This window comes from Melitaea cinxia, chromosome 13, assembly GCF_905220565.1.
Source record: "Melitaea cinxia chromosome 13, ilMelCinx1.1, whole genome shotgun sequence".
NCBI lineage: Eukaryota > Metazoa > Arthropoda > Insecta > Lepidoptera > Nymphalidae > Melitaea > Melitaea cinxia.
Window position 1 is genome coordinate 4339462 of NC_059406.1, and position 130237 is coordinate 4469698.

Consider the following 130237-nt stretch of genomic DNA (forward strand, 5'->3'; position numbering starts at 1 on the left):
TTATCAGTTAAAAAGTGTAGTACACGACCACGCAATATAATTACGAGCAGGTGTCAAACGTGATCCGTCTCGCGTTGTCGTCGGTGGCGGCAGGGCGGGCGGAAGCTGCGTCGCATCCCGCCCGGTGCAGCGCCACCCGCGCCCCCGCCCGCCCGGCTACACTCCCTGCCCCCCGCGTCCCGCGCGCACCACCACCCGCCACCCCGCCGCGCCCCGCGCTAGCAAGGCGCGTGCGCCCGCCGGCCGGCGACTCAGTTCACCGCCGCGCCGCGACTTTGACACACGTGCGTTCCGTTACACGATCCGACGCGGCGCTCAAAACGATCGAACGCGCTACACCAATTTTTGACCAGTGACTCGAGAGGGAAACCTCTCTTAGACTGACAAGATTGCGTCCCAAGTGGAAATGCCGACGAGCCTATTCGGGGAGCTAAGCGGAGGAGGCCTGATGGAGGACCAGCGCGCCTTACAGCTCGCCTTCGAGCTGAGCATGTTAAACTTCGACAACAACCTCCCGACTACGAATCTGTCGAGTCCTCTCGGTTTCGCGCCACCACCCGACGACCGTGCGAAGAAATCTCAAAACATGACCGAGTGCGTACCCGTGCCGTCCTCGGAGCACGTCGCGGAGATCGTCGGAAGACAAGGTAGGAGTCTTCTCGTTGAGGTTAAGTCGTGCCGGATTTTTGCGACCTGCGCCACCCTTACATAAGGGCGCACGTGCCGCGCCGGTTCGCTTTTAGGTTATGTTCGATTACCGCAAGCGGCTGACGAGACTCCAGCGTCGCTTACACCTCCCCCGCCTGCTGTTTTTGTTTACCTGCAAAAGAACCGTAACAGCGTGTCGTTACCTCGCGCTGTGTATTTCGTAGCCGTTTCGACTTGATCGTAGATCGTAGCTTCGTCGACGTAGGCGAACGTAAACAGAAATCAAATGGACCGTGTATAATGTATAAATAATTGTTTGTGAAATTTCCCATGATGTAGTCGCTCGAAGTAATTTCTCGCCCGTAGTGTGGTTAATGCTTGCGCGGCCCGTTTAAAAACGATCTAATTAAAAGATGCGTCGAACAAAAAATGGTACCCTAAAGGTCGGTAGTAAGGTTTTTCTCGAGTGTAAAAAATTCCGACAAAGGTTCGACGCCGTCTTATCTGGGACTAATTTTTGAAATGTGCACCGGATTTGCGAAAAAAAACTAATTACCGTGCGGGGTCCTTTTGTGAGAGTTAGTTTAAGAAATTTTAATGGAATATTTTAAAGAGGTTTTCATTTATATCTACCCTCGAACAGAAAGAACCCATGTCAATTTTTTTCATCGAATGTTAGTCGTAATAATAGTTTAAGTACGCAGGTAGTTTAAGAAACCATTTTTTATCGTTAAAAGATAGATAATTGTGCATATAAAATATATTTTAATTTTTTTTGAATATATTTAACATTAATTCTCCCACGGTAAGGCACATTACATAACTTCTTAATACTCCCTGTTTTTTTAAATATTCAATATCGTATACGTATTCAACCGAAATTCTATGTTTATAATAATACCAAAAAACGCGATACATAGTCGTTTATGGGCAATTAACGAATTAAGCAAAACGTGATACATTTACATTAATTGATTCGGCATATCTAGTAGTACACTCCGCTCGGTCTTCCAGCTTGAAGCTATTTAACACGGATTACGACGCCTCCGGAACCGCGTGCTTTTGAAGGACAAAGTTAATAGACTAGCGAAATCTTAACTAAAGTTCGTTGTACCGATAAATACTCAACGGATTGTAATTATTGTTATACAAAATATAACTCGTGTCATTTTGTCACGCACGTGAATACAATTTATATAATTGTGTTTGCTCGTAAGCGATCAAAACCGACTTCAATTACATCGACAAGTAATAAAAAGTAGGTAGAAGAAAAAATAGTCAAATAAGTACGCGTTAACAAAGATACTCAAAACGTAGTTATCAAATCTCGATCAAATATGAATATGACCACAAGACACGCATGAGCTTCCAATTGAAATAAGAATCATCAAAATCGGTACTGCCAGTAAAAAGTTATGAAGTATAATACAACGCAGGTCAACGAAAAAATAGTCAAGAAAAATACGCATTAATAGATTAAGCTCGAAAAGTAATTGTCAGATCTCAATTAAATTAAATTAGGACCACGTGACAAGCACCAACTTTCGTTTAATAAATAAATCCTCGAAATCGGTCCACCCAATAAAAAGGTCTGATGTAACATACATAAAAATTACAGTCGAATTGAGAACATCATCCTTTTTTGGAAGTCTGCTAAAAATTATACACACATTGTTCCATCAAAATCGTCACAAGCTTTATAAAATATTTTTAATGAATCTTTATCTAAGAACATATTCTTAGTTGTTCCGATAAAACATTAGTATAATTACAACTTAATGCTATGATGTAAGTAACATATCGATATAAATAGTTTACGGTTATAAAGTATTTACGTTTATAAAAGTTTTATAAGAAAACTTTATTAGTTTTAGAGTAACGGGCTATTAAAATTTAATATATTTAAATATCATTAAGATAACGTTGCATTATTTTTTATTTACTTCATATTTTAACAACGTCCCGGTCTCGCCGTCCCGAGCGAGCGTCTAGTACGTAGGGATACGTCCCGCGCTTTTTAATGAGACGCTCGCGATATAGAAATTGCATTCCGGTGATTGCCCCGAGTCCCGAGTTCCCGTCTCGTGATGTATGCACGCCACCTAAACACAACACGCCTCAGTACTACTCTAGCGAATTAAGTAGACACTTTTTATTTAAAAACTTTCTTTTTTGTATGGCTACAATTTAAGATTGGATCCAGGTTTAGCGTCGGGGGGGGGGGGGGGGTAAAATAGTCGTGGTCAAGTCACAAAAAGGTATAATTTAATCGTGATAATAATAAATACACGTAAAAAGTGGGTATTTTATTAATGTATGTAAGTACTGTACATAAAATTATTTATGTTTGTCAATTTTAATTAGTTGACCACCTAGGTCTTGGACCCAGCCCAAGGGGAGGTTATAAACCCCCCCCCCCCCCGTGAGACCCCCCCTGGATCCGCCCTTGCTACAATTCGTTTTGCCGACTTCTTCTGTTTGAAGCGAAAGATGGATGACTTCGTTGAATGTAAATTTATTTGCTTAAAGTGGTTTGTTGTATTTTGACATTTTTTTTTTTACTTTTGATAATAATAATTTTGAATGACACACTAAATTGAAATTAACGGAATATTAATTAATTATTTTACTAACATTTTTGTATATTTTATAGAATTTTATTTAAATTAAAATAATGATTATTAATAAGTTTATGAGTAGGGGGTATGGGGTCATCCATTATTCGTGTGAGGCTCGACGGGTTGATCACGAAATATCACGAGAGGGATGAGGGGGGGGGGGGGGGGGAATATTGAAAAACGTAATTTTTCCTTGGACGCGTGATTCTTAAACCAAAAATCGACCAGCAAACACCCTGCAAGCTTGATGCCTGCCTAGAATTTTGTATCAGGATGCTTAATTTTTCAAAATTTAATTACATTATACCCACATTAAAAGTTATTATTTATTATTATTCTATATCGTATTTATCGTTATTTAAAGATAATATTATAAAAATTTCATTCTTTCATTTCAAAATTTCAGTTTTCAACACACCAAATTCACGTGATTTTTCGGTGTATATCAAATTTTAACAGGGGGTTAGAGGGGCTATTAAGTTTCTATAACATAATGTCGACTCTTAATAATGCTTGGGTAAACTCACAATAACCAACAAAACAATATAAAAACACTGAACATAAGAAATTGAATATTAAAACTTTTTACAAAAAATAACTAACGTTCAGACGGCGTAACAGAAAGCTGGAAACCTTTCCCAAGAACAATAATACAAAATTATAGTCAACGTATACGTATGTAGTATGTACGTTGCATTTCCAGCCGACTCGTAAAAGCAAAACAAAAAAACGGCCCGGCCGCGACACTTGCAACCTTGTCTAACTCGACTACCAACCGCTTCATTTCACTGTAGACCGTAACGCCAACGGCCCTTTATTGCGACAAGGTGCCATCTGCGATACATTTCGTATTGTAATGTAGGTTATATCGCTATATTTAGGTCGTTTCGTCCGAAGCGGTCTGTTTGTATGTTTTTGTACTGTGGTGCTTCGATAGCTCACTTTTTCTTTGTTCTTCTGTATTTCTATACAAAAAGTTTCTTGCTACGTATTTATCAGGCTGAAGGTATCGAGCGATGTGAAAAAATTAAAAATATCTTATTTCTTTACGGTGTACAATTTTAAAAGGTCGGAAGAGCGTCTTTAGAATTGATTCGTTTCTCCGTGGACCTTCCCCGGGCAAAAGCACAATGGCAGAATGGTAGAAATTCAATACGCACTTCGAAACACACAAGTGCTTTCGCGTTGAAGTTTTTATTTATCACAAAGGAGGTACGTTCCTTCGTACCTGAGATTTTTTGCAAACATTTTAATTTGTTTGCTTTGAAGCAAGCTTAAATAGTCATTGTTATTTAATAAAAAGTCACCCACACTGAATTTTATAGCTAATACTTCAGTTATAACTAACAAAATACCCATAAATATGTAAATTTTTCATATTGTTTGTTCTAAGGTAATCTGAGTATTATTAAGTAGATATTATAAGATCGGACAAAGTACTGATAACTATTACAGATAAATCACATACATTTGCAGATAATCTTCTTCGTCTTTTGTAGTTTAACAGAATTTAATACGTATTGTATTGAACCAATTTTAATATTCTTCTCAAAACCTAATTACGACCTTAAAACCGTCGCCAAAATATGACATGAATGTAAATGAAGTAATCATTGCAATCCCACTTTCGAATGAGCGCTGCCAATATGGACCTTATAGTGCTTAAAATAAAAAAGTCTAGTAACATAATATGTCTGTTTATATCAATGACATGTGTTTGAGACAACGCAATATACCAAAAGGAGGTTGTTTAAAATTCTCGCGTTTACGCTCGGACACGCCGTGACGTCACGTCCGGTCGCCGACTACCCGCAGCGGGTCTTGACTATCGATATTGTCGATTGTCGATGTACGATTATTTCGATGTCGATCGAACCTCCTGTCGGCGCGTTTGTTGTTTTGATTTGTAGTGGCGCGTCGTACAATGTTTGCATCTTGTGAATTCGGTGTTTCGCAAGGTAAACGATGCCGTTAAAGACATGTCATTTGAAGCTTTTTTTGTACATGATCATAGAGTACCCGTTTTGAATTAATTACTAGGACTCGTTCCGAATTCAAACGATGTTGTCGAGCATAGCACCGTTCCCAATCTGCGGCGTGTCGGTGTAATTCATCCCCGTCCGTCACGATCCGGTTTTAGTGACGAGTCGCTAGGACCGGTTCCACATCAATGACTGCCAACCCCTCTTTCGGCCTCTGTTTACTTCACGTCTTTATAGTCATGTTTTTAATGTAAAATAACTCTCGATTTTGACGTTACCCGTCCGTTTAGTAGTTGTTGATTGTTATATAGTACGAGTCAAATCGTGCCTGGGAAAAGGTACAATGTCAACGTGGGTTATTACTTTTTTATGTGATTATAAACCTTAAACGCAGCGTACTAAAACAACTATGCGTCTAGTTTTAATAGAAAATAATATGGATGAGACGCACATTCTTTTATCATAAAATAACAACGATAAGACAGAAACGAAAGAGAAAACCATCTAGTAAATCACACGTGTGAGTAGCTTATACTAAGATCGCAACAATGGCTAGGTGGTGAAAGGAAATCGACGAGATTCGCAATGTACTCGGCGTGCGTTCCGGTCGACGCCACCACAGTCAGGGTCAAGGCTTAGGCTCCTGCTCACTTCTGCACGCCTAGTACATGCGAGGAACGCCCGTCTCGTACTCTTCATAACAAAAGGAAATGGATCGATTAAAGCGAATTTTGACATCAATGATTCATTTTTGAACAGAACCTGTTCAAAAATTATGTTCTTTCTTTATATAACAGTCGTTGTTTTGTTGTTTACAATATTTATTCATTTTAGTTCATTTAAAACTCATAAACGTCTGATCAGGAGGGTCGTTATAATTATGACTTGTTAACTGACTTGCTGCTTTTACTTTAACAAGATTACACAAATCTCTATCCGTTGACAATTTTTGAATGAAACTTCTTCGACTTTAAAAAAATATAAGAGCATCTGTCGCGGCCGGATTCATCCCAAAATTCCACAACCCCGTTTTTTGTATAACTTGACAGATGCATTCTGGAACGCCACTAACCGCATCTTGCATCCTTATCACGCTTTCGAAAATTAGATCTACGGATGTGTATCAACGCTGATGATTTTAAGATACATTTTAAGGTACACCAATTTGACTGTCTCTTTCTCTCATGGGTTACCAGTGCGATGGCGCCAAGCCACCGCTTCGAGAACACAGTCGAACTAACTCGCTTCTGTTAGTTTAGTATGTCTACCTATGTATGAGAATTTTACCCTATTATTAATACAATTCGGTATTAGGTTAGTCTAACCTTTAGATGCATACTTAAAATTTACACATGATATACTTAATTGCTTCGCTATGGCCACTGTATAAACTAATATAACATATAATATACACCCCATAAAATAATATTTTTTAGGATTAATGGTTTCTGTATATTGTACGATACGACAATAACCATTTGCAAGCAAGTATGAGTCGGATTTTTTTTGTTTTGTTTTTTGTATCAAATTTTGAAATAAACAGTACAACTTAGCATTTTATGATAGTAGATAAATTATAACAGGTCATCACATCGTGATACAAAGGAACATTGTGACGTCACCGTGCGCCGGCACCCCCACGTCTGCGAAACTTAGGGACCCTAATGAATGACTTCCTAATTGCCGCGGCAGCACGAATAAACCCGTAATCCGGCGCGAAACCGCGCTCCTCCGTTTAATTGTGGACCTTGAGCCCTTTTGTCTCTGAGTTTGAAATTGAATGTCGGACGTCTCGCGACGTGTACTTGTGGACGCGAACGATTATTTATGGTACAGTTATTGAGTCTTAAAAGTCGATATGTGGCGATATGGAAAAGAGTCTTATGCGACTCAGAATTGGAACTAATGTTGAGCGTCAGGCGCTAAATCGAGTGACATTTTATGCGATAGCACGAGCCGTCGTGTTGTAGGGCGACAAGTCGATACGCTTCCCGCACTAATGTTGACAACAATCCATCTCGAAGTGTCAGGCGGCGCCGCGAATTAGACTCATTCCCATTTCGATTTACTCTTCATCCACGGATCGTAAGAAGCGTCCATCCCACAGGCTACTTCCATTATTGTACTTCTATATGATGCCATTTTCTGAGAGAACTATGCGAGAGCAATTTATGTTCGAGATTAATTTATTTGTCGCGGACTACATTATTGTATGAAAAAAATACTCGTTCATCTTTCTTGTAAAGGTTTAATGACAGGATACGATGTTAATGCCTTCTTGTCGTAGGCGCAGATGTGCGAAACGTAGTCGTAAGAATGCGACCGATCTAGCTGACGAATAGTAGAGGCAACATGTGTGAGTGATGGGAGTTCAGAACTCGAAACCCAAGACGTTAATTGACATTAAACAAAAGTATACGTGAAACCAGTTCAATACTACCCATATCTTTAGTTATCTGACTGCTTATTACGTAGGTATAAGAGATCTAAATAATATACGATCCTTGGACACTTAATCCACCACCATTATGAGCATTAGTCAGTAAATTTTATTTGTAAGTCAAAATGCTAGAGATAAGAACAAAAAAACGTATGCTAATAGTTTCAAGTTCTGAATATACACAAGCACGTGACTTTGTCAGTTGTAAAATATACGTTAAGATACAAGAACATGGGTGTAGATGTTTATGAGGTATGCTGATTCACGCTTATCACGAAGCTAAGGTTAACATCTGCCTATAACCGTCAAGTGCTTCGCGTTTCCACCGTTTCTTCGACCGTTTCTCACACCTGCCACCGTTCCGACCATATCTCCAGTTATCGGTTATACACGACTGTCGACTCGGTATATGGTACATTTTTCCAATATGTATAAATTGTGTGTAATCGGTAAACAAATTTTAAGTTGTAGTAGCTTTTAGTTACTTTCTTCAATTTTTATCTCTTTGAAGCCATTAAAACTGTAACCGTAGCTCATTTCTGAAATGAAATAAAATTTCTGAATAAAAGTCAAATGAATATAATTTATAAAAATTAGTACATGTGCGAAAGTATAATTATGCTATTTCTTTATACTCGTATAGGTCACCGACCTACCATTAACGTTATTGAATGATATTTGCTGTTTTACCTTTTATTGAATAGGTATCACATTCTTACGATGAACAAAAAACTCGTACAGCAAAGTTTCAGACAGCTAAATAAATGTCAACTATTTTGCAAAATACCGTTACTAAAGAACTGCAGGTAACGTGTTTTAAAATGTTAATTTTTAGATAAACAAAATTTAATTAACATAAAAAATATTTCAACAAGGCATTACACTCAAATACTTTACTATCAAATCAACTTCATTGTGCGGTTTGTGTTATCTTTGTTATTGTGGAACTCTAAATAAACTTTCATAATTATTAACAATTAACAATAAAAAAGTAAAGTAACGAAAGCAACCGACATAGCTCACAGAATTAGCACGTTGAAGTGGCAGTGGGTTGGTCATCTGTGTCGCAGGACCGATGACCGTTGGAGCAGACAGGTCTTAAGGTGGAGACCGCGTCTTGGCAAACGCAGTGTGGGATGTCCTCTAGCCCGTTGGACCGACGATCTACTTAAGATTGCCGGTGTAGGCTGGATTGCGGAAAACCGGGATGTCTAACGCGAACATGGCGAGGCCTATGTCCAGCAGTGGACTGCAATAGGCTGTACTAATTCTGAAAGAAATAAAACTAAGTTAAGGAAATTTAAGAATAATAAAACCACGCAACAGACATTTAATTAAACATTAAAACAAAAGGTACGGTAAAAAACTAAATTACAAAATATTACATTTCATATCATTGGGCTTTACAACTGCTTTATTGGTTTTAAGTTTATGAAGTTTTTTTTTATATATTTAAAGCATAATAATAAGTTGTCCACTTCCTCATACCTCATTTCGTTTACACCATGCCTCGTCGCAGACATACGGGTATGTACGAAAAAAAAATGAACACCTGGTAGCGAGCTATTATAAGTTTAATCCATTGTGAATTAAATTACTTCCTTTATTCGTATTAAATTATAGCTTGACTTTTTAATTTAACTCAACATACATTTTATAACTTTAATGAAAATAATCTATGTTTCTTAAAATAATTTTTTATATTTTTCTTTCAGACTTGTTCATTTATTTTTGCGATGCTACTAACGTTGTTTTTTCTTTTTTTTTTTTTTAATTAAACGATTCTATATTTGACCTATTTTTTCTCAAATATTCAGTTGAACAGTAATGATAGACATAGGAAATGTTGACGTTTTGTAAATTATTAACTTACCAGCTATATCGAAATTATATAAATAGAAAAATTAAGAACTAAATGGGAATTACATATATTAATATTTATTTTATCTTAATTTTATGATACTGGTTTAAATTTTATTTCTAGTTTTTATTCACCGGATTAACTTATTTAATCTCAATTAATACGAAAAGTGAATATTAAATGCTAATTATCGTAACAATTACTGACATTTAAACCTCATCTCTGTTAAAAATTAAAATTATAAAATGAACTACAAAACTTAAATAATTAATCAAGAACAGCTTAGGATGTAAATGTTAGGTCTTTATTAGAGCAAATAGAGTTCCGAGAGAGCAGTTACTATCTTTAAAAGTCTAGAAGTCGCACAGCTCGAAACTAATAAATGTAGGTCAACCAACCCGCCCTAATAGCGAGCTACCCGCAAGCACGCTAACCGCTACAGTCGGTAGCCGATCCGCTTAAAGGGCAAACTATATATACACGCGACAGATGTTTTGTCCGTTGGTAATAGGTGCGTAATAACGGAGCATGTGAGCGCAACGGTCGACAACTTTCTGTTTAACATTGTGTGACTTTTTAATAAGTGTGTATATTCATTACTACCTTAAATTGTCATCTATTTTTGTATATAATCGTACGATATCCTTCTAATTATCGTCTTTTTTTTTAATTTATTTCTATAAAATCTTCAATATATTATATATTGAGTCGAATATCGTCGAAGTCTATATTACTAGAATGAAATGTTATAATAATAAATGAGTATTCGTCGTCAGGTAATCCAGTTAGTCGACATCAACAGCTGCACTCGTGTGATAAGAGTATGCTAATATTACGTGTTCTACTTCAAAAGAATTAGAAAACTATCAAATAATTTAGCGATAAATTTACTTATCTAATATCTTAAATTACGTTATTTTTATTTTTAAAAGAATCTTAATTATTATCATACAAAATTAATTAAAACCTGGATGTCTGAGCTCCGTTTGGCCGTAATGAGCCTCATCAGTTATCTAGCGCCGTAATTTAAAGATTTCAAAATTAGACAACAATATATCTACAATCCTTATCTACTAGCTTTGGTTTCGTAGGGCGCGTCTATTGGATGACTGCACTTGCAGTTCTTTAGTTTGTATGCTACCACGAAGACGATTACTAGCAACACGTTATGAAACCACCAACTTTTTGGGCATAAAATCTATAGTATTCAACTACTTAGTATATGCATCTATAAATAATTGTGTTCGATCAGGTGGATAATCGACTATATTTGCCTCTTGCTATTGAACTTTACAATCGAAAATAAACAATTAAAAATACTTAACGAAACCGAATTACTCTCACTGACTCCGCGCCCAGCTTTCACGGACCACTTCGGTAGATTTCAGGGAGCACCAGTGGTCCTCGGAGCACCGGCTAAGAACCACTCGTATAGAATTATGTTGACGATGACTATTACACGCCATTTTATATTATTGGTGAATAAATGTCTCATTGTCTACTTTTCAGGACTTTCACTCCTGCCGTGTGTAAATTGCTCAAACACATACTTATTTTATTTAAATTTCAACTTGAGATTGGCGCATAAAAATATAATTATGTATGTAAATAACATTTAAATATGCCCATTAGAATTTAGTTTCGAAATTTTGATTTATTACTTGCTTTGTTATTAGTAATGGCGCTATTTAGTATTATTTAATTTTTTCCCCAATTAAGATTAAAATTACAAATCAGTAGGTTCTCTACACGTCCTTAGTTCTATTATTCGTGCTACATACGCACCGCGTCGCGGATGCGAGGTTATCGATTCCTTATCAAAATTAGCGGAAACTCCTACAAATTATTCCTGGTATTCTTGAGTAATATCAATTAAAAGAATTAGATGTCTTAATTTTTTTTAACGTCGATTAACTTATTGTTATAAAACTTAATTAACCTAATTCTAGTTGATTTCTTTTTATGAATTCGTCTATCACATTTCGAATAAAAGTGCAATATCAATGAAATTAAACCTTAACGAAACAGAACAAAGGAATATTACTGAAGTATGTTAAATTTTAACAACGTGTCATTTTAAACACATCGATATAATAAAGTTGCTATGTTGTTAAATTCCTCAGCGTGCACAAAAAGTTTCTTTGTCGAAAAACATAACTGTTGGTACACTAAAATGACCACTGAAAAAACGCCGGCCTTCCTCAAAAGCCCCGACTCCAAGCCGTTATTAAATCTTGGGTCCTTAAATTCCAGTGAAAGAGTCTACCTGCTCTCATCGATTTGTACCTGCTTTACGTCGTATACTATTGGCGATAAATTAAGTGAATATTACCAATGAAATACATCTTCTTTAAAACTTATTTTGACTTCATTATTTTGTCATCATCGCGCTTAGTGCGAGGCTAACGACCTCGCTTAATGCGAGAGGGTGCAGAAACTGAATCTTGTTTACTGTATCGCAAATAGTGCAAGCTCCGGTTACTTTAATCGATACTGACAGATTGTTTTTTGTGTGTGTTTTTGTATGAAGTGTGCTTTTGTACCAGAAGCACAGACGGCACGCAGAGCTAGTCGAAACTCGTAGAGCAAAGTGGGTGGCGACCTCTCGTCGTGTAAACCGATATTTCCCTCGTGAAAATGTTCAATGGCCGGTGTCGAGTTGCCACCGAGCGGTGCGTGTCTCCAGTCTTTAGATTTTCGTCTCGCATGCTGGTACATTATTTCGCCTCATTAATTATTTAATGCAATTTTTTGTACTGAAATCCTCCATACGCCGCGTGCCGATATCGGAGGTCGGAATAATTAGGTTAAGGCGCGTTTAGTAGTGACTTCTGAATAAAATGTACTAATCTCTTGTACTGCCACACTGATCATTACGCGATTCATATATCGTTAACAGAGAAATGAAAGCTTTTTCGAGTCTTGATATGTCAAACACATGCAGCTGGCGACAAAGTGCCATCTGTGTCACGGTGCCCCGAAACAGGCAATTTGTTTTTTTTTTCGGTTTTAGAAACGGTTCGATCCTGGCGTTTATCGTATGCAATTGCCTACTCAGATGTAACGTCATAATGGCGTTTATAGTGTGACACGTGTTTCCTGATCTAGGACAATACGTAAAGCATTATGTAATAAGTAATAAATCCATAATCACGAATAACTAATGGTTAACGTAAACTTTCTTTTATTTTTACTTTAAGATTATAAATGTATTTATATTAGATATTCTTAAGTTTGAAAACTTTAATATGCTTAAATATATCTAGTATAGCAACATAATTATGATAACTTATTATTGAGCTATAGAGTAGGCACTTTCAAAATATGTAAAGTTTACGAAATATTCTCTTAAGGCCATCGCTCGACGACATCTGCCGCTTGCACCTGCCGTGCCGATACTAACTCCAGTTTTTACAAGCACCACGACCGATCACACGGCCTGATAATTCATACTGCCCTGGTACCTTTAAATATTATGATCGAAATAACTCGTACATCAAGAACGAATTATGTATGTAGGTCTCGTTATTACAATAACGATTCACTACTCTTTCAATAACGCGAGTCCTCACAGCCGTTTACGTTGAAACTGACACCTGGGGCCTGCAGCACTTTTAAAATAAAACCACAATACACATTTGAAACACGCACTCCTCATGGCTATAATTTTAGATTTTTACAAATAATAAAAATATAAAAGAGAGCTTGGCTCTTTAACTTAGTGAAACATATCGATAACCTAGTCACGTAAGATATAATTGATTGTACGAAGACTATCAATCATTCATCAAAATTAGGGACGATTTGCTATGGAGTCTCGTACTTAGTAAACTATAAAATGAATATTAAACGTTGGTGAAGAGCCGTTCTGAAAGCGAGAGCGGTGGAGCGGCATTCCGCGTTAATAATCCTTAGAATCGGGTTCGAAGCGACGCATCGAGAACATCGATCCTTTTGCGACACACGATTTCGTTTCAGGCACCATCCTCGCCAGACCTATTAGCTTTCCGGAATGCAAAGGGACACGATAGCTGCCGGCCATTCAATAAGTGTGCATGTGACGTTTGCCTTTAAACGAAATTAACCATTCAAACAAAAATATGGACCTTTTACAGATAATTTCGAGAATCGCTGACGAGACGATTAAGCTTAGTCGTAAAATAATTCCTGAACTTAATTTTTGATATGTTTCGCGCGATATCAATGTAATCTCGATTAGTGGCTATTACTAAGTGTGTATTAAATTGCCAACCTCACCGTTGGCGGTATTGAATAACATTTTTATTATAATTGGCAGCGGTCAAAGCTACTCGAAATTTTGATTTTCTTTATTTTAAACATTGAGTCTTGTTTTTGCACCAGAATCGCTCAGACACACCTTTGTTCTCCGCCATACTGTTTAAAATGTTTAAAAAGAAACATGTAAAAAAATAAATACTTCAGTGAAAGTATATTTAAATGATAATAATTCCCCATAATTAGTATCGTAGCAAAATAAAACACGTGATATAAAGATACACGCATAGGGAGCTAAACATGTGTTTTATTTATCTGGGTTGACACAGAAACCCACTCCCCGTAATTAGGGGTAAAACGCAACGCGAGTGTGGCAATGTTGAGCCCGAGGGAAACACCAGCTGACGGCCGACTCGCCCACCCGTGAACGCTCTATTCACACAGAAAATTTATGCAGTCTCGACTATAATCGCCGCCCGCGACTTCAGTATTATTCAAATTCACTTATCTTTTTACATATTTCGTTAAAAAAAAAAATCGGTTAATTAAGGCGATCGCAAGCTAACCTTTCAATAAATCACGATTTTAATTTAGAACGCGCTTTGCGTGTAACAACAAAGGCAATAAATATGCGATATCGATTTTAGGTCTGTCCGACGGATATTTAAAATACCAACGACAATTCTTATGAAAATTATATAAATAATATTTAGCAGACATACATATATTTTGACCCCTTTACACGTATTGCGGTGCCTTGTCTATTATAACACGGTATAACGTAAATCAAAAATTTTAATTCTGTGGTAAGCTTTTGATGTGACCGCCTTATTTTAAAACCGTTTATTTCACATAAACATCGATCTCAAACAAAACGATTCATTTAGATGTTTATCGCTTTAAGACGAAAAACTAATAGCGTCATGTTTCTCCAAACACGGACGGCAGGCTTTAAAATTGTTACAGATTTTGTAACCATGAAATTGTTTAAAGGGTCATTGTTCGAATTTCGCTTAATAGGAATGACCTTAAAAACTTCATCCAGTATTAATTGAACGTTTAAATTTATTTCATAATAGTAAAGAGAGTAAAGATGGGGTTATAAAACCATATAATCAAGTGTGAGCCAAATATATAGACCTAGCCCGCGATCTACGTAAGGTTGTCGGTGTAGGCTGGATGAGGATTGCGGAAAACCGGGATGTCTGGCGCGAACTTGGGGAGGTCTATGTCCAGCAGTGAATTGCAATATCTCGTTTTAGGGGATGAGAACATCCTCAAGAAATGTACATTTTAGAAATGTTAAATTTTACAATTATTTAACCCTTATCATTCACAGAAGAAAATACTTGAATGTTAAATCGTTTTGTTTTGATAATTTTATGGAAAGTTAAAAACCAAATCCTCAGACTGGTTTCGTATAATTTATTGTTGAGAAAATAAACAATAAAATTACACCCAATATAAACAAATCATTTGATATTCAATTTAATTACCAAATTATCTAGTTCATTAACCGTCTGAAGGTTTCCGCGGCGCAGCACAGGCACGTCGTCATCGACTGCAATAGATCAAAGCTCGCCCGCCGGTTGACATATATTTTGATACCTCACGCAGATTATTTTAATGTATGCACATGGATGACTTACTGTTCGCCGGTGGCCTGTTTTTTTTTTTAACAATGTTACTTGTAAGTCACTTTGCTCCGGTCGTGCGAGGTGGTCTCATTCCACCTGTGATCAACTTTAATGTCGATTTTATGCTCCTTGCCTTTGTCAATTAAAAAATAACAAATATTAAACACGCTTGACATTATAATTATGTACGTACTAAATCCTGTTCGATTACCTTTAGCAATTAAATTATATATTTTTTTAATGTTGCCCAAATACAACACAGCAATTATGATTTAAAAAAAATACAAAATATTGCCTTTGCTACGATTTTAATATGCATATAATTTAGTATTAAAAACTAGATACAATTAATGGATACAATTTTTCCACAATAGTCGAAATCTTTATTCCGCGTCTTTAATAAAGAACTATTGCGCAAAAGCGGCAGATATGAATTGCGGGACGCTGGCGTCATTCATATAATTCATCAATTTAAACGAAATTCTAATTTATTTCTGAGCCTTCGATCCAATCGAAATAACCTTAAATATACTTTTATATTTACAAATTAAATAAAAAAGATAGCGTATACCATTAGAAAATCGAATAATTGTTAATGTGCACGTTGGTCGCGCCCTCTGCACCGTATTGCCATCCTCAAACGGTCAGTTCCCAGTGCAATGCACTCTGTTACCAAATAACATAATGTCTTCGGCATTCGAGACAATTTTTTGTAATGTTTTGCCACAATTAAATGTTCTTTTTTTCGAATCGACCTCGGGTTATTATTATAAGTAGGTAATTAATTTAAATCGGGTCTGTTACTGGCGTTTATTTGTTATAATTAATGTACGAATGAATTGAAATTGTTTATGTTCTAAAAGTAATTGGTTCTTTGATAAAAAGAAAAAAAAAAAACCTTGTTACACCTAATGTAAACTAGTCAATTGTCGTCAGTCTCGTAGAGATAATCCGTATAGGAACGTCGACACAAGTTTCTTTGTGATATTTTATGGCGTCGCCTGTTCCGGCTTCGGGTGACTCCAGTGACCTAAAGTCGACCTATTGCGAACAAAAATAAAGCTTCCCATTCACGATGAAGACATCTCGGGCAACCTTGAACTAGTTAAACTGGCTGGGAATAAATCAGCGAGACAGACATGGCAACACCGTGCCGCCGGCTTTCAAAAAAACTGATCGTTTCGCCGTATTAGCCCAGACGTATCATTATCTTATTATTATAATATTTGCTACAATTTGAGCACGCGGCGTTGCCTAACGTTAATTTGCCTTTTAAACTTTTATGCGTATCCAATTCCAAGTTTACCAAGTTTAGTTTAGTCATATTTATGTGCCGTTTCATAAATTCATCCAATCATAAAACCAAAACTACTAGGTATTCATTTATTGATATTCTTTACATGTTAATGTGTCTTTTCGTGTAATGACCTTAAATAAGATTTAATGAACCGTCGAGATGTAATTTAAATTTTTCGCCAACGTTGCGTCAGAGCTGCATCGGTGCAGGCGCGGGGTCACACACGAACCGTTTGATGGAGGTCCGTAATAACCCCTAATAATAATCCTCGCACTCGACAAAAAATATCTATATTAATCTTAATCTTCCGTTAGCGCAAATACCATTAACTCGCTTTTTTATTATTTACCGACGAACAAAAAAATAACTGATGAAATTTAATAAATCAATCTTTATTTAATTTTGGCATCAATTTTCCAATCAATGAATATCATGACGAAGGGGACTCGAAAGGTGTGCCCGATAGACTTTATATTAGCTCGTTTTATTTGTGAATGTATAAATAAGTAGTTATTTGCACAGTATAATGACAGGTTCGATGATTGCCTCGCCGGTGTATTGTAATTATGAATCATAAAGACCATGGAGGTTTTTGATCGAAAAAAACTGCCAAAAGCTAATCTGTTCACAGCAATTAACCTATCAAGCGGTCTGTTTTGTTGAAGGTCGGGTGTAATGGATAGTTTAACGAAGTCTGACTCGAAGAGCGTTCAGAGAGACTCGGGAGCGTGATTGCAGCTGCAATACGCAACAGTTGGCCGTTTCTCAGTAAAGGAGTACGCTCCCCATTTATCCTTCACAAATTACAGTCGAACAAAGAAACTCTTTTACTCTTAAAGAAAAGAGAAAATGAGCCGTGTTTGGCATTACGGTGCATTCATTGCTGTGCAATTTAGGTGATATTACAGGTCGATATTATCGTCCCATTCTTGAAACTTGTAAAAGCCATTAACCGTTTCGTGATACAAAGGATGATAAAGAACCCATATTTCATAATTTGAGATTGTCAGGTCATTGCAAAAAAAAAACATTTCAATAGCGGAACAATTATTTACTGCCCGAGAGCTAAATTTTAATGCAAATATTGTTCTTTATAAGGTAACGATAACAATCTCTGATCAAATCATAAATAATAATCCTCATTCGTTGAGTATAATGAGGTGAGCTAACGAGAAATAGAACAAAAAGAAGGTTCGAGTGAGTTCGTCTCAGTGGACAAGTGCATAGACAAACCAGATTCAGAGTCCCACACATCCACGGCTTCCCTAGTCTGCGGTGAGGAATGATAGGCCCGCTACATTTGATACCTTCTATACGACTATGTGGTCCTGATAGCATATACCTTTTCTTTTATGTTAACTTGTAAAACAAGTTATTTTTTAAACGCATGAAGAAGCAAGCTATTCAATTGACAATTATTTCTTTTTTGGGCTGTCATATTTTTTATGATTGTAATATTTGTTTTTCTTTTAAACGTAGTCAATTATAGAATAACAACAATATTAGTATATCTTATAAGTGTACTCTTGACGGTTCCTGGTAAGTTGAAATCACATCCGCTCACACTTTGCGATCCCTTCCTCGGATGAAGCCACAGGCGAACACTAGCGACCAATAAACATAAACTCGCGCGATCTGCGTATTACGTGCATCCGGCGAGCTTTCGTCCGGCGCATGCGCCATTGTCCGCCGGATGTCTTGCGGTCACACGCAATTTCACAACCTCTACTCTCTCATGCTATCCTGGTGAGTATGGTTGCATAGTAGTGTATAATTTACAAAAAAAAAAAAAATAAGTAAATTTTGAGGTAATTTTTTGTCTTATTTATGTTTCTTTTTAATGAAAAAAATTGACCGTATCATTTATATCATATTTTTAAAGAAAACCATTCAAAACTTAACTTTAAATAATATTTAATTCGTAATAACAATGTTATCCAATAAGATAAATAAATGTCTTCAATAATTCATTGTATACCTATTGGAATCGACAATAAAATGTGCGGGACATATTATCAAGGTCTGTTATTTATAACCTGACCGCATGTAGAGGTCACATACGAGCTTACGTATTTAAGCGGTTAAGCTGATTTCGTCTACAATGGTAGGCGAGTGTGGCCTCTAGACGACCGAATATACAACAAAGTGCTAGGCCGTGGCTGATTGCACTTCATCAATCACGTGCGATGTTTCAATACCGGGTACCGTCAATGAGATCAGAGGTGCGATGGTCGTGAGGTGCAGTATCCCTCGTCCCGGACCTACCCTGGCGGTGACGCGTTGACCGCGACCTTCTATCTTATTTATGCTCTTGTAAATAAACTTTATCTTACACTTGGGCGTTTATTACTTCTTATTATTTATACGTCCTTATATGATCTGTCTGATAAATCATGACTTCAAAGTGTAAATAATGTTATTAACTGGCTGATCATACATCATACGTCCATCATACGTTAGCATATATAAATTCATGGTTTTGCTTATAATGATAGAATGTGACAAAGGATTTAACATTTTCTATTCATTTCGCATTTCTATACCTATAGAAAGACGAAATAAATATAAAATAAAAAAAAAGTATAAATAAATAAATAAAAATTAATTACATAGACACATGAATTTGCACTGACAATGTTTCCGCAATTTTAATTAAATAATACGCAATCATTAAGTGAGACCTCAAGGGACTCAATTCCTTTAATTGGCATGTCGCCGACTTATTGCTTTCTGGGCGGTGCAATATATGTATCATTTGATCCATTCGAATCAATAGGCTGGGTTATGTTTGTCATCTTAAATACTACTGAGTGCTTAGGTAAAATTATATATATATATATATATATATATATATATATATATATATATATATATATTATATTTTAGTCTTGAATAACATCACAACCCACTAGTTCGCTTTATAATTAACAATAGTGAACTCGTCTCGGATGTTCCCAAGCAGACCCTAACGACTGGAAACTGGATACGCGACCTTATCGCCCTTCGTTTCTTTTTACGTTTTAAAGGGTTCCGTAACGGTAAAGCTGCGCACGGCGTCACATTCGGTGCTGCGCCGGCACTGTTGTCATTTCGACAAACTAATAACCCAACTAAAGTTTATAATTTATAAAGCGGTCGGAGCGACCGCTTTTTACCTCTTGCCGTCGTCGACGTCTGGGAATCCGCAACAAAGACCGAGCCAGATTCCGTTTTGCATTCCGCGAGTATTCTTGTGCGGCGGATGCCTGTGAATTCGATATTCCGAAATCAAAATTTGCACTGAATCGATCTAACAGAGAAGCCGTTCGCATAAGTAATACGTGTCGTTCACCGTTTCCCATGCTAATCGTATATTTAATACTCACCCTTTAATCCGTAAAGTTTAAAAATGTGCTACAGTGAATTAAAACTGAAGGCTGCATGTTGCAACAGTACCAGTGTCGTCGGCTGCTCGTGACCTACTTTAGGCGCAATAAACCACCCCGTCAAATTTCGTCTCGGCCGTGTCGCTTGCAATGGACTGGATCTCTTTTGGTTTTTTAGCAATATCAGCTCCGTTGCATTCCCGATTTTACGATCATCTCGACTGACCGACGCCTGACAAAAAGATCGTAAAAGATCAGATTTTATTTCTTATTGTTCGCCTTTCGCGAAATCTAATTGAAGTCGGCAGGACCAGAGCCCACCGCGGTCTTTACGCGCTTTTAATTTTACTGCCCGCGGTACGCTGAATTATGTCTCTCGGACGATTATGACAACTGACGAGAATTCGTTCATTACTTTTTATCGCACATTAAAACTTTAATCCACTCGAAAGAAAATATATTGAATAATGCAAAATCGACGACATCGAGACACGCTTAGCTGAAACTTTCTGTCCACAATTCCCCACGAAAGGATGATATACCCAAGTTGCACTTTTTCATTTTTATATAGAAAATTAATGCAATTAAAAATAATACATAATTTAAAGAAGCTATTATAATCATATAATAGTAATAAAAATAGGTGTTACTAAACGTTTAATGTTGTTCAGGTAAGTATATAGGCAAAACGTTTACAAATGGTTACACAGATTTCTAAACGTACCTAAAATGTGATATTAGGAAGTCCTCTTAGCAACTGACTTTAAAGGGCTGAATTCCATGTTTACAAAGCACACAGTTAGTTATGTATAAATTACTGGCATAGAAACTAAGATGGCCGCGTCAAATATGAATAGAATGTTCTAGGTTGGGGCTTACAGTTTAATTCGAAGCCGGGCTCACCGTGACTCACTTTGTATTCGCCATACGTTGGACTGCGTCACTCGCCTATCGGAAACGCGAACGACTGAGAAGCGTATTTAAACACGTCGTGCCTACATTTATTCCTTTGTAACATCGATCAAAACATACAACACGAATTGTTTAGAGTAGAGATTTTCGTAAGATAGCGAGCACTGTTGCAATTGATGCTAAATAAATTCTTAAAAATATCCAATTGGGAATGCATCTCTCGTATTAGAAGAGTTATCTTTCTTATCAGACAAAAATAACAATAAAAGTTCATCATTTATATGCAAAAAATTTAAACTCTTCACGCAGAAGGCATAAATAGTTTTAATTTTGATTTACTCATATGTCAATCATCTGTCATTTATTATACTTTTATAAAATTTGACTTCTGACGTTATTTTGACTACCAGACTATTAGATTTCTACCTTATAAACTTCGAAAATTGTTAATGATATCCTTTTATATTATGCTTTTTTATACTAAGTATTCGTACATTTTTTCAAGTAGAAACGAATTCGATGATATTAAGTTTTCTAATGAAGTGAATTTTTTTTCTATCTTTCAACAGCGATGCTGACGCATCCCTTTCAGTTCTTCAATGTTCATCAGTCCTTAGTGAAGCTCTTCTTTAATAATATTCATATCACATAATGGTCTACGATACAATAAATCATTTTCATGTATTTCATAAATTAAAAGTTAGGAAGATTTGTATTTATAGAATTAGATGGTAAAGTTTTTCTTTAATTATTTTATCATAGGTTTTGAAGTACTAAAGCAAACATGAAATCGGTTTCTTTGCAACAACATGCGAATCGCGTCATCTCATTTCGAACAATTCGTTTCAATAAAATTCCAGACTGTAGGTACATCTCGATTGTTTAAGAAATCAGTACGTCAAACTAAGATTTAACAAACAGAAATGTTTTGGAATTTTTGTCATGTCATTTACGACAGAACAACACACGTTTGAAATAAAAAACGTTACCTGTCGAAGAATTAAAAATATTAAAAGAAATATTTGTTTATTTCATGTCACGTAGCCGAAAACACTCACATTTTATTAAAATTTGAATTCTATTCAGAAGACAATTACTAATAAAATCTTAATAAGCCCAATCCTCGTTATAAGAACGAGTAAATCGATGGTAATCGCCAATTTTTTATTTTCTGATGAAAAAAGTTCTCAGATTGTCGTTTACATTTATTTTATTGCGTTCGTGCAGTAAAAATGTTACTTGAATGGTTTTATAGTTGCGATGTAGTTATTAATGTTTTATTTTTATTTGTTCACAGGTAAATAGCTTCGCACGTATATGAGAATCCACTACTAGTTGTAAGTACGTTATAATCGCAATGATCGGACTACTTCGTTAATGCAGTAAGTTGAAATAAATTAAATGAAAAATAAAATTCCTTTCCGAAAATGTAATGTCGTCGGCAATTAATATGTTTATCAGGCGAATATCTGACGCAACGAGGTCGCCTGCTTTCTTGTAGGCCAGTCTCAGTTTTCTCAGAACGACTGCGTTCTTTTGTTGTCCCTTAAACAAGCATTCGAGACTCACTCCTCGAAAAATAAATAACAATCATCATCGTTTTCGGTTTCGAAATTGCGCTGTCAGTACTACCAGACCGACATGAATCGTAAGTAGTAATAACCGATTACAGTAAATGCAGTAAACTGACCTAGCCTAAGCGGATTGAAACACTTTCTTCTAAACTCAAAATGTAACCGTAACTATGAAGCGGACAAGCGTTTCCGGCGCCCGTGACGTCACAGTCGTCTCGCCGCGCCGCGCCGGTCGCCGCCCCTACTACGTAACCTTGGCGCAGTGAGATGCGCTTCGCTCGCAGCTCGCCATTCGCCGCACATCGCTTTCGTTTTCAGTTTTTTTTTTTTTTTTTTTATCCAACATTCTATTTATGAGCAATGAGGACATCGAGCCCGCAAAACAATCGAGTCGTCGATCGGTTTCAAAGTATCTAATTCGTATAATATGCATGCGTGTGCCAAAGGCTCTTAAACTTATTCGCCCGGATGTAAAAGTTATACATATCGAATTCCACTTATAATACGAAATAAAAGCAAATCTCTGGTAATTTTTCACACGATCCATGATCCATAGTTGCCCTAAGCGCGGCGGTCGGGGTGAGCGAACTCGCAGCCTGTAATTTCGGACCGCAAAAAGTACAAAACGCATCGCGATCGGTGATTAAAAACCTTTGTCGGTTCTACTAATATTTATATTTTAGCAATGCGCCCGACATCTAATTGGCCGCTTGTACATTTGAGGTGGGTGCGAGCGGCCGCGCGCGGCGCCGAACCACCAATGCCTCATTAGTTTTCCTGGTAGTGAAATCATAAACAAAGTTTTATGTTTAGAACTATATGTCGAGACGTGACCCGGTCGTAACGTGCTGTCCACCGACAAAAGCCCGATCGAATAAGTATATCTGAGTATATATTTGTCTATCAGACGTTATAAAACACGACTCCGGATACGTATTCATTGTACATTTCGTTGTTCATTGAAAAACTAAAAATAGCAGCTAAATTATAAATTATTGCAGGTGGTAGGTAAAGGTAACTAGTTTCCACTGCCCATTGCGGGTACTCTCGATCGGCCCAAGGTCTGGGATATTGAACCTGGCCGGAGCAACAGCACGGCAAGGTCCGCCGCGAAAGAGACGGCTGTACTATCACTCATTGTTATGGAAGAAATATCGCGGTCACACGCGCGTGTTTGTCTGATTGATTCCGATGACGTCTAAACCTGGGACTTCTAATCCGTTCGGTATGCGATGCAAAGCGGCTGTCGGTTATGGAGCGATCCCGTAAGAACGATACGCACTTCCTCAAACAAAGTTTGATCTAGCGGGAGCGAGACAGGAAACGCAAAGGTCACGATTGTCCTCCGGGCGATAGGGACGGCTATACCGAGACGAGTGCGCCGCAGACGACAGAGACGGGAGAAGTGCATTGCGCTGACGCATCGCAATCGTCTCGCGCCTCGTCTTTTTGTTGACGCTACCCCCGCGGCTTTCGGTTTCGTAGTTTGTTAACAGTTCAGTCGATTGTCGTATCGCTAATATCAATCAACAATTTCATAATTAAATCCACTCGTCTTGCCATTCGCTTAATTTAGCACTTGCTTGTTCCCACGCTGTTGATGTCATTTTAATTATCAATGGCGGCCTTCAGGAGAGGGATGCCGACTGAGGCGCACTCCCGGCCAGTACACTGACCCACTGCCTGTGACCGCATTCCAACCTACCGTGAATGATTTTTGCTTCGTCAGCGTCCAACGTTATTTACATTATGAATGCGTAATTCGAATATGCAAATGTCACGTTTTATTAAATAGGCTTAAGTAGTCGATAGCTTTAAAAACTCTGACAACAGTGCTAAGTAAACATCTCGCGCATTCAATGCTATAATTAAAAATAAATAAAATCACTTTTGGAATGTTAGCCAGCGAGCCCTCTGGCCCTCCTGCCGAGAACGCGTGAACACTATCGGCCGGTCTCGGAGAGTACATCTTACGTACAGGCCTTACAGCTCAGTATGAGCTCGCTACGACGTGTTAGAATACTACCGAAATGTTTATAAGCTCGTCATGATACGACGTAGTAACACTGACACATTGTAATTGTTAACCTCGATTACCACGTGTTTCGTTATCGCAGTCGTTACTAATACGTAGTGTAGTTCTCACGGCGTCGCCGCCGAGTGCGTTCACACCTAATAAACATCGCGGGTCGGATCGCAGCGCGCTGCTCTCGATCGTGCTACGTCGAAGCGCTGCTTATTTGTGCTCGACAAACATGCTACCAGATAAGCTGTGAACGGCGCGACTGTGCTTCCCACATCTGCTGCGACCTTGGCTGCTAGAGCCCGTTGTGTAACCTCCTTATCAGCCACGTTCCCCCTGGTAGGCAACACCCGCCTCACCGGCAAATCTCGCCTAGTTTCCGTTCTCGATAACTTTATCGGTCTTATCCAGCAGATGTAAATAGTTATGAAAGTGAGCCACGCGACTCGTCTGACTAAGCAAGTCCAGAAAAATACATACAGAAGTTGAGACTATAAAACCGACCACGTGGCCTCGAACCTCGTTAACATAATTACAGTTTTTGACTTGACCGACGAGTTTCGTCGTTCACTCGATGCATATTATCGCTCTGCTTAATATTGGCAATGGTGCGCGATCGAAACCGAAAGTATCGCAGAAGTTTGCTCAAAATAAGTCGTATAGCGAGACATCTTTATCACCGTAACAACGGGTCCTCGACGGGGAATAAAAGTGAAAAAGATGTCTTCGTTATCCGAATAGAGCACGGAGCGCGGTGGGCTAGTGTCTTGTTGATATTTCTGTTATGACTTATGGTTAGCGAGGGCGTGAACACCGCGGTAGAGCGGTCCTTCCGTGAGCTTTTATTATTCCAGTTATAAATTAAATTGTGCTCGTTAATCGGGTCTTTAATCCATCTGGGCGTTGACTCCAGGCTGACTCGCGATGACTCGTATTTACGTCGGCAGGGTTAATTATACATATAGTATAGTCTAATTGATGCGTCTTTCCGCGCAATGTTCAAGCGAGAGAAAAACTCACATAGAGGTCCGAGGACGAGTCACCGTCGTGGAATGTGGCTGCATCGCACAGCCTCCGATATTAAAATTAAACCATTCGTCGCTCGCTCGCCGACCGCCGCGACTCCGCTCGCTGGTCGACCCGACCCGTGCGGGAGTTTGTTATTTGAGGCCATTAGATATCGACGTGAGATAATTTCGTTGGTTGGATTTTTTGTACGTTATTGTTAACCTCGAATGATACACTGCTTGAATATTTAGCGATATCCGCTGACTTCACCGCTTATAAAAAATGGCGAATAATTAGTCAATAAAAATTCCGCCGATTATATAGCGACTTGTTACACGGGCGTTACGTAATTGGAGTAAATGACCTAAGACTTGGTGGTCCGACCGAAGGTCTTGGGTACCACGTGGTGGCAGCATGCGGTCTTTATCGCCGCCGCTGCCGTTAACAAATTAATTACCACTAAAATTTAAATACAAATCAAGCGATCGATTCCTCTCTCGGTGAGACCCGTTTAAAGAAAAAATGTAGCAGCAAAACTTATCGCGACTCAGACCAGAAGTTGTCCCATAACGAAGATTCATTTATCGTACTTAATTATTATACTAACGAATAAATAATAATTAACGTAGAAACTATTAACTATTAAATGCATTTGACAGAATTTTGTCTTTGTTATTAAACAATACAATTACTGACGTCATGAAGAAATTGAAATGACAGTAAATGCGTAAAGCGTCAAGTCAAAATAATTCCAATACAGAGTAAAAAACATACGAATTATTTAGTGTGTAACATCTACATAGCGACTTAAGTGGATGAGTTGATTATTTGGACGGATACAGAGCGGGCGATGGACGGCGTCCTTGACCGGGCGTCGCGGCGCCGCCCCGCAGTAAACAAATTGAATGAACCGCGTACGCTCGCATGTTGTACACCATTCATGTGTGCGCCGTTAACGCACGATAATTCAAGTGTATGTTTTAACAAGGTGTATCACGGCCCTCGCCGATGACGCGTCAATGATACGCTCGCGTAAAGTGAAACTAGTTAGGGAATATTTTACAAAATGAAGCCTAAATTTGAAAATAGGACATTAATAAAATAATAACGTAATATACTGTCTTTTTGAAACGAGGTTCCTTACGGCAGGCTTGACATTTGGCTGTGCGACCGAAATGAAAAAAATGTGATACTAAAACCGTAAGAAAAATATATAACGGATGTGACGTAATATCAGTCACACGACTGTATAATATGACGTTTGTAAAACTAAAATATTACTAGTAAACTTTTTTCAAATTATTTATGTAATTTTATACTATCAACAAAAATAAATAGACATATTTTTTTTTAATTTCACTTAATAGTTTAAATTATTTTTACGGTATCTGTTATTATCTAAAGTACTGAATTTTTTAAATACTTTTATGTACTTAATTAAAAACCAAACAACAAAATTAAAAAAAAATCAAGAACTAGAAAATATATATAAAATCCAACATGTCTTTTTTTCTTCAAATTGTGTTGCTTCTATACTATCCGAAGGAACTTCGTTCCTACCTGGTGTATCGTGACACCACATAATTTTTGTATTAGTGTCTATTCATTAATTTTAATAATATATCTTTTTAACTATTCCAAATATAATCTTAAATTCTTAGGAGAACTTACCTAATATTTAATAAGCTTACACAACGCAACGACGCAGGTGATGATGACAGTTCCACCTCATTCGAAGCCATTTGTCTGTTAGCACACTGTTATTGTACTATGTAATTGATAGTACAACACTCGAGGTATGTAAACGCGAGTCGTGTCCTTGAAGTAGTTGGCCATCCTCGGCAGCGGTGTGTGCGACGGAAGCTCGGCGTCACGGCTCGAGGCGCCCCTTCAAGACGTGCTTGGCGCGGCACTCGGCACTATACGGCCGCTCGGTTCCATCTCATTTGCAGCCATTTCCCTCTGTTTACTGAATGCTCGTATTACCTAAATAGTGAAACTGATAGTAGGCACGACATTCCAAGTTTTCGACACGTCAAACAAATTGCGATTTATTTATTTATTTAATACTTTATTGCACATTTACACAACAAAAATAACAATACTTAAAAAAGTGCATAGGCGGCTATATAACTATTAGTGATCTCTTACAACCTGAAAAAATAGAAAATAATATTGATATAATAACCAATAAAGTACGCAAATGAATTATTTAAACTACATATTATTTATAGTACTCGTAAATAAAGTAAATTAAATTCAAATAACTCAATATACGCACAAAAAAAAAGTGCATGTGTCAGCTACGACGCACGACTGGAGCTTACTCCTTCAGATCGACTGTCTAAATAGGCAAAAATCAAGGCATCAAATGGTAAATAAACGAATCAAATGACGCCATCTATGATGATGGCACACAAAAACCTAACGAGATCATTCGTTCAATAAATTTTACTCCTTGTATTTTTTTCATACGGGAGCCTTCTATGAAAATCGATTCTTAAGGAGTACTCAAAGTCTCAAACTCCAAAATTATATACATAGCCAATGTGAAATCACTAGAAATAAGTAGTGTTAAAGTCGAAACGAGCAATTGTTTTCCTTATAAATCGTATAAGGTTCCTAAAATAATTTTGTCATCGGTATATAGAATCTAAAAGTACAACAATGGGGTAAAATTCGAACGGACCAAAATGAGACGCTACGTAATAAAGACGCAAAATAATTCTAATGTTTCGTTATATTAGTGAAATATGAAGACAAATGCACGGCAAGTGGAGCTACAGTGCGAGTAACAATTACGGAATGTTATAATTTGCGGAAGGCTGTGGGGGGTGAACGGCCGGCGCGCGACCGATCGCCGCGAAGGTCAAGGCGGATCGGCATCTAGTTGCAACGAAAGAAAAAGTGACTTCCAAACCTGAATAGAATAACGACGAGTAAAAATGAAAGGGACTAAGCACTTTTACTACTGTCTGGCCAAATTTTTTTTGCGTATCTTATACCTACGCTTATCGAAGACATTCGAGTTGCTTAGTGACGAGTTTTTTTTTTTGTATTAATATTATTTTTATTGTAATTTTTTTGACTTCCTTATGTGTTGTAACGTACTCATAATATTTATGTATATTTGAATAGATAATCTTAGCCAGATTTTTTATTGTCGTTTTTTTTTTTGTTTTAATTTTAAATAAGGTTTCATATTGTTTTAATAATTCGTTATTAATATAAAATAACATACTCACGTGACTTACCCGCATCAGTAGTATTAAAATACACTGTAGGATACTTCATTGCATATTATCTTCATACATATAATTACTTATATAAATTACGCTTAGCATTTTATCCGCGATGGACTCCTAAACTACTTAACCGATTTTAATCAAATTTGCACACCGTGCGCAGTTTAAGCCTACTTGATAGGTTATATTTTATTTTAATATATGTAATTATTATATTTAAGTAAAAAAATGGGCGGTACGAAGTTCGCCAGCAGCTAGTTGCATTATAATAGTTAACAAAATTATTAAACTCTTAAACGAGACGAAGTTTTATTATTATTTTTTTTTTTTATTATTAATATTGTTATCATTTTAAATTGAAAAAAGCGCGTACGTGTACGTTTCTTTAATAGATAACGTATAGGTACTTGTATTTGCTTGCAAACGTAAAATGTACTGACATAAATTTACATGGACCATACAACGTAGGTAGATGATACAATAGTCAAGTACTAGTAACGAGAATATAGAAAATAAATTGAAAACTGAATTACTTATCGAGTTCGCCAAAAGTATTTTTTAAGTTTATATTTAAATAAGTTTTCCTTTAAAAAAATGTCTAAAGTTCTGAAGTAACATACATAAAAGGACAGTCGAAATAAGAACTTCCTCCTTTTTTTCAAATCGGTTAAAAACGTAGCTCGTTCGATTGTCATTGAATCATAACGATGAAATATTTGTATCGAGCGAATAATCTCGTAAACGCTAGAATATCCTGGTGGTTAGGTCATTCAGCGGTCGACGACCCGACAATTTAGTCAAAATACGTGTCAATATATCGTACAGTCTACTTCTGTGACCTTAATAAATATACCAGTATAAAAAACTCAACTTAATTACAATAGTAGTTGTACCGGAACTTTTATCTACCTACTTTAATTAGTCGTACGAAAATGTTACCGAAGCAGTAATAGTAAAGACTGAGTGCGTATGTTTATACATGAGTTTTAATGATGAAGTCATTGATATTTTCTATAATAAGTATATTGGAGTCATTATAAAAATAAAATAATACTTCAAAAAGGTTTATAAATATAAATGAACAGAATGTGAGAAAGCGTTAATTATGAAATGATAAAAAGCACTAAATTATTATGAAAACTTTATTAACGAGTTTGTTTTTATTAAAATGAAATATAATATGACTTAAAATCACCATTTCTTTAAAGTAATCTGTGTAATAAATAACAAAAATAAAACTGTTTAAACATTTTGACATAAAACGGTGTTTTTTTTGTTACATGTCAATAACATTAATTAATAAACTTTAATCGGAGACAAGTGAGGACTGTGACGCTGGAAACAAGTTAATAATTATATTCTTTAAAATATGAACAATCATATTGTACACTAGCTGTGCCTGCGACTTCGTGTAGAATTAAAAAATAAGTTATTTTTAAGTTCGCAGAGTTATAAAAGAAATAAATTTCTAAAATAAATGTAGCCTAAGATACTCCTTATTACATCAGCTATCTGCCAGTGAAAGTCCCGTCAATATCGGTCCAGCCGTTTCAGAGATTAGCCGGAACAAACAGCAAGACAGACAAACAAAACTTTTAAAAAATATTTGTATATGTTTTATATATATTTTGGTACATGTACCGCGTATACATCCATAGGCATTTAGTAAAAAGCAGTTATTTTAGTATTACAAACAGACACTCCAATTTCCAAAATTAAAGAAAATGTGCACTTTTATGTAAATTAGTGCGTATTATACATATTTACAATTCACAACTTAAGAACTAAATATTTACAGATAATTTTGGTATAAATTAAAATAAGTTTCAAATAAGTCTTATATATTAGTTTCGAGATTTTTACAGAATATAGCGTACATTAAATGTGTAATTTAAAATGTTGATACCGTTATGTATAAGGCATATACAGGTATACAGTATATTTAAAAATATAAAGTTCAAAGAAATCTTCATTATAAAACTATGACAGCGTTGAACTGATTGAAACCCACTGTATTGTGCACGGAATGAAGACATCGTTGCGCATTACGTTCTCCTACTTAGATTTTTATATTTTGTTATTATAGAATTCAAACAAATTTGATTGTTTTATTTACTTTATCAAATGTAATTAAAATGTGTAGATACATTTTAAAATAGCAATGGAATTGTTTAAAATAATAAAAATTATTTTGCACTGCTACACTGTGTGTGTATTATTTCGAATTCAGTTATGGAGAATTTATGTATGTCTCGTACTATATCTGCGTAGTTTGTTTGCAGTTCGGAAGATTCCGCTGCGAAGTTTTTTGTTCGCGAAATTCTATCGCATGCAGCCGCACCCTAATTAAAATGTTCGAAACCAAATCCCTGCGGTCGCGATCTGTATCAATTTTGCTTAATGGGGCGTTCTACAGTCGATTTGACGTCTAAAAACTGGCTCCTAACCTTAACTTGTGTGTCACACGTTGTGAATGGATCTTTACGATGTTTTTAAGTTTTTACGTAATGACATCCTCTCATTAAGTCGACCTTCGAAATTAGTGACAAATTTAAAGATTTTTATCATAAAATTTTGAATATTCAAGTTCAAATCGTCGAACATCAAACATTATCGTATTAAAATAAAACATTTATCAATCTTTTTTCTCATGGAACGTCGGCATCATCGACTTCGAGCGTGGGGCACACGTGGGTCTCGGTTTTTCTTTGAATGAGCATAAGAAACCTTCAAAATATGAAGCCAGAACAAAAATCATAACGATTAGTTCGTGCGTTTATTGCTACGATCAGACTAATTATTTCACAGCTTAATCTAATTTGATTCGCGTCGCGGTTCGAATTGTGTTCACAATACGTTACATACCGGCTCGAGGAATGTATCCGTTTGTTCGTTAAACATCCTAGCGATAGAGCGCTGGATATCGAAGTAACATTTGTATTTATACATAACATTTGTTTTTATTTTCTGATCTTAAAACACTACCCTCAAAATTATTTTGGAATCAATGTCCACATAACTAATCATGTAACTAACAAGTTAGGTTTTATAGATGTTTTAATATCAATGATCGAGCTCACTGAAGGTATGTACAGCTTGATAGTAGGGTCGGATGCACCTAGCCTGACAAATGTCACTCGGTGAGCCGCCGCCGCATTTAGTCGCTCCAAAATAGACGCGGCGTTCATCAACCCCTCACATTCGTCATCGCCGCAACTCTCAGCTGACCTTTTACATCGACTTCTTTCCATCTGACACGCTTCTAACAATCAATAACAACGAGTAATGGACTCCGTACAATGCAATTGCTACATTTCCTAGTTGATTTGTTTTTTTTTATCTAATAATATTGGACTATCGCTTATTATGTTCTTATACCTATATCCTTGGATGTAACATCAAGTCGATTATCCGTATGTAATTTGGAGCTGTCAAATCGAATCCGAAATTAATTGAGTGTTCGTTTCAAACGGACCCGAACCGCAACGATACGCTGCAATTTCGGCCCGTCATAATGACGGAGCAGCAAAAACTTTTGACACTTCGTTGCTAAAAAATAACAATCGATTATTATTTGATTACATTTGAATAGGTCTTTCTAAATAAAGTGCAAACTGAGAGGCGATGGTTCTGTTTGTACAGGACGAGCTGCAAGTCAAAGCTCCCACAACAGTGAGAACTGATGAGTTTTAGTCACACCACTATTTGTAATCAAACTTAATTCTTAGTTTTGATGTAGTTAAAATAATCAAATAGCAGCCAATAAAATTTTCATTTAAATCAGGTTATTACGTAACAGGAAAACGCTCGAACTGTTATAATATCTTATTTGGACTCCTGCGCGTGTGTTACGAAATCGACAGTTAGTGGCAGGCGAATCGATCGCCAATATGTCACAAAAAGCTTGTACATCGACTACTAGCTCTGTTATTTCTAGCGCCGTCAAGGCGCCAACTTTAGATTAGATACAGGTCCCGTCTGCATCGAGCGCAATATTTCTGAGGCTTATTAAGCAATCCGTCATTCAAATCCTAATAAATCTCTCGTCTATTAACCGATACGAAGAAATCCTCTGATCGGTCTTATTTATTACAAGTTGTGATTCCTGTTAAGTGTTTTTTATTTGATGAAATGATATTTTAGGTTCGTGTCGCGCCGCTGCACGCTGTAACGCAGCGTGAGGCGATCTCTCCCATAGGCCATAACTCCGAGTCGCCGGCATCGCCGGTGGCACGAAATGAGACTTTTTACGTACAACTTTATTTACCTCGTCTGAAACATTATCCTGGTGGGGCTGACCTTTAAAGATTAACACGTATAAAACAAAACTCGATAATGTTACCGCGTAAATCACAATAAGATTTTAAGCAATATTAAATTTCGTTATTGTTAAATTGCAAGGAAGTGAACGGTTGTGTTATTTTTGTTATTACTGTGTAATTGCTTGTAATTATGGGATAAGTGACTATAATTCGGTGATATCGTGTCGTTTTCTTTAAAATATTAATCACGTACAGAGTTTCTCTTACTGACTGCTCATTTTGGTAGAACGATGTAACATAGTACTTGGCAGAACATTGCAGTAATTTATATTACTGTAATAAGCAATGAGAACACCGGAATACACTTAATAAATTCTAGTAAATGCAACGAGAGAATTTTTTCGTATAATCTAAATGAGAACAGAATAGATTTTATTTTCTTTTCATTATTAATTTCCCACCAACAATATCCTTATTCTACATAATGTCTTACAATTTGTGATTAACTAATTTTAAAAAATAAGCACTTATTTTCAACGTCTAAATACCTATATATTTTTTTAGATAAAAATCCAGTACTATATCTTAGAATAAAGGAAATAATTAAAAATGTCATTAGTTATTCAAAACGGCGATTGTATAAGTTTTAATGAAAACTTCATTATTAGTGAGTTTTATTTTTTAATTTAAAATCATAATGTGGACACTAACCTTGCGAGTTATTCGCCCTTTTCACATAAACGATATTAATGCATACTTATTTACAGATTTATAGTTTTTGCCTTTTATATAACGTCGATATTACGAATAACTCTTTATAGTTCAATTTTTGAAGGACCGACTTGCACAAATGATTAAAGTACACACATCATATAATGTATATGTTAATAGAAGTTTCTAGATGAACTTTTAATTTTACTTTAATGGTGATTAATAGAAACATTATTTACGCAATTTGTAGACCAATTAACAAACACTTATTGATATTTACAAACTTTGTATAGGACCACCCAACGTTTTTATTATATTTAAAAATTATTTTTATTTACAGCGCTGACGCAACGATAATGAAATAGACGTAAAAATTTTAAGCGTAAAAGAATACTGTACTTATTTATAATTATTGTAACACTCGGTCTGTGAAAGTGTGTCGGCACACACGTGGGGAGCGGGGGCGCGCGTCTTTTGTTCCATTTAATAATATTCGCAAATTACCCGCGTTTGAAGCCATCGACCACATGGGTTGTACACGCTCAAGTACATAGGCGTGCCAACACTCGCACACAATCACTTAAAAGTTTTAAATATATAGTTCACATAACATAATTGCTCGTTTTAAGGATTATTCTTTACTGACTATTAAATCTAATATACCCAACTACCATGACTGTAGTGTCATTTAAATACATAATTATTCAAAACATAGTTGTTTACTTTGTAAAACTAAAATAAAAAATATTGTCTAAAAAATAAGTTTCATGGAAATATGTGAATTAATCTTAATTTGATTAAATTCTGAATATAAATTACGAGTTATTTAACAAAATGACAACATTAATCTTTAACATCATTATGTATGTACGTTAAATACGTAATTCTTTAAAATTTTCATCTATATTGCTCACTGTGAATTACATTATTAAAATTTTATATACTTTAAAAAATACACTTCCACATCCTTACAGAAATTTTCGATCATTTTATCGGTCAGTATTTTGAGATTACTTGAAATTATAACCAAGTTCATACGTACGCCTTGCTTTATATTATGCAGGTTACTTCACAATTATAATACTTACTTATATCTATAGTGTATATGCATATCTTGTCTCGATAGTCGTAAATAAAGAGGGTGGTCCCTGAACTGAGTGAACTGAACCAAGCGTCTCCAAAGTTTGCACAACAAACACGCCGTCACCTTCATTATAACAATGCATATTCTTTCCTGTACGTATATTTTTAACCTCTTCTTTTGTCTGAACTCCTGTTATTTTGTATGCTGAAATAGTGAACGTCTCGCATTGAAAGAAAAAACTTTTGCTAATTCCTTTCTTTCCCTCTTTGTTCTTCTTCATAAACTTAATATATGAGATTAACAATATCTTACTTAATGTTAATTAAATAATACAGTACATGAGATTGTTTATGTTTTATTTTACTTGTGCCTGTAATAACAAACTATGAAAATAGACAATTACGAGCAACGTAGTATATTTATTATATTTCGCATTAACAAATATAGGCCTCGCTCAACAGGCGGAGTTTCATCGTTAGTTCGAAATAGGTAATTCTAACGTATGCTAACGTAAAACGGTCAGGGTCGTTGAAATCCAAGGTCGAGACAGTACAGTCCCGTGTGTATAATTCAAAAGAAACTTAAAGCACCTCTAAGATAATGGCAATGTATCTTGTTAGAACTTTCTGTAAAATTTAATAAGATCGTAAAAATATGTTTGTTTTTATTATTATATTTTATTTAAAACGTATTATAAATTTATATTGGAATGTTCAGAACTAAAATAGACTGACGAATCGTAAGTCAATATATATTTTATATTTTTTCAATACTTATACCTACCTTGAATTTAACTGAAAAGAAACCGTAAAATCCAAGCCAGAATCTCACGGACTAGAATCAAAGTACTGTAGTGCAGTAATATCCCTAATAGAATTATTTTCGGTTTGTCACCCTCGATCTTTATGTGCACCCCTTTTTATTTATGCATTTGAATGTCTAGCTTCTGTTTATATATCTTAAGATCGACAACGCACGAATCTTATTAAACATTTATTGTGACGGATTTATAAAAAGACTTAGTTTAAATTTTCATGTTAAACTAAAGTTTGACTTCAAAACTTCATATCCGACTGATATTTAACGTGTGGGAATTGTCCAATAGATAATTTTTGTAGAATCGTTTAAACTGAGTCATCAACGCGTCGAGGACGGTTACCTTTTCTCGATGCATACAAGAATGGATTTATTGGCAGACAAACAGCACGATAATATGAACCAGACTAGAAAAACCTGTAGGGATAGACAAAGGCAATTCCTTTCAACAGGTGTTTTGTGCTTAAAAGGTTTACGAAGAAGTCAAATAACGCTCTATCTTGTTCCAAAAAGTTCAAAGCACTTTAAAGACCTTTACAAAACGAAATAACTTCAACTTGTTTCAACTTAGACTATTATGATTGAAGATAACAAAAGCACTTGGCCGAAAGGCTCTAGATTGTCAATTTTCTTGACTATCAAATTTTAGGCATAGTGTATGTAACCTCACGTACTTCGCGTTATCAAAATCTAAGTTGACGATGCCCGGCTCAAACGCGGCCCCCAATTGTACTCTATTTAACAATAAGTATAGAATTTTTATACTCAATAACATATATCTTAAGGCGATAACATCGTGTTATTTGGAAAAACCGTGACCGCTCAGACGCTAACAATAATGCCACAAGTATACCTAAAACAACTTTGATATTGGCGGCGCGATCGCAGAAAAAACTCGTTCAAATTTTTTACTGTCTATAAACATACGTCCCTAAATATCTAAGTGTCAGTAATAACCGTTTTATTAATATTTGATTAACGTATAATATATTATATTAACGTAATCGCTTGCTGCATCCCAAATGAAGTAAGGTCTATGTCAACACACGGTGCGGTGCGGGTTGATCAACCGATAAGCAAAGTATTATCGTTATTCGTATTTTGTAGTAATAAAAAATCTTGTCCCGAATTTAAGTTTTACAAATATTACGCAACGTATTCGTAACGTCTTCGTCGTCGTACTACGTCGTATTTAAAACATTGATGAGCGCATAAAAACTACAAATGTTTGTAATGTAACGTAAAACCAAATGGATATCGCGTTTGCGATGAACACACTTTAAGCTATTTTAATTTACAAAGAAAAACATGATTATACAAATTTTAGATTAACACCAAACATGACTAGACTGTGACATGACATGTATACTGTATGTCTCAAATCAAACAAATTCATTGCTAGTGAATTCAAAATATGTAATATGAATAAAACTTAAATATTTTACAATTACCAGGTGCTTATGATCGATCAGGAGCTCACTAATCAGACGAGAGGTGATTAGGAGCACACTGAGAACGCTGGCGACGCGCCAAGCGGGCCACGGTACATTCACCCACAAGCACACCTCGTAAAAGATAATTAACGATTGTTTTTACACGCTCCGCGCGATATTCGAAATATTTTGACTGTTGCTGTACTTAACGTGCCTTATCGTGGAAAAGAAGCAAGATTTGTTGGTTGTGAGGCGGAGCTCGTTGACAAACTCAATGTCGCGTTTAGCCTTGAGCTTGAAATTATTTCCCCTCGCTAGTACATAGTAGGTAGGTATATAAAAAGTAGCGTAGGTATATGACGATATTTTTTTTTTATAATAAATTTTTTATTTCTTGAACTTTGCGGTAATTATTATAAGTATTATCGCAATGAGATTTTATAGATTAGCTAAAAATACCTTAAAATTAACTAGTTTTAACCTTGAAACTACGTCATAAGCTAGAAGAAATATGATACAATTTATAATCGTTATTATAATTGTGTACCATTTTCATGAGCATTACCAGGACCGTAAGCCTCTCTTTGTTGCATAATATTGTAACAATTTGAGGAAGGTTCAATTTGCACATGAGATTTTATTGTTATGCCTGCTTCCAATACTATTGACCTAATGTTACGAATATCTTACGTCAGAAATTGATGTATACGTGGCAAACAATAAGGGATCCTATCTGAGCGGAATAAAGTTTATTTCGGATTGCTTACAAAACTTCAGCATGGCAAGTACGTACGTAACTACGTAATTTCACACCTGATTCATAAACGCCAGATCATTGAACCATCGTCCACAAATAAAGCGAGATCACATCGAAACGAACTGATTTTAGATAATTAATTTGATATTTTTGTTTAACTTCACTAAAACCGTGCGAGGAAACGATTAAATCGAAAATATTAACATGTTTAATTGAATCATATTACCATATTATATTTATATATTTCCTTTAATATAATTAAAACAGGTCTATTGCCTCATAGATGCCGACCGCTTTACGAACCGGCCTATTTGTAATTTGGTTCAACCAATAAGGTTCACAATCAAAGAAAAACAGAAGAAACTGTGCCAACTCCCTCACTAGTAGGAACTTAACTCTTTATTCCTTATCATGTTTGCTATATTTTAGTACATGTACAGTAGATACATTAAAAACTTGAAGATGTCAGCAAATGCTTAGTGCTTAAGTAAGCTACTTAATACAAAAAAAATCTTAAAACACAATTTTTATAATCTCTTTTAGATAATTTTTTTAAGCTTCACTGTATATGAAATTTTTATCATGATTGTGCCAATACATCATAATCAAATGTTGTTTATAGTGTATAATGTGAACGGAAACGCATATCTTTATGAATCTAGCATCTGTGATCATAATGAATAAGGGTCTGGATCGTACAATTAACTAAGCACTGAAAAGGGTAAGAAAATTTAGGTCAAGTATCGCCTCTCAGCTCAGACTCCGGAGTCTAATAAATTTATATATTAATAAAGTACATCCGTTTCAAATCTACCCGAACAAACGACATTGAATACATATTAGTTATACCTTTGACTTCGCACGTGTACAATATCGTAACAAATGTGATTTATTTTTACTACATAAGAATTCCTGATGGAATAAACTATAGGCAAACAAAAAAATAAAACATTAAACAAGAAATCCTATACAATATTTCAATTGTTTATTTAAAACATGCATTATTCTTGCTTTTTAGACCTATTGATGACAGTGCAGAAGTAAGTGAGTAATAAGTACAGAAAACCACATCGAATTATTTGGGAATTACCACAATATAATTTAAATTGTCCCTGAAACATCATGATTAATGATTAGATTAACAAATTTGAATTCGTCAAAGCAATATATACACTTTTATTTTTAGATATATATCTAATGAATATGACTTATATAATTTTAAAAGTTTGTAATTTAGGCTTTGTGGAAGCAGTAGATACTAGGGCAGTAGAGAGCGCTCTGTCAACTCTCAAGACTGAAACACTAGTGTAGAGTTGGGTTAGGTTGTGTCACTGTTAATTTAGCTTAAGAACGTGCCGCTGTCCGAGAGTATACTTGCCACTATCAGCTAGTCAGAATGAAAAAAGAATCTGTGTGTCAATTTCTTTTATATTTCCTTTACATCGCTCGTCTGATTAATGGGTTTTGACAAATTTTTTGGTAAAAATCTTTTCTTGTTTAGACTATATGAAAAAAATGTCAGCCTACGTCTTAATCTCTGCGATTATTTGGGAAAAACATAGTTTGACAAAATGTGACTAAACTTAGTTCACGAAAATAAAACAATGTACTTACGTAACGTAATGTGTATGTACGTAATGTACGTTTATTTTAGAGATTTTATCTCAAATAATACTTACAAGTGACAAAAAATATCAAATCTTTTGCGAATCCGGTTAGTTTTGGGTATTTGTGCCCATTTAAAAGACATCTTTAATACCTACATGATTCTAGGTCACCTACGTGTTTAAAATTTTAAGTACTACGTATATAAAATAACTAGTTTGGTCAGTTAGTACCTGAGGTCGTTAAAATCATCAACTGGACAGTATCCGCCATTTAAATGCTTAAAATACGAACTTTTACTTACAATTGATAAACAAAAATGATATTATTATTTTAAATTACTTACATTAAGTGTTAAAGTAGGTATTTATACTTCGAGAAAGGGTAAGTATTAGTTTAAGATTTACCTGTTAAATGACTCAGTAGGTTAAAATATATCAGGTTTGGATCGTTCTTGCTCGATGACGGTCCCACGGGATTGACACGGTACACAGTAAATAATGTTCTTACATTCTTACCTTTAATTTCCGAACCTGTAACTCTTATTACAAAGAAATAGAGATCATATTTGCATATGACAAAAAAGCTTTACGTGACTAAGTGAGAATTCTATTATTTATTGTCACACTTTTTGTTGCATGGCTTTTTGGTAAATACTTTAATCATATATCTCTTAGTACGTTTGAAAACGTCGTAAAAATTTGAGTCGCCATCTAAAACGACAGTTTTAATTTAACTTATTCACAATGTCTCGAGTGTAACTGTTTATTACACATTAATTAGGATTATACGATTACAAGGAACGCTTATTTCATTGCTTGTTAAATGTCTCGTAAAAAATAACGCAGCAAATTTATTTAGTGCGAGCGTTGGCGAGAAGAATTTATATCACATTGTCTGCTAAAATACAATCATTCAGATTTTGTGTAAAGCACGATCAACGCGTTTCCTAGAAAGCAAGGTCGATAAAATATGAATTTATGACTTTTCTTGTAACTGTTAACGAAAATATTTACCTGATTTTGTTCAATTATAAATCGATAACGTAATTACGTGCCCAAATATAAAACCGACATTTAAAATTATAGTTTAATATGATAAAATAGAAACACAAAAGTCACGTAATATATTAAAGAATTAGAATAAAATACGTCTAAATTATCCTAAACTTAGATTGTCATCTGGTGTCAATGAAATCTTTTAACATTTTCGACGAATGAGATTGTAATATATGTACATAACACTTCATTGACGACCTTGAAGTCGCTCTCCGACAACATTTAATTAAACCGAAACTTGTATGATAAAACATATTAGTTTAATTCCTTCAAATTTACTTTCCAATTAATGACTTATTTGCTTTATGACCAAACGCTACTGAAATATCATTACGACTGCGATTATGTTCCAGAAGTAAACAATAACTCATATAACGATATTAGATTTATTATATAAAAAAAAAAAACTAACTAATATTATCACTACAAAACATTAGTGAATTATTTAAACCATTAGAGAATTCAACAATTAATCTTTTATTTATAGCACATCTTCAAATGATATGAAAATTTACATTAAGAAGCAAATATTCAGACACATAATTATATCAATAAATAACGAATAAATATTCAGTGTTAACGGTCAAGAACATTTATTGTGGCCTTGATGTGCACACACCTTAACGACATTAAATGTATATTTATAAATTCAAACTTAGGGTAAAAACAACGAACCCCATTGGGATAGGTCCCCTTGTCTATGACTCTAATGACTCAACTGGACACACACACACATACTACAAAACCACCTTTAACTAAGCAGCCATAACATGTATTAATTGATTTTTATATAATTTATTGGAAACATTATCAAGAACAAGAATTTCGTCTTTATTAATATGAAATGTATCGTATTTATACATTATAAAGTAACTAGAAGACCCCCAGACGAAAAGAGGCCTTGAGACTGTTGAAAGCATACACTGGTCCTGTAGATATACGTAAGTTTAATGAATCACTTTTCATAAACGATAACATGATTTATATTTGATATAATGAACGTTGCTTTCTTTGTATCTGGTGTAAAAGGTCAAGGACTGTTATTCATTGTAGGCTCAAGTTGATAATTATATCAAAGCTTCACTTTATTTATTTTCGAAATAAAACTCAATTTGTATTACTATTTTATAGTTATAAACATTATACAAATAAATAGTGTACTTACCAAAGATTACTTTTAAGAACTGTGTCTTTAATTCGATCTTATGTAACTAAATTCGTTTATTACTTTAATAAAAATACTTTCAATAACATGCTCACGCGTATTTCTATACCTCTAAAATAGGTTTTCAATTACGTTACAAATTTAGTTGTAATATAAACAGGCTTCCTAGAATAAAAAAACTGTATACTGTTGAAATTAGTGTAATTAAATAAACAAAAAATAAGCTTTTAACATTTGTAAAAATTTATCTTTAATAGAAGAAGAGAAAGAATCATCAGATCATTGAGAAACGATACGACACTTGCACTCGAGCGCATACAACACCCTCGCCAGTTTTTGTCCTCTGACCTTGTTTGACTTACCTCGACATGCTACTTATAGTATAATATGCATTCACGATATATCTTAATATCTGATATTAAAAAAGTTAAGGACATTTTTTTTGTGATAAAAGGCGACCTCAAAAATTCACAAACATTATTTGTTATTTCAATTTACATATATAATGATTTATATTTTTAATTTTTGTACAATATTTATTTATATATAATTTTTATTATAATTTTCTTTGTTCAAACTTTATCGTTTTCGTAATATTTTTATAAATTTCGTGAAAGAAAAAATTAGAAATAACATCAATGAGCTGTGACGTTGATGTTACTATGACGTTGATGTTACAATAAATTAATGATCGTAAAATGTTGCGAAATTACGCTAAAATTAGGTGTTTACTTTTAACAACCTCTCTGGTGTAGTGGTGCGTGTAGTCGCCTAAAACACCGAAGTTTTGCGGGTTCGATTCCTGTTCAAGATCGATATTATTTTGTATTTGTACAAATATTTCTTTTCGGTTCGGATGTCTGTCCTTATGGGTTTACCCACCGTACCTCGGAGAGCACGTTAAGCCGTCGGTCTCGATTGTTATTGGAAATACCTGATACCGATCGTTACTTGCAGTAGGGAACATAGCCGTCAACCTGCAGTGGAGCAGCGAGGTGGATTAAGCTCCAATCCTTCTCCTACATGGAGATAGAGGCCTATGCCTAACCGTGAGATATAACAGGCTTATAGGAAATCATATCGAAATGAGTGTAGAGTCAAGTGCTCTTAGACACGTTTATGTTGCTTTACATCTTGTTTTCGTGTCTTCTCCATTCTAAATGAAATTTGCGAAATCATCTGTGCTATCTCGGTACTAGTGAAAGCCGTTAATTCTTAATATGAATCAATTAATTACATCTTGAAGGATTTTCGTAAAATAGAAAAAAATTTTTAAATGGAAAATTGTGTTTATATATTATATTAATTTGTTAATATAATATATAAATATTAAAATTTATTGGCGCAGTTTGTAGTGACCCTGCTTTCTGCTCCGAGGGTTGTGGGTTCGATTCCCACCCTGAGTCTGGGTGTAATACAAATATTTATTTATATATTTATATATGTATTATTTATAAGTATGTTTATCGAAAAAAAATATGTAGCTATATACCAGTCGGCTGTTAACTATAACACAAGCATTAAGTTGCTTACTTTAGGAACAGACGACCGTGTGTGTATTGTGTAGATATTTATTTATTTATTTATTATAAAAAAAAAATAAAAAAAGAAATTATATTGAAATTAATATTTCTTTTTTGTTTTCAGGTAAGTATCTTCAACGTCGCTACAGACCAGCAGGATGTGGTTACATAGTTTTGTATACTTTGTTTTTATTACGCGATGAATCTTAACATATTTTTGTTCGTAGGTACTTGATGCGAGTACGTTAATTGTTTTCTTTTTATATAAATTAGAAGTCTATAAAAAAACGCGAAGCTTTAACTTTACATATAGTTCACGAGCATTTAAGGGGTTACGTACAGTAAGAAGCCCCAAATAAAGCGATTTTTCAAGATTTTTCCTCAAAAGACTTAAATTTATTAGTGTGAAAATTGGTTTAATATAAAATGTATATAACATTGTGTTGACTTTTAACTATATTTAAACGTTTTTTATTTGACAAAATTATAATTTTGAAAGTTCCTATAGTTTATCTCCCGGAAGTCCTCGTGAAAAAGATGTTTTGTGGTGACCACTATATCTCCAAACATGGATCATCTGAAAAAAAAAACGAAACTGTTTCATAAAAGTATTATATTATCTAGTAATTAATAGAATGAATAATCAGTATAATTCTTTTTGGCAAAATGGCGGCTTTTTTAACAGAAATATGAATTTTTAGACAAATTGTTTATTAAAAAAAAAAATCGTTTGTCAGAAAGCCGTTTTCGAGCAGTGTTGGTCACCAACTTTGAAAACAGGGATTTAAGATAATCGCGTTTAATACTTTAAAATGTTTCACATTAGAGTACATAAAATTTTATTTGCAACTTACAGCGAGTTGTCTAATCAAGAGTTATATTATACACCCTCCACTCCTTCGGCAGCTCCCAATAAGTCAAGTTGGTGGTCTGCAATCGAATATTTACACACGATGTTCATCCTCTCTTTAGCAACAGCAACTGCCCACTACCAACTTTACCAGGACTGGTCGGGTGGTGCAAGTGTTATATCGAAATGTTTTATTAAGAAATATCGCACATTAAAAAAAATATATAAATAAGTTTTCAAGTTTATTTCTTTGCTTAGCTGTTCGGACTTGACTACTACGCTGAAATTAATCGCTTAGTTTGGAAGGAGAAAAATTTAGATTAATATTGCAGATATAACAAAAAACACATTAATGTATTGTGAACATTTACAACAGATAGATAAAATAAATGGGTCAGCGTCCTAGGCAAGCGCAAACGTTACGGCCTTTACTTTCAAACGCTCTGTCTGACAAGTCTTTAAAACATGCGTGTAACTTCTAAAATTATCACCGGATTGACTTCAATTTTTCTACGCGGGTACTTAAATATACATCACGAAAAAAAAACAATTTCGAAAAAAATCTAACTATGTACTCCTTAATATATAATATGACAAAAATTATTCCCTTAACAATTTATTTCAGATAGTAATGCATAACTTGGTTATAAACCAGCTTAATATCGATCTACTACTAGCTACTGATAAAGATAACTTAAAATCTTTCCAAGACTTATTTTCGCGAGTTTAACGACCTTAAATACATTGAGTTGCATGTGTAAAAATTAGCGCCCTTGCGACATCGACGTACTCGTCTCAATGTAAATGTTATAGGCACTTATAGAGTACAGTGAGTCATTAACATTAAAAAACATTCGTGTTTATATTTTGAGTTGACAATAATCAGTACATAATTTGGAGATAGGTATCAGTGATGGAGTCGTGATAACCATGAGTTTAAATTGTACTCTAGTAAACTTTATGCATATTTAACTGCCTAAAATCTAAATAATGGTAGGTGCTTATGTTATAACTTGCGTATAGGCTGATGTTACAATCATAACTTCTAGGAATGCCTTAAAATTTAGATATGTTCAGAAACTAAGTTTCATTTGTACATTACGGCGTCAAATAATAATCTATATACTAGTGGTCGCCCAGTGATCGAAATTCGACCATAACTAAAAATTTAAATTAAAAAAAAAATGAAAATATAGAACCTTTTTTTAACTTTTAACTTTGACTACAGACTTTGATAATCAACAAGAATATATACGTGTGTGTGTGTCAAATACATGTTAGTGTGTGTAATGATTTTTCTATTGATTCAATATATTTTTATGCATAGTTTTAAAAGAATATTAGCGTTCTGCACTTCTTCACTATATAAACTATAAGTGTACGAAATTTTATACTCCTCCGTCCCCGCAATTTTGAAACGAAGTTCCTTTTCTTAAAAAGTTTTGCTTCACGTATTAATTATTATGATTAGAGTATGAAATTTCGCACACTTATAGTTTACCTAGAGAAGGATTGCAGGACGCTAATGTTTTTTTTAATCCTGCATAAAAATGTATTAAATCAATAAAAAATATTATTCACACTACCATGTATTTGCCACACACACGCATATCTTTTGTTAATTGTCAAAGTTTGTTAGTCAAATTGAAATTTTTTAAAAACGGTCGAATTTCAACCTGCTAATACTGTGAGTTACTTCTTTCTTTATTCAAATTACAAGTACTTAAACATTTTTTCAAATAATAAGTCATTATTCTTGTTACGTACAATACTTGAATATTTGAATAAAGAAACGTTCGGTAACGACTAAGTAAAATGTGCTTACAATAGCTGTTATTGTAACTTGACTTCATCTGACTAATTAAAAGAGCCTTTAACTTCGAGAAGTTGTTTAAAGGGTCACCGAATGAGGTTAAAAATAAACGGTTTCTTCGCGTTATTGAAATGCTCTCACAATAAACCGGTTCCATCGTCGATTCCCTTTCAAATATTCATCGCTGAATTTCCCAGTTCTAGTTTTACACCAGTAAGTGTTACTATTTAGTGACCAAAACACTTTCATAACATTTCTGTGGCCGACCAAAGTCGATCGTTATTCGAGACGCTTTACAACGCTAAGCGAGCCCGTAAAAAGGACAGCCGTACTAAAATATCCACTCGTTTACCATTTCTCTTTCTTCAGAAACATGTCTATCTTGCGATCGGAACTAAATACCTATCTATCTCTTTTCTTCCTACATCACTAGCTCTAGATGCCACGTGTCACTCGCCCGCCGCGTAAAGTATCAAGTCGTTATTCGGCTATAAACGAAATTAATGTTTATCTTTATTGAAACAAGGTCTCTAATTATGTGAGTGTTCGAACTCGGTCGTGCGGATGGGTAACGTCTGCCTGTTATTATTACAATATCGACTTAAGTGCATTAGGTTCAAGTTCGAATTTTCCTTGTAAAATAATAATGTGTCTTTGAAACATCTTCCGTTCCAAATTAGAAATGTTTCTAAATTGATCACGAATACCAAGTCATTTTCCTTTTTTTTTTAAATTCATTACAATAGTTCGCAATGCCCAGCATAAATGTCTGGCGTAGATGTAAATTGAGAGAATTTTGGAATTTCTTTTATAAACAGATGTCAAGTGAGCATTGAACGCCACTAATTTCAGTTCGATCAACCCCGACCTCCCTTCACGCCCCTAACCGCAAAGCTAAAGACACACTATTAATCATTCTACCGCTTACAACGGGCCGTTTTGATAAGAAGCCTATTGTTATTATACTAAAGCCTCTTTCAGATTATAGCGGGTCGTTGACTTACGTTGCTGCGTTTGTTCGAGCACACTCCTCGTTACCTCTGTAGCCCTAGTATTACGTAAGCCGAGTGCAATGGCCGCGGGAAACACCAGGAAAAACTTTTCTTGCTCGCTAAATTTCATAGCTTTTTTTCTCTTAAATTTTATTCACCCATAATTTATTTTATTTTTATTTTATTTATATATATAAAGTAAATACTTATGATGTACAAGTTCAAATATAGTTTTTATGATATCTTATTACTGTTAACTTAATTCGGTAGATCTGTTCCAATATATCTGTATCAATTTACGTGTTCTACAGTAATCCAATGGAAAGCATTTTTTATTTTTTAAGAATAAATGAAAAACGAATAGGTATACAAAATGTGTGTAAAAGTGGGAAACTAATTAAATTTAATTTAAAAATAATTCTGAAACTATGTACCATACCATATTCGTATATTTGCAATTATAATTAAAAATAATTTAAGATTAATTTAATATGTTAATTTTTTAAAATTTAAAAATAAACGTATATATTATAAAAACTCGTCAAATTAAAAACGTAACTATTAAAAAAAAATTAAGATTTATATGTTACCGATACAGTTTTTCATTGTGGTTTTAAAATTCATATTTATCTTTGTTAATCAAAATAGCAATACTGAAATTAGTACATCGATATTTTCCTTTTTATACTAAGTTTTCCTGATTCTTTATATTTCCATAACCTTCAACTCATCTGGTTTTATTAATTAGTCAATATTTTTAGGGTACAATATAATTAACTAATACAAGTTTTTGGAAAAAATCCAATGGGTCGTAGATACAAGTTCCAGCCATTCACAGTAATACGTATATGCGATTTATATTTATCTTCATAAATTACAAGAGTTTGGACATGACCTGTACAAGTGATGATTTTCTGATACGCGCAATTAGTTGAAATGTGGGTTAAATTCGCACGACGCGGCAGTGGCGGCCAGGGGTTGCCAATGCACCGACCGTGGGTCGTTGACCGGTATCGATCGATGACGGCACGCGCCCCTGCGGCGCCGCGCCCTCCGCTTGTCTCCCACCCCTAGCCCCCCGCCCTCCACCGCACGCCGCACACACGCGTCGAAACACCGCATGCGACATTTCGTTCTACTTAGAAAGCCGGTTTTCTACTTCATTTTTACGCGGGAAATGAAATAAAACGCACTTTTAGAATACATTTCGATTGGACGTTAAAGAGAGGTGTATAAATTTAGTTAAGATTTTACTGTTAAGGTCTATTTACACAACACGCAAATGTTTGACGTAGCTTTTAATATTAATTCCTTTTTACAAAACTTGCGTCGCATTTATTCTATTTTGTATGACACTCTATGTTTATGACAACGGGATGCGTCACCGCTGGCTCTTCGCCAAATAACTATGAAAATGCTTCTTCCATAGCCAATAAAGTGATACAACATTTTTGTTCTAACTTTTTAAACTTAACCTTATTCTCTCGTAAGCCGTAATATTACTCGTTAAATTGACGATAATATCAATATGATAAATGAAAAATACGTTTTAGTTACAAAATATTAAAAGAAAATAAATTAGCACTCATTCCCAGGGTCCTATTACTTCTATTGTACTCCGGAAGTATGTATATAATAGATATAGAGAAACAGCTGTAGGGTACGCGGGAAACCTCGTAGCTTTAGCGCGCAACGGAGCGCCACGAGGTTGGCCACCCCTGCAAACCGGCCGCCGTTGTTATGGCGACGCTCTTTCGTTTCTACTGGCCTGGTACTTTATAGACAACTTACCTATTTTATCAGGTCAAACAATCTTTTGTGTATTTTTGCAATCTTTTTTATATAAAAATTGTATGAAAACGTATAAAATATTATTTTTTAATCATTTTTATTTTTTATAAAAAATAACATTCCGTAGCTACTTCGATTTTTCGTTAAAGATCTATTTATTTAATATCTATACATCTATACAAATAAATGAAATTGGAGTGTCTGTTTGTAATATTAAAATAACCGCTTTTTACTAAATGCATATGTATGTATGTATGCACAGTACAGTACATACACCAAAATTACAATTTTTATAATTCTTAGCTGTCTGTCTGTTTGTTCCGGCTAATCTCTGAAACGGCTGGACCGATTTTGACGCGACTTTCACTTGCAGATAGCTGATGTAATAAAGAGTGACTTGGGCTACTTTAATTTTAGATTTTATTTATAACTGCGAACTGAACAATAATTATTTTATTAAATTCCACGCGGACGAAGTCGCGGGCCCAGCTAGTTAAAAATAAAATTAAAATTGTAGTAGGTTTTGACTATATTATTAGTTATTATTATAATAGTCTGGCCTACGTACAAGCATAAATTTTATGACATCGTAAACATTTACTCGTATGTGGTATTTTTGATGCGGTTTTTTTTAGCTCACCTTAAATGCTCAATTTGGTATAACTTGGTTTGCTATTATCTCCGAGTACTTTATTATAAATATTTATTACCTACAACAATTGAACGATTTTTTTTTATATATATGTTTTTATTTGATTAATTAAGGTTATGTTAGTATTATTTATCAAAAGGAACGAACCTCATTACTTATGTGGTCCGTCGACCACAGACCTGTATCTCTTACATCGTAATACTTTGACAAAAATTTCACATTTTACAGACTGTGCTAATCACCAAAACGATAAAAAGAAATTAAATAAATTAAAATAGTTATATGAAGATTTTTATGGCCTTTTATGTAAATAATTAAAAAAAATTGCTATTAAATTATTACGTTTCCTTTTCTATGTAGATAATAGAATTGAGATTCTGTTTGTGAATATAAATTAAATAAATTAACCGTAACATCGTAATCAATAACATGAAAACTAAGCTTTAACTTATTTATTATTCAGGATGAGTCTGCTTTTATCTCTTGTGAACCAAATCTGTATACTCCAACTGTTTTTACTCTGCTTTCTACACGCTTTCTGAGACCCTCGCTTATAATAAAAAGCACACACATGTGCATGTAAAAAGTTATACAAGTATAAATTCAGTTAAAAATATTTGTTTTTATTACGCTTACTTCGCAAATATAATATATAAAAATATTATAACTGCTATTTAAAAATAGCTTTTATTAATCTTATACACGTCATTCTCAGTCCGTTCTCTGAGAAAATTGATAAAATCCTACGCGATTATACCTTAAATACAATTTAAGTCAATAATAATTAAATATACATAATACCTTATTAGTATTTTATCTTTCATCTTAAAATAGAGATAAGTACTTCTTATAAATTTAACGTAAAATGTCTAGTTATTAAACTTATATATGATTCATACATTTTCATATCAATTACTTTTAATTGCTAGTAAGAAAAAAACTGAAATGTAAATATTAATTTTCCACGTGAAACCGGCACGTGTAAAATCTATAAAAAAAAAAGAAATACGAAAATCGTAAAAATATCGTAGCGTGCGGCGCAGTGACCCGGTTCTACGGCGTAGAGTGCAGTGGCCGCTACGAGCTACGCGTACGAATGTAGGTGAGAGCGAACTGGGTTCTACGAGACTGCTACTAGTGCATACTGCTACTTTAGTTCCATGCATTTTAATTGAATAGCGCAGATGCAATGTTACTTTTAGATTTGTTAGCTTCGTTTTCAATGTTGGAAAATTTTTACCATTCAGTTTGTCGTACTTGTAATAAATTATTTTGCAAATAATTTCGTTATACCTCAATTTAGACGTCGTCTGACATTAAAATTTCTTTAAGGTATGAGCTTCACCTACACATGGACTATTGTTAAAGTATTACGCTGTTCTATCCTGTCTCTAAGCACAACGCACAGTGTTTTTATTTGAACATTATTTAACAAAAGCATTGCATGTATAAAATATCGGCGGTGTACGCATGTAATCCCGCTCTTTTGAATAATAAATAAGACTTTATCGCGTTTGTTTTGTATTTTATCATTATTTTGAATATACATGTGTTTACTTGAATGACAAATACATACAGTTGTCCTTTTTATTCAATGTTTTTTATTAATGTCTTTGACCTTCAATCATATAGTATTTTTATCATATTAGATTTGTGGAAATATTTCTTATCATTTCAAACTCATTGCAAAATTAGGATTTATTCTCTTTTTAAAAATCAAGCATACACGCTTATTATTATAATAAAAACGGTCTAACTTAGTTATAAACTTTATATTTTTTTTTTTATTGTGTTTTACCTTTCATCAATATACAAAAGTGAACGAAGCATTTCCATTTGCAACATTAATCTGAGGAATAAACAGCAGTGAACACGATTAGCTCTAAGATGATAGAAAGGGACAGCACACAGCCACCTCTTTCTATTAGGGAGAGCAGTAATACAAACCTAATGATTTTTGGAGGGTCTTTCCTCTAGAGCATCGAAATTGTATCTCTACCCTTACAAGATATACAACTTACGGCGAACATCTTTCATGCCCGCTATAAATAATGTTATTCGAAGCATCCACAAATCAAAATGTTAAATAATACTTTTACACATTATACTTTTGTTACGAACATTATAATACAAGTTTTTATAGAATTCTATATTGAAAAATAAGAACGAAAAACTGCAAATAATACGTCGTTCCAGAATGTTAACGCTAGCAACTCCACACGTGTTTGTAGTATAAATGAAACGCTGTCAGCTCTGACGCGACTAAAACGCCACCCAAAGGCTTTGACGCTCCGCTCTTATTATTACTCCATCCACAATACACTGCGGCTGAACCTTGTGCTAAATAATTCAACATTTTTCAACCGAACCGCGCAGTTCATATCGTCGCTATGGTAACCTATTTACACGTCGAGAGACAAAGGTTTTTCTTGAAAACAGTCACTAGACATTATTTAAAAGTGTAGCTATGCAGGTATCGCCTTTTATTATGTGAATCTCTTGGTTTTCGTTTTATAGAATATTTGGATAGATGTTAGAAAAAATGAAACTGGTACTCTATAAATTAAATAAATAAAGATAATATATGAGTGTTGAGTAATTTCCAGCATTAGTATAGAGCCTTTAATAAATCAGTGAGGGATCTGTTTTCGCGCTTAGCGGCAACCTATTAGCGCCGCAAGCCGCGGCGGGTCAGCGTTAATTTGTCGGGCGCGCTGTTGGCGAGCCGCCAGCGCTTAGTATCATACATAAAACTTAAACGATGCTGCTGTTCGGTTCCTAAAGCGCTGGCTTTCGTATGCTCCTGTAATCCTAGTTAAAAAAATATCGTTTTGACATTCCTTTTGCTCTTAAATAATAAAATCTTCCGTTAATAAAACGTTATATATTTTTCTTACAAATAATACTACAATACTCAGTTTTAAAATACGTCAAAGTAGACGACGTTCAGTAAGAAAAATCTCAGGTCAACGTTTTGGGACCGTCGACCTGTGTGTGATTCATAAAACGACCCTCTATTATGTAGAGCCTACCTATTTGTACTTGCCCGTACTTTGTCACGGGAAATATTTTCAATTATTTGGTCTGATAGTAATATATATTGAAAAATACAAAAGAAAAATATTATATTTTTACGGATACACAGAACAATGTCCTAAAAATATTTTTTCCTGTTATACATGAGAAACAAGGGCATTTTTAGAATTTAATACTGTTAAAATTTCTTATTACAATCTTAATTCGTCGTTATCAAGCATGAAAACATGCGAATCGATTATCGAGGTCAAGCCTACATTCGGGCAACGACAGGATATGGCACACTACCCTGCCATGATTTACCGCAGTGGAGCTGCGCGAGCAGGACGCACGTACAAAAAATGCACAAGTCGGTACGAGACACACTGCACTCACGTGGCGCTCCTTTTTATTTGTAGCAAAATAATTAATTTTCTGAAATAAACATTTTTATATTTGTGGCCCATCGTACTATATATATATGACATGTATATTATGACATATTTAAGGAATCAAATTTTCAGAATAAATTAATTTACAAAGTCTTAAGAAAAGAGAACGTAAGCGTGTTCCTCGTAAGACCTGCCGCTGCCAAGTGACGTACTCGGATCACAATGCAGTCAAATCCGGCTGGCGAAGACAATATCGAGCCTCACATTGAGGCTGCTAGCCATCGTCTTTAATTTTACGTCGACTCGCATACGTATCTACGAACACACTAAAATATAACTACTTTTTTAATTTTTCATAAACATCAATTTATTAGGTTTTCATAATACGAAACATTATTATATAGCAATTTAATGTGAAGAAATTTTAAAAGAGAAAAAATATTAATACTATATATTTTTGTTGCAGGATGCAAAATCAAGGCATTACGGGCGAAGACAAACACGTACATAAAGACACCGGTGCGCGGTGAGGAGCCCGTGTTCGTGGTGACGGGCCGTAAAGAGGACGTCGCGCGCGCCAAACGTGAGATCCTCTCCGCCGCCGAGCACTTCTCCCAGATACGCGCCTCGCGGAAGTGCGGCGCCGCCCCGCCGCCGCCCGCCGGCGCGCCTGGCCACGTCACCGCGCAGGTGCGCGTGCCCTACCGCGTCGTTGGGCTCGTGGTCGGGCCCAAGGGAGCCACCATCAAGCGCATCCAGCACACGACCCACACGTACATCGTTACACCGTCGCGTGAACGCGAGCCCGTGTTCGAGGTGACGGGGCTGCCCGAGAGCGTGGAGGCAGCTCGCAAGGAGATCGAGGCGCATATCGCGCTACGCACCGGCGCAGCGAGCGGGGCGACGGGCGCGGGAGCTGTTGCGGGGGCGGAGGGCGACTCGCTCGCGCAGCTGTACCGCGCCGGGCTCGCCTCGCTACTGCGCCCAGAACAAGAGGCCGCTTTCTCATCTGCAGGCTCCTGCTCGTCAAGCGGATCCTCCGGTCGGCTCGGCGATCTGCTGGGTATCTGGTCTTCGACGGAACGCGACGAAGGTCTCGGCGAATCGCCATCGTTCGAGTCTCCCGGAGCCGGCGGCGTGTGGGCGTGGGGCCCGCCCAGGCCGTCGCCGGCGGCGTCGCCCGCGCGCACTTGTGCGGTGTGCGCGGATCGCGGGGTAGCGGCGGCGCTAGTGCCGTGCGGCCACAATCTCTTCTGTCTGGAGTGCGCGCAGCGGCTGGCGGCGACGGCGGCGCCCTGCCCGGCGTGCGCCTCGCCCGCGCATCAGGCCATCCGTATTATCTCGTAAGCCGTAATGCGGCTTGCGACGTTCCCGCCGACGCGGAACCTTTTTTTACTTAAATCGTTATGAAAATACAAAAAAAAAAGTCGCGTAATCGAAATCCTGGTGCCAAAAGTCGGCGCCTCGCCGGCACGGCCCGTCCGCCGCGCCGTACCTATCGTAAGTCGGCAGAGGTACTCACGATATATTTTCTTATTATGAACGTTTTTTATTAGGTCGTCGAGCGCCCACTGCGCTCGTCGCCGCAGAGAGAGTCGAGGTTACGATAGAATTTCGAAAAAAAATGCATAAAATTTAAAAAAAGTTGTATAATTATTATTATTGATAGCGTAAATGAGAAATGAAAAATTTATAAAGCTTACCTAACGTAGTAGCGTAAAGTATTAAGATATCGTAATAATATAATATGCGAGGGACGGGCGGCGCGGGGAGTGAGCATCGCGGCTGGACCGAAGGCGCGAGGCGGCCTAGCCAATGTGTTGTTGATAGGTAATGATTGCGGCAAGCTGTGTTGTTGACGCGTGTCCCGGACCCCGCGGGACCGCAGTGTAGTGTAATGCCGCCCGCGTCCCGGCGCCGCGCCGCCCGCACCGCTCCCCCGCGCGCCATGCTCATTATTTTGACTGTACGAATATATTCGCTTAAATGATATACATACGTACACACTATAATTACGATAATATTAATATAATGTTTGTTTTAAGTGTGTTTTAATGTTTAGATTTTTATTGTAATGTTTTTATGAATGATTTTTATCTGTACGATTATTATTGATTATTATTTTATGTGTTGACATGTTTTTTTGTGATTATGTGCGCCCGCGCCTCGAGCGCGGGCCGAGGCTGCTGTATGATTGTTTAGTGGATAATATCAAATAATAAAATTAAAGTAATAAATAATAAAGAAATACAATTCATTCATTATTATTATTATTATTATTATAAACTATGGTAGTTTGTAGCACATTAACTATTCATTACCTATCGATACTTATTAAGTATTATTATTATTATTATATGGAATAAATTTAAAGAATACATAATTATATTTCATAGGAATTATTATTCTGTATAACTCTAGTTAAATATAACGATAATAAAATAAAATATAATTGTATTTGTATCGGACGACGTTGTTGTTTGGTTCATCGGGGGGCTGGTTTTATGAATTAATATTTTTTTATTTTTTTACCGTTATTAGTTTTTGACTTACTTATGTAAAGATCGCGAGAATAAAAAACTGCCTATTAGATTATATTTTAAAAATAATGGTTACGTAAAATCAGCTCCCGTCGTACGTAGATCCAGTGATTTCGATAATGTTATTTTCATAATAAAATGGGTAGACGCTTTAGGTTCAAATAACGTTGTGAAAATTTGTGAAATTTTGTAGACTACATATCTTATTATAAATCTAATATAAACTATAAATTTCGATCTAAATCTTTTATTTATCCCTTACTTAATCATAAAATTATACTGTGTCAAAGCAAAATTATTAACCAAAAAAAGTAGATATACTCTGGAAGTAAATCTCCAAAACATAATATAATTCATATATTAGCTAAATCTTAAACTAAGTTAGTCTTAGCAGTTAACAAATAATTTTAAAATTAACGTTTGGTTTCTTTTACACAAAAATAATAAAGATAGCGAACCTATAATTAATTATGACTTTTAAAACAGCTAACAACTTATTGGCATATATTCGACGAATTCTTTGCTTTAAAATTACATAAATACAACCTTCATTCAATCAATTAAACATTTGGCCTTAATAACTTTCTACTAAATCATTAGACTTTCATAATATATAATTAATTCGTGAGATCGATCGATTCTGCCTGTAACATGTAACATCCATAGGTCTCTCTCATGTATCTGATGGTAGTATCCACCGTTATGTTGCAGTAATGACGAAAGCTCATATTACCGATATGATTGTGGGTTCGATTCCCGACTTGTACATATTACTTTTTGATCTAAATATTTGTCCTTGAAAATCTATCATAAAGTCATCAATCGTAATATGTTTGGGACGTAATAAAAATCTGACAACAATAATCAAGTACTACTCCGCCACAGTGTCGTTGCATGTCGGAATCAGTGTCCAACCCTACTCACACACATTTCCAGACTAAGATATCTACTTATAAGATGTTCGTCATCAGATTTTGTCAAAATTGATCATGGTGCTAGTAACTATGGTGACAAGATGTGCTAATGGCCGTAGGTTCGATCCCCGAACATGATAAATAAACATTTTAAAGGTCATACAAACTTGTCGAATTGTGCGCACGCTTCTGTCGTGTATGTTTTCCTATCTCCAACATAAAATCACATCTTCTTTGGGCCTTTAAGAGTGGGGGATTTATTTTAATTTATTTATTTATTTCAACGTTACTTATAAATTAACAGTTGTCATAAAAATTCTTAAATAATGGAGTAGGTAGTTGAATTTTTAAAAATAATAAAGTTATCACTAATCCCATGCTGCAAATCGAAGACCGTTTCTTGGTAGAGTGTGTGCGGTATCGTAACAGACTGACGATTCGCGCAAGATTATCGGCGAAAGCTGGATGAGGACGTAAACCACTGGCATATTTGGTGCCAATTTGGGTAGTCTTATGTCATATATCATATGTCTCATATGAATAAAAGCAACAACTGTAAAGTTAACCCTAACATAGGAACTTTAAAATTACTACGAACTTTTGAAGTGTGTTTCAATTTTAGGGACACTAACAGACAAGTAAAGAGCTATTAAAATAGAATGTACCATCCAAGAATCAACAAATACAATCAAAGAAAATACAATATGACATAAATTTCATTACATCCATAATAACTTTACTGTGCTACACAAACTGTCAAAAGCGGACTTACTATAATAATTATACTGACAAGAAATTTTACAAAACAATTGTCTTATTTTTTTAATTTATCTTTAGAATACGTTAGTAAACATTACAATGCCAAATAAAATTTCTATTGCTGGACGATCTTCTTAAAAGAAGAAACTTAAACCGTTAAGCTGATTCTCTAGGGCTTTATGGATGTATGAGTCTCTGCTAAGTGGATATTTCTTTATAATGTTTTTCTTTTCCGCTAAGTATAAGATATTCTTTAAAACAAAGTAACGGTGTTAAAAATGAATAATACTCCGGATACTAACTCTAGTAAACCAGTCTGTATTTTAAGCTGCGATCGTCTGATATCAGTTTGCATCTTCATTCCATCAGAGCAAAATGCAGTAAATAGTAATATAATTGTGTTTGCTCGCAAACGAAAAAAAAACCGACTTCAATTACATCGACGAGTAATACAACGTAGATCGACGAAAAAATAGTCAAGTAACTGCGCGTTATCAAAGATTACTCAAAAAGTAGTTATCAGATCTCAATAAAATTTATATGTGACCACATGACAAACATCAGCTTTCGATTAAATTAAAAATTATCAAAATCGGTACACCCAGTAAAAAGTTATTGCGGATTTTCAAGAAGTTCCATCAATTCCTCTGGGATCCCATCATCAGATCCTGGTTTCCTTATCATGGTACTAAGCTTGGGATATCTCCTTTCCAACAAAAAAAGAGTTATCAACATCGGTACATCCACTAGAAAGTTATGCGGTATAATACAAGGTAGGTCGACGAAAAAAGCGTCAAGTAAAAACGCATTATTAGATATAGCTCGAAAAGTAGTTGTTAGATCTCAAATAAATTTAAATGGGACCAATTGGCACACACCACCTTTCGATTAAAAAAAAATTTGTCGAAATCGCTCCACCCAGTCAAAAGTTCTGATGTAACATACATAAAAAAAAAATACAATCGAATTGAGAACCTCCTCCTTTTTTGGAAGTCGGTTAAAAATATACACAACGAAGAAACAATGTTATGAAGTTCCTGAACACATTTTCGAAAGTATATCCTGTGAAAAATCGATGTTCGACGTCCGAGCGTTATCAACATACATTAAGTCTTTAGCAACCGAAACTGCTCTTCATATCTCTTCATTCAGTTTGCTACGAGCATCACTACGAAATGACATACAACACGATGAAGGTATTCTAATGCAACATTTAGTGGTGAAGTTACATTAGTTACAACAATTACTTTGCAGCGTGATTTATTAAATAATCAAGTAGTTATTAACAGCGTTTTTTTTTTTTGTTGACTATTAGAGCCTGGACACTTTAGTTTTGTACGGGTTAACGCACATTGAGCAATATGATTGTCTTGCAAACTAATAACCTCCTTAATTTAGCTTATTTATTACGAAATTGTTATTTGACTGATGCAGATTTCTAATGAAATTGTTATTTGTTTGCTACGAATGACGTCTGTACTTCTGCCTATATATACTCAAAATAATCTTAATAAACTTAGTGTTAGATCGACTTTCATTGGGTTTGGTTTCCCTCATATCTTCCCTCACATATCAATCATCTCTCACTCAACCATAGACTGTACGATACAAGTTTTATTGTTATTATTGACAAATACGAGTTATTGACTTGCATTAACCCAAATTAGAATAAAATAAATTTACGTTTTTTAGACATTCAAGGAATACTACACTTTTGACGACATAACATACCTATATCAAATCAAATCCGACTGTTCTTGGTTCATACCAACTCTCATGTATCTGAAAGGGTTATGAATCATACATTTGCAAAACTACAGAGAAGTGTGAAGATTTAGCGCCCTTATTCTCTTACAAACTTATTTTAATGAAAAACTACAGAAATATTTAAAACAATAATCGAAATAAAGCCAACAGCATTACTTGTTATTAACAGGAATAACAATAATAAATAAAGTTCGTTTTTAGTCGATAAGAGTGACTAACGTAATAAATTAACTGAGGTAGGGCACAGCAGGAATTTCCTGCTCAAAATATGGAGCAGCCCGTCTGGGGTAGTACTTCGACCTTACAAAAGATCACAACTAAATAATACTGTTTTCAAGCAGTGTTGTGTTCCTGTTGGTGAATAAGGTGACTAAAGCTCCTGGGGGGAATATGGGATAGGGACGGTAACGTGTTTGCGATGCTTCTGCTGTTGCAGGCGTCTATAAGCTACGGTAATCGCTTACCATCAAGTTAGCCGTACACTTGCTAGCCGACCTAGTTACAGAAAAAAAAGATAATTATTAAACAATAACACTGACAAACAAGACACAGGGTCGTATAGAAAAATATATATTGTTAAAATAAAAATTTGTTATTGAAAATAAGTTTAGAAACGGAGTTACCATTAGCAGAAGAGATTTTTAACCACTATGTTTGTTATATGTATGTTATATGTAAAATATTCAAATCATATAGTCACTAATAATGAACGATTCATCCTCAATACTTTTTTGTATGTAGGGTAGAATAGATGATCGTGTGCGATGAACGTAACTACCGAGCATGTTTGAAAGAATGTTTAACTTTGCTTTTATATACGAATAAGCAAATGGATTACAAATTAACGAAAACAAGGTGAAAAAGTATTTCCTCTTTGTGTGTTCTTTTATTGGAAGCTATTTAAGCATAGAACAATGCAAACGAAAGATATGTGATAATATTTTCATAACCCGAAAAGCTTACTAATATTATAGTTGGATGACATGCGTCTAATCTATAGAAAGTATTATAAGATTGGTCACTGAGAACAAAAAACGTAAAGTACCGTTAATTTTAAGAGACATCGGTAGTTTTCTCGGCAGCTCAGAAGATTGTTATGTTTAACGCCTAAGTATTAACATTTGATAGGAAGAGGATCCCATTATTATTAAAAAACGAAGCCGTAAAAGTCGAAGTATTGTGACTAGTAGTATTTTGACTAGTTTTTAAAAACTTTTAATAATAATATCACCTCAGTGGATACACATTTTCCCGCATGTCCAAGATTATTTGAAAATACAAGAAAAAAACATAACCCAGCAACATCAAATTGACTTCAACCTCTTAAACTTGAAATCATCGTCCTCTAATTCTAACTACGTCTGAGGCGGTAAGTAGGTACATGGGATAGTTAGAACTGCAACTTCTTACTTGAAATACTTGAGTAAAAGCTACTAAATCATACAAATTAGCATGGAATTAAAAACTCTACTTGTGTACAGCTAGCTCAATTTTTATCAGATCTGTTTTTTTTAATTCTCATTATTTGGTATTCAGCAAAATGTATCGTATTAACACTATATGATGTAGAACTTCGTGTAAATTTAATTCCCGTGTATTATTTAAATATACATTTCCAAGCCAAATACCTTAAAAGCCTAAAAGCTTCCAAACCAAGTAAACTCAAATCACACCTGAGTAGTTTCATTAGTTTCATAGTAAATTGTAACAATCTTTTGCGATTTGCCTATCATACCACCGTTCTCTTCACTTATTCACGTATATATAATATGAATTAACTCTATCTCTATCGATCGTAATCAATACATAAAATCAGATTAAAATTATTTTACTCGAAACTCGAATAGCAATAACTAATATAATAAACCCTGTATCATACAGTAAAAGCAGGCCTGATTAAATACTTATTCAAAGGTGCCAAACAGTGATAACTACGCCTAATGTTCGTTCCGCGGTCGCTTCTTAAATTTGGCTTGTATCCACTATTTACGATTGGGATGAAAAATTGTTTCATAGAGGGAATTCTGACTGGAATCTGAGTCTGCATTGTTTGTATTTAGGTAAGATTTAGTATTACATACACGGTTGTCTGTTTCAATAGTAACTGGTAAGCTGGTAAGGTAACTTAATGCTTGTGTTATAGGTAACAGACGACTATTATAGCTAACTTTTTTTTATAAATATACATAGAAATAATAAATGTATTAACACAATATAAATACAAATATTTCACCCAGAATCAGACGGAAATCGAATTCGCAAACCGAGGAGCAGAAAGCAGGGCCCGTAAATTGCGCCGACGGGGTAGTGCTTTAAATATTGCACAATCAAAATTACGTGCCACCACTAGGTAATTACATCTGTATATATACAACACGTTATTAAACTGGCGTCCTTCCATTTAACTGGGATATCAGAATCTATATAATAACCTAAATACGCAACTTACTTGCCCTAACACTTTAATAAAAATAATAGAAATAACTATTAAATAATTAATATTTACGAAATTACCGTCTTGTGTACGTTAGCGTTGTGTCAATGGCCGAGTATCCTGAGTTTTACAGTTATGTCGGTTATTTGTAGCCAATTTTCCCATGTCGTCTCAATTTTATTTTTCAAATTTGTCGATTTTTAATTTCCGTTGCAATGAGCTTTACTTACTAATTGCTTCATTTTATACGTATATTTTCAGCTGTGGTATGCCTCAATGTATCTCTTATTTGGCCCTAACCGGAAGGACGCCAGTTTAATAACACGTTGTGTTGGTAGGTAGGTGACAGATTAAACTTCCAGATACTTGTTATTCAATAGCAGTGTTTTACTTGAAACGAAACAGAAAATTCAAGCCTACATATACTGGAACAACAATTCAATAGAGAACGTTTCAGTAGATTTCTACTTGTTTTTAGTGAAAATATGATAAATGAAAATAACCAAACCAAGCGACGGCAACACTAAAAAAGTAACTGAAATTTGGTGCAAAACTAATTACTTATTTTCGTCATATAACTTCCGTTAGTTGAGTACCTATTTATTTGTTTTATGTTAGATAACACGTCGCTAAATTATTTATACTCTTAATAAAATGTATGTTTTGTATTTTTTTTAACCACAGTTACGAAATGAACGAAAATACTCTTTATATCTAAAAATACTTGTATTGCATAAGACTAAGTCGTAGTTCTGTATCTTTACGGATCACTTGTTTCAAAATTTAATTCGAAGACCGCTCATTGAACTTAAAAGAGTCTACATTGTTGTTGGAAGTTTAAGTACACACACTTTTCCGATCTGTAAAAATTGAATAAATATTTTGACCAATCGTAAAGGAACATAAATACTAATGTTTAGCAGTAAACGAGCTAAGGCTTATAGAAAATTGGCTATCAAAAAAAGTGTTATAAAAAACATTAATATTTTCAAACTTCTCAAAAAAAATAGATTAACGTATTATAAAAAAGAAATTAATTTCCACTCAATACACCTACGCGTTTATCCGTCCACCCGCAATCAGCTCCATCGCGGATTAGGCTTCTGTCTTTTTCATTGAAAAGAGGATTATGCCCAGCAGTGGTATGTTTAAAGTGTGGAAATTTATAGAAATAATTATGTAAATAGAACAAAAAAATATTATTTAATAAATATATTTAATAGTATACGTAAGATATTAATTGTAAGCGTGTTATCTACTCTATCACTAATTAAGCTCCCATTCACGCAATCGTACATCCAATTCCTTTTTATAGAAAAGGGACTTCCGCTCAACAGTAGGATGTTTACAAGGTACGTTACCTTCTCTGAAAAAGTATATAAAAGCACTTAATACATAGATACGAAACGAAATTGTTATAGTATTATTTTTAAATAAGTTATGTTTAAAATAACATTGGAAACATGAATATATTTCATTTTTATTTTCTAAAAATAATACCAAGTTTCGTAAGCATGTATTTGAAAAACATAGTAGGACATGTAGTTCTCAGATCTTGATGGTGTTTATATATTTCGTAAGGTTTTTTATCTGATTTCTCTATTTTTAATTTTTATAAATATTTAAAATGACTTTTGAAAATATATCATACACATTCACAGCGGAGAGTAAGCATAAAAAGAAGAATTTTTAACTTTTAATTAGACTTTTCGAAAATAAACTTTACCTCTATAGTTTTTGTACGACTGTGTAGACGAATTTTACGAGTAGATGGCGCAGTTGTCGCAGAACGTGTAGTTGTACTGGCATTAGTGGAATCGATACCCACTAAGACAAACATTTGTATGGTCCACAATTCGTTTGAGCAGTAAGTACCTAAATCCTACATATGTAATATATAAAATTCTCGTGTCGCGGTGTTTGTAGTTAAACTCCTCCGAAACGGCTTGACCGATTCTCATGAAATATTGTGTGCATATTGGGTAGGTCTGAGAATCGAACAACATCTATTTTTCATCACTCTAAACGTTAAGGGCAGTCCACACCAATTTTTTTCCTAATTTTTAGATAAATTATTTATTTTTTATTATTTTATTATGATTTGGCGTTGAAAAATACATACAACCCTAAATTTTCACCCTTCTACCACCAATCCCTATTTTTAAATAGCGTTTAGCGGCAAGACAACGTTTGCCGAATCAGCGAGTAAATATATATTATTTATAATAATAAAAGTTAATAGTTATAAAGTTAAATAATAAGTTAATACTTAATAGAAAGAGTACTTCCAAGTTTTATTTTAACTAAAATTTTAGAGTTATTAATCAGGATCAAAACTGCACTAACTCCTTCACCTTCTTCTCTTGTATTTTTTTTTAAATCTTTCTAATTTATCCTAAGTTTAACGCCTTAAAAGACGTTTTCCAACTTTATTATAAAAATATGTCATTACCAAAAATCTCTTGATTTGTAGATTATTTCAATAATTAAAAAAATTTAATACAATATTTAATTTAATTTATGTTTCATAAATGAGATCCTTATTAGACCTCGTTCTCATTTAGGATGTTGGGAGCCTGTAACTTGACACTGTAACCGGAAAACCGTACATATTATTAAATCTCAATATGAACCACGGCTTTTATTTCGAGGGTGTTAAAGTTGAATCTTGAACAGCGTATTGTTTAAAACGATGTTTGTAAATTTGTTTTTGATAATAGCTACTTTGGGTAGTGCCATCTGTCGCTGTAGGCGTCCTCTTCGCTACTTGGTCACGATCACACGTTTTTCTCACACATCCATCGGAAGTGAACTATTTTGAGCCCGCAGGTGTACTCTTTTGATAGCTTAGCTAGGGCTAGCTTGATTGAGTAGATAGATACGACTACTTCTGTCATATAAATTATAAAGTCCAAACATACAAATTAAAACAAATTACTATATAATTTTTTTTTTATTATTTCCATTTCTATAATCCTTTTGAAAAGTTATTTATTGTTTTTATTTATCGATGGTCAGGCATGATTCGCTCAGCATTCGAAATACGAGTGAGTATGAATTTTATTTCAGAATTTTCATTAAATCGGAAAATCTTTTACAATGTTTCAAATATCTTCACCATTCGAACAATTCAGCTTCCCTGATTGATAAATATAGCCCCTCATCAGTATGACAAAAAAGTAGAGAAGCTTATCAATCCAAACAATATACCTAGATATTTCTTTAGTTTAGTTTAGTTAGAAATAACATGAAAACAATAGAAAAGAGACTAAATTTTCTTACGTGTTACATAAATTATCATTAAAAAATATTTTGCATTTTAGTATTTACACGCTCTTAAAATCAATGTGATAAGGTCTGTGATAACAATCGCCCGAATCCTAGATATAAAAACTAATATTTGCATAAACGGATACATTCGCCAGAAGCAAGAATCTTCTTGGCTACATACGTGTACATTTGTGACCATTGCACTGGGTCCTTGAACACCTACTTATACATAAAATGAATATGTTTCAAAGGTTTTTTTTAGTCCAGTATCGTCAAATGGAACTATTTGTAAAATTAGAAAACTCAAATAGTGCATTAATTTGATGAATATAAATTTACTATTCTCGTGTAATATTTTCTTATTGTTGTAAAATGTTAATGCTATTTACGTAAACACAAATTGTAAATTTGAATATTCACTTCAAAGCATCGTTCCTAAAGTGCTTCTCGAAATAAATTATGAACCCAAACACTTCCTGCGTAGATTCGTTTGACACGGTGATTAAATTCATTAATGTCTATCTCTTAACATTGAAAAAGGATCCTACTATCGGGAATTAAAATAAACTATGAAAATTAAATTTTTATATAATAATATAAAAGTATCTTATATCTATAAAGACAAAGCCAACCCTGCGATCACTAATCCGACTGCCCAGCGTGGTGACTATGTGCAACACACATGAGTTCACGCATTTTTGGTTCGAACTTGTGGAGGCCTGTGTCCAGCAGTGGACTGCGATAAGCTGAAGTGATCTTATATCTATATAAATAAAAATGCTGCTGAAATGTATGGATGTGCATAACTTCTGAATTACTGCACTTAATTGAGTTTTTGTTGCGTTCGTTACTGTCAGTACGAGGTAAAAAACACATTTTGTTACAAAGTTTGCCGAGTCAGCTTGTACTTTATTTACTAGTCGTAATTAAATTATTTTGTTCCTTTCAAATGACAGATTGATGATTCCCTTAATTAAATTGACATGAGTTAGCAGAACATGTTAGGAAGTTTGATTCATATAAGACGTTTGTCTATTGTTCGGCAATGAATGTACATTTTAAAAGGATTTTTTGGAGTCAGGTAAGCAAAGGCAATTTTGGTAAATGATCAAATCTGCCGTAGGACATTAACAACAAAAGATCCTCCAGTAAAAGAAACTAGATACTAGGAAAAATGAAAGCTCGTTAAAGTTCAGTTGTAGATAAAATAAGAGGCAGGAAACATGTACCATGTAAAGGGAACTAAGTACATCTATGAAAAAAAAAACAAACATTATCAACAACTTGGAAATAGAATTTTAACAAGTAAATGTAAAGTGCTTTAACATTGTGCAAATATATGGTTTAATATGGTTAATTAAATCATCGCCTTGTTAGAACAAAAATAATATTCTTAAAATTCTGTAAAATAACTGCTGTTTATGAGACATGTCTACGAGTCGCATTTAGGACGATGTCTACAATATTTTTGGCTTCGTTTGAATTCTTTTTAAATTGGTTAATAATACAAAACCTTAATAGTTAAATGCAGACAGACAGTTTTTGAGACATGGGTTGAAGATAGTGGACCATAGACTCGTTAGGTCTTTTCAAATTTTTGATTTAAGATTAAAGGTATTAATTTGGTATTATTTATTTTTATTATTTGGGGACTGAGTCGCCCTCGTCCGTAGGTGTATACCCCGTTGTGAAACCCTACACGTGGTCCCTGGGTGGTGCTAATCAGGTGACATACTGGTGGTAGGCTCTGGCCGACGGCTCGCGACCACCCACCGAACAAAGTCGTACCGTCAAGCGGTTTCGTGTTTCGGTACGTTGATCGGTGTAGCCGACTGAGAATTTGGGTCGAAAAAGTTGTTCCGCGTGAATTGGCCAGTCTGACTGGCACTGGTACCGCTGCGCTGTGGTGATTGGTTCTGGAGGGTAGCGGGATCCGAGGCACGGTGCACCGCTGGCCGACCGCAGGTAGTTGGGGGCCCAATTAATGTGCCAGCCACACACGAAAGGCTGCCCCGCCAACTGTCGAAAAATCCCGGGATGCGCCATCGTGCCGGTTGGCGACCGGATGAGAGGGCCCGGTGGACATCTCCGGGGGGGCTCGGGCGTCCCCGCAGTCTCCAGTCCAATCCCCTTTTCCATCGTAGTGATTCGGTGAAAGTCTGAGGGTTAGTAGTGTGGAGCCTCGTTTCACTTCCTTCTTCTCACCTTCCTTCACTCGCCTTTATGAAAAAGAGTAACAGAATTAACAAGACAGCACAGCGGTTGCACTCCCTCTCACTCTCAGTGCACCTCTCTAACATTCGAGGTTTGCACTCCAATCTCGTTGCAGTCCACCACCATCTTGAGACTGAGAAACCGGCCCTACTGTTCCTCTCGGAGACGCAGATCGGCAGCCCGTCTGACACAGCATACTTGTGTTACCCGGGTTATACCTTGGAGCATAATTTTAAACCACACGCGGGTGTTTGCTTATATGCCCGCGACGACATATGCTGCCGGCGTCTTCGTAATCTTGAAGATCCCAGCTTCTCTAACTTATGGGTTTTGGTGGACACAGGAGTGGAGAAAATTCTTTATGTCTGTGTTTACCGTTCGCACAGCGGAGATCTGGAGACAACCAGGCTTATTCAACACCTTAGTGAGGCGGCTGATGCGGCTCAGCACCGGTATCCTACTGCTCAATTGGTAATGCTGGGGGACTTTAACGCCCACCACCAAGAGTGGCTATTCCCATACCAGCACACTGACCACGCTGGTAAAGAGATTCGCAATCTCGCTTTAGCGCTCAATCTCACCCAGCTGGTCCAGGAAGCAACAAGGGTACCCGATGTTGACTCGCATACTGCCAACTGTTTGGACCTTTTCCTGACAACAGATCCTGACCGCTATTCGGTTTCGGTCTCATCGCCTTTAGGCAGCTCTGACCACTGTCTGGTGAAGTCCATATCCGTCCATTCACCGCCCTTACCCTGCCCCAAAGGCACCCGTAGAATATGGCGATACAAGTCAGCAAACTGGGATGAGATGCGTTCTTTCTTTGCATCGTACCCATGGCGACAGATTTGCTTCTCCTCCGATGATCCCTCATCTTGTGCGAATGCTGTGGCTGATGTTCTGCGTCAGGGAATGGAGTATTACATACCATTCACTGACGCATCAGCATCCGTGGCAGCTCGACCCTGGTTTAATTCTGACTGTTCTCGTGCTGAAGCAGAAAAGAACACTGCTTACTTGGCCTGGGTCGACGCTCGTAACCACAAGACAACAGACGTGGGTCAGAGGAAGAAAGCCTATAACAGAGCCACTAAGTCCTGCAAGAAGGCTCTGCAGAAGGCTCGATTTGACCGCATTGGCAGAATTGGGACTAGACTTGCGTCATACCCACCTGGTAGTAAAGCCTTTTGGTCCCTGGCTAAAGCGGCCGAATCGAACTTCTGTCGCCCCTCACTACCTCCACTGATAAAACCCGATGGATCACTAGCCCACACCGCTGAGGAGAAGGCAAACTTGTTTGCTAATCTCTTTGCGGAATCCTCGCGTCTTGATTTAGGCAGCGCCACACCTCCAACTTCTTCGATTCGATGCGAGACGTCTATGTCTGAAGTCCGAATCCGTCAAAAAGAGGTCCTTAAAACCTTGCGCAATCTGGACGTAAATAAAGCTAGTGGTCCTGACGGAATACCTGCCATAGTACTCAAAACTTGTGCGCCTGAGTTGTCTCCAATCCTGACACGTCTGTTTCGTCTCTCTCTAGCGACAGGACAAGTGCCGAAAGCCTGGAAGCAAGCTAACGTGCAGCCTGTGCCCAAAAAGGGCAGTCGAGCTGACCCTGTCAATTACAGACCTATTTCCATAACGTCCATACTCTGTAAGAGTATGGAACGTATACTGAATAACCGGCTCCTGGCACACCTTGAGAAGAACGATCTCCTTAGCGACCGACAGTTTGGTTTTCGCCGTAATCGGTCCACGGGTGATCTTCTGGCGTATGCCACACACATTTGGAGTGAGGCTATCGAGAAACACGGGGAAGCCATTGCGGTCTCGCTCGATATCTCGAAGGCATTTGACAGGGTCTGGCATGACGGCCTTATTAGCAAACTTCCTTCATACGGCCTACCCACTTCTCTCTGTGTTTGGATATCTGACTTCCTGAGGGATCGATCGATCCGCGTTGTCATAGACGGTTGCGATTCCGATCGTTTGGCCATCAATGCCGGGGTTCCTCAGGGGTCTGTACTCTCGGCAACGCTATTCTTGCTGCACATCAACGACCTGCTCAAACCCGGAACTTTTGGGTATGCAGATGACAGCACCGTTGTCGAGCGTTACGTGTCCAACGCACGAGCGAGTGGGTCTGAGATCCAATCGCTGAGGGAAGCTATGATTCAGCGTCTGAACTTGTCCCTTAAAGCTGTCTCCGATTGGGGTGACGCAAACCTGGTCAAGTTCAACGCCTCTAAGACCCAGGCGTGTCTTTTTTCGGCAAAGCGGAGTCCTTTCCATCTGACTCCCTCTTTCCGCGGTGTGCCCGTGCCCATAACCGACCGCCTAGAGCTTCTTGGCGTTACTTTGTCATCCACCCTCAATTTCGGCTCATACATAGAGACAAAGGCTCAAACAGCTGCCAGAAAACTGGGCGTCCTCTCGAAGGTGAGACAGTACTTCACTCCGGAACAGCTTCTAAATTTATATCAAGCGCAAGTTCGATCATGCATGGAGTACTGCTCTCATCTTTGGGATGGCTCAGCCAAGTACCAGCTGGAGCTTCTCGAGTCGATTGAGAGACGAGCCAGGAGGCTCATCGGTGATGATGCACTGGTCGCTGCAAAGCTGCAAAGCTTGCATCATCGACGGAGGGTGGCCGGCCTATCGGTTTTTTATCGGATACACTTCGGAGAGTGTGCGCAGGAACTCCATAACTTGATTCCCCCTTCGCCCTTCCATCATCGTACAACCAGACGCTCTGCGTTACGCCACCCTTATATGGTTGACATTCCCCTTATACGCACTAAGCGATTCGCTAGTACATTCTTGATCCGTACAGCCAAAGAATGGAACTCTCTACCAGCGTCTGTGTTTCCAGAAAATTATAACCTGGGGATCTTTAAGTCGCGAGTGAATAGGTTACTTCTAGGTAAGCGTGCTCCATCTTAGACCGCATTTTCACTTATCATCAGGTGAAATAGTGGTCAAACGCAAGCCTATCATTGTATAAAAAAAAAAAAAAAAAAAAAAAGGTATAACGATGCCGGTGGGGGAGTCTGTGCGAATTACAACAATTATTGTAAATGTGCACAAGTATATATTTTACTGTGTATCCTGCGTCCTGCCTGTATGACAGGATCAGAAATGAGACTATCCGCGAGGGATCGAAAGTAACCGATATAGCCCACAGAATTAGCAAGTTGAAGTTGCAGTGGGCTTGTCTGTGTCGCAAGACCGATAGTCGCTGGAGCAGACGTGTCCTGGAGTGCTAACCGCGTATTTGGAAACGCAGTGTGGGACGTTCTCTGGCCCGCTGAACCGACGATCTAAGTAAGATTGCCTATAGAGGCTCGTTTAAGGTTACGGAAAACCGGGATGTTTGGCGCAAATTTGGGGAGGCCTACGTCGAGCAGTAGACTGCAATAGGCTGATGTGATTTATGTATCCTAATCGACGTACTAGACGTGAGGATGCTATTCAAACTGGAACCAGACCAAATAAACTTACTAGGCCGAAATTTTCTGCTGTCTCTAGCTGATCTGGGAAAGGAAAAATATAAATGTATTATTAGTACAATATTCTATGTTCTTTTGGTTTATTACATTTTTAATTTCTATGTTATTTAAAATTATAACTGGTTACACGAAGCCTGTCCCTCTCGCCTCTCCTTAGGCTGGTACCCTTCTAGCCTATAGAATTATACATAATTCACCTTCAATATTCAATTTCAGTTATTGATAAATATCACAGACATTACAAAACGATTCATAAATAAACATTGACCTTGAAAGGACGCACGCGCTAAGAAAGCTCTTCGAGTGTTGCGTGGCAACGTTGAAATGAAACGAATATGTATGTTTCCTTTATATTAAATAATATTTTATCATACGTTATACTTCATTTTGGGTTAAAATTAATAGAAATGAAATTGGAACTTGATGAATTTGTCAACAATATTTATATTATATATTATTAATATTTTGTCACTGGTAGTTTCTACTTTCTTCCAATTACTCCGGTGTGGAGTACACTTTAATTAGCCTCTAAATGTCCCACTGCTAGGTAAAAGCATTCTCCCCATAAATGAGAAATATGGGAACTAAATTCAATAGGATGCTCCACAGTTGATGAATAAATACCTAATATAAGTGGTTACAAATCTATGTATATACATATATGTACAGTGAGACACATCTCGACAGAGTATGTATCTAACTATCTATGATAACAAGTGGCATCGATGGCTGCACGTGTTTTCTTAGCATGATGTAGAGGCCTGCAAGGATACATACCCGGACCTCAAAGAAATACAAATATTTGCTCCCTGTTGAAACGGAAACCGCGATAACCGAAGTCAAGAGGACAACTTGCACTACTACACCAAAAATTTAGAAGTACATTTGCTTGTTTTGAATAGTGGCTGATCTCTGTCTCAAGGTAGCAATGAGCAATGAGCAATCAAATCAAAAAATCAGCTCTCTATCATTTCGGGTGATATTGATAAGATCCTGCTCTTCATAGACACCGCATATCACAAAATGATTTTTTTTTTTTCATTGAACCTGTATCATCCCAGGGCATAGACCTCTTTCTCCACATAGGAGAAGACGAAATGATAAATGATAAGAAAAAAGGACAAGATTAAATGTAAAACCAATCGTACATGTTCCATGCGTGAATTTTTATTATTTTATTCTTTAAAAATGCATAAAAATGAAGGTAGATGATAACCGGCGGTTTGATGTGTAATTAATATTTCATCGCTATGTCCGCGCGGGCTGCGGTGGTCGTATCCGCCCCGACTTCCGTCGCTCGCGTTTCAACAGCCTCCGCTTTTTGATTTTTTACCTTTTTCAACTCATTCCCATGACCTATACGTTTTTTGTAGAGATCGTTTTAACTTGATTTCGCTTGTGGTTAGCGTCGTTCCTTTCAGTTTTTGATATTGATCTATTAACTACATTTCCTGTTGTAATAATTGTGTTTGCAGGCAAACGAAGAAAAGCCGACTTCAATTATATCGACAAGTAATACAAAGTAGGTAAACGAAAAAATAGTCAAATAAATACGCATTATCAAAGATTACTTCAAAAGTTGTAATCAGATCTTGATGAAATTTAAATGTGACCACATGATAAACATCGGCTTTCGATGAAATTAAAAATCATCAAAATCGACCTCCTTCTTTTTTTTAAATTCGGTTAAAAAGAAAATTATTTGATTGCTTTTGTTTAAAATATATATATATATATATATATATATATACTAGCTGTGCCCGCGGCTTCGCCCGCGTTGAAATTAGTGTGTCGCAATGTTTTCCCGGCAAACTTCCAGTGAAACTCATCAAAATCGGCTTAGCCGTTCCGTAAACCTTCCTCTTGCCAATGGTGGAGCCCTCTCTCCAATGGTGAAACCGCATGAAAATTCGTTCATTAGATTTTGAGCGATTCGATCACATACACTTTTGGGGACTTTGTTTTATAATACACTAACTGTTGCCCGCGACTACGTCCGCGTGGTTATGAAGATATGCATTACTTGCTTTAATGCAAATTATTTTTTTATTTCAGTCACTTGAAATGCTTATCAAACTAAGTAACTTTTTAAAAGGCACAATTTAGTATAATTTAATAGTTATTTTTATAAAACCTCTCTATACACCACATTTTTTGTTTTATTTTCAGGCTGTATATGTTTCATACAAACTATCAACCCCAATTAAACCCCCTTAGCGGTGGAATATCGTAAAATCCGTTCTTAGCGGACGTCTGCTAACTATAATCTACCTCCCAGCCAAATTTTATCTTTGTCCAACCTGGATGGATAGACCATCCAGCAGTTTTTGAGTTCTCGTGATGAGTGAGTTAGTGACCTTTCTCTTTTATATATATATATATATATATATATATATATATATATATATATATATATATATATATATATATATATAGATTACGATGCATTATTTGGACACCTCCTTACCATCTATAGAGCATATATTTTCAGTTTCAAGTCTCTTACTTCAAAAACATAAGACTTTCATACAAACTTCCGACCCCGTTTTTATCCACTAAGGGGTCGATTTTCGTAAAATCAGTTCTTAGTGGATGTCTACGTCCTATAAGGAACCTACCTGCCAAACTTCAAGTTTGTAGCTGTTATAGTTTCGGAGATTTCGTGATGAGGGAGTCAACCTACCATCCCCCGTTTTAACCCCAAAAAGGAGTTGATTGCTAAAGGTACATTCTTTGGACACCTTCTCATCATCTAAAGAGCTTATATTTTAAATTTCAAGTCTCTTACTTCAAAAACATAGGACTTTTATACCAACTTCCAACCCCCGTTAACCCCTTAGGGGTCGAGTTTCGTAAAACCCGTTCTTAACGAATGTTTACGTCCTATAAGGAGCCTATCTGCCAAGTCCCAAGTTTGTAAGTGTTATAGTTCCGGAGATTTCGTGAATAAGTGAGTAAACCTACCATCCCCCGTTTTAACCCCAAAAGGGAGTTGATTTCTAAAGATACATTATTTGGATACCTTCACACTATTTATAGAGCATATATTTTAAATTTCGTCTCTTACTTCAAAAACATAGGACTTTCATACAAACTTCCAACCCCCGTTTTATCCCCTTAGGGGTCGAATTTTGTAAAACCCGTTCTTAGCGAATGTCTACGCCCTATAAGGAACCTATCTGCCAAATTCCAAGTTTGTAAGTGTTATAGTTCCGGAGATTTCGTGATGAGTGAGTAAACCTACCATCCCCCGTTTTAACCCCAAAAGGGAGTTGATTTCTATAGATACGTTATTTGGACACCCTCTCATTATATATAGAGCATACATTTTAAATTTCAAGTCTCTTACTTCAAAAACATAGGACTTTCATACAAACTTGCAACCCCCGTTTTACCCCCTTAGGGGTCGAGTTTCGTAAAATCCGTTCTTAGCGGATGTCTACGTCCTATAAAGAGCCTACCTGCCAAATTTCAAGTTTGTAGGTATTATAGTTTCTGAGATTTCGTGATGAGTGAGTGACCTTTCGCTTTTATATATATTATAGATTTACTAGCCTTACTATATATATTGTATTAATAAGTAATTATTAAGTTTGTTGTGTTAATAAGTAATTATTAACACAACAAACGCTGTGTATATATAGTAATAAATTCTCGGTAGTACTAGTAATGGCGGGAAAGTCCTAGCTTTAGTCACAGGTTTTCCCTGTTCGATGCTCTACATTCATATTTCAACCCTCAAGACCTTGAAGTAGTTAATTAATCTACATAAAACATACGTAAGACATTCACACACTAGCTATTTTTTTTGTATAATTCTTTGTTAATATATACTTAGAATAATAACATCGATGTGTATTTTCTTTGTACTCTATAGCTACACTAAAACATCATCTTATACTTAACAATATATTGTTGTCATTCTAGTCGAAACTTCTAAGTTTCCTGTATCTTAGTTATAATCTGTTATCTAAATAGTAACAAAATATATATGTATATATATATATGTGTGTGTGTACAAAATCAAAATATCGTCGAAACTTAAACGTTGAATGTGAAGCGTTTATTTATTTATTATTTAAACTGCAGTTGCGTATATTTGGATAAACACAATGAGAAAGTACGTTTACCTGCATGTGTAGTAAAAAGTGATCTAAAAAACTTGAGATAGTAAAGAAAATGCCAAAAATAATTGCAAAAGGCTAAGTTAGCTGTGATTTTTTTTTCAACAAGCTTCTTCTATGTTCTATGTGAATACAATTTTGGTTTTAAAATGTCAAACATAAAATGTAAATTTTAATAAATTCCCAAAACTATAAAAATACTATAATAAATAAATATTTACAACATACATACACAATTATCGTCAGTTCCTAAAGTAAGCAACTTAATGCTTATGTTATAGGTAACAGTCGACTGGTATACCTACATATATTTTGTTTTCGATAAACATACATATAAATAATACATATATAAAAAAATAAATATATACCACCCAGGATCGGGATTGGAATCGAACCCAGAACCCCCGGAGCAGAAACAGTCACTACAAACTGCGCCAGCGGGCTAGTCAATATGAATCAAGAATAAAAAATTAATTAGTTAACAGTCTTCCAGTAATTAGTCCAAGTCCACCGGGGACAGTTACAATGTATATATACATATTAAATACATTCTTACAAACTACATGCAACCTAATAAGTTACATTAGCTACTTATAAAATTATTACAAAGGAAATTTTTTAAATTTTTATGCTCAAAAAGATAAATAGTGCACTGTTTCGCATCATAACAGAATTCTGTGAAGCATTGTTCATAACTTTTATTATGTAATATATAAGAGTTTTAATCTTATTTTAGGTGATATTGGACCGTATTTTTTAACCGACGTCAAAAAAGGAGGAGGTTACTCAATTTGACCGTACATTTTTATTTTTTTAATGTATGTTCGGGGATACCTTCGTCGTTTATGAACCGATTTATATAATTATTTTTTTGTAGGAAAGGAGATATCCCTGGTTTGGTACCATGATAAGGAAACCAGGATTTGATATTGGGATCCCAGAGAAATCGATATGGGTGTACCGATTACCGATGATAATTTTTAATTTAATCGAAAGCCGATGTTGATCATGTCACATTTAAATTTCATCGATATCTAATTACAACTTTTAAAGTCATCTTTGATAATGCGTATTTACTTGACTATTTTTTCGTCTACCTACGTTGTATTACTTGTCGATATAATTTAAGTCGGTTTTTCTTCGTTTGCCTGCAAACACAATTGTTTTTAAGAATATAAATAAAAACGAGTATGCTTTAGACCATACGACTGAAATAAAACTTCTTTAGCTTCATTAGCCCTGCACTGTGTCTTAGATATACGAAACGTAACTAGCTAGGAGAGAAAGAGAGAAAGAAAATGTGTTCTCAAATCACTCTATCTTGCCTCTACAGTAATACGAAACGTAAGTCTCACTCTTCCTATCTTTACTAACTTATATCTCCCTCTCAATTTCCGTTCACCTCGCCCGATCACACTTTTCGTAACGCTCTCGTCATACATTCACCAGCTTACTCCCCAAGTCAAGCGTACCTAAAGAAGTTTTACTTTAAAATAAAGATTATCTCTTATGGTTTTACTTGCGTTAGCTTTTATTCTATTACTATAAGAAACATCCACTTTGGTGTAGTGGTGAGTGTGTCATGTTCGCACCTAAACACCGACGGTTTGCGGGTTCGATTCCAGCTCGGGATGAATATTTGTATTTGTACAAATATTTCTTTTCGGTTTGCATGTCTGTCCTTTTCCTGTCGGTCCCGGTTGTCATAATATACACCTGATAGCGATCGTTACATATAGAATATATCCGCCAACCCTCAGTAGAGCAGCGTGGTGATTAAGCTCCAATCCTCCTAGAGAGTAAGAGACGTGTGCCCAGCAATAAGATGTTGCTGGCTGAATCGTGAAAAAACAAAGTACAATTGTTTATATCTTCTGTATAATTGTTTAGTGGTTTAATATTTTTTTCTAGACAACCTTTGGGCATAGAACACGAAATAGCAGCAGTAATTATACAACAATGATAATAATGTTAAATAAATGTAATAAATATTAAGTCGTTTCAGACCTTATCAGAATATGAAAATAAATGTTTTTTTAAATGTCATCATCATCATCATTACAGCCTATACAGTCCACTGCTGGACATAGGCCTCCACAAGTTTACGCCAAAAATAACGAGAACTCATGTGTTTTGCCCATAGTCACCACGCTGGACAGGCGGGTTGGTGACCGCAGGGCTGGCTTTGTCGCACCAAAGACGCTGCTGCCCGTCTTCGGCCTATTCTGTTATTATTCTATTGTCTATATTCCTAAATGTATTTCTTCTTTATAACTTTACAATAAATTTCATATATCAAGTGTTTGTATATAAATATTCTGCAAAGCAATCGTGTTATACTTACTTAATAGTTTTATATTTTATTTCTATAGATATATACATAATAAAGGGCTTCTTATATCACTTTGCAACAACAAAACATCGTGCTTTTAGCGGCCGGAACAAGTCTTTTATCTGAAAGAAATGAGGTGTACGTACAATTACGTATAGTCAGTTCTATTCGCGACTAGGTGAGCCTTCATATTTTACTCTTATATCGATTATAAGCTTATTTTATAAAAAAAAAAAATAGTAGTAAAAGAGTTTTTACCGGCCGATGTTTTTAACGCCATCATTAACAATTTATTTCATTTTGTGGGTAATGTAACTGGCCGAATTTAACAGCACGACGTGGACTAAGAAGGGACCTTTGTCTTTGTTTGTGTAGCTCTTTGGTGCTTCGGAAAAAGACTGGTGAATACTGTTACGTGATGGTAATTTTAGGTGAAGGATTGCCTGTGGTCGAAACTGCCAAAAGTTTGCGACTTTGAAGACCATCTGGATCCGAATGGTCCAGAGGGCAGTCCAAGTCCATCGTGAATTAATTAAAATAAAATAAAAACTAAGTATATAAGATTATTTTTCTTTTATTGTGAGAGTACAAATAGATAAACTTAAGAAACTAAAGAAACGACATTCAAAGTTTATTATTCTATAAGTATTCTTCTTCACAAATTCTAATAATTATAAATAACTAAATAAATTTTACAACATTCCTTCTGACATCGTTTTATCTCTCTTAATATAAACTTTAATTACGGCCAGCTATGCTTGACATAATTTACCTAAAGACATTCCAAAGGAATTTCTTTATAATAATCAATCAATCTTAGTCCGTCTATTACAGATGATTTAGACAGTGTCAGACAGACACTGTGTTGCCTAGGACACTCTTCAGGAAAACGCAGAGTTGCCTAAGCTCTGCACCACCCTCTCGACCTCACTGACTAGGCCCACAGGAACGACGAGTAGATACGTGTGGAGCCAGTTCGGCTTCAGAACTCTTTCGCATTTTAGAGCTATGTCACGAATACTTGACGGAGACCCCATTCCGGGTTTCAAATGAAGTTCTCTCTTCTTCTCCAGGGCCCTAATGATTTTGAGCCAGGTTTATCACTCGGTCGCCTTTTACGACCCCCACGGGAAGGAAGGAGGTGGTGCTATTCTACTCGGCCGACACCACACGGCATATAATAATATAACAAATAATTATAAATAAAAAATATAAAACTAATCATAAATAACCTACTACGTATATACAGACAATACATATAAATCAAAATGTTAAAGTAAATTAATTAACCAACTATTTTCACTATAAAACTTAACAACAGAGTTGAAAACACAACCAATAATTGTGTTTGTTCGCAAATGAAAAAAAAACCGACTTCAATCATATCGACAAGTAATACGTAGGTAGGTATAACGTAGGTACACGAACAAAATTAAAAAAAGCACTAGTCGCCACTACGATTTTTGTAACTTAACCTCGATTTCTCTGGGATGCCATCATCAGATCCTAGTCTCCTTTTAATGTACCACCCATGTTACATCTCCTTTCCAACAAAAAAAGAACCATCAAAATCGGTTACCAAATGACGAAGTTATCCGCGATGAGTTCACGCCATTTTTGGCGCGAACTTATGGTATGCTATGTCCAGCAGTGGACCATATTAGGCTGAAATGATGATGATGATGATGATGAAGTTATCCGCGAACACACAGAAAAATATATATACAGTCGAATTGAGAAACCTCCTCTTTTTTTAAGTCAATTAAAAACACCAAAATCTTTCTAACACGTGGGTTAACCACAGCTAACGCAAGCGAAAAACGTTTTGAGACTAAAGATTTTTTCCAGTCAAATGTAGGTCACACTACATCGCCGTTTCTATATTGTGTTCAACCATAAATCGCAGCACGCGATCCGAAAATACCCCCATTACTATGTCTTCCAGCCCTCCGTTTGCATCCTCATCATGAAAATGAAATATATAATACGACCTCTACTGACCCTTGTATACTCACATAAAGTATTGGTTTCTTTGTTTTAAGTAAACTACAAAATGAGAAATATAATTATGATAAAATTTAATCGGAAAGTTAATAGTATCAGTCAAAAAATCAATTGTTTACGGGTTATCTGATGTTAAGTAAACTATTTTTTTTTAATTATAACGCTTTAAAATTTCAAATACGTATTGTTATAACAACTTGAATGTTAAACAGCAAATCCACGCTTAAATTAGCACAATCCCTAGCTCAAAATTCATCAACTTAAAATTTATTTTAACTTCACTTGCATGATTAGCTTAAGATAACAGACATTTGAGGGACTTTTTATTTTTATTTTTTACATATATAAGTCTGCAAATTATTGTATTTGTGCGTTTAATAAGTATTTAAAAAATGTTCATATATGGCAAAAAAAATGTAAATGTGCTTATAGCTACGTGATACTAAAATATGATCATAGTAACTATTCACACCCTCTAGTAAAAAGTTATAAGCCCATAATACTGTACGTATCACACACGAACACACACACAGAGACACACACAACACTCACACACAAACACACACACACACACACACACACACACACGTTTTACGTGATCGCAACGCAATGCCGTAAACGCTGTACTTCCCTGGCGAAAAGCCAACAATTTTAATTTACTACCGTTTCGGCAAACGCAATTCCGCTCCCAATATGCTTTCCGCATCCATTGGATCTTAGATCAACAGTGGCCGTAAATAATGGCTGACTAGATCTTATCACCCCATCTTTGAATATTTCAGACAAAAAAAAATAAAGAAATTAACTTTTTTCGTAATAATTTATTTAAAATATTATATTTACTTATTTAACTTTATTTCGCAACTTCAAGTCAAAATTCAAAATGGGCTTGAATTTTTTTTTCATGCGGAACGTGATCGTAAACGTAACACATACGGAACCTTCTATTTTATTTTCTTCTATTTCATCGAAAGAACGCAACACCTATTATACTTTGCAGATATATTTACAGATATATAATAATCATTGATTGTGTTTGTTAAAAATATATACTTAAAAAATGTACAAGTGCAAATCTTTACATTGTAGATAATATTTTTTTTTAACTTTTTGGAAACAGTAACAACTATACAATTTTTCATTTTTGGCTACGCATCACGCATAAAGTATTAAATGGGTTTTAGTAGAACTGGTTATAGTAAAGATTAGCAAGATTTGGTAACTCTAAACTACTACTGCGTACTTTTTATCCCAAAATTAAATACAGTTCCATATAGAGAAGGAATGAAAGTCAAAATGTGTTACAGTGAACGAGTCGCGGGTATAGCTAGTTATGAATAAAACGAAATAAGAGAAAAAAGTGTTATCCCACCAAGACCCAATCCATCTTATTAACAAAGGTAGTTCCATGCCGGTGACATTAATCCAAGTTTTGTTATTTTCTCGTAAAATAAGACATTTTTACTAATAATAATTGAAATAAACTTAAAACAAGAAAAAGTACTAGCACTTTTACATAACAATGCAAATTTGAATTGAATGCTAATTATAACTTGGAAAATCAAATTCATCTGATTCAAAACAGAGTTTCAATTTTCGAGTAAAACCACACGATGACAACTGTTAACCACACATTACTATAACAAAATACCAAAACTAAATCCTTGCTTAGTATCGCTAGTATATTTTTTTTCTTTGTGCTATTAAATTACACGCGCTCGATAAAATAATTACTCCTCAAAAGATGAGCCAGTTTTTTTTTTAATACAATAATTAACTGACCGACTTTATCCTTTGTATGACGTTAAACACGTGTTGTTAAAATGATAAATACATTTTTTGAAAATTTCTAATTTTTTAAGTGACTTTATTTTATTTTTATAAACTTTCTACAATCGATTAGAAAACTTATACAAATACGGTTGGAGTAGTTTCAGCCCCACTGGAGTTGAAATGTTTCCAAACTATAAAGCTTGCTTTACTTACTTGCTCTGTAGATTTACCCAAATAATTCTATACTTGCTTATTACTTATTAATTTTGTTATTTTTCCTTATCCTAGATGGACAAAGAGGTCAATGCCCAGCAGTGGAATTCTACTGGCTGAATCAGTCATGTTATTATTTTAAAGCCTATTATCCTAGACTTATCCTTCTAAATAAGTGGAATAATTAGTAGAAAAAGATTTTTTCCGAGAATTGGTACGTTTTGATTTAGCTCATTCATTATTATAAAGGACACTTTGTAATGACATTTTGGAATGTTTGTAATGTATTAAAAGGACATGTTGTTTGTATTTTTTTTTTTAACAAATTGTTGTTATTATTTTAAAAGTTTATAAATTACGAAAGAAAATGTATCAAATAGATTAATATACAAAGACCGTAAATAATTATGTAAATTAATCAACTTATGTAATAAACTAGAATATTACTATGTGAAAAAATATATTTCTTAATTATTTTACCTTTTGGTTACAAAATATGTACTTGATTTTTTATTTTTTATTTTTGTAAATTTTACATGTGTTTGAGCGTATGTTGTATCACCACACCTATATATAAACATACAGACTAAATAGCTTATCCAACTTGCAAATGTGAGGTGTTGCACAGTGGCAGGACAAATATGCCATTGCAGAATTCAGACATCTTTTTTCTGCCATTTCCGTCAAGTATCGTGTTGAAATTTAAAACAAAAAAGACAATTCCAAAAAATATTCTACTTATAATATTCTTAAGAAATCTTTCGAATTTTTAGTACATTTTATTTGTAGTTAAATTTTTCTTTCCAGATAAATATGATATTTTATTACATTTTTCAATTATATATTTATCTCTAAGAAATATTAAATTAGTTAAGTATTTAATTTTTAATTTAACCCGTAGAATGGTACGTCTTCATTAAGAATACGTATAACTAAAATAAGAACAATGGAATAAAAGCTTTTAATGCAAGTAATAAATTGAGTAATGGTGTATCTCAAAATATTCAGTTAGATTGTTGTACCTGACGCGTTATTAAGGGACAAAATCTTAACGAGTTTTTAAGCCTTTCGGAATTAGAAGAGAATTATGAACTTTATGGACTTTAGTATTAAACACAAATCAGAACCTTTTTGTATTTTTTTATCAAAAACATATTTATGATTTGAAAGATTCCCCCCATCTCCTCCTTTTTCTAAATTTGAAAAAAGTAAAATAATAACGTTTTCTAGAGTTAACATCATCAAGTATTTTGGGGTTTACATCGATTCTAAGCTGCTTTTCGATTATCAAATTGGTTATAATTATATCCGAGAGGGCTAACCGAATGCTTGTTTTTTTGCTGAGGATTTCAAAAGAATTTAAACATTTATCTACGCTTATAACATTATTTATTATATAATGCTTTTGTTAGATCTACTTTAGAGTATGCTTCTTCTGTGTAGAATCCTCAGTATAAGAATCACATCTCTAGAATAGAACGTATTCATAATCGTTTTGTCAGGGCCCTTGAGTCGACCACAACTATGACCAAAGAAATTTTGTTACCGCCAAAGAAATGTTTTTATGCCGCAGACCGACGTGTTCAACGGGATCAAGTAGTACTGTATAAAATCATATTAAGTCATGTTGATTCGCTTTATCTACTCTTGAGATTGTTTTACCATTCATTATGCATACCAGACATTATGCATTCCTGCAACCAAAACTAATTTTGCACGAAATTAATTTATTAATAAAGTTGTTGACGTATGACAAGTTTTTTTGTTAATTGTAATATATTTGATATTTCATTCATAGTTAAATTAAATTATCATTTTTTTTTTTACACTTTCTCTCTCTGTAATCCCAATTATTCGATACAAATTTTACTTGGTTTCGAAAGGCGCATCTACGCCACGTCCTTTATATTATGTGTTAAATAATCATTGGAAACTGTTTTGGTAATGACTTTTCAATATAATACATATTATATATGTATAAAAATAAATTATGTAGTGTTTTTTTCAATAAAAATGAATAAATAAATAAATAAAAGTACATAATGAATCTTTATTAATATAACGTCATTAAGTATTAACAGATAGACTTTATTAGATAAGAATTATTTAATTATTTTTTTATGAATAAAAAGAGTAACAATTTTCTGACAATCAAAAAATGATTTCAAAATTTAAAATTCATAATTATTTTATCACGCTTCAGTCTGTAATATCCCCCTTCTGGGCATAGGCCTCTTTCCCCATACAGGAGAAGAATCGGAGCTTAATCCACCACGCTGCTCCAATGCGGGCTGGCGGGTTGCTATCAGGTGTACATGATAACAACCGGGACCGACAGCTTAACGTGCTCTCCGAGGCACGGTGGGAAGATCCACAAGGACTGAATAACACCCAGACCATAGCAAACACCTGTATGGCCAATACAAATGTTTGTCATGTGCGGGGATCGACCTCGTAACCGCCAGCGCAACAGACACAATCCATGGCTGTGACCGTTGCGCCAACGCGGCGTCATTATTTTTAACCGACTTCCAAAAAAGGAGGAGGTTCTCAATTCGACTGTATTTTTTTTTTTATGTATGTTACATCAGAACTTTTGACCGGGTAGACCGATTTCGACAAATTTTATTTTAATCGAAAGGTGGTGTGTGCCACTTGGTCCCATTTAAATTTATTTGAGATCTAACAACTACTTTTCGAGTTATATCTAATAATGTGTTTTTACTTGACGCTTTTTTCGTCGACCTACGTTGTATTATACCGCATTACTTTCTACTGGATGTACCGATTTTGATAATTCTTTTTTTGTTGGAAAGGGGATATCCCTAGTTTGGTACCATGATAAGGAAACCAGGATCTGATGATGGGATCTCAGAGAAATCGAGGGAAACTCTCGGAAATCCGCAACAACTTTTTACTGGGTGTACCGATTTTGATAATTTTTAATTTAATCTAAAGCTGATGTTTATCGTGTGATTACATATAAATTTTATCGAGATCTGATAACTACTTTTTGAGTAATCTTTGATAACGCGTAGTTGCTTGACTATTTTTTCGTCGATCTACGTTGTATTACTTGTCGATGTAATTGAAGTCGGTTTTTTTTTCGTTTGCGAGCAAACACAATTATATCAGGTTCAATTATTCACGACAATAAAATATCACTTATTAGCAAGCGATCATTTCTAAGAATGACATTTTCACTTAAAGCCCCACTGAGACGCGTCCACTTACTCACTGAAAATACCCGAAATCTATTATGATTTGTGTTAGTGGTTCGTCGTAAAAACGGATTTGTCATTAACTAATAACTTACTACGCTTTATTTATTTACCGTCTTAGATATTAACCATAGCTTTTGTAAAAAATATAAAATGAGACAACGGTCATACATGCAACTTTACTATAATAATCATATATATTAATATGCAAAGGTTAAGATGTTTGCCTCGATTTTTAGAAAAAACCTCACAATTACTCCACATTAATTATACATAGTTATATCATTTTATAGATAATTGCTTGCTTTACCGGCATCTACAAGTAAAACATTTATTATTGCTTTTGTTTTTGTAAATTAATTAATTATTAAAATTATATCGTATGACGGCTTTAATTTTGAAACAACGTCGACATGATTGACGGTCGGTAATTTATTTACTTATTTATTGCAAATTATTCGCAATAAATATATTATTTATTATATAAGGTATTGCTAGTTTACAATTATTTTACTAGATTAAAAAGAAACTTAAAAGTAACAACTGTTCTGCTGTAGTGATCAATAAAACTTCATTAAAGTTGGTTGCAGTTCGATCCTCAGTCCGAGCGAATATTTCTCGATTTTCCTATTTAGTTCTTATTGGTTTCTCAGGCGTACCTCAGAGAATACTTAGTTTTTCTGTGAATATAGTAGTAACAGTGTGTTAGTAGTGTGTTAGTGTGTTACAATTATAATCATAGGAAATAAACAAAGAAAATAAACATTATTGTTACGAATCCGCTTCTTTCATTAGTTCATGGTTTGGTTTTTTTCTAGAAATCTAGACTAGGCTAATAAATAGATATTTCATTCTTATATACTTCTATTATTTTTATAAATACACTAACAATATCTTAATTTATTGATATAATTATCAGATCACACCCTTATTTTTGTTTATAGAATTTTATTAACAATATCTCAAGGTCTGTACACTATGAGTTTTAAGTTTTGCATTGTAAATATGTTTTTGTTGTTAAATTTCAATATAAATTGTCATATAAACATTGTAATATCTTTTTCAAAACATTAGTTTAAGTAACTTGTATATTATATCATTATATTATAAGTAAACTTATAATATAATGATATAATATCCTGATGTGAACATATATGGATGAAGTTGATATTATTTAATAACAGTTGCTATATTGTCTAATTCGACAGTAATCAATAACAACAAAATCCTATATATTTACATAAATAAAAATATTTTTACGCAACGTCTTTATGTTATAAAGTATAAATGCAATTGAAAGTAAGTCCATATTCTTAAGACTACATTGGTATGTCGTAACAATTTGAACATGTTTTTTAATAGTTTTATACAGAACCTTCGATTGATCTTTTGGATCCCCAACATATCGATGTGGTGTAGGCGGAGCTGAATGACGCATCGTCGCGCCCCGAATGCGCTCGCCGAGCCTTCACAGCGATCAACAGAGTTAGAGATTAAAGATGTGTCACAAAAAACTGTAAATTATAAAAACCATCAACATTTTTTTCAATGCGTTTTGAAATACAAATAATTATAATATATACAATTTTTTGTTTTAATATCTTTTAAACAAATAATATTTTTGGAAATGTTTCCAGTTTGAATCTTTAGTAATTTTACCAAATATTTGAACATATATTTCGTCGGTCTCGCTGCTGTTCTTTGGCAATCACATGAACCCGTATGTTCCGTTACTTGTTGTAAGCACCTGATAAAGATCTTTACTCTTGGTTGGTAGGGAATTATCCACTAAACTGTAGTGGAACAGCGTTACTGAGCAAACTCTGATCCTTTTAATATGAAGAAGAAGAGGTCTTTCCCGGTTGTAGTATATTTACAGCCTGACAATTTTTATCCACCCAGTTTTGTCCACCTGACTACATCACATTGTATAGAGAAAATATAGCTAAAAGAATAATTAATAGTTGCGTTTTAGCAAAAATGGTCTAATTTATGTTATTGCCTAATTTAAAAGCAATAACTGGAAGTCATATTGAAAAAATTAAAATAAAACCATTATTTTTTCCAGTGTGGACTATACGTCGATGTTCGTGTCCTCTGGTGGGTATTACAAATTAAGGTCTCATAAACTACAAATTACCGACACAATTATAAATTTTACACGTTCCCTCACTTATTGTTACTCATTAGGTATTAAGTGAAAGTACGTGTTTCAATCGTAGCACTGTTAAAAGGTTTGGTTTGGCACTGTTAAAACATTGAAATGAGAAGTTTAGTTAAGGAATAATTTGAAACAAGAAAATGCGATATCCTTTCACATGAATATAGAATAGGTACATCATTTGTAATCCAATATATAAAATTCTCGTGTCGCTGTGTTTGTAGTTAAACTCCTCCGAAACGGCTCGACCGATTTTCATGAAATTTTGTGTGCATATTGGGTGGGTCTGAGAATCGAACAACATTTATTTATCATCCCCCGAAATGTTAAGGGTAGTCCACCTCTAATTTTTTTTTAATTTTTGGATAAAATATTAATTTTTTATTTTATTGTGATTTGGCGTTGAAAAATACATACAACCCTAAATTTTGACCCTTCTGCCACCAACCCCTATTTTCTATAGCGTTTAGCGGCAAGACAACGTTTGCCGAGTCAGCTAATATTTATTTATATATGAACTTCTAGTTTCCGAAGCTATTATTTTTATATTTCTACAGAAACTTTTTTACACCCGAAGTATTGTATAAATCTAAGAAACAATTAAATAATATACCAGATTATAAATAAAATATCGTACATAATAGTATATGCTACTAAAAACAAATATTCTCTGGAAAAAATATTAATTTTAGGTACTTTGTCTATTTTATCTATTATTATGATTTTAATATTTATTCATATACTAGCTGACCACGCAAACGTTGTTTTGTCATATATGTTATTAACCCACTAAATCCCACTCTTTAAATTAGGGTTATGAAAAATAGATGTTGGCCGATTCTTAGACTGAATCTGTCCACCTGTTTCGGAGGAGTATTTTAACTAACAATGTGACACAAAAATTTTATATATAATATAATAATTGTTTGTATATATAATATTTTTTTTAAATAATTGTCATTGTTTTAAAGAGTGAAATTTAAAAGAATGACAATCTATGTCATATAGTAGGTACCTAGTTTATGAATATTTTTATTAAAATATATGTATGTAATGTATGTATTTATGTTTGTATTTCTATATTATGTATATGAATTATTTGCTCGTGTATATAATGTAGCGATTGCCACTAACTTTACCTTATTTTTCCTTCCTTTTTTCCTTAATATGAATTTAACTAATACTCAATTTTGCACACCTACAAAAGTCTGCTCTTGTACGTCCTAAGGTTTTATTTTATTTTATTTTATGGTTTACCAACAGATATACATCAAATATAGTATTTAGAGTACAGTATATAAAAATCGTCATGTTAGGATGTAGATCCAATTACAGGCAAACACAGCTTCCTCATTTAGTCATTAAGTCAAAATAATGAAAGCGAGAGAATAATAATTATAGGATAAGTTTAGAGAATCATTTTTTAGGTTAAGTTACGAGCTTTAAAATGTTTGACTAATTTTCTATATGTGCCAAAACTACTGTGAAATATGTCTATCTTTGTTTTTTGATAAAAAACGTTATGATCCCGACAGATTCTCGGCAACAAGCTATTGAAGCCCAATTTGGTTCTATATCCTTTGACATACAATGGCTTAAAGTTAACAATCCTAGAGTTACGCCTTGGAACAACAAAACCAATCCGAGACAACAGTCGTGGACAGTCCAATAGGCCTCTAGAAATCTTGTACAACAAGATTTGGTCAGCAATCCAACGGCGATCGACCAATGTGGTGATGTTAAAGTGTTTTAACCGATCCTCATAGGAATGCAGTTCTCTTATTTTTCCTTGGTGAACCGCAAGGTAGAAAAGAAATCTCTTCTGTATACGCTCTATTCGACCAATATGACAATGGTAGTGCGGGTTCCAAACACTAGAACAATATTTTAAGATGGAACGAACTAGGGCATTATAGGTGCATTTTAGAGCAGATATACTTTTAAAGTTCTTACAGTTTCTCCATATAAACCCTAGCATCTTAAAGGACCTGGAGACTATAGAATCAATGTGAGCAGTGAAGGATAACTTTTTATCTAGTATTACTCCTAAATCCCGAATTTGATCGACTACGTCTAAATAATCGTTTTGGACATGGTATTTTGTTAAAATAGGTTTGCGTTGTTTAGTGAATGTAATATGCTTGCACTTTTGAGTATTAAGGGGTAATTTATTATTTAATGTCCAGTCAGAAATACGACTCAAATCCTCTTGAAGCAAATCAGCGTCAGATGCACATTTAATCGTTTTAAAAATTTTAAGATTATCCGCGAATAAAGAGAAATTTGGGTGGCGAATTTCATTTGCCAAATCGTTTATAAATAACAAGAAAAGAATAGGACCTAAATGTGAGCCCTGTGGAACACCAGATTTTATTTCAAATTCCTTAGATTCATAGCCACAAACCACAACTTTTTGGAACCTAGGTGACAGATATGATGAAAACCATTTTAGTAGGTCTCCATGGCTTAATTTGTTCAGAAGTAAAGAATGGTCTACCCTATCAAAAGCCTTACTAATATCAGCGTAAATGGCATCAACTTGTTCACCTCTGTCGATGGCTTCTGTTACTTCAGTCACGTATGTGGCGAGATTAGTCATCGTGGACATTTTATCACGAAACCCATGTTGTTCCGACACTAATATAGGTTTAAGATGATTGGTTAAAATTAGACACACAACTGACTCTAACAACTTACCGAAAATGGGTAAAAGTATACCGAGAGTGGGTTGGCTGGTAGAGAATACTTTTAGCATTAAGCCCGCCTTTTGTACAATTTTTTTATGTATTATGTGATAAAATATTAATAAATAAATAAATGTTAGCGATGCCGCTGTAAAAATTAGCGCTGGACGTGGTCTATTCGTGTAGGTTAAATGAACTCAAATACTGACAGTATGGAAGAAACCTTCAGGCATAACATCATATAAACCATCATATAAGTAGCTAACGAACATTGCTGGAGACACCGAATCTTATCGTGTCTTATCTCATCGTGTCTCTTACTAAACCTAAATTTTTTATAATATTCATTGAACTTTGTGTGGCACGAATAAATAATTATTCTTAATAATTATATTTTGTAGTAGGACGTTTTGGCCTTTTTATTTCAACGTTCTATTTATTTATTCAGATTTTTAATATAAATCCGTTAAATTTAAGGTTAATAATATATTAACACTAGGTGTGTTAATATAATTGAATCAAGATAGCCTTGCAGACCTTTGTGACAACTTTGATGGTGACTTTTGAATATTAATGTCAGTTTTGTACTTTACTTATTGAAACAGCATTAATTATCTCAGTAGACAACAGATAACTGTAATGACTAAAGAAGGCTTAACTAAAGACAAAAGCACTGAAAAACTAAGCCATTTTACCAAAGTACGACTGATAATTTTATGGGTTTATAGTTATTAAGAAGAAAAAAAAATGCGGACGAGAAATAAGAATTGTCCACAGAATTGTCTACGCCTATCCGCAGTGACGTAGTGTGGTGAATTGAGCTCCAAACTTTTCCTTCTATATAGGCTCTCTCTAGGTAAAGATTATTTAGTACAGCTTATTTCATACCAGAACGACCGCCTAAATTAACAAGTTAAAATCAAGTATAAACGTTTACATGGAATTTAATTCGCTCAATAAAACAAAATAGTTTAATATCTTCAAATATTTCAATATTTCGCCAGTCGTCAAGATGTTGTCAAAAAGGTTTTCGCTTCGAACCAATTAATTTTTCAAATATAGGTCCAATATTGAACGGAATAAGGATCTATTTAGCTTATTATTATGTTTTATTTGTAAGAAATTTGCTCCCCTTGTTTACAGGACACCGTTATCCTCTGAGAGTTCTATAGAGCCATGTAAAATTCAAAAATTATTGTATCAAATAGATATTTCACGAATGGTATATAAATGTTCTTATTTTCTTTATCATTAAACGTTTATTATCTTTTATCATTAAACATTAATCTTTTCCTGTAAAATAGTCACAACCTCCTTTATTTCTTAATGTATAGTTAAATGTTTTCCATTAATTTAATTGACGACGAGACGAAACGAAACGATAATCGCTGGTCTGCATCATAACCACGCATAACCGCATCGAGCGGGCAGTTTTAAACGATAATAACAAAACAAACACAATAGTTGCCGGCGTTCCCGAACGCGCACAATAACAAACCACACACAGATAAGCCAATTCACAAGTTTCCCGACGTTCACGTTTGGAAATAGAGCGAGCGACGTCGCACCCACACCGGCGCGCCGGCCGGGGATCTACACACACATACATAGACGCCAGTATTAACTGAGCTGCGGTAGTCATATGTGTGCGGCTCGTTTGTACGCGGTCAGTGTCGCGCTACGTCATTTGATAGGTCAAGTTAAGTGGTTTCAGAGCGAGAGGGCGATAACGCGGCCGCACACAGGCGCGCAGATAGGTTTCCCGGGCCCGGGCGTAGTACTAGAGACACATTGATCCACAGCGTCTGGCGGCATTGATTGTGCAGTTTCCTGCAACGCTGGTTGCCGTGGCGACCGCCCACCTCTATCTGCACCCGCCGCCTTCTATTTAGTAACTTTAGTACACGACTTTATTAGAAAATTTTGTGATCTTTGTCCGTTAGACTTTCTTATATTCTAATTCTAGTTATATACTTATTTTTGTCTAAAGATTATTCCTTATTTAATTGTACTCATTATCTATCATTAATTAATATAAAAATGAAATATAAATTTTAATTTTAAAACGGTATTGCAAATGAAAGTTAAATGTAATATTTATTGAAACTATAACCTTTATTTTTTAAATTACCCGGAGATAGCTACGATGAATCATCAGTCATTTTCTCCCGTTAAGAGATAGGAAATGTTATTGAAAAATATATTCCGAAACTCCCGTTCAATGATATATTTTATAGCGCCTTTGTAAGTAGCACATAATTTACTCTGGAGTAAAAAGAAATGTTTCGTATATTAGAGGCAACGTATCGGGGAACGTACCTACAGCAGTTTTCGTGTAGTGGTGCGTGTAGTCGCTTGAACACTGACGGTTTGCCGGTTCGATTCCCACTCAGGATGGCTATTTCTATTTGTACAAATATTTCTATGGATGTCTGTTCTTGTTCTTGGGTACTATGCCCAGCAGTGGGATGTTACAGGCTAAATCGTGATTGGAGATTCAATGAAGTTATTCTGATTCATATTCTGCTGTGACATTTTCTTTTATAAGTTATGTGAATTGAAAGTAATTATAAGGTACAATATCCTCATAAATCAATCATTAAAATAAACTTTATATATTCAATAAAGTCGTATTTATATCTATATATATTGTATATATGTCGATAGGAACATGAGCCCAATTTGTAGATTATAGTATTGATCTGAAAAGGTAAACAACGTGTTAGAGATACACAAATAGAATAAAATCATAGTTCCCGCTGTGCGGAAACCACGTCGTGATCAGCGAATCTCAAAGCCCCACGGCGCGCCAATCCCCCCAGCGGGCGCCCGACGAGCTTACGCCTAATTGTTGGACAATCTACCGTTTTTTAAGGCTTAACATGTTAAATGATTTTTTTCCCGTAACCGCGTTAAAACTTTTATAAAGAGGCTTTATACTTTACCTAATAAATGTATTAAGATTCTATAATAGTCGAAGTTAAGATGTATTATACCTACAGATAGTTTTTCCACTATCTATACGAGACTCGTTATAATATAAATGTTTACGGAATCAAGGCGTCAAGTCACGTAAAAAAAGTATCAAAATATATTCCTTAATATTATTACATGTTTTACTGAGGATAAGGGACTACTTTTTCCATACTGTTTTCTCCCCTCATCACTGTATGTAATATGCAAAACATCGCAAAGTAATTCGGAACATACGCTCGCCGCGTCCGGCACAAAGAACACGCCGTTATTATTTATTATAGCTATTAACATTACAGACTATTTATCTTTCGTAATAAGCGCTATTTAGGGTCAATTTTCAGTTAATTGCCGCATAATATCTTTGATATACTGATTTCATTGAAAAACTTTAACAAAAAAATAAGACTTTTTTAAATTGAAATAATATTAAATCAAATTGAATGTACATCTATGTGTCTCATGTATGTATACTAAATTAGTTATTTGCTTTCATCTTTTAGTTGTCTGTGTTACATCATCAATTTCCTTAGATTTACACAAAATTTTTTCCTTTTTTTATTTATTTTATAACAGACATTCTATTTAATAAGTTAATAGAAACGTTCAAGTAAACGGCTATACGTTGTTTTAACAAGATTATCGAATAGTCTACTCAGCTTGATGTTTCTAAATTCACTCAGTTGGACTCGTCGACGAAGATTAATAAAAGCCGTTACTTTGCGAAACAATATCAATCTCTATGTTACATGATACACTGAGACAAGAACCCTAGAAATTGTTATTATATTATAGCCTATTCACTGCTTTATTGAATAAAATGTTAACGTGTTTTTTACATGTAATGTCATAAAGGATGCCTTGAAAGTTGACTATTATGAAACTAGTCTTCTGCATACAATCTGTTAATTGAAACCTGACACTCTTTTGAACTTCAACGACTATTGATCTCGCTATAAAAGTGCTTCGTTATAGAAATTAGACTTATCTATTAAGAAATTTCTTACAAGACTTCTTGATGAAAGAATACCGACAATTACGTTAAAAAATCAAGGATAATCAAGGATTCTTACATTAAATAAATTTTTAGTAAATTCGTTTTTATTCAAGAGCACAAGCGCCTAATTTAGTTAATAAATTGGAAGAAATTAGTAAACGAAATAGTTACTAATATATCTAATATATTTATATTTACAGATAAGTTTCACATATATGTGGATATTATTACTTTTTTACTTCGAAGTTAAACTTTTAAAAAGTGTCATTTCTAATTTTTTCTCAAGGTTAAGTACTATAAAAGTACAAAACAAACAAAAATGTTATGAAATTAAAATTGATGGAGTCAAGATTGGTCGAATATTGACAGGAATAAGAAAACATTGTGTATCTATGTATATAAATATGTATGTATTTTTTCTTTAAATATAATAAGAAATATTAGCATAGGTATGTGTTGGAACTGTTGAGGCAAAAATTCTTCATGATAATGCATTGAACTCTCGTGAGAACGTTGCTACCTTCTCCATTATTGAGACTGTTTGGCTCTGTTCCAATACATCGTACCACGTCGTTTGTTTTACAATTATGAAGTTCGATTCATATACGCGAATTATAATATTTATTTATTTATTAACCGTTAAACGGAAAATATTGCTTTGAAAATTTTTTTTGGTTTGTTTGTCTCCAAGTTAAAAAAAATATTTTGCTTTGATTTATTAATTTATTAAAATGCGTATCTTTTAACATAAATTGATATAGCCTCTACTGGTGGCATGGGCGCTAGCGAATTTTTTGCCCAGAAAATCGGCATAGAGATTCAACGGGGAAATGCTGCCAGCATTCTTGGCACCATTCCACGCGGAGATGATTTGTAGCGAAACTATGCGAATATTTGTAAATATTTAATTCTAAATCGTTAATTGTAAATATGTATAACATTGTCAAACTGCGAAATAAATGTATATTCCCACCCTCCCTTCCTTCAAAAAAAAATTTACATTATATAAAATTTATATGACTCTTTGACAACAGAATTCAGTTACGTAAATTACTTTGAATAAATATAATATATCGTTATATGACTAGAATAAAGAGACAATATTATAGGCTTCCAGTCTGCGCTACTGAGTCAACATCTAAAACTTCTTCATTCTAGTAGACTTTAATATTACTTTTGAATCGTTGTTTCTTTTGTTGAATAAATATGTGTTTTAGAAAAATAAAGAGAGTTTCTTAATAACAATTCTTTGTAAAATAAAATAATGAATACAAAACATCCTTAATTAGCACCGCAATTTAAAAAGTGCGACTTGTAATTTCTTTGAAAGATCGTCTCGTAATCCCCTCTCGCTCAGACCAACTGAAAAGCCTATTACGTTTATTGAGTATTATTCTGTTTTCCAATTTCATTCATTTCCTTCCTATTCATAGAAAAAGATACTTTTTTAATTAAACTCATAGCATTTAACTATTTCTGAGTAAATTTATTCGTTACTAGCGACCCGCCTCGGCTTCACATGGGTGCAATGCTGGTACTAAATATAAAATACAAAATAAATATAAAATAAAATAAATATAATATACGCGTAAAAAATGTGTTTATTTACGACATCACATTAAAAACTTCTAAAACTATCAGTGTTCCTCAACTATATTATACATGTAAACCTTTCTCTGGATTAGTTCTATTTACTTAAGAAAACCGCATCAAAATCCGTTGCGTAGTTTTAAAGATCTAAGGATAAAGACAGTGGGATGCGACTTTGGTTTATACTATTTAGTGAAATATAAATTATTATCTCTTCATATTTAAACCATGTTAAATTTTTATAGAGGTTTCTGCTGTTCAATTTTTCATATCGGAGTGTACTAATACACTGTCGGAAACGGTCAATAATTTTTTTAAATTTTATGCATTAAATTTTTAATCGTAAAAGTTCATAAGCAAATCATGTCATACAATTAAATGTTTATTATTAACTATAACATAATGAAAGGTGTGTACAAATCATGTCATACAGTTAAATCTTTATTATTATTATGATTTATTTATTTTCATTATTTTATACTTTATTGTACACCACAAATATATTACAAACAAAGCATAAAGATAGTTACAGACAGTGAAGTACAATGGGCGGACTTATGGCTAATTAGCCATTTCTTCCAGACAACCCATTACATTATTAACTATAACATAAACGTAACGTAATAAAAAATACAAATATATTTATCCACTTGTAAACGTGATAGGACAGTGGAATCGAATTTAACATCCATTGATTGCGACACAAGTAGTGTTTAATACGTATACGGCGAGCGGCGGCGATCGAACCAGCTCCCCGGACAGACTCTTTGTGCATTGTACATATACTAACCGAAAAGTATAAAGCCTAGTCTTCTCGGACGAATATCAACCATATTCAAAATCATTAAAGATAGATTTCGCATACAGATGAAGTTTGCACTCAACCGCAAAAGTCGCTTTTACAAAAATAAAGTTTAATGTAATATCAACTGTATAATAACATCAGTAAGGTTTTTTTTGCAACACGTCTACACTATGCAACGATTTTATAAAACTATACTCGAATTCGGAGAAGGTTTACGATTGTAAGCCTTGCTGTTAAAATTTAAGATATACTATCGTATGCGAATATTTCCGTGTCTGAAGAGTTGTGGTTCCGAACAGCAAGCAAGATGAAAATATGGGATTTAAATATTAACCAGCCACATTCTAGCTTTTGTGAGCTTTATTCTCTTATATTTTTTCACACTGTACGACGTCTGAGTGTCTAATCATTGTTTTAATGAATGTACGGAAAAAAGTGTCCTTTTTATGTAACCCGTACTAAAGAGAAGGCTGCTTTCATTTTTCGAATCGACATAATTTTTATATTTAAGATCTTGGTGACACTATAAAATTCTTTAAATACTTGTATGCACTAAGCTAAACAAGCTCTGAATAATGCGTACAATCTATTTCTGTTCCATCTATGTCTACCTACTCTTGCTGATTTGTTTTCTTTGGAGAGTAATTCGACTGCACCACAATCTCTAATATACCAGACATGTTATAGGAAACTCAATGCATTATATACATTGCTTCTTAAACACTAACTTGTTAGGAATCGTGTGAATATAAAACGCCAATGTATGCTGAGCTATAGTTTTGATATTATCGGATATGGAGCTCGGTAGCGGTCGTCTCGTCGCTATAGGCATGCTCGACCTACCCTAACACACAGCGCAGTACCCCCACTGCACCCTGCATTGCAATACAAAATGTCAAAGGTACATGCAACCGTAAGCTAATGGATTATTCATTCAGGGTATTTTTTGTTTTGACTATAAAGCCGTTTTAACTAAAATATCAAGATGTATTTGCATGACAATAACAGGACGGTTACGATTTAGATTTTTAGAAAAATTATAAATTGATATATAAAATTTTCGTGTCACAATGTTAGTTAAAATACTCCTCCGAAACGGGTGAACCGATTCATATGAATTTTTTGTGCATATCGGCTAGGTCTGAGAATTGGCCAACATCTATATGTCATACCCCTAAGCTATAAGGTGGGAGGGGGGATTTAGGGGATTAATAACATATATGTCAAAACAACGTTTTCCGGGGTCAGCTAGTCTTATATATAAAATTCTCGTGTCACAATGCTAGTTAAAATACTCATCCGAAACGGGTGAACCGATGCTTATGAAATTTTTTGTGCATATCGGGTAGGTTTGAGAATCGGCCAACATCTATTTTTCATACCCCTAAGTTATAAGGGCAGGGGATTAAGAGGGTTAATAACATTTATGGCAAGACAACGTTTGCGGAGCCAGATAGTAGTATTCATAAGAATAGATTGCATGTACATGAGAAGAAGAATATTGTGCAAATTATCTTATGATCAACTGAATGACGCAACGTAAACTTATGACTAAGGACAGAATCGTTTTAAAAAAACTACGAATTGACATTACACTTACTGTTCATTTAGGTATTTCAAGAACATACTTTTAGGAGCAAAAGATTTGTCATGTCAAGAACTTCAGCTTAGAATTCAATTATACCGATTTTGCTTAGCAACATTCTAAAAGCGATGTTAATATAGCATAAAATACTAGTTTTATTATATATTTATATTTAATGTATCAAAGGGTTATTAAATTTTTATTAAACTTTTCTCATTTTCTCTAATATTGGGTACATAAAATTGTTATACATTACCAGTTCTAACCAATATTGTCGCAATACATTTTTATTTTTAGCTTTCATAAGAAAAGAATATTTTGAATACATCTCTCAATATTTTATATTATTAACGATATTACATTTGTATGACCGGGTGTCAAAGTGTGTAAGTGTGTAAGTCTAGTCTTCAATTAATGCAATTAAATAAATTTATATGCATATTGTGCTGTGTGGCTACGGCACTAAAGAATTTAGCCACCCCCTCTCTTCCCGTGGGTGTCGTAAGAGGCGACTAAGGGATAACAAGGTTCCACAACCATCTTGGAACTTAAGAAGCCGACCGATGGCGGGATAACCATCCAACTGCTGGCTTTGAAATACACAGGCCGAAGACGGGCAGCAGCGTCTTTGGTGCGACAAAGCCAGTACTGCGGTCACCAACCCGCCTGCCCAGCGTGGTGACTATGGGCAAAACACATGAGTTCACGTTATTTTTGACGTAAACTTGTGGAGGCCTATGTCCAGCAGTGGACTGTATAGGCTGTAATAATGATGATATGCATATTTTTTAATAACTCGTCTTAGATTTTTATATTGGTTTTAATTGTTTCAATATGTGAATGTTACAAAGGTTGGATGTCTTTTTCGTATTTTGTTGAACATAACTTAAACTTTTATAATATAACATAACAAAACACTTTATTGTACCTACACCAAAACAGAAATAATACATATCAGATTGATTTTAACAAATCATCACAAGGTGCAAAGGATGGCCTTATCGCTGAAAAGCGATCTCTTCCAGGTAACCTAGGGGCAGAGGAGATGGTATTGCGTTGGTGTAGGTGTACAAATTGTGATTATAACATTTAAAGTGACACATCATATAGTTAAATAATCAAAACTTTGACGATAGAGTCGAGAGCAAAAGCTCGTGTAATCAAAAATTTATTTTGTAGTATTATGTACAATTGACGATTGACGCCGCGTTGGCGCAGCGGTCAAAGCACTGGCTTGTGACTGTTGCGCCGACAGTTACGGCTTCGATTCCCGCACATGACAAACATTTGTATTGGCCATACAGATGTTTGCCGTGGTCTGAATGTTTGTGCAGTCCTTGTGGGTCTCTCCACCATGCTTCGGAGAGCACGTTAAGCCGTTGGTCCCGGTTGTTATACACCTGACAGCGATCGTTACTCATATTAGGGAATAAATACGCCAACCCGCATTGGAGCAGCATGGTGAATTAAGCTCTGATCCTTCTCCTACATGGGGAAAGAGGCCTATGCCCAGCAGTGGGATATTACACGCGTTATGGATTCGATACCCGCAAATCGCCGTGTTTTAAGCGACTATTCGCACCACTATACCAGAGCGGTTGTTTCTACACAAGCTCTTAACCAAAAATTTTAATTTCTGGACAAAGCTGATAAATTTTCATATTTTAATCACTTCAGCCTATTGTAGTTCACTGCTGGATATAGGCCTCTACAATTTCGCGGAAAAAATGCGCCCTTAGTCGCCTCTTACGATACCCACTGGAAGAGAAGGGTGGCTATATTCTGTACTGCGGTAACCAAACAGCAGTTTCATTTTTTTAATGGGCAAAACTTATCTAGTAATGAAAAAAAACAAGATAAATTTTAAACAACCTGCAAACATTACATAAAGTTAACCACAAATATAAATAAAAATTTCAAAATCCACTTTCGATTCCACAGCTACGATAATAGGTCCTATAGTTAAACAAAGTTAAAACAAGAATCCCTGTCACGTTTGTAATACGTTTTACCTTTAAAATATAAGTTGACCATAACCATAAACCAAAACAAAAACAAAATTATGCATTTATAATAATATAATAAAATCATTACCACTCACAACAACCAGTTCGACACTTGAAATAATTCAATTAACTTAACCACATTGCATCAGTTGGTGTACCACGGAACCGGAAAATTAAATCCATATTAAGGTTTCTTAATTTCAACACAAATGTAATATTTAAATAATAACCAGTTACAATCTTAATTTTTTACAATTATGTTGTAAAAAACCTTAAACTGCTACTATTTATTTGATTATATCGTTTTTTAGTGGTTGAAATTTAGTAAAGGGATAAGAATATTGACAAAATTTAAAATATATATATATAGGTATCTTAAAATACCCCGGGAATGTCTTTGACATTTTTCAACATTTTAATTAATGAGACACGTTGGTGATGCGTTGGCGCAACGGTCACAGCACTGGTTTGTAGCTGTTGCGCTAGCATTGGCTGATGTCGCGCACATGACAAACATTTCTCCTACATGTGGAAAGAGCCATATGCATAACAGTGGGATTACAGGCTGAAACGTCGTGAAGCGTTATTTTAGAGAAAAAATCGTAACAAAACTTTCATAATAGGACTTAAAAAAATATCTAGAGAAACAGAAAAACATAACAACTGTGTTCAGAACAGAAAAATATATCTAATATAGACATCGCGATTTTCATGGAAAGGAACAAACTATAAATAATTTATTAAGAATTGACCGCAAATTCGCTCATACATGTTCTACGTGGGATTTTCAATTGAATAGGTATATTATTAGTTATAGGATCGAAATGTATCCTTGTAAAATCCTACCTACGATGCCTACGATGTCTGTTTGTGGACAACGTTATTTATAATTTATATCATTATTAGCTGACCTGGCGAATTTCGTATCGCCTAATTTTTATTCTTAAATATAATAATTACATATATCAAAATTAAATATAGCCTATCTTTCAAGTTGGATCAATCTGCACACGATGTGTAAATTTGATTAAAATCGATTAAGTAGTTTAAGAGTCCATCGCGGACAAACAACACACACAATTATATATATTAAGATTATGTAAGCACGTTTAAGTATGAACCATGATTACATGAAGCAGAAGCTTTGTTCCGTTACGAGTCATTGTGTATAATTTTAGTATTGTAGCTATTGACTTTTCAGCCTACGTATTAAGCCTATTTCCAAAGTAAAATATACTTATATACTATTATACTAATATTATAAGATTTTGTTTGTTTGAACGCGCTAATCACAGAAAACACTGGTTCGAATTAACAAAATATATTTGGATAGTTACCGAGAAAGGCTATATAATATTATATATATGTCCGTTTTTGTTTCACATTAACACGGGTGAATCACGTCGCACAACTAGTTACAATTTAAATAAACGTATAGACGAACAAAGAAAACTTAGAAAATTCTTTTATTAATTACCCACTAACGTATAAGTATACAATACACTTTTGTTTATTTCTTAATCATATCATTAAAAAAAACTGAGGTAATAAAAAAAACATTTAATAACAATATAAAGTACATAAACGTATTATAATTACTATCAAATTCTAAAATATTTTAAACCACGATGAATAAATAAATGATTTGAATTTTACCTTTTTCAAAAGATATCGAAATTTACAATGTAAACCTTTGATTATCTCTTAAGACAATCTCAGTAGTTGCATGTATCTCTCAGCACGATACTTGTACGGGAAAACAAAATTAGTTATTATGTTCACTTGTACAAAATATTAACTTAAGGTCAAACTATTGTTGAGTGATATAAAAATAATAATTATGTATGTATATTTTACGTGAATCATTTTATTTAGTTAGTTTTTCGAAATTATAATATGGATGGAGTATTGGGTCGTGATAAAATAAAAATGAAACAAAATATTTATTTTGCAAAAATATGTCAACATTTTTCAAGAAAGTTAGCAAATTGAACACATTAGAAGTACCAGGTAGGTATGGGTGTGTCGGAGGTGCGCGGCGGTATCCATGACGACCGACGGATGCGCCGCCATCGCGCTAACTTGCATCCCGGGGAATAGGAAGACCAACGTTCGTGCAAAAAATTGTGACTATTATAAAAAATAGTCAACAAATAGTATGTATAGTCAGTGACATATTACAATAAATTAAATTATTTTATAGTATGCTAAAAGTTTTATTAGTGTTTACATTTTTTTTTTTCTTTTTGCAATTAAAACAGTGTAAATAAATGTCTGTAAAAATCTGAATTTATAAATTGAAATGAAAATGGGAAACATATTAGTCAATAAAAATATATAATAGATGTTGTCGTAGGATGTCGTAGACGTTACATGTGTTGTCTATTAGTTATGTGTTAGGTGTTTTTAATTTTCTTTTAACGACAGAGAGCTGCGAGGTTGGCTCAGACTGTATGGCTGCCCAATTTCAAATAAGGGACAAATTTTTCGAAATCGATTTTTTGGCATTTTTCGTTCCAAACGAATCGTGTGAACATATAACATATTTAAAAAGAAAATTGGCCCTTACTGTGCTTTGAAATACATTATCTCTTACTGTGCTTTGATGTACATTTATCTTGTAACTAAAATGGTTCCTAAAATTAATTTATTTCTGTATGGTTGATACTGTTGCAAAATATATTAAATGATAATAATTGTGCGTATATTTCGTGGTAGTGTATAATTTAATATTTTAAATATAAAAAATAACATTTAAAAACATAAATATACATGCGAATCATAAAAGTTTTCAAGATTTTTTTACGAACTCGAAAAGTACAACACATTAATTTTAAAAAGTTTCTCCAAAAAATTATTAAATGATGGTCACCCAGCGGATGCATAGAAATCACTATTATTAGTACCTGTAGGTTGCACAGGATCCGCAGTGCCTTTAACTATTTAATTTTCCTGATCGATACACACTAATTGAATCACAGATATTACTTTACCGAAAAATAAAAAAATTATTAGCCGAAACATTTTAATCATAATAAACGTGCTTGACAATCAGTGGTCCTCTTTAAAATTAAATATATGAGTCCAGAAATGAACGCAAAAAACACAAACGACCATATCACGCTATACATATGTATGACCGATACAAATTTTTTTCATAATAAGCTTGAATCGAAACAGTGACCGCTAGTGCAGCACGCCACTACGCCAATCATCTAGTTAATACATACATAACTTTAACTTATTATTTCTACATTAGAACAAACGATACGACGAAGGAACGTAAATTTATTTTGTTGTCGTAGCGTTCTTCAAAAAATATTGTTACAAAACATAAAATGTCTTAGGTCACCTCTGTAGAAGAGTTTTAATTTAAAAATGTCTGTATAAAAACATCTCCAATAATCTTAATAAATTTTACACAATTATGTAAAAATATTAAATTTCGTTTGTAAAAAAAAAAAACTAACAAGACTTCTCCAAAATATCGTTTTTATAGCAATGTTCGTTTAATGGTAATTTAAATCAATCAATTGTTAAAGTTTAAAAAATGTACCATGATTTTTTTAACGTAACGGACAACAAAGGTGACCGATGCGTAAAAGTACAGACAGTATTCAGTGATTCAGTTTCAGCGTCCAACAGTTTCCTAAATTAGTGAGGACCCTTCCAAAACGAGCACTAAAATTGTTTGATTTTTACCCGATCATGGGCTAGTATTCATTATGCCCTTTGTACATAAGGGGAGTCCAGACTGTCTCGGGAATGCCATACATTCGAACATATCAAAAAATATATTGCATGTCTGTGTCGCAGCCTCTCAAACTTAGAGGTTTTACAATGGTATTTTTACACGGTAAATAAATTTACGTAATTTTTACTACAATAATAAACTCTCGGTTGCGAGTAATCTAAACAACTGTAGGAATTCCAACAGAACGCCACAAAGTACACTGGTGCAATGAAAAGCGTGCATATACCAGTCAATAGACTGAATGTAAAGTTAGATGCGCCACCAATGTGCAATCGAATGCGTTCGTACGTTGACCAAAACGATATATTGTTCCAGATCGAATATTGAGAATAATTGGGTTTGGTGACGCTTTTAAACTCTATGGTTCTTGATGGTCCAAACGTAACACGATAGATCGTACTACGCACCTCATTGTAATGTTCGCTGCTCTACTATACTACTATTATAGCCATATTAAGACCATTAAATGTAAGTACTGTGTAGGTTTTTGACAGGCAGCTTCGTACAGCAGCAGGTAGTAATTCAAATCGCTTCAACCTGTAATATCCCACTACTGGGGCCTCTTTCCCTATGTAGGAGAAGAATCAGAGCTTAATCCACCACGCTGCCAATGCGGGTTGGCGGATATATTCCCTACTATGAGTAAGGATCGCTATCAGGTGTACATGATAACAACCGGGACCGGCGGCATAACGTGCTCTCCGAGGCACGGTGGGGAGACCCACAAGGACTGCACAAACTACCAGACCACGGCAAACACCTGTATGGCCAATACAAATGTATGTCATGTGCGGGGATTGAACCCGCAGCCGCCAGCTCAACAGGTACAATCCATGGCTGTAACCGTTGCGCCAACGCGGCGTCAAATAAATGGTCTGAATTAGCGTAATGAATGACTGTCAAAGCGCAAATTTTAAAATTCGCAAAGCTTCATCGCATTCAACTCTTGTCGAAATTATACAAGATTAAATTTTAAATAATTTCCTTAATAAATGTTGAGAGCCAGTGGCCTGTATCAAAAACCGTCTGCAATCTCCCCCTGGCTGTCGACTGCCAATTGTAATTAGCAAATTGCTTACTTAAATACACGATGCAAGCTTGATGCTGCGTTATTTTTCACTTTTTACGTTACATTTGAAAGAGTAACTTATATTTACAAATTCACGCACACAGTATCCATGCTACAGAGAAAACCCGATGACAATCACTTTCAAAGTACGGAATCAAGAAACTTGAAAGTTTTCTAACAAACTCGTAAAATAAAGTATATTATTAATAATATAAGCATTCCCATTAACATTCAGTACCTAAAATAATGTAAGTTCAGTCTGATATCCACATCTATGTTCCCCTGGACATTCATTGCACAAAACAATATGCTTTTTATAACTACAAATTTTTAATAATATGAACATCCAAATTTTATTGTTTGAGACAAAACACTAACTACCTCCTGATACATATAAGGTTTATACGCAAGTAATCGAATTGCTGTATTCATAACGTAAACCTCACTTAGCTTATCATCTCTTTGTTAATTATTTTCTCCTGGTACCTTAGCTTACCTAACTTGTATACGCACGCACATGTGTGTATTTTTCTAGTATGTGTGTGTATCGCGACAGTTCATAAGTATGAAGAAGAAAAATTATTTTCTGCACATACACAAATTGGTTTTATACGATATTTTCAGAAACGTACCGCAAAATATGACAGTAAAATGTAAGGCTTGACCTAATTGTAAGATAAGGCACAGACAAAGAGAACTGTAAAATGTAAAATGAATTCATTAAAACAAAATTAAAACGAATATAAATTTTCCTAATACAAAATGGTTCTATATGAATATAAAACAACATGTTTCATTTAGATGTTGATTGCTCTGAATTTCCAAATGGGTATCTAAGATTTATAGATGTAAATCTAAGACTGGCCAAATGTTATTTTATATCTCTATGACATATGCCAGTCGATGTAAAAATATCTAAGGTCGATATTTTATTAACAAAATACTTGTATTCATTAGGTGTTTCGGACAAACAAAGACCATTATCAAAATTAACATATCCTCACGATTTTATTTTCACATTCAAAGTAACATACAATACGACATAGGATAACATACTTTGGAATAACTATGTTTATTTAATATTGCGAATTACAAACATAACTTAGTTATAATAACTAGAATTCATATTTGAAAACGAGTAATAAAATAAATCTAATTTAATTCCAATTTTAAAACTAAACCAGTAGGTACTAAATATGAAACCTTTTATGTAATTCATACATACTCGTACATGTATTTAGACTACAAAGAAAAGGACAGAGTACCAAAACATTTACCAGTATATTTAAACTGTTTTGGTTTTCTAGAGATTGATCAGGGTGTTATGAATTTTCATCAAAGACGAGATCGATCGATCGATCGAGAGACTCTTTCCGATGCTGAATTGTGAAACGGTACTTATTTTAATCTTTGGCATTGGAAGCAAGCTAGGCTCTAGGTATTGGTAAGGATTTGTAAATTTTATATGTGAGTATCGATACTGCAACTTTCTTTCGTGTGTGCCATACCAGTGAACTTTGATAATGAACCAAGACGCGATTGGCCGGGCCGAGACCGCCCGGCGGCAGGATTTCTCCCCGCAGACAGTGTAGTAGCAGAGCAGCAACCCGCCTCTTCCGTGACGCTTAACAATATTAAGAAATATAAGATTTATTAAACAACTTCAGATGTTTAATGTTACCCTAGTACTTGTCCAGATATTCAACTTTAATCATCCTGGTACGATATTAAAAGAAGAAAGAAAGAATGTTTTTAGATTTATTAAGTATTAGTTAAAATAGGTATAATTTATATTTAATTTCCCATAATTCTTCTAATAATTATTTCACGCTCCACTTTTTACCATAATTAAAATTTTAGTTTGTAAAATGACGAAGCCTTTTTGAACCCTATTTGTATTTTTGTACATTTGTTATTTGGATTTAGAATTGGTGAAATAAATAATTAATAAATGTAAACTCTCAAAAAATAAATATATAATCTGCTTGTATAAAAAAAGGTTCTTTTTGTTTTAATTTTTACAGTCAACTTTACTATAATCTATTTCTTTTTTAAAAATGTTTGTGAAATATAATACAATTTGAATGTAAACGCATTTTTATTGTGGTATTACTATTGTGTCGTGCTGTACTCGAGGAAAGTACTTCTTTCACCTCGCAAAAGCTCTTAAAGCCGTTTCATCACGCCTGATAACAATCGCTTACTCCAAGCAGTAAGATTATTTTGTCCCAGTGTTTAATTCAAATAGGTAGGTAGATAGTAAAGCATTTTAAGGGGCTTTAAATGTCAAGAATACACGTTATAAACGAAAAATAATACTATAAATTTATTTTATAATTCACGTATGAAACAAACGGTAAATTTCCTTAAGGAATCAGTCTTAATAATTTTGTCAAATTCAATTTAAGGATAATCATAATACAAATTTGTGTATGTTTAATTTTGGAAAAAAAATTATTAAAACTAATACCAGATACAAATCTAAATGTAAACATTCTGTACATTTATTGCGTATAGCTTCCTAGACTAGCACTAAATTATACACTAACCATTGTACAACTGGGACTGCGGACCTGCGTCGAAAGAACTCATTCGCTCAAAAAAAATCGCTACATTTTTTTTTAATAATGCAAGGTTACTTAAAATCATTAAAAAGTTTGGTTTAAATTTTTTTAAGTATGTTTAAGTTCTATTATACTCGTAATGAATAAGTACACTGAATGAAATAATTAGGCAACATTTAAGATAAGCTAAAACATTAACAGTCTTGCTCCGCGAGTGATTATTTACCAATAAAATAAGATCAAAGGGTAGCACGCTCGAAATAAATCCAGTTAGGCAGTTTGCCATTCAATTACCACTTTTATTTTGAGGAAATAAGCCTGTCATAGTTCGCCTAACACGTTCGCGAGACTCTTAAAAATTAAATAACGCACACGCGTAAAGGATAGGGTTGCAGAGGAGGGGTCCAGACAGAAAAATGCACTTGGAACCCCTGTCTAGACTGCAGACACTCTGCAGGGGAGCCCGCAAACTGGGGAGTTAGGACAACATCAAGGTCATCTAACGCTATAAGATTACGATGTAGGATGAATCTTCTTCGTAACTATTAATTGGTTAAATAACCTATGAATGTCTTATAAAGAAAAACAGCTTACGAAAAAAATACCTCAATAACCTCACTTTTGCTTACATAGGAATATCAAAAGAGAGAACATATTAGAAGTAAAAATATGAAAAAATAGCTTCCTACGCCATCATCATCATCATCATCATTCCAGCCTATTGCAGTCCACTGCTGGACATAGGCCTCCACAAGTTCGCGCCAAAAATGCGTGAACTCATGTGTGTTGCCCATAGTCACCACGCTGGGCAGGCGGGTTGGTGACCGCAGGGCTGGCTTTGTCGCACCGAAAACGCTGCTGCCCGTTTTCGGCCTGTGTATTTCAAAGCCAGCAGTTGGGTGGTTATCCCACCACCGGACGGCTTTTTAAGTTCCAAGGTGGTAGTGGAACCTTGTTATCCCTTAGTCGCCTCTTACGACACCCACGGGAAGAGAGGGGGTGGCTAAATTCTTTGGTGCCATAGCCACACAGCACATACCTACGCCATAAGTACATCTATTTCATACACTCTATTACTACAGTTTATTACTTTTACAGCGTAATTACAGCTTTCATAGTACAGTCTGATGAAAAAATCATTTGTGTGACTTTACTGACAAATATAATACGCAGTTGATTGCGAGTCCTTTAGAGTCCTCCATAGAAATGCGTTATTATACACCTCAATTCCAGCGAATGAGTTCTTTCGACGCAGGTCCGCAGTCCCAGTTGTACAATGGTTAGTGTATAATTTAGTGCTAGTCTAGGAAGCTATACGTATCGCAGTATGGGGTGTAGCGCGGCCGCGAGGGGTAGGTCAGGTCTCGTGGACAAGCGATTACGTCTTTGTTTATATGGCGCTTTCAAAGGTAGTTTCGCTTTGAATTATTTAAGAAATTGACGTAATACAAACGCTTTTAAATATTGCTAGTGGTTGCCCAGTGGTCGAAATTCGACTATAATTAATTCAAATTATAAGTTTGAACATTATTAAGGTTCTGTTGTCATAGACTATACTTCTATAATAATAAAAAAGAGTATATATGCGTGTGTGTATGTCAAATACATGGTAGTGTGTGTAATAATTTTATAAATTAGTTTAATGTATTTTTAAGCATATTTTTAAAAACATATTAGCATTCTGCACTCCTTCTCTATATAAACTATAAGTGTGCGAATTTTCGTAAAAATGGGGTACAAAGTTTTTGCTTCACGTATACTTGAAACAAAAAAATCATGCCAATTATATACGAACACAAACGTAAAAATCAGATGCAACTTTTGACCATACCTGAATCTTGTGCATATTACTACACATAATGTAAACTCTTAGTTATCGGTTGCTAAAACGAATTAAACGGCAAAAGTCGCCAGTGAATGCAGACAAGTCTAGACGAAAATAAAATGACTATAGATTTATTTCGTTCTTGTTTTCCACACATAACTAAGGCTTTCGTTGCTCCTACGTGACGAGACGGCGGTATATTGTGTTTTAAGATGCAACTCGAAGTATCAGAACATCGCATTAACATACTATTACAAGTCCATTTCAAAAAGCGCTCAAAATTAAAATCTTACTGAATTCTTATACTGAATCTTTAAAGTTCCTTAAAAAAATGTGAGATTGATAGACGAAAAGTTTCTTACGATTATTAATTGTCGGATTTACTATTATCCAAATATTTAAATAAAAAATAAAATAAAATAAAGTAATGATACATTTATGAAACTACTCATTGTTGCTTCATTTTTATTCTAATTAATAATGGTTAAAATAGATTAGAGGCAATTTGAACCTTATCATTTTATTTTATTAATCACCATCATCAACACCGAATCATCACAAGTGTTTCGGATTCTACCCGTATACCTCACGACCACATACATTCCGACTTGCAATAGTACTGTTCTTTCTTTGGCTATGATATTTTACAAGGTTAAGGTGCTTTTCCTGGTCGAGCAACTTCCCTCACCAACTTACTCCTGCTACAGGAATATTTAATAATTACTTATAATTTTTATTTAATTTTTTTCACCTACGTATATCAAACTGAAATCAATTTATTTTTTTAGGATGTTAATTAGTAAGAGGTATATCTAACAAGTAAAAATTTTAAGCCTCATCCTACTTTAGTCAATAAAGATTTTTTTTATTTCAATTTCAATTAATGAAATAATATTTGAAAAATCTGTATTATCATCAAGTGTCATCCACTACAAATATAAAAATATATTTGAAAATATCTTGAATAAATAAAAATAATTTTACTAACCATAAAATTTAATACCTATAAATAAAACAAGATATATGCAATACATAATAATAGTACATTTTACATGAAAGTACTCGTATATAGGGGAAATTTGAACTACGAGTAATAGTTAATAGGAATTGAAAGATATCAAGAAACTGTCGCTTATTTTCGAACTGTAATAAAATAAAATGAAATTTTATATAGAATTTGAAACAAAATAAAAATATAATTTAAACTAGAAAGAAACTAATTTCGATTTAAACTACTGAGAAAAAAAAAATCCCACATAAAATGGAAGTCAAATCAAACAATTCAATTGCCAAGATTACATACAACCGAAATTAAACTTTATTTTTTATAGAACTAAAGAATCCCAAATTGGAATCATCTAATTCTGGTATAGGAAACATTTTGAAAACCTGCACTGAATATAAATCCCGACTAAATCAATTCCGTCCATAAATATCTATAGCTGCACGTAGACGCGCTACGCGTAAATGCCGCCCGTAGCCACGGCCACGTAGACAACTGTACCTACGAAATGCGGTTAAATTGTAAGACTACATATTTACACTTTACTTAAGTCACATTTTAATTAAAATTTAAGATGTTTTATACTCAAACATTAGTTACTGTCACAAAATTTATTTAATTTAACGTTTTCTCCTTTTAAAATGAGTAATATAAAATACCTTAAATTTCTCAAATCAGCGAACCTCCGGTCTCGGTTGGATTTGTTAAACAAACACAAAAATTTACCTTAATCAACTTTTCCTACTTTCGAATTTTTAAATCATTAAGGAAGTTATATTGATGCAACTTAGACTCATAGTATGTAACATTCAAGTTTGTACTATAGTCGCAAGTTGTAATCTGTATAGCACCTACTGTAGTTTGTACGACCTTTATTACTTGGTCGGTTACCATAATAGAAAAGATAAACATATATTTTTTATTCAACGATGACCGAGCTACTGAGTAAATAATATAATCATCAATATCTCCTTTCCGTATTTAATATAATTCATTATTATGAATTAAGGATCAAAAGACAAAGATATACAAGAAGGAAAGCAGGAAAAGAGAAAAAACCAATTTCCCGGGTCGAGCGGGCGGCGAGCTCGGCGGGTACCAAGGCGACATAGGCCGGAGGCGGTGGGGCTGCGGCGCGGCATGCGGCACATTGCAGGCGGGTGAACGGCCGCGCATCGATCGCCCCCACCCCTACAGCTTGCGTAAACCCCTCTTATGTAACCGGTGACGTGGCATCATCTCTTCCGGGGAAAATTTCACGTTGCAGTAGAGTACGTAGAGCGCAGTCTTGTCTGAACAATGGTTCCATTTCAATACCAGATTTAATTACTTTTGGTGATTGACAGTTCTTTCATGAACATTTTCTTAAAAACATTTAGCCTTTATATCGACCCTAATAACTCTCAATTTTTTTATATTCTTAAATGCGGAGTACCGTATTGATGCACAAGATGAGAAGGGGAAACTTTTTTAGTGTGACTAAGTACTTGTTTGTATAATATAATTCAAATTCTACATGTAGAAATAAATATTTAAAAGAAAATCACCATTTCCAATTTATTCCTAAAATTTGCACTTACTACAACAAATATATAAGTGATATTGTTACTGACGTACAATAACAACAAAATTTCGTCATACTAATTTAGCACTAACTGTATATTATCCGTCAACCCGCATTGGAGCAGCTTGGTGGATAAAGCTCTGACCCTTCTCCTACATGAGGAAAGAGGTATATGCCCAGCAGTGGAATATTACAGGCTGAAATGACGAGCGAGCATTAACTGTAATATTATTAACAGGAATGTGAATTTGAAATAAGGCCTGTATTTTGAAAATATATTGTTACTATATAACTACGTAAATAATTGATTGATTGGTTGGTTTAGTGCGAAACAACGGTAGTGGTGACCTGTGTTTACCCAGCAACGTACGAAAAAGGAGGTAATCCGGTATGGACACTTATAATGCTGTCAAGATCTACCCACAAACTTCTGTCTCGTGATCAAGATATTCGTAGATAATGTCGAAATATATCCTCAAATTAAAAAAAAAAAACATAGTAAATGTCCCGTTTTAAATAATTTTAGTAATAAAAATAACCATGTTAATTTAATATTACACACACACACATATATATATATATATATATAATATGTTAAGATACAACAAAGTCACAATAAATACTTTTAAGTTCGAGTTTACTTATATTTTATTTTTATACATAAGTTAAAATAAGGTGATTATTATTTTTAATAACAACATATTTAAATTTTCCACTATCTTTTATTTCTAATCGATAATAAAGGGTACTATATTGCTCAGCATATTTTCATATCCACATCCAATAGTCTGTACCTAAACAAGCCCATTCAAATGATTCCGCCCTAAACCAACAACCCGACTGCATCCGCATTCATTAAGCGCCGTTAAAATTATACCGCACCGCGCCATACGTATTGGATAGTAAAGAACCGACTGAATAGTTGCTTTTCGATTTTATTACACGTATTTTATTGGAAACTGTTTTAAGAAAACATTCGAAGTTTGATATATTTCCGAAATCTGGTTAGTAAACATACCTTAACGTCAATTACACTACAATACTACGTCTAGTACCAAAGAAATATATGTTAAAATATAAAAATTAAATATCATAAAAACATAAAGAAAATTAGGCAGTTGATTTATATATAAGTTTCAGTACATATTGTCCTAAAAATTAAACATATATACATATAAAACCTTCAATAAATTTTACCATAGTTTCTTCAAACACTAGAATAAAATAATGATATAAACACAATTACAGACGTCAATGATAGTAAACTAGAATAATAAATATTAGTTTAAAAAAAAACATGATTTTATAAATAAACCAAAAATTAAATTAAACTAAAAGGAATAAATAAAGGAAGAAATAAATAAACTAAAAAGGAATAATCTTATCAAATTAGTGTATAGATAGAATAGATAGATAGATAGAATAGATAGATAGATAGAATATACTTTATTGCACACCACTCGGAGACAAAAAAATTACATAAAACAGTTATTTACACATAGAGATAGTAATGTACAAAGGCGGTCTTATCGCTTAGTAGCGATCTCTTCCAGACAACCTTTAGATATAGGATAATATGCATTGAAAAGGTAGCAGCGCAATTATCTATATAACATAACATTCCATTGCATGTATTGTCATCGGTCCTCGATATGTCTATTAAGTTTAAATTAAATCTGAACGTTTGAAATGGGTCAAAACAAAGTCCAAAGGAGTCAGTAACAAGCATAAGCTAATAATAAAAAGCGTGTTAAAATTACTTCATACGCTGTATCATTCTGAAATTTACTCACACTGGCCTCTTATTATGATGAACTAAGCTCTATATTCGTTTGAAGGTTTTAAGGAAGACAAGAAACAAAGTTCGACGAATAAAAACCTTAGTTAAGTAAAAATAAAGCCCAGTTTTGTTTGTATTTGAAATCTACTTCAAGTCGCGTGAGCGTAGTTTTCCGAGGCACAGCAATAATTAACAAGGATCACGTGACAATTACTGTGGGAATATTTATATATTCAAGCCTTACACGTCGCGTTGAGATTCCGAGAACCTTATTATTTTATGTAAGGTGCACTGTCTCAGCACTCAACTTGGAGAACGATTAAGTGATTTTTATTAAGAGTCTCGTTTATTAAATTATTTATTTATATTTTGTTACTATAATTATATAATATATAAATATAAAGTTGTACCTAGCTACGAGAGCCGGTGACTAATGTACTTATTGCATGTGATTTTATTTTATTGTTTTTATTCTCATTGTAAGTGAAATTTGTATTTCTTATGAGAATAAATATCTTTAAACCTATATTTAGTTATAATATATCATCCTCTTTTCTTGAGTTATACAGTATCGTAAAAAGTATTGTAAAAAGTATTAAAATATACAATATTAGCACACTTTTTAAATTTTTTACACAAAACGCAAGTATTAAACACAAATAAAAATCAAAAATATTGAAATAAATATTTTTTCTATCACAGTAGCTGAATCACAAAGGTAAGAATTAATATATATTATAATCATTAACTATATTAAACTAATATTCTAATATTTATATAAAGTTTAGTCGCGGAGACTAACTAGAGACAAAATAAAATATATATAAATCTGATGCAATGCAGAAAAAAGTATGTACGTCATTCTATCTACCACGCCGCACTGAACACTGGAGAACACTCAAAATAATTAAAACTCTACATAAAAACACTCAGATTTTATTTCGAAAACGAGCTGACTCAGTTTTTTCGAAGTTATTTTGACTAAATATTAGAACTTTGTTTTTTTTGTATTTAATTTTTACACTAATTACTTTTAAATCATTGTTAACAAATCATTGCATCTATGACAAATTTTTAATTAACACGTCGGCGCTAATTACTGCTGCTACATCGATAACAAACGGATACAATACTAAAATACAGATTAAAAGAACAACTATAATTATTAAACACCTGACCCAATAACTACTACAAACAATGCAGCATATATGAGACTATGAAATTAAAACAAAAGCAAAGCTACGAGCCGTAGCCCGTAGCTCCGTAGCGAGGTTACGCTGTAGCCCGGGCGCGGTCGGCGACCCCTGGCCGTGAACGGGGGTGTGCCGGGCGAGCCCCGCGACACACACACCACCACGTGAATACCGTTGCACACTTCTCCACAACGCGCCCCTACCTGGCTTTATATATGCTGCTTTAAGTCACATAAAAATTAAAACAACAAAATTATGTTCTAACGATGTCAAATAAATGATTGAATTCATTTTTATGTTAAGAGTGTATCGTCTTGATGTATTAATAATTTTTAATATATTTATTTTATAGATTTAATGTAGCAACATAAGTTTTCATACAATGAATAAGGATTATACATTTGTAGTTATTATATATTTTAAATAAATAGAATATTAAAATAAATAAAAGAAGTTAAATTTAATTATTACAAATTATCCTTTAAATAAAACAGAAAGCAAAGATATTTAACGAAGGTTCGATCTAACGGTCCTAAAATAACACACTCTGTATATTCATTACTCAGCTCAGTCACTCACACAACGACACACAGACGAGCACACACTCATGCTCACCCAGTTCTGTCCGAAGCGCGTGAACACTACGCCACACCCCCGTCACCGTGCCAACAAGGCGGCACTCACACAATCTAGGAATCCTAGAAAATTTTCACATTAGTGTGAGTTTCAGACGTGTACAGATGATATGCTATTGCAACTGTGTGAGTTGAAAATATATGTTAATGTGGTACTTCCGCGTTCTGCATTCGTGTCACGCGCACTAGTACGCGCAGGTGTTTCTATGTGTGAGTGGGGTTGTTTGACGGTGTGCGCACAGGGTGCATCGACTTCGTTTCCGCTTCCGCCGGGTACAACGTCCTCAGGCTTGATTTATGTTCGCCCGTTTGAAGGTTTGCGTGTTATTGTGACGTTTGAACTGATTTCTACTAAAATTTCAACTTATTTCACTATATTATTGTAATAACATTGTTGCGTTACGAGGCATAGCAGCCACGAATATATTTTCATAAACCGAAATAGCCTGTGTTTCAAACAAAATTTGAAAAAAATCACATAAACCGAGCTTAAGAGTGTATACTATCTCAAATAAATAATCTTTATTTATACAAAATATTATACAGATTTACAATTCAAAACTTAAGAACTAAATATTTACAGATAGTTTTATAGTTAATAGTTAGTTTGATAGTTTTATTGTTTTTTAGTTTTTTTTATAGTTTTTTTTTTTTTTTTTATTTATAGTTTTATCTCAAATTGCTTATTTTCCACTCGGCAGGATATCCATATCTTCCAAACTTACTGAATATTTAAGTTTGAAATTTATGTATAGTAAAGTTCAGGACATAAACTATCTTTCATATGTTTCGAAAACACGATTCCATAAAATTTTCTCAATACAAAAAACTCGCAAAGTTACCTTTATTTTTGTATTAAAACCTTAATATCTCAGTAAATATAGAAGTTATGGACTTGAGATTAAGCATGGTAATTGAAATAAGTATGAAGAACATTTTATATGTTTCGTTTTTAAAAAAATTACTATTGATAAAGTTTTTGGGGAGAAAATACATATAATTCGCGCGATGAACAACCAAGCGCTCTCAATTCTCATGTGTTTTTAGTACGGGTGAAATTTGAATTCGAGCTGAGGTAGTGTAGCCCCTTAAGAATAGGGAATTATGTATCCATTAAATTCAGACGGGTAATGTTTCGATATTAAAGAATAATAAATGATTCACAACAAACACACTCGTACATATACCGCCTCCCGAGCACAGACGCCGAGGCAGATTAAATAGGATCGGCTCACCTTTGTCTGGCAACCATAAATCACGTGAAGTTTATCCGACAAATTACTATTTAATAAAAAATACAGACAAATTTAATTACAGTTCATATAAATTGCTATTTTCCTCGAAACACAATTAAAGATAGACCATTTTCTTTTTATATTATTTTGGTCGAAACATATAGAACATATCTTTTTATATAGAAATGAATCCCTACTTCTTAATCAAAGCATAACTTGAAAACAACTTTACCAATTTTATTCATTGTTTTATTTTTTTCAAGTTTTTCATTGTATAGTACTAAGTTTAAATGCTCAAACGATAGAAAAAATTTGGAAATTTTCATGCTTATTGAAATCGACAGTTTTTCAAGACATATGAAACATCTTTCGGGTTAGGTGACAGGCATGTTCATATAGTTAATACTATTATTTTCTGTTAAAGCAGTAACAAGACGCTACTGTTCTTTTCTACTTTATTTAACGTGGGCTGAACGTTACTTCCGAGTCACAAGGTATACGTGTATACCTACCTATATATCATTATATGTATCAATATAAAATGTCGCATCTGTAAAACCGTATCGTAAAACCTTTTAAAGGCGACGTTAACCTTTTTTTATATTAAGTATATGGCTCTGGAATATGATTTTATGCAACATCACAATAATAATTACTTTATAATACAAATTATTATTTATTAATAGTTTAAATTTATTTACGTAATGATACTCAATGTTCTTGAAATATCTTTAATTGGATTAATGTTTTTATTTATTTGCTATGATACATTATTATCATAAAAACGTTATAAGTATCTTAACGGTGTACAATGGGACAATACTTAATTAGTAATTATGTGATTTAAACAATGGCTTTCATGAATAAGTATTATAATGTATTAAATTTAATTTAAAATTATTTTCTACGTTCACCTTATCGGATTTTTTTGTGAGGGTCTCAAAAAAACATTTTTAAATTAGTCGTTTAATTGAAACTAAGAATTTCATGAAAGAGATTTCCTTTGTATTTGAATAATTTAATTTTTGGTTTAAGTTTTCAGTAATATTAAATTAATTTTATGAAATGGATTCCAAGTACGTAGGAACGCTTAAACTTCAGTAACAAAGCTTAGCTCGGTATTTTTAGTAAATCGTGTATTTTTAACCGACTTCCAAAAAAGGAGGAGGTTCTCAATTCGACTGTTTTTTTTTTTAATGTATGTTACTTCAGAACTTTTGACTGGGTGGAGCGATTTCGAGAAATTTTCTTTTGGTCGAATCATTTGGTCCCATTTAAATTTATTGGAGATCTAACAACTACTTTTCGAGTTATATCTAATAATGCGTTTTTACTTGACGCTTTTTTCGTCGACCTACGTTATATTATACCGCATAACTTTCTACTGGATGTACCGATTTTGATAATTCTTTTTTTGTTGGAAAGGGGATATTTCTAGTTTGGTACTATGATAAGGAAACTAGGATCTGATGATGGAATCCTAGAGAAATCGAGGGAAAGTCTCGAAAATCTGCAATAACTTTTTACTGGGTATACCGATTTTGATAATTTTTAATTCAATCGAAAGCTGATGATACAAGAATTGCTCGTTTAATAGTATAAGATTAATAGTATAAGATTTAATTATTAAGACATTCAAACAAGGGGTCATTAAACAAATAAGCTAGCAAAGATTCTTTACAAAATTATTCTTCAACTGTCCGTTTCGTTAACACGTTAAAAAAAAAAAATAACTGAATCCGCTTCCGCACAAATCAACAAATCTACAATAGCCACTTCGGGGAGACAGACGGAATCAATTCCAAAATCTAAATAAAGCGACTGAGTGGTTTCAGTGGAGTGTATTAAAAAGTCTGGTCTAGCCCTCTGAGTGGTATTAAATATTTAATTTCTCGCTTTTCAGTCTGCTTCGGCTGTCGTTAAAGCTACAGTACTGTAGTGCCGCAATGTACAATGCCTGTGTGGGCTGTAATACCGGTGGCGGTGCATTGCGGGGAATGTTGATTGCGTTAATGGATTTTTTAATGTGTAATTACTAGTTAAACAAATGTTAGGAATGAAATATTGTATGTATGTCTATGTTCTGTTATTGAAGTGAAAACTTCTTTGACGAACCGCACACATATTTTCACACACTCAGCTGCTGTTGTACAGTCAGCTGTTGCTGTGTTTAGTATATTAAATAAAATTGGAGTGTCTGTTTGTAATATTAAAATAACCGCTTTTTACTAAATGCATATGGATGTATACACGATACATATACCAAAATAACATTTTTTACAGCAGCTGAATCGATTTTGACGCGACTTTCACTGGCAGATAGCTGATGTAATAAGGAGTAACTTCGGCCACTTTTATTTTGTAAATGTATTTATTTTATAACTCTGCAAATGGAATGAGCTTTTTTGTTAAATTCCACGCAGATGAAGTCGCGGGCATAGCTAGTATATATATATATATATATAATCAACTTATATATAAGTTGATTGCGATTGCTAATGAAGTTTTCACTTCTGCCGTGCGGTCTTAAGTGCACTCGCTATTTTTTTATTTTATTTTAGAATGTTGAAAATTAAGGTACAACACCTTAATTTTCAAAGTTTTATTACTAACTCATGAAAAGTTATTTATTTATTACTTATGTAGATTATGTAATTTTATACTATTAGATGTATTATGAATCATTATATGTTATAAAGTTTCTCGATAACCATGATATATAAAACAAAGAGAATCATATTCTATAATAAAGAATCCCGAAATGACTGTTTGTAGTTAGAGTACTGTAATGTAGCTTCAAATGTTTTGCTGCAGAACAAAGGTATCTTCTATTAAGTGGAAAAAGGGCCCGTAATTCATCTGATACAATTCGTTATAAACGCAAAGCGATTTGAAAACACTTGATATCTCTTCAAAAATCTTTCAAAACATGCTGGTGTCAACGTGACGCTCCATTTAAATAATGAATCTAGAAGTGGAATAGAAGAATGGGACAGGGGAGCATTGAATATTGACTATACTTGCGTGACATGGTCATCTTCCTTTCAAGTGTTGGAGTATAGCACAAAATTTAATGACGAGTAATGTATGGTATTAAAAAATATCTGTCATTATCATCTGTCATTATCGTTTCAAATAGCCGCCGTCCGCAGCGGCGAGTCAGTCTGGAGTGCAGACGATGTGTCAATATTTGATCTACTCGGCGATCCGTCGCCTGCAACGAGGATGATATTTACATCTGATATTTTTATTTTATTTATTTAAATTTTTAGTGGCTCAAATAGTATCGACACTAAAGTGTTAAGAAAAAGACCTTTTCAAAAGCGATTAATCTAACTGCAAAATTGTTTGAATTCATGTGTTTTATTTGCTTAGTTGCAGCTTTCGTACTAAAAGTATAATTTTGATTATTCTTCTGGTATCTTCTACAATATCGACCATATGCGAATACCTGTAAATGGCTTAGTCGAAATGTACATTTTGTACTCATTTAATGTCTTATGTGCTGTTGGTGTTCCAAATAGAATAAAATAAAATAATAAAAAATAAAATAAAATATTTGCTACAAGATAAAATACTATACAACAAATGTAAAAAAGTTCCTATACACGCCTTTTTGATCGGGTATTGATATTTACAAAAATATACTTACATGGTAATAAATTCACAAAAACAATGAATTTGTAGATTCAAATTAAAAGAAAATTTGTGATTTCCAATTGCGAAATCCAGTGCAGTGGAAATTAGCCTCGACGGATAATTTACAAACTATCGATGTTCAAAGGGTCGAATGGTTTACTATGTTAGCTTTCACAGATGCGCTGTGAACGGCGTTTGAGCGGTTCCCTTGAGAAGATCAATACTCTTCGCAACACCTGCTCTCCTGGTATTCGGTACGGTGCACCTAGATGGCAAATTGAACTGCAAGATTATGCCTGCAAATTGACCTTAGATAATTTTTAAATAAACATACTAATTGATAAAATAAATAAATAAACTGTGACTTCATTTATATCACAATAATTTTTAACTTTTTTTTCCTTTTTTATCACGTATAAAATTAAAAAAAAAAATTTTAACTATTGAATTTTAAGTTAACCTTCATTTTTTATTATATTTTTTTTTTAATTTTACAGTCTATATTCTCATTACAGCTATAAAATATGTTACGCAATGCTTTCAACAAGTTTTACACTACTTTTAATACGTAAAGTCAAAAACCCATGAATATAAGTTTCAAAACAATTTAACATTGACATCATAGAAAGTTGGATCATATCCAAGCCCGTAAAATCTGTTTCACTTGACGTATCTAAGCTAAGATTGATCAATAGTCATCAACATAATGAACGCCCACAGAGTAACAAACAACAATGGTTTCGTGTTACGCACACACGCAACGACCCGCGAGTTTCGGCTGGGGTTCGTTGACCTACATAGGCTAGCATTGTTTATTTTTGTTGAGGGTAAAATTAAAAAAAATCTGAATTTTCATTTTAAAAGTCATGGCCTGAAGCATTTTATGATAAAAATACAACTCCTGTGTCGTGCTGATAGTGTCGTCAATTGAACCTTTGATTTACATTTTTTGGAGTACCTATTCTTCCCTAGGTCTTAATATGTCATTATTACTGTGCTTATTATGGCTTAATGAACTTTTAAATGATTTATTAGCAATAAATTAATAGAAAAAAATACATAATTCAAGTAAAAAACTAATAATAATTTTACAAAATTGTGCTGCTTTAACGATATCATTACTCAGAGCGACCACTTTTTTGTCTATATTACAAAAATAATATCAAGTTTCGGTATATTAAAAAAAACAAAGATATCGATATATTAAAAATATAAAAAGTAGCCACTTAAAAAAATACTATAACAAATCCTAAACGTATTTATTAAAAGATTAATAATAATAATCAATCTTTGAAAGTTTCATAACAATTTACAACAAATAGAATATTAATTGTTCTTATTACAGATAATAATTTATGGAATTCCAAAACTCAAAGTAAGTTCGACTTAAAGTTGACTGTTTCATACTTTCCGTGATAGTTATAGCTGGATACCTACAGTACAATTAATTAAGAAGGTAGTACGTTCCAAAAAAAACCACGCTTTTTATATACAAATAGTTTCGTTAATATCCTTTTCATTCTATTTTATTTTATTTGTTACTGAACTTTCAACAGTAGGCCTCGTACAAATAAAAATATGTAAAGTTCGCAGGTTAACGTCCTTTAATGAGTTATAAAACTTATACTGCTATTTGATTCTCTATTGTGGTAGAACTAGGCTGTAGACCATGGTCGCAGCGAATACACACAGCTAGCTTGATCGAGGCAGTACCGCAATATTGATGGAATTTGATGTAAATTTATTAGTATTAACACATTTCATAGATTGTCCTTTTTTCCTAGTACGATGATATATCTCTATACCTAATATATAATCTATACCTAATATATATCTATACCTAATATAATAATATATGTATATTTCCTAATACGATTTATGAAGTAAAACATCTTTAAGTACGGTTTACTTGAGGAAGAAGCTGCTGAATGCGTGACGAAATCGTTACGAAAAGTTTGATCGGGCTAGGCGAACAATGGAAAAAGAGGGAGATATAAATTAATGATGATAGAAAGAGAAAGTTACGTTTCGTAAGTTTTACTTCAGTCATGTGGTTTAAAGCACACTCGTTTTTTTAATCCAACATCTCATTTGTAGCTTCCTTGGTTCTACAAATGATGATGAGCGGTGATAATCAATTAACATCTACATGACCCGCATTTAATACTAGACTGTGGTATCTTTATAATATGTCTCTGTTTATATTGGCCTATTTATAATAAGCTAAAAAGAAACATTTGAATAATGAGTTCTGATATTTCAAAATTTTATTGTTATTATTAATATTCAAACAGGTACTTGTTTGAATATAAATATATTTAAAACAGTAAAACTGAGTAACTGTAATTAGCTTCATTAAGAAACCGGTAAATTTGAAAAATAAACTTAATATCTCTACTTCAATCTCTGGGTTACCTCATTACCTTAAAAGCTGTAATTTATTGTTGTTATTGCCAAGCTCATTTTACTATTTTCCTTGAATCACGTTAAGTAATTAAAATTAATAACCAAAAGTATGGAGTTGTTGTTAATAGATTTTTTACTACTTAATTTATTAATTTTTACTATTTGATCCTATTTAAGATTTTTCCATTATTTTTTCCTTACAACGTTAAGAACTAGGTGACAAGCTGTTAACCTACACATTCTAGTATAGTTATTTTACATAGACTTAATTTATATATAAGGAACCTCGACCTCAATATCACCCCATTAACCTCATGTACTATAACACCATGAAACGGGTATAATGCAATTAAACACCATCACTAGTGATACAGTTCGTCGAACAAACCACTTAAATTTGATTTATGTAAATTATGAACCTACTACACATTGTCTATAATGCTTAAATGGAATCAATAAAATATTGTACCGAATAATTGATTATGTAAGGAATAATAGCAAACTGAATTATGATAAACCTTAGGGAACTGTTCGGTAGTAAAACAGTCGGCTGTATTAGCTGTAACACTGGTTATATGTGTGAAACGTTCTGATAAATAGTTAACAACAATAGGTGTTACAATAATAGGGGTTTTAGATGAATAAATAGTTACGGTACCCACCATGGTGTAGGATTCGGCATAGGTAGTTTCGCATTTTAGCTTATGCATGTATCTATAATTTAAAACCGAAATAATTTTTAGAGTAAAAAAAGTTTTATTTAAATATATTGACACTGACAAAAATACTAAGAATATTTTGCAAGCAGTAAGAAACACAAAATTTATGGTTTTGTAAAATGTAATGTTATGTTCATGATAATGCCAAATTAGAAACAAATGAAAATATGATATTTTTTCTATCTCGAAAATATGTAACAAATTTTAAAAGCGTATTCAAATACAATAAAATTCAAAACACCTTAGGGCTCCAAAACCCTGACAGCGAGGGAGAGCTATGGGGGCGAGTGACCTAGTTTCATGGGAATCCTCGAGCTTTCCCCATCGATCCATGGGGTTGGCACGCAATCGTGTTCATATATATACATATATACGAGGGCTACTTGGTTTAAGGGGAAAACCATGTAGATGAACCTAATAATATATTTATAACGATTTCGTTTGTTTCCCATATCGCAGTTGTTTCCCATATGAGAAGGAAAATCTTATTATATTGGTTACGTTATTTGAAAATTTTTGCATCAAAATATACACGTTAAAAAAGTGTAAATTAGGTATATATACCGCATTTGCGCAACGGTCACAGCACTGGTGTGTGTCTGTTGCGCTGGCAGTTGTGGGTTCGATCCCCGCACATGACAAACATTTGTATTGGCAATGCAGATGTTTGTCGTGGTCTGGGTGTTTGTGCAGTCCTTGTGGATCTCGCCACCGTGCCTCGGAGAGCACGATAAGCCGTCGGTCCGGGTTATTATCATATGTACCGATAGCGATCATAACTCATAGTAGGGATATATCCGCCAATTCGTATTGGAGCAGCGTACAGGATTAAGCTCTGATCCATCTCCAACATGGAGAAAGAGGCCTATGCCCAGCAGTGGGATATTACAGGCTGCAGCGAAGCGAAGATTATATACATATACTAGCTGACCCCGCAAGCGTTGTTTTGCCATATTTGTTATTAACCTCCTAACCTAACATTGTGACACGAGAATTTTATACATAAGATATCTCTAATTTCTAGATTACATATTTAATCATATACATATAGGTATACCTCTTTATCCTGCATTATTTTTTTTTATTATGTTTAATTTGTTTTAAAGAATAAATATAATTGAGGAGCACACTGGCTCATTTTGACACAGACTTTTGCCTATCACAAGACCCCGAGAACTCAATATTGTATGTAATTTTTTTTAATGAAAAAGTATTATTACTATTATAGATAAATGTAACGGAATAATCGAGTTTACGATATCATTTAACTTTTATTCATAACTCCATACAAAAGATCAACAAAAGCACTAAACCTAAATAAGGAAGTAAAAAAGTTCAAATTTCAACATCCATGGAGTTTGAACTCGTCGATCCAATTTCTCTTTTGTCGTTGGCTCGTAGACATGAGTATGTTATTATGTTGTATCAAAGTAGGTACTAATTACAAAACGCAGGTGGTTTGAAGTCAAAATCCCTCTACTTTGTTGCAAAACTACGAATATAACCTCGTAACAATTATAAGTTGACGGGATTTTTTTATATTAGAAAATGTATATCATAATAATTTTAATACATTATTTAAGTAACTACTTAGTGATAGAATCGTATAAATAAATCATATTTTTGTAGTGTACCATTCTAAGAACGAAGAGATCTTGTCTAATCTTACAAAGATTCACATTAAGACACCCACACCTGGTCTAAAGCCTTTCAATCTCGAACAGCTGCTACATCCTTATTATCCTAGACAGCGCCTCGAGCGTCACCCAGTGATAGGATAACAAAGGTTTATAACAAACGGCCCAAGTGTCAGCTGCGATGCCATCTTGCGCCATAAAAAATAGGCCAATAACTCCGATAGCAAAAAAAGTTAAAGAAATGCTAAAGATGGCGGCAGGTGCTCAGACAGCTGCGCGCGCACCTTTGTATTAATTGCGCTTCGCCCGAGCCAGGTTTTATATTATTTTGCCGTAGAAGTCAAAGGCATCGACAGATACCATTACGTTATTTGAATGATTCAAATAATTAGTGTATTAAATCTTACGTTATATTAATAAATTCTTTATAGGTAAAGCTTTTAAAATAAAAACATTTTGTCACTTTCTGTAAAATCAAAATAATACATAGATATAAATCATTCGAAATTACAGTTTCATGTAAGAATTATTTAAAATTTACCTTTCATAATTAAACTAAATTATATTTAAAAGTGTAGATGTATCGCACTAATTTAAAATTTATAGTACGGTGTGTAATAAAAGTCACGTCCATAGTAGCATAGACCATTAGTTTACTTTATTCGATCAGGTGGCTAGCTTATAGAGCAATGCGCGACGGTTGCACTGCGCCCGCGCACGTGTCCATGCATCTGCCAACATAATTACATTTACCTGTGACTCGAACTCTACAAGCCACTGACCGCCTGGTACTTTCGGTTCGAAGACCGCACAATTATGTGTTAAAAAGGTATTATAGAATACTAGTCCGGATATAATAATCGTACATCTGCACCTTGACCACAGCTAGGAGAATTTTAGGATGTCAGAAAAGGTTGAACAATGTATTGTATCCATTAGGTAAACACAATGAGAAATATAATTAACATTTCTGTTGAGAAACCAACGGTTAAAAGCAAGAAGTATAAACATATCTATATTATTAGATGGAGCTAACGAAGTTTTCAAAAATTAAAAAATTACAGGGCACGATTATTTTCTCACCAATGCCGCGAAGAAAATTTGTACAGTGTACTGTACATTATTCAACTAACTTCATCTACTTGTACTCATAAGCACTCATACTTGTACTCATAAGCACACATGTACTCCTGTATTTCTCGCAAAGATCAAGATCAGGGACAACTCTCTTTGTGAATGTGCGATCGACGAAGGTACAAAAGAGCATATCTTTTTCTGTTGAACAAGGAATCGTTCTTCTCTCTATAACCTACTTGCCCCGTCTATTACACGTCCTTGTAATTTTAAATCTATTTTATCGTATGTACATACACCTTTTATTGATATTTTATGTTTATATATGTCAACTAACAACATTAAATTGTAATGTGATCAGTGCCGGATTAGCCACGTAGCAAGAGTAGCAAATGCTACGGGCCCCGCGAATTGGGGGGCCCCGCGCTCCAACGCCTGTCTGAACGTAATTAAAAATATATCAATTTAGATAGGAGCGTAAAATATCTCGCATGCCTTAAACGCGAAGCGTTTATTATATATTTCGTTCCAAGTCCAGTCGACAAGTTCAAAATGGTCGAAAATAGAGATAGTGCTCTTAAAATTATGCTCATTGAATCCGGAATGACATCTAGAAAAATGTTCTAAAAGCGTGTATTAGCACATAAAAAATGCAAAGTTATAAACAATTAAACAAAGGAAAAATGGCCTTTCGTTTTTTGTCAATATTTCATAAACTATTAAAATTTAAGAAATTTCAAAAAAAGATTCTGAAAGAAGAGGAAATTTTTAATAAAAAAATGATATGCTGATGAATGATGATGCTAATGATACCTTACATACTGATAGCAGCACCACCTACCGGGTCCAATTGAGATAAAAACTACCATATCTTCCAAGTCAGACAAAATTACAGATGCTTACAAAACTTGATGTAAAATTGGTTCAGAAGTTCTGCCATCTGGACCAGTGGAAAGATTTGTTCTTGGACATGGAAGGTCATACTGCTGAGCAACTCACTCAAAGTTTACTAAATTTTACTATGGGTTGTCTGAAAGAAATGGTTAATTAGCCATAAGTCCGCCCATTATACTTCACTGTCTGTAACTATCTTTATGCTTTGTTTGTAATATAATTGTGGTGTACAATAAAGTATAAAATAAAATAAATAAATTTCTTAAGTGAGAGTGGCATTGACATCAAAGATTGTCGTGAGAAAAGCTACGATAATGCCAGCAACATGAGTGGGAAATCGGCTTACAAGCCCGAATTAAAGAAATAAATAAGTACGCAGAATACATTCCCTGTCTTGTGCATTCATTAAATTTGGTTGCTAAGTGCACTGCAGACTGCTGTACAAAAGCATTACTTTTCTTTGATTTCATTGAAAACATCTATACATTTTTTTCTGCTTCTACCTATCGATGGGGTCGTCTTACGAACGCAACTTTAAAAATTTCGATTTTGAAACGGTTATCGGACACTAGGTGATCAGCCCGAGCTGATGCTACGAAGGCACTTTTGTTTGGTTTTATCACTACTAAGAAACTTTTGGAAGACATTTTCAATAACGTTGATCAATAAGCGGAGTGCCGTAATAAAGCTTACGGACTAGTTTCAACGATGTATAAGTTAGAAACGGGAATAATGACAATTATGTGGAACGGAATCCTAGAATGCTTGCAAGCGATTAGTGCTTCGCTGCATTCGTCTGATCAAGACCTTAATACGGGATACGCCCTTTATGAATCATTATATGGCTACGTTCAAGCAATGCTATCCACTTTTTCAGATATTGAGGCAAGAGCCAAAGGTCTGACCAACTGTGAAGAATACCAGCAACAGACGTCAAGACGAATCAAGTGGCATCAGCGGCTCTACTACACTCGACAACTTTGTTGAAAATCAAACATCTGGACAACGTTTCGAATTTAATGTGTTTATTGTCATTATTGATAACGTACTGTCTGCTTTAACGAAACGTATGAAAGCATATCATAAAATTGCTAGTGATTTTGAAGTATTTCGACAGCTAAAATCTCTTACAACAGAAGAAATTTTGGAAAAATCCCCAAGTATGGTCAGTGCTTACGAAGATGATTTGGAGAACAGCCTAGGCGGTGAATTAGTGCAGTTTGCTGAAATGCTGAAAACAGATGTGGCTAATGTTATTGACAGCAAGAAACAGGAGCCTCTGGAACAGCAATTTTATAAACTTTTATTAAATAATTCTTTAGAATCGTGTTTTCCAAACTTTTGAGAAGAGCCTTGCGCATTTACTTATCTCTCATGATCACTAACTACAGTGGCGAACGTTCTTTTTCAACATTAAAACATATTAAAAATGAATCAAGGAACACTATGGGCTAAGAACGTCTTAATCATCTCACTTTGTTGAATATAGAGCACGATTTGCTTAAAGAAGTCGATATTGAAAGTGTTATCTCTAAATTTGCCCATATTAAATCCAGAAAAGTTTATTTGTAGCAGTTTTGTTTTACTTAATACCCTAAAATTGAGAAACTAAAGCAAAATAAGGGCCCCTTGACAGAATTTGCTACAGGCCCCGCGCTGGCTTAATCCGGCACTGAATATGATGTCCATCTAATAAATTAACAATTTTGTGTTTGTGTTTGTTTTAGGTAATTCAACAGTGAAAGCCTGTCATTATTAACATCGTATAAATATTTAACACTTGTACTCTCATGACACCAATATTCTTAGCAGAGCATTTACCCTAAACATAAAACCATAGACTCACTCTGACATTGGCAAATCCTCACGGAAGCCATTATACAAGAAGAAGAAGACGACGGTAGCGCAACTAGTGGCTGAAAAATGAACTATTCATTCTATAATTATATACAAGTTTTTAGGGACAGGCGGGCTAATGCTTTAGTATGTAGCGATCGTTCTCCTTCTCTCCAAGCTCCGTGGATTTATCTCTAAAAGTACTTGTCAGATCTCAATTCAATTGAAATGGGACCACATGACAAGCGCCACTTTTTGGTTAAAACAAGAATCACCGAAATCTGTTCCACCCAGCAAAAAGTTCTAAAGTAACACGCATAAAAAATACTGAAATTATTATTTTTATTAACCTCCTCCTTATTTTAGGTCGGTTAAAAAACGTTAACTAGGCAGTTAGCATCGATTGAATATCAGAAAGAATAAATAATTAAACACAAACGTTAAACACTTATCTTTTATTTCGAAATATTTAAATTTAACGTAATTTACACTTCCATATACAAATTAAATTTGATCTTTATACAATCTGTCCCACTCTACGCGCATCCGAAGGACGCGTCAAATCCTAGCGCAACACTACATACAATACTTTGTATATATAAAACGCAAACGGTTATCAGTCGAATGTGTCCTACAACGCTTTACGTTCTTGACAAGTGTGGCCTCGACACACACGAATTTTAAACTGTTAGTGGCAATCGCATCATCCCTCCAAGTTCACAATATTAGAGATTATGATATTATTGTTATCGCTATGACTATTTAATTGTTTATTAGCAACACTAATTAGACATTATTTACAATTATTTTATCGAACTCCAATAAGTTAACGACGAAAATATCACCAAATACTCTATCTAAGATTCCCAAACAGGTACAAAAGCGTGGTGTGTACTAAAATACATTTTCAAATTTTATCCCTACATTAAATCATTAAGACTTCAGTCTTTGGTGTCGTGTATTCGTTAGATTTAAAATTTGAAATGCACATTGTAAATGTCCTACCAGACGACAATTTAAGAAACGTTTCTATATTTAGATAACGATTGGTTTTCTTAATTTTAGGATCCGTCAGCAAAACGAGTTTTTTTTTTTAACAAAGGAACAGCATTAATCAAGAATTCTTAATTTTATGGCATGAACATTAATTAATTACAATGCTCAAAACAGGTGTGAGCAAGTAAAAGTGGAGTAAAAATTATTTCATATCTCAAACTGCAACTAGATTGTAACCACTTCATTTTAACTTTCTGATTACTAATACAATTGTTATCGATTACAAATTCCTAATGTTCAAATTCATACAAAAAAAAAAACATTATAACCGAAAATCAAAGACATCAAACACATCGACGAAAATCTTGTCTCATTAGTTTTGATATATTACAACTTTCAAATAAATAAGGGTACTCGGGCGACACGTGAACATTTTGTTACTGGTAGGGCATTCCTCGATCAAAATACATATCATTTACAATATAGGAACTATCGTTAGAACTATTACCGCATTTTGTGAACTGAAACTACTTATAACTTGACATCTTCGTAAGCGAATTCTAGGACTACGAACTGTGATTACATGTTTCCTTATAATTAAATTTAAATATTGTAAGTTACAGTAGTGGATCTACATACTTATCTGATATACACAGTTATCAATTTCCATATCATATAACCTGTAAATATATACTAGACATGTGTAAGGCAAAAAATATTTTAACACTTCATGTAACATTACCATCAAGTACTACAACGTTATTCAATACTCGACCAAACTGAACATTTCAAATCATCCCAAACATTACACTTATTGTCAATCTAACGTGTATACGTATCGGCAGGGATCTTGAGGATCGCTTTGCTCATAGCGCATGAATCGCAAATATTTTAATTTGTGATACATGCACGATGCCTACGGCACGACGTTTTTTAGGGTTCCGTAAGGCAAAAAGGGAACCCTTATAGGATCACTTTGTTATTCGTCTTGGAGGTATCAAGCTGAAATTCATATCAAATACACAAGTCTACTGTTCCTTGGAGCTGTGAAAAAATAAAATTTCTAAACCAACGATCAATAGATACAGCCGTTATGCTGCAAATCTTCGACACTCGTAAGGGAATCAAAACCTACAAGGGTATTTCCCGTGAACTCAGAATCTTGAAATTCGGTACGAAGCAACGTCTTATAGCACAGATAAAGAAAAACTGCGAAAAGCATAAATTATTAGTAACATCATAAAATAAAAATATTTTTAATAATTTTGTTTGTACGGAACCCTCGGTGCGCGGGTCCGGCTTTTGTGTATGAGAGGAAAGTTATTGTATCAAACGTTAAAAAGAATAAGACTGAAAGAAAATAGACTTGTTTAATACAAAAAAAAAAAAAAAAAAATGCAAGGAAAAGAAACGAATTACAAAAGGCGCACGAGTGACAGTTTTGACGCAATGTGTTACTGCCATCATTGTACTAATACGTACTTATACCATCAAAACTCAAAACCCTTTACTAAGCAGGTCAAAAGTCACTTCTCAAGATCCGTGCCGATAACTTTAAAATCTGACATCATTCCTATTGCACATCTTAATCAATATCATGCGTACTGTTGTATTTTACATGACTCTCGCACTGTTTGTTGTTTGGGTCTCCGAGCTCTTATCGAACTGTCACCACAAGAAGACGAAATTCGTGAAACTATTTGTCTGAGTGACACCTTAAAAGCCATAAAACAAACAGTAACATTATTTCAAGAAGATGAGGGTCATAAGCGAG

General features: G+C 34.2%; 2 protein-coding genes and 1 long non-coding RNA gene across 3 annotated transcripts; 2 read left to right on the forward strand and 1 right to left on the reverse strand.

Moving 5' to 3' along the window:
• The first annotated feature begins 406 nt into the window (after nucleotides 1-406).
• On the forward strand, nucleotides 407-54250 carry LOC123659130 (RNA-binding protein MEX3B). Its single transcript, XM_045594388.1, has 2 exons — nucleotides 407-647; nucleotides 53232-54250. Exons 1-2 carry the CDS (start codon nucleotides 407-409, stop codon nucleotides 54110-54112), a joined length of 1122 nt encoding a protein of 373 aa, XP_045450344.1. The 3' UTR covers nucleotides 54113-54250.
• A 12422-nt stretch (nucleotides 54251-66672) lies between these two features.
• Nucleotides 66673-77155, forward strand: LOC123659256. The gene is made up of 2 exons (XM_045594504.1): nucleotides 66673-68052; nucleotides 77060-77155. The coding sequence occupies exons 1-2, from the start codon at nucleotides 66673-66675 to the stop codon at nucleotides 77153-77155; spliced, it is 1476 nt and encodes a 491-aa protein (XP_045450460.1).
• Nucleotides 77156-124122: 46967 nt separating this feature from the next.
• On the reverse strand, nucleotides 124123-124793 carry LOC123658800. Its single transcript, XR_006743935.1, has 2 exons — nucleotides 124747-124793; nucleotides 124123-124394 (listed from the first exon to the last, which is right to left on the reverse strand). It is a non-coding gene; the product is annotated as an uncharacterized LOC123658800 (long non-coding RNA).
• Nucleotides 124794-130237: the final 5444 nt, after the last annotated feature.

Bases quoted from the DNA above. Each gene is read 5' to 3' on its own strand.
- LOC123659130 (XM_045594388.1), top strand. From the start codon at position 407: ATGCCGACGAGCCTATTCGGGGAGCTAAGCGGAGGAGGCCTGATGGAG. The intron at 648-53,231 runs GTAGGAGTCTTC...TTTTTGTTGCAG, and splicing joins GGAGATCGTCGGAAGACAAG to GATGCAAAATCAAGGCATTA.
- LOC123659256 (XM_045594504.1), top strand. From the start codon at position 66,673: ATGAAAAAGAGTAACAGAATTAACAAGACAGCACAGCGGTTGCACTCC. The intron at 68,053-77,059 runs GTCCGAATCCGT...TGGTAATTTTAG, and splicing joins GCGAGACGTCTATGTCTGAA to GTGAAGGATTGCCTGTGGTC.